This window comes from Arvicanthis niloticus, chromosome 1 (assembly GCF_011762505.2).
Source record: "Arvicanthis niloticus isolate mArvNil1 chromosome 1, mArvNil1.pat.X, whole genome shotgun sequence".
Lineage (NCBI taxonomy): Eukaryota > Metazoa > Chordata > Mammalia > Rodentia > Muridae > Arvicanthis > Arvicanthis niloticus.
In genome coordinates, this window is record NC_047658.1 from 166406532 (window position 1) to 166550710 (window position 144179).

A 144179-nucleotide genomic window follows, 5' to 3' on the forward strand; every position below is an offset into this window, starting at 1 on the left:
CGTTCTAATCCACTTCTCCATTGCTGTGATAAACACAGGACCAAAAGCAATTTAGAGACCAAAGGAGTTGTTTCATCCTATGTCTCCAGGTAACAGTTCATCTCTGAGTATCCTGCTCAAGGATGCTGAAGGCTAGAACTGAAGCAGAGAACCACATTGCTTATTGGTTTTTTCCTTTCTCTGACCTGCTCAGCTTGCTCCCTTAGACAGCTCAGGTCCACCAGCCCAGGGGTAGTACCACCCACATTGGGTTGGTACCTCTTACATCAACTATCAGGAAAATGCCGCACAGAGAGGCCAATCTGAGAGACATAATTCCTCAATCCAGTTTCCATCTTCCCTGGTGACTCTAATTTGTGTCAAGATGACAAAAACTAACCAGCACAATGCCTAAAGATGTCACTGGTTTTCATGGGAAGTTCTCTCATGCATCTCACCTTGGGTGGACCATTATCCCTGTGGCAGCCTTCCTGTGTCTAGTTCTCACACCATCCCTGGCAGCACCAGGGATATTTGGGTGAACTCAGAAGTTTTAATCTAGCCCTACCTCCTGTTTTGCTCTTTGCCTCCAGGCTTTGAATACAAAGTGAAAAGCCACCTAGAAGTAGCTAGAACTCCTGCTGTCTGCCGTGCCTTCCCCTCAGACCTGTGAGTTAAGAAATAAATAAGCCTTCCTCCTTGATAAATTGTCTCTTGGCAGTGTCAGGAGCTTGATGACAGCATTGAGAAAAATAATTAATACAAGACACCATTAAAGTTCAGTGATATCATGAGGTCATAAGTTCTTTTGGGGTGACCTAATCCCACAGAGAAAACTAGTGTCTTTAAAAGGAATTAAATAGGTGGTTCAGTCCACATCAAGAAGAAAGGCATGGTAACCCACACCTTTAACCCCCAGCAATTATAGACAGAGGTAGGCAGATGTCTGAGTTGGAGGCCAGCCTAGCTGTGGTGGTTTGAATATGCTTGGCCCAGGGAGTGGCACTATTAGGAGGTGTGGCCTTGTTGGAGTAGGTGTGACCTTTTTGGGGGAAGTGTGTCACTCTGGGGGTGGGCTTTGAGACTCTCCTTCTAGCCACATGTAAGCCAGTCTTCTCCTGTTTGACTTTAGAACAAGATGTAGAAATCTCAGCTACTCCAGCACCAGGCCTACCTATCCGCTGCCATGTTCCTACCTTGATGATAATAGACTAAACATCTGAACCTGTTAGCCATCCCCAATTAAGCGTTGTCCTTTATAAGAGTTGCCATGGTCATGGTGTCTCTTCACAGCAATGGAAACCCTAACTAAAACACTAGCCTATAAAGTGAGTTTCAGGACAGCCAGGGCTATACAGAGAAACCCTGTTTGGAGGTGGTGGGCACATGAGGATGCACTAAGAAAATCCCTTCTGCAAACCTGGAGGCCTCTTGACCTTGGACATCCAGCTGGCAAGATACTAAGGAAAACAGTGGCTGAGATTGAGCCAGTCTGTGGTATTCTGTCACAGCAGACTGTGTTAACTAATTGTGTTAACTGACAGGCACATATTCTGCCCACTGTCACAGACTGCCTTTTTTATTTAGCAGTAGTACATGGCAGACATCTTTGGCCCCTTTCCTATATTGGCTTTCTTACCATTCCTAACTTAGGCATTCTTCACAGCAAGGCTTTTCGGCTCAAAGCAGGATAGAAAGACAGAGAAACTATGGTTCTATGAAAAACCTCAGCACCTCAGAATCTGGTTGAAGCCTCTTCTACCAGCTGAAAATCAAGAATTCCAATACAAGTAATGGCCTGGCTGAGTATGCATTTAATCCTAGGCCTCTATGAGTATGAAGCCAGTCTGTGTGGTCTACATACACAACTAATGTTTATTTAAGGCCTTTCTCCCTTCCCAACTATGAACCTGTAATCTCCCAAGAATCTCAATAGGAACCTCTTTTACCATAAATAGAAATACTCTATATATTTCTCCTGCAACCCTAGTGGTTCCTGTTTTTTTGTTTTTGTGGTTTTTTACTTATTTTACCAGATGCCTGTGAAGCCTCTCTATAATCTCATTTATTGAAAAAAAAAAAAAAAAAAAAAAAAACCGAAAGAAAGTTTCTAACCAAGTTGAGAGCAACCAGAATGCTACCTACATCAATGGCTACCACACTTAACTCTGACTCCTCTTTGAGAAGGTCATGCTCTGGGCTTTCTCTCAAGTGCCTTACTATCTATCTTTAATAACTCCAATTCTACTTCATACCGGTTCATCCTGAAATTCTTTCCCTGTGTGTGGCCAAGGATATAGTTTTACCTGAGTCAGGGCCCCTAAATATTAAGGGAGCTCCTTGGGCTGCTGGCCTGACATTGTGGAATTACATCTCTATCTTTACTGCCACTGATAGTGTGTGTCCAAACACACGTGTTCTAAGTTCAAAACCCCCCTTAGAGCAATTCTCAAAAGTCCCATAATGCAGTTCCCACATTGTGACTGAGTAAAAGAGGATGATACCCACCCTTGGGCCGTACAACACCCACTCTGGGACAGGTTCCTTCCTAAACCTGTTCTATCCCGAAAGGCTTCTCCAGCTCTGAGGCATCCCAGGCTCTCCCTCCTGGCCCATGCTCCAGCTGCTACAGTAGAACTTGTTCTGGCAGAGTTCAGGCCTCAGTGATGTGACAATTAGAGATAATAGCACTGAATCAGACACGGGCCGGCTTTTCAGCTGTTTTTTCAAATAGATTGGAGAAAACGTTGCTACCACATCTAACTGTTTATAGTCTGCTCCAACTACCACCTTCCCTCCCAGCACCAGCTTCTCAGAAATAGAAACTTCCCACATGTAACTGGAAGGTGAGAGATAGACCAGAGCTGGTGGCTGACCTCCAGGCTCCCTAAGGCTGTGTGCTTCCAATCTCTGGAGGGTCTGTAAATCTTTAATAAGAAAACCCTCCTGCAACCCTGATGAACACACCAAGGTCCCGGCCAGATCCCCTACAACTCACCATGTGGATAGTTCCACCACCATCACCACCACTTGGGAGGTGGAGAGGAGGTGATCAATGGCTCCCTGCCTCTGTTTCCTCCTCTATCCCATGTCCTGAGTGAGGGTCAGGGTGGACTGGGCCTCATCCCCTCGGCCACCCCAAACATTTTTTTTTCTCCTCAAGGGCTGAAAGCTGCCTCTAAAACTCCCACATTCCTCCTCATTCCCAGACAGTTACAATGAGCAGCAGACACCCTGCTCCTGAGCCTCACTGAAAGCTCAGTGGGTCTGTCTGGGATGTGTTAGTCCTCTCCCCACCCACAGGAAGAAACAGAGTGAGGGAAGATGCTCCTGAGCCTGAAGCTCCATCTCTGTGCATTGGCAAAGCATGGATGGTCCCCAGGTAACTGAGGAGAAACCCACAGGATGGGAGTATAAAAGCTTCTTTTCGACGCTGTTCCACTCTCACCTGTATCTACCTTTATACTGAGTCCTTAATCAGGACAGATGGACTGGCCTCCTCACACTGTTTGTCTGATCATAGGGGCCACAACGACATATACCCTTATCTAGGGTGGGTTTCAATTTACCCTTGAAAGACCTCACGCCAAGACAGCACAGCCAGCTGAAGCTTCCCAAGAAGGCTGAGAATATACCTGCCCCTGCCATACTCAGGAATCGGGGGTAGCCCCAACAAGCCCCATATCCCAGAAGCTGCTCCATCCCCTGAACTCACACCACATTATTCCAAGACATTTCTAATTCTAACATTCTTTCATCCTTGATGTATCTTCCTTGTCTTGTCTGTTCTCTGCCAGGAGCCTGGGGAGAAGAAGGTTCTTTTGAAGAGCCAGGTCTAGATACTTTAAGGCCCTAGAACCTCTATTCAATCTAAAGACACCAGGCTCAGAACTGTTCTCTCCGACTCACCCCTTCATCTACACAATAGCTGTGACACTTACCCATGTCTTGAAGTCAGAGGCTGGGCCATGTGACCCTCTGAAGGTATGTCCTGTCTCAGGCTCTCTAATGTGTTGATCACAGAGTCAGGATCGTCTTTTAGTTCCTAGGTGGCATCAAGACCGGCAGGTGCTCAGCAAAGGCTGTGAAGTTAATTCCTTTTCCCATGATTCCTGGACATGACTCAGACCTTGCCTGTCTGTCAGAACCCAGGCACTGGGACAGGCCCTTCCGGCTTCTTCCCTCCCCTCTACACCTCCCAGCAAGAGAGGCACAGCCAGCCCACAGGACAGCTACTCAGTCTCTGGCTGAGGGCTGAATAGCTGCTACCATCCCTCCATTACAGCTGCCATTCAGTCAGCACCATCATCTGAAAACTGCAGGAGCATCCTCCATTACAGAAACCAGTAGGCAAAGGCACAGCAAATGGAGGCCTCATGATCTATTGAGGTTTGTTCTGTTGCTATAATACTAAATTCTGTACCCAAAGGTCTAATTGCACATGTGAATTCTCACATTTACCAGCTTTTGTTGTGCAAACCTTGTTCCTTAATTTAAAACTATTGGTTAAATAAAAATAGTACAGCCAGTTACTGGAGGGATTCAAGGTAGGCAGGTTTTGAGTTATGTGACTGGGAGTTGCAGAGAGGGGAAAAGAGAAGGGTGTAGGAGGAGAGAGGACAGGGGAGAGAAGAGGAAGCCGCCATGAGAGGAGATAGACCATGACCACACAACCAGGAGAAACAGCAAGTATTTGGGGATACAAGTGGAGAAGCAGCCAGGCCAGCAGTTAGGAAAGTAAATTTGGGGTTACCCACCCCCAGTAATTGTTAAAGCCAAATAAACTAACAATAGTCTGAAACTCATTCATTTGTAAGATAGATGGGAATAAGCTTAAATTGGCTCAACTACGATGATCTAATTCTCCAAAGTTCCCCTGGCTATGGAGGAAGACGTGATGCAGAATCTCAGAGGAAGATATTCAGGGCTGCTAGGATTATGGGGGAACAGGAAGGTGCTGAATCCCCACTCAGACCTGCTCTGTCTTGTCAGCCAAGTGACTTCTCAGAGGTATAACTGGGTGTGGCAGGCTTTGAGCCATGGACCTGACTGTGCCATGAGCTGGCTCTTCAGGCCCTATGGCATCTGCCTGGGCTCATGGGTCAGCCTGGCCAATATCAACCAAACCACTCAAGTTTCTTACACTCAAAGGTCAAGTGCTGCATTTAGAAAAAACTATTCTGTTTTCAGTCATTGTTATAGCAGATACCCCAAAGATAAGCAGGGGAAAGAGCCTGGAAATTTTGAGGGGTTCTGAGACAGCTGGGGACTCACCCAACTGCCTATGCAATCTTACTATACACCTCTCCCTGGGTTGTCTGTAAGATCCTCCATGGGGCTCTAAAATGGCCACTCACTAAGAGTCATTTGCCAAGTATCAACCAACTCAGAGAAGATAAAATATCACATGTAAATTTCATGCAAATATTTAACAAAATTAGCATAAACTCTAAATGTCTTAAGTGGAATGTGGGTAATTGGGTTTCTTTCCTTCCATAAGCTATTAACTACCATGTTTAGCAAATCAAACATTAAATTTAGTTATGCAGACACATGGGCCATTTGGCAGATTGATGGGTGAGTTTGATCAGAATGCAACCCCCTGAGGCTGCATCTTCATGAGAACCCAGAGGGGTCTTTCTGTTCTTGCAGTTGGAAAATCATTCTGTGTGGAGAAAACATTTTCAAGCAGGGTCACTACTAGCTTTAACAAGCCAATTAGCAACAGGTGTTACTTCCAGGGCCTAGTTTCATTGGCCAGAATTAAACTTCCTCAGCAGTGTGTGTGTGTGTGTGTGTGTGTGTGTGTGTGTGTGTGTGTGTGTGTGTGTTTGGGTTGAGTTTTTCTGTTTGTTTGTTTGTTTGTTTGTTTTGTCTTGTTTTGTTGGTTTTGAGATCACATCTCTCACTGGCCTATAGATCACTGCTTAGACTAGACTGGATGCCCAGTGAGCTCCAAGCATCCACCTGTCTCCAATTCCCCACTGCTATGATTACAAGCACTGCTATGATTACAAGCATGTGTCACTCTTAGTAATTTTATGTTGATTCTTGAAATCAAACTTATGTCCTTGTGCTTACAAGGCAACAGTTTTAGCAGCTGAGCTCATATCCAGGCTTCCTTGAACGTTTTAAATGTCCCAGAGCACATCTGGTCTCTTATGATTCCATCAGCTCCCTCTTTTTTTTCCCTCCCTCTTCCCTCAGGACCTAGAGCCCCAAGTTGTGGCAGATGCTCTCTCTAGCATGTGACTCTAGGTAGGAGGAAATGACTCCCTGGACTCTGGCAATTTCAGAAACAAGCCAGGTGTAGTCTCTGGCAGCCCTGACTGACCACTTACTTGGAGCATTGTGGTGGTTTGAATAAGAGTGGCCCAAATAGACTCATATTTTGAATGCTTAGGGAATGGCATTAGGAGGTGTGGCCTTGCTGTAAGAAGTGTGTCAGTGGGTGTGGCCTTCAAATGCCCAAGCCAGGTCCAGTGGTTCTCTTCCTGTTGCCAAATCCAGACATAGAACTCTCAGCTACTTCTCCTGCACCATGTCTGCCTGCATGCTGCCATGCTTCCTTCCATGATGATAATGGACTAAATGTCTGAACTGTAAGCTACCCCCAATTAAATGCTTTCCTTTATAAGAGCTGCCATGGTCATAGTATCTCTTCGAAGCAATAGAGTACTGACTAAGACAGGCCTTGTCTTGATTGATGAGCAGATCTGGAAAGGAGGCTCTCAGCTCTTAGGCAGCCCAGACTACAGGGAGGCAGCTGGGGCTGGGAAGAGGGATCGGGGACAATGTGGAAGCTTAGAACACAACCCTCTGTAGCTTAAAGACAAGGTTTTGAGAGTCTATCCAGTAGCCTTTCTAGCTCCATCCTCATCAGACCACAAATGCCCATATTAGGAAGGATGGGTGGCTGGCTGCATGCTGAGTTCCTCATTCAGTGTACCTGGGGAGGGACCCAAAGAATTTCATTTCTCATAAGGTCTGTGCTGGTGGGCCACTGCTGACCAAAAACCTACATCTTCAGAGACAGCTTGGTATACTGGTTAGTAGTTAGTATATACCAACCCTCACTCTGCCCTTCCTGTTGTGTAAGCCCGGTAACTAGTTGTTCTCTCTGTGTACTAAAGTCCCTCATCTCTCAAATAAAGCTAAGAATGGTAGTTGTGCCCTAGAGCTAATGTGGAGCAAGTAAGGAAAAATGACCACAGCACACCAGGAAGGCTGCCAAGGGTCATGCGACAAACAGCTTTAGAACTGATGGAATATGGCCCACCAGTTAGGTTAGCACAGCCATGATGGGTGGGCCTTGGTTAAGGCGCAACCCTGAGGACCACATGTCCTGAGCACTTCATGCTGTTATGGAATTACGTTCTGCTCATTGCCCTTACATCCCTCTTAATCTAGGAATTGTGTGAAAATCTAAGTGGGCTTCCAGCCCCTCATTGGACATCAGGCATTCACAATAATAGTGCTTGACTTCTTTCAGGCATTGCTGCTGGAGCAAATGTAGATTGTCAGCCATGAGCACCACCCTTAGAAAGCACTTGGAAAAATAAAATTGTTAGTGAATCTAGGTTAAGATGTTTTTGCTACTGGCTCTGATGTAGAAAATCTTAGGGAATAATTTGAAGTTCAGAAAGGCACACTCTTATTAGTTATGCTAGGGACATTTTATGGTCAGGGAACAAGAACAATGGCAGCACTGGATGACGTGACTCTCACTGAGGCTGAACTGGTGATGACTGATTTCTTGTACCCACTTTTGCTCTCAGCTTCCTGATATGATTTAATAAGAATTGCTGATGAGTAGATATGCATTCTGAGGATTTAAGGTAGATATGACTGTTTTTATATAAAAGTTTAGATTTGTGATTATTTTAAGATTCTTATAAGATTACTTTTAAAGATAACTAATAAAATAATTAATCCTTTCTTCGTAACTGCAGATTGCTGCCTGCCAGTGGGAATGTCTTAGTTAGGGTTTCAGTGCTGTGAAAAGACACCATGCCCAGGACAACTCTTATAAAGGACAACATTTAGTTGGGGCTGGCTTACAAATTTAGAGATTCAGTCCATCTTATCACTACGCTAGGAAGCATGGCAGAATCTAGGCAGGCATGCCACTGGAGGAGCTGAGAGTTCTATCTCTTGTTCCAAAGGCAGCTAGGAGAAGACTAGTTTCCAGGCAGCTAGGATGAGGGTCTTAAAATCAATGTCCACAGTGTCACACTTCCTCCAACAAGGCCACACCTACTCCAACAAGACCACACCTACCCCAACAAGGCCGCACCTCCTAAGAGTGCCACTCCCTGGGCCAAGCATATTCAAACAACCACAAGGAAAAACTGGCTGAGAAAATTATGTTCCTTGCTCACACTTAGTTAATCTATAACAAGTTGCTTTGTTACGAATGTATGTGGGTTCTTGGGAATAATTAGTTTTGTTTACATAACTAATGTACTACATAATGTTATTTCTTGTAAAGGTATTAGGGGACATACTGTTTTCTCATAGTCACTCACTAGATAAAAACCAGAACATAATTACATTGTAATTTTATATTGCTTGAAAGATTTTGCTGTAATATATAAGATATGGGAGAAAAAGAAGGTTGTTGGAACATTGTTCCTTCCACCCATTAACTATGTGTATATACATATACATATATATACATATATATACATATATATACATATATATATACATAATATATATACACATACATATACATGTGTGTATGTATATGTATATATGTATATATGTGTATATGTGTATATGTGCATATGTATATATGTATATATGTATATATGTGTGTATGTGTGTATGTGTGTATGTGTGTATGTATGTGTGTATGTGTGCATGTGTGTATGTGTATATGTGTATATGTGTATATGTATTTATGTATATATGTATGTATGTGTATGATGTATATATGTAAAGTTTGTGTAGGAATGTGTTAGAGCTCTGTTCCATCCATCAAATATATATGCATGTATATATGTAAAGCTTATGTGGGTATGTGTTGGAGCTTGCTCTGTCCACCAACTGTATGTATATGTGTGTGTGTGTGTATGTATGTATGTGTGTGTATGTATGTATGTATGTATGTGAAATGCTTGGAGCCTCCTTGTTGGAACTTAGTTCCATCTACCCACCTAATATGTGTATATATGTGAATATGTGTATATGTGAAATGCTTGGAGCCTGCTTGTTGGAGGTTTGCTCCAGTCATTCGATGTGTAAATGTGTGTATATCTGTCTGTCTGTAGGTCTGTATGCATGTATGTCTGTATTTGTATGTATGAAGTTATCGAAGTCTACCTCTTGCTTTATCCACTCAGTGTGTGTGTGTGTGTGTGTGTGTGTGTGTGTGTGTGTGTAAGAATTTTCTCTCTTTCCTTTTCTTTCTCATCAGTACCTAAGAATTTAAAAAGTTCAGAATTTTTGCTGGCCACAGGGAGTTCCAGCCCTAGTAAATTAAGCTTTGTTCCCTCAGAGAAAGCCTGTTGAGCAATTGCTGGCTACCATAGGCAGCAGTCCCATTTGGTATCCGGTTGAACCCCTGTCAGCTGCTCTCAGCACTGACCCCCACTGGTTGTCTGCCTCCATTTACCCTGCGGTATCAAAGCTGAGCATTGGCAGAAGGCCCCTGGTGCTAATGCACTGAGCTACGGCACACACTAGTCTGGGAAGTTGTGTCTGTGATCCTCTCTCCTCCCAAGGATCAAGAGCGTTTTACCAAATTCTTTTTTTCATTCTAAAGCATTTTATGCTAATAATGTCCAACTTTACATATTCAGAACCTGATCAGAGAAGCAGAGTCACTTGCCCAAAGTTGCACAGCTGATAGAGTTTGAATTTAAACCCTGGCTTCAGCTTCAGTTACCCTTCTGCCTTTTCTCAGCCTCAGTTGCCCTCCTGCCTTTTCACAAGCGTGGAAGTGACCTGATCTTGACCTCACCATGACTGGGGATGGGCTTGGGTCTAGCAGGGGCAGCAACTACATGATTGTTGGGCATTTATTGCATTAAATAGATATAAATTCCAGACCCTGTTTCACTGGCCTTATACACAGGGCCTAAGGGCCACTCTGGACACTGTAGTTCTAGAGCATTCTCATCTACACACAAAGTGCAGCCTTCTGTCATACATACGTATGTATGTATGTGTGTATGTATGTATGTACATGTATATGTGAAATGCTCCCAGTACTTCTGGGTTTTTCAGTTGCTCCCATTCCACAGTTAGAATCAAATGGCTGCAGGTCAGGTGAGGTGGCTGTGCTTGTAATCCCAAATTTAGAGAGGCGAAGATGTGCAGATCTCTGGGTCTCACTGGCCAGCCAGCCTAACCTAATCTGTGTCAGACCAATGAAAGACCTCAAAAAACAAATGCCTGCTTAAAGTTGGCCCTCCATGTGCATACATATTCATAGAGGAAGTGGGAAGGGATGGAGAGAGACAGATAGGGCAGATAGGCTAAAGAGACTCGAGCCCTGAGTCTAGGCTCAGAGGTATCAGGACTCTCAAAGGTTGTCACCAGCTGGCACAAACTAGACAATAAATAATTGCTGCATGAACAACTGAACTAATCTGTGTGCAGGTCAGAACCAGAGCACACAGATTGCATTTGTGTCTGTTTGTGTGACACTAAACTATAACATAACTCCTCTGGGCCTCATGGAGCTGCTGGGAGAAGGGACGGAGATCATGTTGGTGGAGATAGTTTCCCACACTGTTCAAGACTGCCATAGTCACTATAATGAAGAAGGAAACAATGGTTCTTCCTATCTCTTGAAGACTGGGCACCATCCAGCCTACCCAGGAATTGGTGACAGTGCTGATAGGCTGCCATTGTTTCTGCAGAGAGGACCCTAAGCCACCAGTGAGGTAATTTTGAGCTCTAATGGCCTCCTTCTCTGTCTCCTGAAGTCCAGCCTGTGACAATAGAGTGTTGTTAACCTCCACAGCTCCTGCTTCCCTCTGGAGAACCTTAACAGATCACTGCTCTCCTTCCCTCTGGAGAACCTTAACAGATTACTCCCAGATTAGGTAGAATGGGGAGCTGTTCAAGGTGAGACAGGCAGGTTCCTGTACACACAGGGTCTCTTGCCTCCCTGCACTAAATTCTTCCATATTAGAACCCCAGAACACCCCTGCAAGAGACTTCCCCATTTGTGTTCTCTCTATAGTCTTCTAAAGACTTCAATACAAGACCCAGAGGATAAGGCACACCTTCCTAGTTTGGAGCTCAGTGGCTAGGAATGCCCAGGCATTGCCTAAACATCCACTCAGCGTCTGTCTTATTTCCTCAAAGCCTGCGGGACCAGTAGCCTCCCTTAATCCACAGTTCTCCTCACTATACTGTCAGATTCACTGATTGCAAAATCCATGGCAAGAACAAAAATCCTATCAGTCTCCTCCCTCAGGAAAAAAAAAGGGGGGGAGCCTGGGCCTGGTTGCCAGAGTAACCATTCAAATCTCTTTAGGAAGTCAAGCATTCTATTTACATCCATTGATATAAGCCTTTGATTGCAAAGAGCACTTGAGGAGGGGCACTCTACCACAAAGCCCTATTCTCACAGCCAGCTAGTTGAGTAACACTGCACCCAGCTAGGCCAGCAGCCATTGGGACATTCTCCCATGAGCAGCATGCATGCCCAGGCCTGATGGAAGGAGGGGGCCCTGGAAGGCCCCTCATGAGATCCCAGCTGCAAGGCTAAGAAGAGAGGCAGCATGCACCCCAATAGGGCCCTGCATGGCTCTCTGCTAGATCTACCAGGGCCCTCAGGCTCTTCCAGCAGTGCCACTGACTCCATCCTGTGGACCTGTCACTCTGGGTCCCCATCAGCCCTGCCCCAAGTCCTCCTCCATAAAGAGAGCTCAGGGCACAGCATCAGAATTGAATAAAAAGGTCACACAAATTGGGAGTCTAATTTTAGCCCTAAGAGGAGAAAAATTAAAAGATGACTTAAGAATTAGTCTTCAAGCAGGCTGTGGTGTCACATACTTCTGATCTCAGTACTTGGTATGTGGTGACAGTAGGCACAAGAGTTCAAGGCCAATCTGAGCTACTTGAAGCCCCATCTTAAAAAAAATCAAACAAACAAACAACAAAAACTCTTCAATTAGACAGTATGGAAACTGGAATCTGAGACTTGATCCAGCTTCTACATCTCCAAGAGGTTAGGCTTGCTATGCACACCTGAGTCACCTGGATTGTGGGGCTGAAGAACAGGTGTCTGAACCACTGCACACGTATAGATCCATCCATGAGTAATGGGCAAGGAAGCCACATGACTGACAAACCCTCTTAGTGACAGCTCTGCTTACAAGAGCTCAAGAGCTCTCTTCTTTTGCCAGTAAAGAAACAGAATCAGGTGGCCAGGGTCTCAGCCAGGCAAGACCAAGGCCTGGGACCCAACTCTAGGAAACACAGCTGCCACTGAGCTGGAGCATCTGGGTGTGCCAGACCTCAATTTCTGGAAGGCTCTGAACTCTTGCAGTAAGAGCTTAGATGCCTGTAAAGGAAACCTGGGTGGCAATGTAGCTGGGTCACTGGAGTCTTTCTACTGATCTTCAGGGAAAGGAGTGGTCTTGTTGATCTGGTGTCAGGTGGGCTCTGACTACTGATCAGAAGTTTGGGAATAATCAAGTCACCTAGTTTCTGGGTAGGGTGGGACACTTTACATAGTTTAGGCTGTTAACACTCAGAGAATTCCTAGGGCTACATGAATGGTTTCCACTCTCATTTTGAGCAGACAAGGGAGGGAAATCCACCTTCCAGATCCAAGTATCCAAGCTAGAGTCAGAAGGAGCCCCTTCCAAGTCTTCCCTCTGATCCTTATCAGACTCCTGACCTTGAAGAGGTCTGCCCACACCAGGGTCAGATGTTACTTGTTTCTCTACCTTGTCACACTAAGTTAGCTCAGTCTTCTTCCACTGTGACATCCCCAGACATGCAGTGTGGCCATATACTAAGAGCTATTGGGGTCAGACTCCAAGTTGGACCAAACTCTATAATCCTCAGACTCTGAGAACTTGGAAGGTCATCAAATTTCTCTAAACTCTTCGTTACCTGCCCCAGGCTGTAAATGTTAGCAGCTCCCAGAAATGGGGATATAGCTCAGTTTATACACTACCTGCCACACATACAGGAGCCACTGGATGTAATTCCCCAGTGCTATATCAAGTAAGAATGATGGTATGTGCCTATAATCCCAGGGGGCCAGAGGAAGACAGGAAGATCAGAATTTCAAGGTCATCCTTGGCGACATAGGAAGTTTAAGGTCAGCTTAGGCTACATAAGATACGAGGGGGGTGAGTTATTTATTTGTTTGTTTTTTTAAAATACTATCAATTCCCACCAAAAGACTCTTAAAATTAAAAGTCATTGATCATAAGAGGTGTTTCTTCAGTCCAACAGAAGAAACACTCAATAACTGGAAGCCATTGCCTGTACCTAAGGATGAGGCCTTGGTAGAACTATAACATGATGTGGATACTTTGGATTGCCATGGCAATCACTTACTCCAATACATGGAGTTTGCTCAGTAAACATTCATTGAATTAAGAGAAAATAAGACTCTAATTTGAGTCCCCCAAAAGAAAGTTAAAAAGCAACATGAATAATGGGCTACAGCTAAATAGCATGATAATTTGGTTTTTCAACACCTAAAGGAAACTGCTTTCCTCTAAAGAACAAAAGCCTTTTGTGCCTGCTGATTGTAGATATGATCTTTTTTTTTTTTTGCCAGTTTTGGACAGGGTGTGTTCCCTGTACCAGTGGAGATTCAGATCATACAGCTGCAGAGACAGAAGTCAGACACTTTGCTCTGATCTCCCCAGATCCCTTCAGCATCTCAAGCTCAATCTCAGGAAAGTGATACAACTAATTAACAGTGGTACTGTTAATTCCTCATGAGACTCTGTCTCATGGGAGGAATCAAGGGAGGTCCACAAAGCACTCATGGGATGTAGGCACCACTGTGCCATCTGGGTGTGGAGAAATGGGTGGCGAATGTGTGGAGGAGTGGGAACAAATCTATCACCAGCTGCGCCCCCCCCCCCAGTATAAAAGAAGCCCCTGAGGTCAGAAGCCTTGATCAGGACCCATCAGTGGAATTTCATCTGGAGAATGGAGCAAAAGACAGCAACCTTTGCACCATGAGGGGACGTGCGGCACACCGTGAGAAGGGTTGAGAACAGGGCTTGTCTTCAAGCTCTCATGAATAGCCTGTACAGAGAATGGTGTCCTGCTCAGAACACACAGAAGCTTGGAGTAGCCATGATGGCTCCTCCCTGTGTTATATGTCTGGCGGTGAGCGGGCTGCCTCTGGCTGTCATTAAAGCCTGCTGTTTAGGGCAAGAATCCCCACTTGGGGCTAGTCTCTAGCCCCTTGGTCTGGCTCCCACCCTGCAGAATATGACCAGCCTTCTGAAAGCCAGGGAAGCTCTGCACTGTGGACTATGTCCAAGGCTGTAGGCCAGCCCTGTGAACAATTGCTATGGTGGAGGCTAGGATACTTCTGCTGCAGCCTGGAGTTGGGAAAAGTGTTTTTCACCTTGTCAGGAAGGAGGGCAAAATCAATTTACAAACCGTCAGCCAGAGGTAACATGCAGCTAGAGGTGTTTGGCAGTTCATTAAACAGTGTGGACCAAGGCTTCAAGACATGTGCATCAGCACCCACTCATTCAGAGCTGGCAGGGACAGATGAGAAGACTGGGGGTTCTTTGCTGGTGAATGATCAAGGATCAGGGGGCTCTTAGAGACTCAATCCCTGCACACTCCATTCTGCCATGCAAGAGACATCACCAGCATTCGGTGAACAAGAGAGTGAATGGCAACAGGAGTAACAGTGGGGACCATTTTGAGCCCCATATGTGAGAAAATCAGGAGAAAGGAAAGGCACTGGGTCGCTGATTTTAAAGAATATACTAAGGTTCAAAGAGTAGAAATGACCTATACAGGGATACAACTTGTAGGCCTAGGAGCTACCTGACCTCAAAGATATCCAGGTCTGAGTTTGGCTCACCCACTGCAGTGTGGAGTGTCCCAGAAGTCCTGATCCCAGCTTCACATGGCCTCACTCCCTCTACAAGTGTTCTCTGATTCCCACCCATAAGGTTTCATCCAGCATACCAACGTGGTATGAAATGGCTTCCCCAACTGACCAAAAAAGCCATGAGATGGCCTTAGTTAGCTGACTGTGGCTAGCAGTCTGATCTTCCTTCCCCACAGTACCTGCCTCGCCATTTCTGTTTCTTTCCTAGGCTCTGTGCACCCAGTAAGCTGTCCCCTTTCAGGAAAAAGTCCTCACATGCCTGCTTCCAAGCTTTTGACATTCTTCCTTGTATTGCCAGACAGGGCTGTCACCTTCTCCAGGCTTTACTTGAAGGCTGGTAGCAATTCTTCATACTACTACAAGAACTAGTCTGATTTCTGATCCTTTCCCCAGGTTTAGGAACTCCAAGTAGAAGAATGACTGGCACAGAAATCACTGTTGTAAAGCCCAAGAGCAGTTTCTGCTGAAGCCATGAGCTCAGGGAATTTCCCCAGCCACTAAGAATCAGTAGCTAGTGACTTGAAACATCCCTTTCTTGTGACATTAAGGCTAAAGTTAAACTAATGTTACCTCCACTCTCCAATCCCTGACTGACAATCAAAGGCAACAAGGTACCATTGAGAATAAAATACAATGGAACTCATATTGACCAGATGGCTGAGCAGATAAAGGCACCTGTCCTATCCCAGGGCCTCACATGATGTAAGGGTTGTCCTCTCAACTCCACAAGCTCCCCCAACACTTTATCCCCAACACACACACACACACACACACACACACACGAAAGAGAGAGGAAGAAGAAGAGAAGGGGGAGAGGGAGGGGAAGAGAAAGATCCATTGGCATATTCCAACTCAACTATCTCAGAACTAAGGGCCCATTCTCCTTGGTCATTAGTTTGAGTATGTTCCTGTGTTGCCCTACACTCAGACCTTTCCCATTGACAGGTACAAGAACCAAGTCTCTGGAATATTTTGCTGCTCTTAAACTAACATCTTGGGGGCAGAGGCTTCTTCTTCAGCTGGCTGGTATAACATCTGACTACTGTAGCAGCCAAGGGAACATGATGACCCAGACAACATAAGGAATGTTAAATGTTCTATCTTGGGACAAATACCCAAGAAAATAACTCCAGGAAGATTGATTTCATTCATATTTTCAAAGGTGTCAGCCTATTGTCGTGGAAAGAGCTGCTAACAGAGAATGCCAGCTCTCTGGGATTTCTTATATTATTTTATTCCAGCTGGAACCCCAGCCTGTGAGATGGTGCTGCCCACATTCCTTATTTAATGTTTTCTGAAGTACCTTCAGAAACACCCATTTGTGTTTTACTATCACCAAGCTCTCCCCAAGCTATTTGTCTATCAAATATTCCCAGTCATTCCTCAATCCAATAAAGATTACAACTGGGATGAACCATCATGCCAAGGTTGGTCTGGCACAAAGCCAGAAGCAGCCCACTGTTAGTTTCCAAAAAAACTCAGGACAAATGGCTGAGGTTTCTATTAACATACTAAAGTGGACACTAGACACCAGGCTTTCTCAGTACCGAAAGCACCTATTACAGGGTTCTTGCACCTCTTGGCACTTGTCACCTCAACTCCCTACCCTAAATCTCCAGACTCTGAGCTTCATTTCCCTTCCTCCAGCTCTATCAGAGGATGTGGGTTTAACTCCCAGGGGTCCAACAGCCTTTTCTGGCCTCCACAGGCACCAGGCATACATGTTGTTCAAAGAATACATGCAGATAAAATACCCACTAAACATAAATAAAACATATAGATATAGGTACAGGTACAGGTATAAATATAGATAATAGTCAAACTTAAAAGACACTCTAAGTTGTTTTTCTGCTTTAAAACAACAAAAAGAGCAAATGTTTGATGATTCTGCCAGTTTTATCCTGGGATGAGAAGTGTTTGTAAAGTGTTAGTGCACCATCTAGAATGAATTTCCATAAAGTGAATAGGTAATACCTCTTTTTTAAAAGGTTTCTATGTGGGATTGCTTCAAATATCTCTTCATTTATTTTGATATTGGCTGTTGGTTTGCTGTAAATTGTTTTTATTATGTTTCGGTATGGGCCTTGAATTCCTGACCTCTACAATACTTTTAACACGAAGGGGTGTTGTGTTTTGTCAAATGCTTTTTCAGCATCTAAGGAGATGATAAAGAAAGAAATTAAAGACTTTCTGGAATTTAATGAAAATGATGACATAGCATACCCAAACTTATGGGACACAATGAAAACAGTGCTAAGAGGAAAATTCATAGCATTAAACGCCCTGGTAAAGAAATTGGAAAGATCCTACACTAGCAACTTAACAGCATACCTGAGAGCTCTAGAACAAAATGAAGCAAACACACCCAAGAGGAGTAGACAGCAGGAAATAGTCAAATTAAAATCAACCAAATAGAAGCAAAGAGAACAATACAAAGAATAAACAAAACCAAAAGCTGGTTCTTTGGGAGAATCAACAAGATAGATAAACCCCCAGCCAAACTAACTAAAGGGCCCAGAGACAGTATCCAAATCAACAAAATCAGAAATTGTAGCGGGAGATACTAGAAAAGGAGTGTCTGGCTGGCTCCCAGCTCATTCGCCATGTTCTGGAACTAATGCCAGCTACCAGTGGGCTGCCTGGTCCCAGCTGAGTGTTCTCCAGGCTACTCTCTCTAGCTTGCCCCTGTAGCAACCAGTCACTGTGCTTCCAGCTCTGGTTCGATCATCCCTGGAGCCTCTAGTTCCTTCACAGCCATATCCACCTGGTTATTGGTAGATCCGCCTTCCAGTAACCCAGTACATCAAAACTCTAGATGCTTAAAGTTAACAAAATATATATATTCAATAAAATCTCAATACACAAGATTCCCATACAGTTTAGAAGGTTATCCCAATTGCCCTAACCTTGAGATTTCATATCTACCTATTTGCTTGATGCCACTCGGGTCCATGTCGGCAGCCATTTTGCCTTCTTCCCTCTCCCTGCATCCCTTTGCCTACCCTCCTCTCTCTCTCTTTGCCACCCTTAGCTCTGCCTCCTTTTTCTGTCCAATCATAGGCCTCCTACTGCAGAGATTGGGCAGGGAGAGAGTAGTGGGTTTGATTATTGCTGGTATAACAGCTTTAATTACATTAATTGCTATCACAAGTTCCTGCAATTGCTGTGACACAAGACATTTAAGACATCTACTTTTGCTAATCATTTAGCAAAAAATGTTACTAATGTGTTGAATATACCAGAGGATCTAGATAGGCATTTGGAAAAAGGGATTGATGCTTTTTATCTTATTCAAATTACTGGAAGGAGGTTGAGAATTTAAGTATAAGGAGCCATCTTAAGTGTCATGCCAAATACCATTGGATTCATGTTAGTTCTAAAATTTACAGTGGTAGTCATTATAATTAGGAAAAAGTTTAATGACACGTGCAGTGTATTTGGCATAATTCTAACACCTCTCAGGACGTTTTAACGATACATAGGGAGTTTATGAATTTCAAGAATGCTGCTCTGCTGAGCGTTGATGTGGTAGATACTGCAAATAAAATTATCCATGGCCTGAGGTCAGTATTTCTATTTTAGTCAAGCTTCAAAAATGGCATATATAGCTTGATCATGCTAGCCCTTTTTGTCCTGGGAATACTTTTATTCCTGCCCAATGTGTTAAAGCTTTTCTTCAACAACATCAACATGTTGGCAGCCAAGTACATGGCTTGAATCTGAAAATGGACCCCCAGAGAGAGTTATTAAATTAACAGGCTGGCAAGCCAAGGATGGGTAAGATTTTGCACAGAGCCTTACCAACCTAAGACAGAAGTGCATTGCTTTTGATAATGCATATTCCATGAGAGGAAAGAAAGGCATTCTTGGCAGAACGACTTAAGACAGGCTTGGTCTTTTTAATGAAATAAAAATGGGGGAGAGGCAGCAAGCCTTTGGGGCTGCTTGGCAAAAATCTGATATGGATCATGGACAAAGAAATGGGCTGCTTGGCAGGAATATGATATTGGCCAAGGACAAGGAAGTAGGCTTCTGGCAGGAATCTGACATTAGGCTGGAAAAAGTAATTTCAGGTAGGAATCTAAATCTTAGGCTAGAACAAAGAAGTAATTTCAGACAGGAATCTAAATTTTAGGCTAGAATAAGGAAGTAGGTTTCAGACATGAAAATGACTTTGGGCTAGGACCCAAAAGTAGGAAGTAGGCTCAGATACTTTGGTCATCCTGATAAGCCCATAGAAACAGTGATCATGGGAATGTTCATATAATTGGGTTTAATGCCTTGCTTTTTTTAACTATTTGTGTTTATTATATTGCTTGTTCCTTGACTATTTGCATCTATTGTATTGCTAGATTCCCCAACCTACAACTGACCTTAATACATGCATGTAATCAAAATGGTATAAAAGCATAAAGAAGGAGGGGGATGGGATAGGGGTTTCTAGGGAGGGGAAATGGGGAAAGGAAATGACATCTGTATTGTAAATAAATAAAATATCCAATAAAAATAAATACAAAAAAGAAATGAAAAAGGAGACATAACAACATAAACTGAGGAAATTCAAAAAATCATCAGGCCTATACTACAAAAGCCTATACGCAACAAAACTGGAAAATCTAGATGAAATGGATGATTTTCTAGACAGATACCACATAAATCAAGAGCAGGCCCATATCTCCTAAGGAAATAGAAGTCATTAAAAACCTCTAAAAAAAAAAAAAAAAAAAGCAAGCCCAGGGTCAGATGGCTTTAGTGAGTAACTCAAACCCAAATGAACATGCATGCTATGTACTCACCAATAAGTGGGTATTAGCCAAAAAAAGTACAGAATACCCAGGATACAATCCATAGAACTCAAGGTTAATGAGCCAAAGGCCCAAGTGAGGAGGCGTCAATCCCACTTGGGAGGGAGAAGAAAGCAATCCCGGGGGTGGGCAGGGGAGGGACCTGGATGGGAAAGGGGACAGGGAGGGGAAGAGGGGAACATGATCAGGTATTGGGTGGGGGGACAGCAGAAAGAATGGAAACAGGCAACCTCAGGAGGTAGGAGGTGAGGGGACCCTCTTGAATATACCAGAGACCTGGGAGGTGAGAGACTCTCAGGACTCAAAGGGAGGGACCTTAGATGAAATGCCCTTCAGTGAGGAGAGGGAACTTGTAGTGTCCACCTCCAGTAAAAAGACAGTACATCAAGTGGAGAGATGGGGTTGCCATCCCACAGTCAAAAACTCTGACCCAGAATTGTTCCTGTCTGAAAGAACTGCAGGGACAAAAATGGAGAAGAACCTGAAGGAAAGGAGGTCCAGTGACAAGCCCAAATTGGGATCCATCTCAAGGAAAGGCCCCAAGGCCTCCCACTAATATTGATACTATGGTGTGTGTAGTTTGCATGTGCTTGGCCCGAGGAGTGGCACTATTAGGACGTGTAGCCTTGTTGGAGTAAGCATGTCACTGTGGGTGTGGGCTTTAGACCTTCACCCTAGCTGCCTGGAAGTCAGTAGTCTGCTAGCAACCTTCAGAGCTAGAATTCTTAGCTTCTCCTGCACCATGTCTGCCTGATCTCTGCCATGCTCCCACATTGATACTGAACTGACCCTCTGAACCTGTAAGCCAGCCCCAATTAAATGTTGTCCTTATAAGAGTTGCCTTGGTCATGTCTGCTCACAGCAGTAAAACCCTAACTAAGACACTGTGCTTACAAACAGGAGCCTAGCATTACTGCCCTCCAAAAGGCCCAACAAGCAGCTGAAAGAGTCTGATGCAGATATTTACAACCAACCAATGGACAGAAGCTGGTAACCCCTGTGATTGAATTAGGGAAAAGCTGGAAGAAGTTGAGGAGGAGGGCGACCCTATAGGAAGACCGGCAGTCTCAACTAATCTAGACCCCTGAGATTTCTCAGACACTGAGCCACCAACAGCCAGCATACACCAGGTGATTTGAGGCCCCAATACATATACAGCAGAGGACTGCCTGGTCTGGACTCAAGTGTGAGAAGATGCACCTAACTCTCAAAAGACTTGAGGCCCCGGGGAGTGGAGAGGTCTGTTGGGGTGGGGACATCCTCTTGGAGATGGGGGTGGGGGGACCAGGGGAGAGGTATGGGATGAGAAGCTGTCAAAGGGCAGACCAAGAGGAGAATAAAGACTAGACTGTAAAAAAAAAAAAAAAAAAAAAAAAAAAAGATTAAAGAATAAAAAAATAAAATTAAAAACAAAAGATTTTCATGAGTATTTGGTTTGCATGAAAGTATACTTGCATGCTGGCACCTTCCGGCCAGAAGAAGGCATTAAAGTCCCCTAGAACTGGAGTTACAGCCATGTGGGCTCTGGAAAATGAACTTGGATCAAGAACATTTACAAGAACAGTAAATGTTATTAACCACTGAACCACCTCTCCAGTTCTCACGCCTGATTCTTCAAGGCAAATATGAAACACAAACAAGATGAAGGGAAGTGGTGACCCAATCAAAAGAAATCCATGTTAAGGATACTTTGGGCTTATTAGATTTATGTCTAGTAAGGGTCTTTATTGCTGCGATAAACACCATGACCAAAAGCAAGTTGGGGAGGAAAGGGTTTATGTCCTCTGCATTACACCTCTGTATTACAGTCCATCATCCATCACAGGCAGAGAACTGGAGGCAGGAACTGAAACAAAGGCCATGTTGCTTCCTAGGTTGCTTTCATGGTTTGCTCAGCCTTTGCTAAAAAGTGCCAGCAGCATCAGCCTAGGTGTGGTACCACCCCCAGTGAGCTCAGCCATCCCACTTCATTAATCAAGACAATACCCCACAGACTGGCCTATGAGCCTGATTTTATAGAGATATTTTCTCAATTAAGATTCCCTTTCCCCAGATATGTCTAGGTTTGTGACAAGTTGACAAAAATCAACCAGTTCAATAGGGGGTCAAAAATATCCCATGAAAACCTGTACTTCTAAAGCTAGCAAGTACAACCCAGAGTACATGTCTCTGTTGGCTTTTAAGCTGCCCTCAACTGTGGTAAAGAATGAATACATAAACTACTGACACTGAGAAATATGAAAATATCAAGTGTTGGAGAAACACCTCGGCAAACCAGGTGGTTGGAACTGAATATTTCTTCTAAAAAACATTGCTATTTTGCACCAGAAGGTGTCAATGAGATAGCTGTTTTCAAGTATGAAACAAGCCACTAAGTAGTCTCTAAAAATCAAGCCTTAAGATTAATTTACCTTAGAACCAAAACATTGAGATCATTGCATAAAGTAAGAAAAGGAGAAGTTTCAGAAATAAAACATTTTTAGGGGTTGGAGCTGTAGTTCAGTGGTTCCCAGCACTACATTAAAAAAAAAAAAAAAAAAAAAAAAAAAACCTGCATCTTTAAAAATGTAAATCTTTATGTATGACTTAGTATATTTTTATCTGCAAGTTTTGAAATAATAAAGTGTGCTATCTAATTTTGTGTCAACTCAACACAGGATAGTCATTTGGGAGATGGAAGCCTCAATTTAAAAAATGGCCCCATAGGAGCTGGAGAGATAGCTCAGGGGTTAAGAGCATTGGCTGCTCACTCTTCCAGAGGTCCTCAGTTCAATTCTCAGCAACCACATGGTGGCTCACAACCATCTATAATGGAATCCGATGCCCTCTTCTAGTGTGTCTGAAGACAGCTACAGTGTGTACTTATATAAATGAAATAAATCTTTTTTTTTTAAGGGAAGAAAATGTCCCCATAAGATGGCTGCACACAAACGTTAGTGATTGGGTGAGAGCCCAGCCTGTTGTGGATGGCCATTCCTGAGCTGGTGGTCCTAGGTTCTAATGTTCTAGACTAATGGTTTAGGTCCAGTAAGCATAACATTTCCATGGTCTCTGTATCAGCTCCTGCCTCTGGGTTCCTGCCCTGGAGACTTCTTTCAATGAATTATGATTTGGAAGTATATGACAAATAAACCCTTTCCTCCCCAATTGTGTAACTGTTTCTGAGGAGAGGCACCCAACAAGGGATCCCAACACAGACCAACATATGTATACCACCAAAGTTCAACTTGTTGAACCAGTGAGATTTGAGTTGCTTATAGGATCAGAAATGACCCACAGACAGCTGCATGACCAAGACCATTCCAACATGGGTGACAGTTCACAAAATCTGGGAAACACAGAGGACACTGCACAGCCTGCAGGCAGCTCAGCAGGCTGGAGAGTATAATTTCCAAGTTACTCTGGTCTAAACCTCTTCTAGGCAATTGAACTGGTTTCTACGTCTTCCAGGCAGCTGGTTGGGTCAGAGTCACTGTTTAACCTTTTTTTTTTTTTTTTTCCTCCTGTCTTTTTTGCAGCTCAGATTACAAATCTTTGTAGTTTAGCACTTTCCTCTTAAGCAGGACTTTTGTTTACTCTAGCAGGAGGTAGGAGAATCTGGTCAATTTAAGGGACTTCCTAAAGCTATTTATTTACTTACTTATTTAGAGAGCTTCCCTGCAGGATGGAATGGTTTTATTTTTTTGGGTCTCTGTCCCAATTGTTTACCACCCTCCCACCCCCCACCCCCCATATACATCCCTGCCCAGAGACAGGGTTTCTCTGTGTAGCCCTGACTGTTCTGAAATTTGCTTTGTAGACTAGGCTAGCCTCAGACTCAGAGATCTGTCTGCCTCTGCTCGGATTAAAGGCTTCAAGAAAACATGTTATACAACTCCAACCAGCTTTTTGGTCATGGTGTTTCATTATAGCAATGCCCCCTCCCCCCAACTAAAGACATACAGTTTATAAAATATTGTGTATATGTGCCCAAATGCATTCTCATGAACACATGCAATAGTTCAAAGTCATCAGGGGACAATCCTGGGTGTGGCTCCTTGTCTTCCATCTTTTTTGAGACATGGTCTCTGTTTACCAGGGCAATGCCAGGCTAACTGGCCATCAAGCTTCCAGATATTCTGTCCCTACCTCCCATCTTGCTGTAGGAATGCTAGCTAGCAGATAGTATTCATGGTCTTTAGGATTCAAACTTTGGTCTTCACAGATACATAGCAAACTCTATGATGGGACTGGGTGATCTCCCCAGCCCCTAATCATCTTCCAACGCATGGCTTTTACTTAAAAACCTTTCCCCCTATTCTTTTAATCCTCACACTTAGGAGTCAGAAGCAGGTAGATCTCTGAGTCTGAAGCCAACCTGGTTTACAGAGTGAGGTCCAGGACAGCTAGGGTATACACAGAGAAATCCTGTCTCAAGAAACAACGAATAAAAAAGGGGAAAAGGCATTTATTTTTAAAATAGAGAACAGTTTTAAAAGATACAAATTCTACCCAAAATAGTTTAACTGTAACTCTAGTTCAGCGGTTACAACCTTCCAAAAGCTGCCATCTGTTAATGCAGCTCATGTTATGGTGACCCCAACTATAAAATCATTTTTATTGTTACATAATAATTATAATTTTGCTACTGTTATGAATCATATATACCTGATAGGCAGGATTTCTAATATGCCACCCCTGTTAAAAGGTCGCTTGCCCCCTAGCAACCCACAGGTTGAGAACTGATGCCCTAGTTCTAGATTAGTGGTTTTCTTCTGGCCTCTTACATGCACATGGTACATGTAAATTCATCCAGACCACACACATACATATAGATTAAAATTGTTTTAAATGTATCCATAAGGACAGACACTGAACACTCCACAAAGCACAAAGACAGATGACACATCTACAGCACTTGTGTCTCATAACTGTCCTTAAAAGAAACTTCTCAAGTTCCTGGAGATGGGGAGTCATTTTGACTTTTTTGTGCCATGCTTTTAAACTTAATTTTTAGTCTATCTGGGCTTTCTTTTGATGAATGGGGTGACAGCAATCAATTTGATTTTCTCCAACAGTTTTCAACGAATAATTCCTCATAGCCAGAATAACTATTAAAAGTCATTGTTAATGTATGCCTTCATTCCTATTTTTACCCATTTCCCATTAATCCAGCTATGTTTATACCATTATAACCGCTTTAAATTTAATAACACTTCTGAAAAATGTGATGTATCTTTTTGGTACAGCAAGTTCCTTCTATTTTTTTCTTCTTTCAATAGCAGTTTCCTATTTTCATCTGTCTACACTTATATATGAGGTTTTAAATCATATTAATGCAAGTCTTTTGGTCTTTGGACCAGACTCACATATTAATCCAAAAGGAAATGAGATGTTTACAACAGTCAAAATATTATCAAATGCTTGTAAGATTCTAGGCTCCTCCACCAAGGAAATCATGTACATTATATATGCCTATAGCAAATGTGTACTCTCACACTATGTATGCCCAAAGCACACTGTATACACACACCATGTATGCCTATAGAACATGTGCAACCCTATATCTATAGTTGTAAATTCATGCCTATACACTATACACTTTATCTACAGTATGTATACATATCACCTACAGCATGCTTAGAATCACCTACAGTACATTCATAATATGGACTATATGCCTATAGTATACAAGCTATAGATACCCACAGTACATGTGTATAAATATACTATCATGCCTAAAGCACATGTAAAAGTTTTGTAGTCACTGACTGTGTTCTGAGTTGTAGCTACCATGTTACAGAGCACCCTGTAAGTGGAACTGAATGTCATGTTACAACTGTAAACCAGGTATCAAGCCCAGGGACCCTGCACAAAACTTAAAAAGCCAGTTTAATGACATCTGTACAAGTTTTATTCTTCATTAACCACAATACTTTATAGTGAGAATATATACCTAATACAGAGGAATGATTCAAAATCCACCATATGTTTATAAGGAGAGAGCCCAGGCCAGCAGCTTTATAGCCCAGCTCAGGAAGTGCTTCAGTCATATTCTGTAAATAAGTGGTGAAGGACAGTGCCAGATTTGCCATGTCTTATGACAAATGTCAGGAGAATAGACAGCAATGCTTCATTTGCTCTGCTCTGCTGGTGGGTAACAAACTCCTTTAGCCTGCACATAATCTCCAAATTTTGTATAAGCATTTGTTTAAGCCAATTTCCCAGGACTTGGTGTTTAAATAATTTCTCTGAAAATCCATGGCTGTAATACTGACATGTAAGTTTATGAAGAACCAAGAGCTACCTTTAGGAGAATGCCCAGTATTACTAAATTTAGTAGTCACAATATTTAAACATGTAAGAACCAATACAAAGTACAAATCGTTCAACTCTTAACCCTAGAGCCATGCTGACAACCTTCCCAGAGGTGTAATCAAGCAGCACTCTTCTAACAATGGAATCAAGCCTAAAATGGAGATCTTCATGGCAGAGACTGGTCCTGCATTCAGGGGTCAGACCCATCACTGGCTCTGGAAGGTTTAAGTTAAGGTCTCAGCTAGTGCAGGAGAGAAGAGGCAGTGACTGCAGCTAAAGAGCAGGAGACCAGAGAGGGAGCATTTCTTTTGGGAAAGAACAGGTACCTCCTTCCAAATATTCTAGGGGGTCAGAAACCAAGGAAAATTTCTATGTGGCAATGAAAAGCACAAGAGAGCCATTTCTCTATGAACCCCTGTGATTTCTGCTTGAACTTCTGGTAAAAATGAACATTTTGCACAGTATTAGGAAAAGCAGTAATCGACAGAAAAAGTGAATACTTCTTTCAGATGTCACTTAAGGGTGTCACATTCCAACCTTGAATTTTAATATCCCCCTAAGAGACCTACACTAGGATAAAAGCAAACAATATTCCAAGCTAAAAGCTCAAGAACACACACTATTAAAAAACAAACTGTAACAGATGGATAGCTAATGCAGTTTTTGTTTTGCTTTTTAGTAGTTTCTTATTATCTCAGATTAGTGCACCTTCATTGAATAATGCTTCGTTTAATGATAGCTGCTTAATAAACAGTTGAATCTTAGCTCGAGGGCAATTCTTCTTACATACTAACCATGGAAATAATTATTGTGTGAGAGGGGAAACAGAAAAGAAAAAAACAAAACAAAAAAACCACAGCCCCAATACGCCAACAAAATCTGGAAGGTTTGTTACTCTGGTTATAGGGATAAGTGGGAGTTCATTTAAACAAACTCTACGTGCTCCTCTTCTCACTGACTGCAGAAACCGGTTTTGTTTGCAAGCTCACTATGGCCTCTGCTAGGTCTATGAACCTTCTTATGCTGATAACCTTAGATGATATTTGGTCTATACAGAGTTTATTAAGGTGAGTGTGGAAACTGTTCCTGAGGAATCATTCATGTGTGCAAATTTGCAACCTGACAAAGTAAACGACAAGGGGGCAGCAGCTAGACAGGACTGAGCACTAGAGACATACACAGTGTCATGTCATGACCAGGGACATCTATCCTCTGCAGTCTCACCTACACACATACCAACTTCACTCTAGCCAAAGAGAGGAATTAGTGACTTGTAATAAAAGACTCAGAAGTTTTAGTAACGCACAATCATTACTAGTTGTGCATGCAAGTGAGAGTTTCTTCTTACTAACCTTGCCTAGCAACTATTAGAGCAATTTTAATTTTACTTTCTGCCCCCAAGAAAATAATTCCTGTCAGGTCAGAGTGCAGTTATGACAGCAGGTCACCAGATAACTTAGTTATACTCAAGTGTAAGGTCAACCTTTAAAATGAGCGCTGTCTCTCAACACCATCATCTGTTTGGTTTTTCAAGCCATTGCTTGAAGATGACCCTCCTGGCTTTTTTTTTTTTAAGGCCTACTTTTAGACAAATGTACACACTAGCCATTTAGCCAAATCAACTGTATTACAGTGACTAAATGATCTACACAATTTGACCTTTAAGGATCTGACTGAGAAAGCACCCTCAGCAGGAGTAGAAAAACTGTACTGGCAAGAATACAAGTACACACGAAAAGAAAATACTTTCAGGAACTACAAAATGAGAGGGAAAAGATTTTATTTCCTCATAGTTGGAGACTAAGACTTCTGTAAAGATTTCAATTAACAAGAAGTGTCAATTTCAGCTGAAGTTTTACAAACTGTAAAGCCTTCTTAACCACCAGGACACATCACTTTCCCCATGTCTTTTAGTACCAGCACAGTGGTACCCAGCTTTGACTCAGAGAATGAGAATTTTACAGGCTTTCCCCTGCCTATTTTGTGCTAAAACAGAATATGACTATTTCTCCATTAATTTACTAACACAAAAGCACCCACTTTAATGCCAATTTATTTAATATAATGCTTTTATATAGGGAAAGTTCTTTTGGAGAAAAAGAAGAGCACTCTCTCCCAGACAAACCACTAACCTATTATGTTTCAAGAAATGTTCCAACTTTGCTATTGTCAAAAATATTAAAGCTGTGTAGAAGAAACCAGTTCCAAATGATATTTACAACTCTATGGTGAGCATTCCATCAGAAAAGTAAACTGGGCTTTTTGATAAAATGAAATCTCCCCTCGACATTAGAGCAGAAAAAGCTGTGCAGACCATAACAAGAGTCTACTTGTCCCTACTCAAGTTCTTCAATATAACCCAAATGAAATGAAGCCAATTACCCACCACCCCCCAGCCCTAAACTCTACCAACTGCAGACAAGTACCTGAAAGAATCAAGCTGTCAGGTCTTAATTATTCCTCCCCTGGAACATTGTTTACAAACACAGGACTGCTACTGGGTTAATGTTCTTGTCCCTGGTATTCCACTTCTAACTCTGTTGCCCACTGAGTTGGGAGCAGTAGCTTAGGGGGCATTCTCTGAATGGTCAGCATCACTGTCAGATGGAGCCTGGTAGCACAAAGCCAATGCTCACTTCACATTCAAGCAAACTTGAGGAGAAAAATACTTTTCCCTTGCCATGTCTAGTTTTGTTTATTAATGAACACAACTAGACAAGCTTCAGACTTTTGTGAGGAACTAAAGAGCACTGTTGGTGTAGTGAAACAGGCAATACAGCTTTACCACAGCTCAAAGGAGCTTTCAAACAACAGTGCAAACTCTCCCTGTTGCACTCAAATATCAAACATGATGTTTATAAGATGCAGGGTGGAGCTGACCTTTTATACATATTAAATGTACCCATTAAAATGAGATGGACCAAGAACTATTCACCATATTTGACTTTAAAAACTATTCATCTCAAGAGGGAACCTAGGGAGCAGCCCCCACTGTTGGGCAATCTCTACAGTATCACAACTCGAAACCAGGGAGGGCTCAACCCTACTCGAGGCTAAGATCAGGGGATAGAATGGAAACCACTCAGAAAGAGTTGGTCCCCATGAGAGCTGAGACAGCAGGGTGAATTCTGACCAGCCTCTAGTGCTTCCATTTTCTCAATCAGGTTCTGCTACAAACGTAAAGCCATATCAGAGGCTTTGGTGGGCCAGTCTGAGATATCAACTTCTCTGGGAAGCATTGTAAGATTAATGACGTGGTCACATAGCTGCAAAGTGCACAAAGCTCAAGGCACACAGTTGAAAACGGGAATTGATAGGGAAAGTAACAGTGAAAGCAGTTGTTAGCATTTCCTCCACAAGACTAATTGCTAAACACAGACCAATTTGAATTTGTTTGGGGCATGGGTAAAAACACTGTATTGTAACATTTGCTTGGTTTTAAGCAAAGATATCTTGACATGAGACACCATGTTCCAAGTCCACAAATGAACAAGACAAGTGCTTTAAAAAAAAATCTTTCTTTCTTGTATTTCTGGAGGAAGCTGATTCAAACGTTGAGCTTCACGTTAGCAACGGCCCCTCTCCAAGACACTTGCTCTGTAGATTAAAAGATTGTCCCATTTCAAAAATCACCCTCCAGTCTAGCAGCAATTGTTTTTGTTAGTTCTTGTTTTTAAAAACTGAAAATCAAAGAAAGAAGTCTGGTATCCTCTCTGAGAACAGCCTTTGACAGAGCTCCTGAGTGGTGCAGGCCCCACTGTGCCTGGAACAGTTTCTGTAGCTCCAGTGTGTCTTCTCTTGGGAGAAACGTAGTTCAACAGTCACTATCTATAGCCCCTGGAACTTGCACAAGCGGATGGACTGTCTGAAAAAAGGTCAGAAGAAACACTGTGAGGGACAGAGAGCATTCTGCACATGCAAGTCCGTTTTCCTCCTCATCTCTATCCCCTAGTGTGTTTATTTTAAAAACTTTGAAAAATAACACAATTCTGAGAAATGTGAAAATGAACCAATAGCACCAGGAACTGATGTTGGGGCATTATCTCACTCGTGAGTATGATAAAGAATCTGGTGGTCTCTTGGCACCTGCTTAAGCCCAAGGCCCAAATGACCCCAACGCCACATGCCAAGCTGTGCCATCTAGACTATACCCCTACCCACATGGTCTCCATACTTACCCCTAGAAAATGGCCCACATGACAAACCCATCAAAACAAAGCATTATCACTTACTATAAGCCAACTCATCTCCAGCTCTCTTCCGGGACTGGTCACCTCTGGGGATAAGAAAAGAGGAAGCAGTCAACAAAACTGACTGATTTCTTTACATAAAACCAGCAGAAATAAACTGATGCATATGATAGTACAAACAACAAATAATTAAGGTTCTAACCCTACAGCCTGTTTAAAGACACTGAACATCAGCTGAATCTTCTACCCTGAGTATTGTTAGCTCAAGGTTTATACAGTCTGTTAAAAATACGAGGTTATTAGGTGAAGGACCATCTATAAAGATGTTTTGCACTGACTATTAGGAACAGGTGCAAACTAACATGTTTTTGAAAACAACTCAGGATTCTGCTACCAACATCCCTAGTAACCTGCAGGAACTAGCAAAACTTTAAATATCAAACAGAAGTTAAAAATCTTCCCCTCAAGCCCCAAACTGAGACTTTGAGAGTCTCGAAGCCTTTGGACATCCTAATCTATGGTGCTTGAAGACCTTAGTGGTAGAAAACACCAATCTTCAGATATGATACCCAGCCTACTGGCAGTCAAGTCCTGCACTACAGTTAAGAGTAATTGTGAATGGGCTATACATCTCCCACAAATCACACTCCTGGCTTCCTAGACACTAACCCAGACTCCAATGCTTAAGCAATGAGTAGTAATGGCACCAGTTGCTTGTCAATCAACTAAGGGTACAACTTATCCCATCTTTCCTGAACCCTTTTCTTAGCTTCTTCTGAGCTTTCTCCTGCCCACTGTTGTTGGTTCTGTTGAATAATGTCAACAAGCCACTTTTTCTTCTCCATATACATTCATCCCTCTTTTCTAAGACGCAGAGCATACCAGCTCTGTGGTTCTCAGATTTATCGGCAGCTCTGATTTCTGAGCTCTGAAGGTTCAGCATCTTCATCATTAGACACATAAATAAAATTTACCACATCCACAATACAATTTGTGTTCAGCTCCATCCCCAAACCATCTTCAGGCTTGCTATTATAAGAGCAACAGTGAATGAATGAATGAATGAATGAATATAAATATATATATACACACACACACCATATATATATGTGTGTAGTTATATATGTATGTAGTTATATATATATAGTTATATGTGTGTAGATATATATGTGTGTGTGTACGTGTGTGTGTATATGTGTGTGTGTGTGTGTGTGTGTGTGTATATATATATATATATATATATATATATATATATATGATAATTTTTAAATAATTTTCCAGATAGAGAATCTGGAAAAGTTCACTCTTTCCTTCTCTCACACTAGGACAGACATCTCTTGCTAGGCTAAGGATCCTTGATGGCTGACAGGAAAACTATATCACATAACTGAGAAGTATAGGATTCTTTACAATGAACATCTAGAAAAAATCCCATTATGTTTTCCACAAATAGCCCTGAATAGCCTAAATAGAAGATATCCAACTTTGTGACCTACCAAAGCCAGACAAGCAACTTATATGGTTATAAATGCTGATTAAAATCAAAGATACATAGCTTTATGTTTGGAACCTCTACTTCTAAACAAAGCATCCATTCCTACCTTCTTCCTGGATAAGTAACAGGCTGAAATGCAGATGTGAAAACAGCAGGCAGAACAAAGTAACTGATGTAGATGCCAAAGATAATACCTGATTTGTGAAGTCTGCCAGCTATACACTGTCTTCTGCTATGAAACAAAAAAGCCCACATTCAGGGGCCACCATCTTGACTCAAACCACAGCAGTATCTTTACAAAGTTCTACTGTACTCCAGAAACCAAGGACACCAATTCTCAGATGAAATATTTTATTTGTGAGATGTTTGTCAGGACTTGAAACTAGCCTTATGACACACTCTAGCAGAGCTAGGAACACTGGTGAAATAAAACTTACAAATAAGCAGTAAAAGCTTTATTGGACAGTCTATGTGTTTTGAGTTTCTCTCCCATTTCACATTAGTGAACCTAACTTTTCTCTAAAATAATCCTAGCTAGCTAATCACTAGCAAGAACATTAGAGTGACAGCATTAAATAAAAGGTCCATGACACAATCGGAGAGGCTTCTACAAAGGCTGAGCATGGCAGTCCTTTCTGATAGGTGGTTAAGCAAGCCTAAAGAATGAGTCCTAGGAGGTTACCTTTGTCAGAGCCTATTCTGTTCAAAAAAACCTGTGAGAACTATTTATTTATAAAGCAGAGTTTAATCCTCACAGTAAATGTGTTTTGGGGTGACTTCCCTTACATTCTTATAGTGTGTGTCTGTTTTTTTTAATTGTTGATTACTATAAGGGCACAGAGCTAAGTGCTGACACTATTTTGGTATTATCATTTCTATACAGGCCTTCCCCACCTTCCTAAAACATGAACTCCCTTTTGTAACCAAAATAGATTAAGTAAGTGACCCAGATAAAAGCTGTTTGTTTGTTTGTTTGTTTGTTTTTTGGGGGGGAGGGTTGTTTTTTCTGGTTTTTCATTCCCCTGAAATTCAGTTTGCCCTCAGAACTGTTTAGAAGAATGTTTATCCCTGTCTTTTCTATGAGTTTCCTCAATATTAAGTATTCAGATACCAGAAGATAGGTAAAATAGAAGTTACTAATATATCCTTGAACAATTGATTTCCTGACTTTTATGTTAATTCATTTTAACATAAATATTAAAACAAGCTGGGCAGTGGTGACGCGCGCACGCCTTTATTCCCAGCACTTGGGAGGCAGAGGCAGGCGGATTTCTGAGTTTGAGGCCAGCCTGGTCTACAGAGTGAGTTCTAGGACAGGCTGGGCTATACAGAGAAACCCTGTCTCCAAAAGCAAAAAAAAAAAAAAAAAAAAAAAAAAGAAAAGAAAAATTAAAAAAGAAAAAAAAAAAAAAAAAAAAAAAAAAGAACCATACTTTTCCAGATTTTCTGGGGTATGGGCATAATAAGGAATTGCAAACATTTTAGAAAAATAAAACACATACACCAAAAACAAGGGAAGCAAACTTTCTGAACATTTATAAAGAGATACTCTACCTACTTTTAAAGAACATTTAGATTTAGAGAAAACATGAAAGACAGTCTAGTGGGAAAATGCATAGTAAGTCATTATAATATTTCAGTAATGTTTTTGTTGTGCTCAGGATTAATGTTACAAACTCCAAACTGGAAGAGCCTCGTCAGTCTAACCGCCCTTTCTCCAAAATCCACATAGAAACAATCAGCTTCCACCACAGGAAGGAGCCTGCAGCCCCAGCTCTGCTCTCAGCGACTCCTCGGCCCAAGATGCTCAGCAACACCAGGCCAGGCTGGAAGCCGAAAGAAATGGGAAAGTGTCACTAAGGAAAAGCCAACTTGCCTGGTAAAACCGTTCTGTATAAGTTCTCTTTGAAGCTTTTGATCTTGGGCAGCATACTCAGAAAGTTCAGATTCCACAGCCGGGGGCAGAATGTTTGGAATAAACTTAGAAAACAATGTCGGAGCCATCTGAACCCATTCTGTCAAGGAAAACAAACGATTCATCAAGGAAATAATAATTTAAATAAAACAAGCAAGTTTCTTATTTAAATAACAAAAAATTGTATTAAACCAAATAATAAAACCTAGTGTATCCATCCCTCTTTTGGTGAACATACAAAAATATGTATTTTTGTATATATTATACAAAATTATATCTATAATTATAAAGAAAATGAACATTTTTACATTATTGATTCAAGAAAACTGAATCTGTAACTTTTTAGTAAATATCATTTAAAAAATTCTAAAGATGTAGGCAAACAAAGGAGATGACTAGGCAATTCCAAGTCAAGAGGGTGTGAGACGAGGGCAGCCTGAGAGCAGCCCCAGCTCTGGGGCTCACTAATCAAAACAACAAAGCCCAGACCACACTTCAGAGAACAAGGAAGCAGAGAACCAGCAGATGTTTAGAAATAAAAATCTTCTCAATCCCGGTTGAAATACAACCCCATGTGGGAGAGGGAACAAAACAGTAAAGGTAAAGAAAATTGCATGTCATGAGACCAAAAGAATAATCTATAGAAAATAAAAAAGCAAGGAGAGGTCATAGGAACATACTTTTCAACAGACATGACAAAAATGTCAGGTTCAGGGTTAAGTAAAAGACAGAAATGGATTATTTGAAGGAAAAAACAATTTAAAAGGCTTGTAAATATTAAATTTTATTATGCAAGGTAAAACACATATGCACACTGGTCCTCCACTCAGGGATGGCATTGATGCCTCGCCTTCCTGACTGGGTTTTCCGTGAGCACTGCTCAGTCTTTTCCAAATGTCTCAGGTTAAGGCCTTCTCTGTAAACAGTGTGGCTGTTTATATTGAAAAACTACAAACATGCCAATGCTCTATAAACCCGTAGGCCCACTTGAAAAGCTGCAATCTGACATGGCCACAGTTTTGATGCTGTATAGTGGTAGGCCAATGGCAAGTTAAAAAGTAGGGAAAAAAATGTCCAACTGGAGAAGAGCTAAATTAGAGGCAACATGCAGTGTGGGGCGTGGAGCCAGCCAGCCTACACCTTCCTCGCACAGCATCACAGCAAACGCTCTCAGTGGTGTGCCTCTCTGGCATGTGGTTTTAGAAAGTCATTGGGGTGTTCTGAGTAATGATCAGCCAATTATCTGAGGCACAGAAGCCCAATCAATCCTTCCACCAATTGATGTGACTTCTAGTCATTAAAATAAAGATAAAGAAACAAAAGTGTGTCTAGTAGATGAAAAGAAGCAGGGAAAGATAGGTGAAGCTGGTTCTAGTTGAGTTTCTGAAAACTCAGATGAAAACTTAGCATTAATGCTGTCCTCCAAATTGCCAGTGGGTTGGGTCAGGAATCTAAGGTTTTCAACCTTAGATTCCAAACCTTCCACAGTGACTCAACTATGGCACAGAAAGGCTAACATTACCAAGGACACCTGTGACAGAAGACACTTCTACATTTAAAATTCAGCTTTGAAATATTCCAACCTTTATCTGTCAGGTGCCTAGAATTTTACTAGACCAGGAACATAATGGGTACTCCCGAGACATGAAAACGTCAGAACAGGTTTAATAACATCTCTGAAAGAGCCTAGGGCAGCAAAAGGTTAGTCTGTGATAAAAGTCACCTTTTGAAAAGAACAATTCTCAAACACAGAATTTTCCTCATAAAAACTATAAATCCTATTACAAGAGCCCAACCTAGATAAAATAGCATTTAGATAAACAGGCACCTACATTTTTTTTCTACCCACAGTGATAATAGCTTTATTCTGCAATTTTGCTGCATGTGTAAAAGGCTATGGCTAATAAACCTGCCTCCTTAGAAGGCAGATTTTGTCATATTACACTGGGAAGACTTCCAACATAAAAGAAAAACGTTATTTATAACCTAGTATACAAGAAATAATCATGAGGCATTTTAATAACACTATAAAAATAAAATTCAAGTATTTGAAAAGCTAGAACAAAATTAACAGCTTACTAGAAGATGTAATAAAATATTTTTATAACTTTATACAATTATTTTATACAACTGATTTGTTGAAATATCAAAGAATAGAATTTAAGACCAAAGCCAAAGTTGCATAAACATTTACACTCTACATGTCACTGATCATTTTATAGTGACCTCAGAGAGAGACTATTTCTTAAATCTACTTCCTTAATACCAGTTTCACTTGATTCTTATTTTAGCAAGCCAAATTTTAAATTGTCTTTTAAATTAATTACCATCAGTTATGAGTTAATTAAAATAATCATTAAATTCAAGTGATGAGTAACTACAGCTGAAAATGTTGATCATTGGTATTACTATTGATGAACACATTTCATTTTCATTTTACTTCTTTGAATCTATAGGTATCAAAAGTTCACAGAACAGTAATTTCTGGCTTTTTTTTTTTTTTTTTTTTTTTTAAAGAATCCTTTGTGTTTACTGATTGTAGGACAATGTTTTGCCCTGAGATTTTAAAACTTCCCCTATGGGCATGTTGTAAATGGCTAGGTAACAGCAAGACAACTACAGGGCTCTTTGGATTTCTTTGCATCTAACCACAGGCACACTAAGGTCTTTTACAGGCCTCACTTGTAAATAAAAGCACTGTTTATGTACATTCCCTTTATCAACTGTTCTGGATCCCTTGCCAGTATGTAATGGACTAGAAAATGTAATTTGAGTGTGTATCCCTATGCATATTTACAGTGTGAAATAAAGGAGAAACTGCATAACAACAAAGACAAAACTAAGACCAAACACGAGATTCATTTTTCTTGCTTCGTTCTGCAGAAGTCTAAGTATGCAGCATTCAGGCTGGCCATAGACTCACTACACTCTTGCTTCAGCATCACAAATGATCACAAATGATGGTACTTACGAGTGTCACCACCACACCCAGTAAATGTATCCAGCCAAATATGTTTGTGGATCTCTCTCAAGGTGTTACAAAAACCAAAGCAGCTGCTTTTTACTGGTAGAAAACAGCTCAGAGTAAATCTTAAACAAACATTTCACTCTGAATTGAGCTCCAGGATTTCTGCTGCCATAATCCCAATTGTCAGTTAGCCTCATGAAGCATGTAAAGACAACTGCCCGCTTGGATAAGGCTGTAATAAAATAGAAACACAGGCCCAATCCCAACAGAAATGACTGGTGTTTACCTGGTCTGAGAGTGTACAGGCCTTTCACAATATTTGCCATAGTTGAAGGTGTGACCTGAAATGGTGTTGACTGGGCTTCTAAAAGTAAAGCTGGAATAAGAAGAAAAAACAGGTAAAAAAAAAAAAAAAAAAAGAAAAAAGAAAAAAAGATAAAAGAAAAAAAAAGAAAAAAGAAAAAATCAGAAGAGAAAAAAAGAAAAAGATAAACACAAATGAAAAAGAATAAAAGAAAAAAGAAAAAAGCATGTAACACTTGCTAACAGTAAAAGTTCTATTAGTATTTCTAAGGCTGAATGAGTAAATACAAGAAAAGAGCAGCACAGTACAGAGCGAGAGCTTATACACAACAGATCACACAAGCCTTCAGCACAGCACTCAGTAAAACACGAGTCTGCACTGTTTGCTGCAGCAGCAGTAAGCAAAGCAGTGAAAAGAGGAGTCTGAGAGAAGTGAAGCCTTCTAAAGCGACAGCTCCAGGGCACACATGAGGTAGCTCTAAGTGCCTAAGTGGGAAGAAAATGACACCTGACCCTTCTTTCTTCAAATCACTCTCGTCTAAAATGCTTGGATCACAAGTTGTGAGCATCCCTAAATGCAACAAATCTGAAATACTCCAATTTCTGTCATGCTCAAAGAACTACAGATTTCAGCTGGAAATGGTGGTATATGCCTTTAATCCTGGCCCTCAGAAGACAGAAGTGAGCAGATTTCTCTGAGTTAGAGGTCAGCCAAAACTACATACTGAACAACCCCCCCCCCCAAAAAAAAAAAAAACAAAGCAAATTATGAATTTCTGAGCATTCTGGATTTGCAGATTAGGGATACTCAACCAAAGCAATTTTATTAACTGTATCAAAGCCTACTTTTGCAAATGCCATAGCTCCATCTTCTTGTAGAAAAAACCTTCCCACACAAAAGACCAGAGAAAATGACAATTTACCTTTTCTACTTTTCTGTGGCAACAACAAAGCTAACCCTGACTTTTGACTGTGAACAAAGAGTCAGCTTTCTTTTATATTACCTACTGTATTTCCTCCATGTTTAAAACAAGTAATTACTTCAATAACCCTTCTAGATTGTATAGTTAACAGACACTAATAACTATTTATTGGACAGAGCAAGTGCTACTGCCCTAAAACAGTTAATTTTTAATCTCTCTCAAAGATTAAAAAAAAAAAAAAAACAAAAAGCAAAAGACAAAAAAACCAAAATACCCACCATCTTACCATTCAAACCAAAAGAGAGGAAAGGGGGCGGGGGAAGAAGGGAAGAAGAAAACTAAATAGTGGAGTTTTATATAAACCAGATTTGTAGTTAACTGTTTTCCTTTATCCATGTCTTTTAAAAATGAAAGTATCTCCTTCCTTCAAGGATTTGGTAACTTCAGACATAGGAACTTCCATGGGACTTTACTAGCGAAGGCCACAGGCTGCTTTGTTTATTCTTCCCATCTCATCATCCACAGATAACAAATTTAATTTTGAGTGACAAATTTTAAAGATGATAAATGGAAACTTACAAGTCACGAACTCTAAAACATGTTTAAAAACTGAATTTCTAAACAAATTTCTATATTCTGAAAGCCTTAGGTATTCAGCATGTACCCCAAATGTAAGTGCTCATTTTATCCTATTTTTTTTTTTTTTTTTTTTTGACCAATACCTGAGACCTTCATGCTCAACTACATACTCAAACTGTGGCTAACTGCCAATAGCCCCTACCATAATTTCTGTCAACCTGACAGCTATGAAGAAACGGCAAATTTTAAAGACATATGTAACTTATGAAATGGATATAAACAATTTGGGATGAACTAACTGTAAATAATTATATTCAAGAATAAATATTACTAGAAGCTGGGATGTAGCTCAGTTTGATAGTGTTTACCTACCTACCTACCTACCTATCATGTACAAAGTCCTGGATCTGACCCCCAGCACCATACAAACCAGGAAGGTGAAAGGAAGCTCAGAAGCTCAAGGTTATCTTTAAGCGTTTCGGACCAGTCTGAGCTACAAGACTCCATCTCAGTAAATCAAAATAAAACCTCCAACTTGTAAAGAAAGGATTATAAAGAGTTGATAAGGTATTTTAATAATTTGCTAACATCCCTTCTTCTCAAAACTCTTTGGATAAAGTATTTAAATTTAAAGGATTTTTCCAGCTTTTTTCCCCTAAGGAAGTGGGACTTGGTGGGGATGCAATGGGTATGTGTTTGGGGGTGGTGTGGTGGTTACTGAACCCAGTAAGGGCTGGCCTTTGTCATCTTTGTTAGCAAACTAGATCATGAACAGCAGCCTCTACCCTACAACACACACACACACACACACACACCACCCCTATCTAAAATCAGAGCTAGCTGATGGCAGAAGAGACTGTACATGCTTCTCCTTCAAACACGAACTGGCACTAAAAAAATGTCATCTTAGTAATGGGTTTCTTCTGAAAGCCATGTATTAAAGAACAGTGTCCTTCAACAAGCCTGTTACTCACAGATGTACCTCAATCATAGGGTATTAAGCCTGAGGGTAGATGTCCAGTCCTAATCTCTATGTTATAACATTAAAGTCTTAAGTATCTGGTGGATCCTGAGCTCCTCTGAGGTTTCAAATGTTCCTTGGTGCTATGATGTTGCACAGGCTTTCTTTCTTTACATTCTCATTACATTTATTTACAGTGTGTGTGTGTGTGTGTGTGTGTGTGTGTGTGTGTGTGCGCGTGCGTGTGTGTACGTAGTGCACATACATATATCAATGCAAAACTGCCTATGTGGAGGTCAGAAGACAACTTGCAAGAGCCACTCTTTCCATTTACTCTACAACAACCTGACATACTGAGCCATCTTACTGTCTTCATTGTTCAAGGGATCCTTTCAGTAATCTAGTTTGGAAATGAAAACTAAAAGAATTCAAATAGTGCCAAACTACAAGGGTTTAAAACTAAGAAAATTTAAGTACAGTCATTTGACTCTGCAAAGTAAACTCTATCTTTAACTGCAAAAGTCAACACATTATACTTTCTCTGGAAATGTCCAACCTAATTGCTATATATTGATTGTCACATCTGCTCAATACAACACCAGGCAATATTTTAATTAATGTAAAACCTAGCTATGCTTTCAGTTTAATTCAAGGTGAAAACTAATTTGTAGGTTAAGTAATTTTTTACCTGTCAAAACCTTAAGTCAGTTTATTTTCTAAGGACACTGAGCATGCAGAGCACTGAGGGAAAACCAGCCTCACCTACAACCATCATACTCACAAAACATTAATTCATACACATGAGGGCACTGAGAACCAATTTGGTTTTGACACACAAGATCATTTTGCCTTGGCTTACTAAGTTTAAGATATGGACACCAGACTAGTTTGAAACACGAGAAATGGGGGATCCATGATCTACCCCAGGAGCCTAGGTTCTGCGACTATCCAATAGAATGCAGAAAATTTTTTCTGAGTCTAGGACTTTAGACATTTATAGTTTCCAAGTTGCTACTTTCTGAATTTTGGAATACTCACTGTTGAAGAAACTAAAAACCACACTAATGTCTGAATCATGTAAGCCACCAATAGAAAGCCCCAGTTGGATCACATCAGCCTAAGCCCCTCCAGACTGCACAGCAAACTAAGATGCTGCTGGCTGAAGTCACTGTTTCCGAATGACAGCTTAAAAATCCTTGTGATGATCACCCGTGCAACTGTTAAAACATTTATAGGGCTTCCTCTCCTGGGACCCAAACCAATGTGACTAGCAGTCACTTTCTGTGTCTTCCACCATTAAGTATAATACCTAGAAACTGTTTAATAAATATCTAATAGGTTTAGTTTTATCCAACTTATAAAAACTTAAGGGTTTTTTCCATTTGCTGGGAATAGGATATATCTACCTATAAATATCAATTTCATGAGAAACCCAGACTGGGAAGTACTCTTACTCAATCTAAGTACAATATTCTCTTCAATATTCTTCACATGTGTCCAATAAAGTTGACTTCCAAATTATTAGCAGTATAAAGACATATTTAGAAAGGAAATACATATTTCTACCAGATGTAGCATTTCTCTATGGAATTTTAACAAAGAAGAAAATGTACTTTAGGAAGCTAAAAACAATGTCAGTATCCAATGCTCTAACCAATGGCTAGAAGCTATTGCAGTACTATACCTCTACCGTTTAGCACTTTGGAGGCTTGGGCAGGAGGATTTCTTAAACTTCCATGCCAGCCTGGGTTATAGAGCAAGACTGTCTCTCAAAACCAAAGCAAGTAGAATATCTCAAAATTAATGTACAAAAATCTTATATAAGTATCTGACCCATCTTAAAAATAATGCATGTTATAAATACAAGCTTATGGTTCTCGTATTTTGGACTCTGGACACTCTGGGAGTATGATTTCAACTAAAGTTAGCTACATTATTGTGTGAAAACTGTGCCTTGCAAAAGTGACCTGGCTCAGTACATAAATCCCTGTCTTCATTTAAAAGCAAAAGTGCAACAAAACTTGTGGTCAAGCTTTAAAACAATTACTTTGTAAATTTCAGTAAAACTTCTGTGTGGCAGCAATTAATTACAACTAAAAGTCTTCAAAAAAAAAATAAACTATAATCTACATTAGCTACAGAATACTAAAGAATGCCTGGCTGAGTACTGACCAAAACATGAGCTTCTGAAGATGCTGAGTGACTAATGATGGTTTGCTTGGAGTCCACTCAGGAGAGGGAAACTCCCCTTAAAGAGGAAATGATGTCACCTATTGTTAGCCAGGGACTGGGAAAGACTGACTGAGCTTGGAACATGGATCTTAATTAGCTATCTAAACAGCCACAGTAAATATTTTTACAAATACTAATCTACAGGAAGCTAGCAGCTTGATAACGTGGTGAATAGCAGACACACTAGACTAACAGTAGAAACCAAAGAAAGCTTGTGCTCGCCTTCATAGACACCCAGTGCTCGCTGTTTCAGAAGTCCCTGGTGACACATGACCCTCCTAATCATGCTCCTGCTCAAGGAAGAAATGGCAGCACAGAACAGGCCGAGTACAAGACACCGTCCAATAAATGACCTGCCTAAGTGGCCCACAACAGTAGGTGACTATTAAGCCAGTTTCTCTCTCTATAGACTGAGGTAAACTTAACAACTTCCTGCTCTCTGGCTCTAGAGATGTCAATATTGGAGTTTAGAGACAGTGTTCTCAGATGAAAGGAAAAAGTAAGAGTTGGAGAAGGAAAGGAGAAAGAAAACAGGAGACAATGGCTAGTGCTGTCTCATCCCCACAGAGAGCAAAGGTTACTCACGCATTAGGCTGTAGATGTGCTTCTCTGCAACGTGTTCCGTAAACAGTTTTATAAGGTCATCTTTTAGGTCTCTGTTAAGCTTAGTTTCTATGTAAAACTTATTCTGGAAAAAAAGTAAATAAGTTTTTGTATATTAATAGAGAAAAGTAATCACTCCCATGAATAGGAGAACTAAATACTGTTTTAAGGAATAATGAATAAATGTATTGATTAGTAAAATAATAATAATAAAGCCCAGCAAACAACAAAACCTAGCCATTCCTAGTCACGGGTCTTTTTGGCATGAGGTTGGAAGATCAAAATATTAACTTCAAAATAATATGTAAACAGTACAGAGCCACACTGTGTGCAATGTCTTTAAGAGTTCATCACCAGGGCTGGAGAGATGGCTCAGAAGTTAAGAGCACTGACTGCTTTTCCAAAGGTCCTGAATTCAATTCATAGCAATTACCTGGTGGCTCATAACCATTTATAATGAGATCCCTCTTCTTGCCTGTAGGCATACACACAGGCATAACATTGTATACAACATAAATAAATAAATCTTTAAAAACAAAAACAAGCTCATCACCAGCATCAAAAGGCAATGCTGGGAGACTCAAGAAAGGCACCCCTCAGCATCCAATACTTAGAGCAGGCAGGTAGTAGAAGCCACTAGAAGAGTCCCTTTATACATGCCCTTCAGTAATGGCCACTGTAACAAATTCTAGACATCATCTTTGCTCAGAGACAGATACCCTTATCAGGCTGAGAGCAGTGATTGAAGGAAAAGTTCTTCACTTATATCCAATAAAAGATGACTATATGGTGTACATCAAGGAATAAAACAGAAACCCTGACACCAACATCCCTGGAAACTGCCTACTTTCAAAGTCTGTTACAAGATGGACTACCATTCCTTATTTACTGGAGTACCTTTAAATCAAGTTTTCCTTCTTACCAAAATCCACCCAACTAGGAAAACACAAAGAAAAATCTGAAACTGTTAAATATGTTCATGTTTTGAATGCTAGCTCAATGAAAAAGAGTAGAAAACACAAAGGGAATAAAAACATTTTTCACTCACTCTTAGTTCAGAAGTATTTTCCTCTCTGTTTAAAAAAAAAAAAAAGGGGGGGCCTAAAAATAAGATGCACATATACTTGGTTAAATATTACAGCTATGCCGGTGGGTGAGTAACCAAAAGCCTTCATGAGCTGATCCTGTGTTTTAGCTTTACGGATCCCATTCTATAGAGAAAATGACATGTTCCACTTGTTCTGAAACACGCTTTGCATGAGAACCACTCCTCTCCCTGCTGAGTACATACTGCTTGTACCTTGGTACCTGGCACTTTTACCCTAATGTTAGGACCTAGGAGACTTTTTTCCACAAAAATATAGAAACATGCCACTGTGTTAACTGTGTATTTTCTTGTTTTCCATAAATTGTTAAAACAATCCCCAACTGATGATAATACAGATATATATGTATGTATGTATTTATGTGTGCCTGTATATATATACATACGTGTATATATACATTTGGTGTTTATATCTATTTATGAATTTGAGAAATTTTATACATAAAATGAGTCTTTCAAGACAATTTTAATAATTCATTCTACTCTAAATTATAGGTCTGTTTCTTTTACAGATTCATCAAAAGTAAGTATTTCTAAACACTTTTCAAAAAGTAATTTAAACGTAATTTTAAGTTATATTTAACAGTGCCGTTTGATATATTTTTCTTTTTATGCTATTTATTTTCTGTGAACTACCTAGTTCATACCAGACAAAAACATAGTATTGCTGACTTTTTTCTAACTAATCCACAAAAATTAATTATCAAAGACAATAAATCTGTATCTACTGTTCTACAAATTTCCTACAATGTTCCCCATCTACTTTTGGGTATTTTTCTGAACAAATGTTTCAGGCTTTCATTGTCTAACACTCTCTCCTTCCTGACAGGATTTAAAGGTCTCTTCACAGCAAGTATGTAGGAATGGGACCTGTGGGGATATTGGGGAGGTGGGGGAGGAGCACAGAAGAAGAGAGGGTTGAGAAAAACATAAGCAGAATGTACTATATACATGTATGAAACTGTTAAAAAACAAATTTAATGAAATTGTGGGAAAGATGGAGAAGAAATGCCCTTCTAGCTTTCTCACCTCCAATTTCTGGCTTATTCTACTTAGATGTGCTGTAAGTATAAGGTGGTAATTAGACTCCATACGCATAAACACACCCATCTGTAATCCGACTCAGGAATGGAAACAGAATATAGTAAACAAAATATAAATAAAATATAGTAAATGAAAACAGAACACAATTAACCTTTCATGGTTTGGGAAAGGGAGACAGGGCTCTAACTTACCATATATATGAAAAGAGGCACGATGCTCTGCAATGCTCCCATATACTGTCCCAGAGCTATATTAAATCTTTCAATATAGAGGTCTGGAGGGCTGGCCTGTGAGAAAGAATATCAGCATTAGTACTCTGGGAAACCAGGTGAAAGTCCTTCTTCAACCCCTGCAATACAAACCAACTCAGAAAGAATCTAAGATGGGGGAGGTACTTATACTCTAAAATCAGTTCAGATTTCTTTGTTCCAAAGTCTACTATATGACACTTCATTTTAGTCACTTTTAAAAACTGCATGGCTTTAACCTATTAGCTAAAAGTATGATTTTAATAAATCACCACTGATTAGAGATATTTCTTAAAGGCATCAAACTATATTAGGACCTGGAATTAGGGGGGAGAGAATTCAAGCAAGTAAAACAGGCACTAGATACTACCAGAGGGGCTGAATTAATGCCAAACAGTTAAGCACGCTTGCTGCTTTTACAGAAGAACCCAGGTTCAGCTCCCAACACCCAAATGGTAGCTTTACAACCACCTTGTACCTTTGGTTCTAGGGAATCCAACACCATCTTCTGGCCTCCACAAGCACTGTATCATGTAGTATACAAACATACAATGAAGTAAAACACTGACATGTGTAAAATAAACCAATCTTTTAAGACACTATTAGAGTGACTAATACATTTTTTTAAATTTATCTCCATTGTAAACGGGTTCTCTAGTTAACCAACTTTCAACAACAGAAGAACTCAAATGATTCACATATGCCTGCAGGTCTAGACTGAAGTACACTATACTGCACACCTAACTTTACTCACTCCTACAAAATACTAAGTCACATAGTCACTAAGGAACCTCTCCAAATTTACTGCATGTTGACTGAACACGTCTTATCTCCCAGTACAAGACATTATTTCAAATACAGCATATCTGAAAAAAGGAAATAATTAAAATTCCATAAAGTTATAAGGGCATGGTCCTCATCCTACAAGACCATGCCTTTAAAGAGACAACAAAAGGTTTCTAAATCTTTGCTATCAAAATGTGGCAGGGAGAAAGCTTTGGTGAGAATGTTTCATCTGCAAGCCAGGAGGAGTTTTCACCAGGTACCCTTAAGCCAGAACCTCGATCTGGAAACTTCTCAACTTCCAAACCACTATAAGAAATAATTTAAGTTACCCAGTCTATGGTATTTTGTTGTAGTAGCATAAGTTAAGATGTTACGTTTTACAAAACTATATCTATGCACTATCTTAGTTTATTCTTTAAGTTAATTTAACATTAGATAAGCCTAAATAAAACAGATTAAAATTATTAAATTAAAAAAGATTAGGGGGGCTGGAGAGATGGCTCAGAGGTTAAGAGCACTGGCTGCTCTTCCAGAGGTCCTGAGTTCGATTCCCAGCAACCACATGGTGACCCATAACCACCTATAATGAGATCTGGTACCCTCTTCTGGTGTGCAGGCATATACACAGGCAAAACTCTGTATACATAATAAATAAATAAATAAATAAATAAATAAATAAATAAATCTTTAAAAAGATTAAAATATTAGCAAATGATAAGATACATGTATTCAACTAAAAATTCCTGAGACACAGTGTTGGGGAGTGGGAATGTATAAAATACAAAAGCAAAACACATTCCACATAAGGCCTGTCCTTTGGAAACTTCATCATCTGACAACCAGACCTTAAAGACAACATCATGCTTTTAAGTTCTGCCACACTAAGACTCCTAAGTACCAAGTTCAACCGCATGAAATTAGGGGGCTGGAGAAATGGCTCAGTGGTTAAGAGTGCTTGCTGTTCTTCCAGTTAACACCTGGAACCCCAGAACCCTTATCAAGCAGCTCACAACCTGTAATTCCAGAACTAAGGTTTTTCTTCAGGCACCCATACACACACACACACACACACACACACACACACACACACACACTTAAAATAAATGGAATTATAGAAGCTGTGTCTACAGCTATTTGAGAATTGCTGAATGTTCTAATACTCTAAAAAAGTCACCTCATAATGCTTTGACTTCTACCTAGGAGAATATGTTGGGAACTATCTCTACTTCATGTCTCATTACAGAGTACTTAAAGGTCTGGTATTTACCTTTCCATTTCTTTTCCTAGTTCTCCTTAACTACCTGTGGAATAAAGGGTGTCTCTATCATACATAGGTAAGAAGGAAACAGCTCAGAAATATTTAACCATTTGAGTGTGATCCCAAGCTAATAAGCACTAAAACTCAATCAAATTCTGGCAACTGAAGTTATTCTGTACCTAAAATCCCTTCTTAGTACTCAGAAATCCCCACTAACATCTTTTTTTCTTAAGTTCAGACTTCTCAATTTAGGGGACATTGTCTACTTTTCTGATTCCACAGCCTACACCTTCTTACACTGAGCCCAGCTCAGCACATGGACCAACTAGCCAATCCCAAGTAGTATCAGTGTTGTTTTGTCTGCCCAAACATCTCTCTCCCCACCCCTTAACAGACTTGTTCTATTTCTTCAAGATTTGTCACTTTCTCAAAACATCTGAGTTCCATGTCCCTTCAGTGGAGCAAACCACTTACTGCTCCTACTGAGTAATCTCTGCTACTAACTACAAGCCCCTGAGGTAAGAAGAATCTGTGCCTTACCCGCTCCTCTCCAACCTAACCAGAATCCCTAGAATACAGGAAACAGGGAGAGGTTTATTTTTCAAAGGCGGGGTCTTTTAAAATTTAAACTTTACATCTAAATCTAACCTAGCACTGTTTAAATCTAAATTTCTACTTTAGTATTAACAAGGTTCTATGGTACTGAGTAACTAATTCAACACTTTGAATTTCAATTTCCATGCTAAGGAGCAATACTCACACTATCCTATTTCTAAGGATGTGGCAAAAATCAGAGAAACTCTGGAACCGCTTTGAAAAGACACACACTGTATACATGAGTAAGGGCGCACAGCAGCCATGTGCCTGACACTTAGAAAAGCCATTCATATTTTAAAAAGCAATCTTCATCAACCAGAAAACTCGGGGGAAATGGTTTGCATTACAGGCAAGCCTAACTACCTTTAATGAACAGACTGGCAAACACCATCTTCCTCAAAACAGCTTCAAAGAACTCAGGAAATGATATTCAGCACTCAAAGAAGTAAATTCTACCCATATAGGAAAAAAAATTTGAAAAGCTGTTACATTAAAATACTTTTTCATTTTCATGAAAGGACACTTCGTCTAAGTGTTAAAAAAAATATGAACACTGATCAAAAGGCACATTTAACAGCAGAGAGAATAAATACAATTGAACTCCTTACTCCTTTACAAAGTCCCCAAGCCTCAAAGGTTAGGAGTATTAAAAAGTACTTTTTGTGCTAAATCAAATGTCAGAACACTTAACTTTTTTATTTTCACATTTCATGCAGCACTTATTCAAAACCTTTGAAATGACAAGACTATAAATTATGACAGTCTGAGAAAATAAACTCCATCTATTCCAGGAACCTAGAAATAAATGTCACTTTGAAAATCCTAATCAAACTGTTCCTCTTTAAAACTTACAGCCAGTAAACTCTGGTCCCCACTGGGAAAAATGATACCTAGTTGAGTTCCACTATTCCAAAATGATATTTTTGGCTTGAACATTAATTGGAAAAAAAAATACATCATATCAAACGGGAAGAAACAAGCTGCAGGAAAAAATAATCATTCTAAATTTCTTGTAATCTTTAGGGGAAGTAGTACAGGTGCTTTAGACAGAACACACCGCCACACCCTTAGCCCCCTCCTGACTCAGTTTAAATTTTTAGTCAGTTCAAATGGGTTTGGTGTTTTACTTTAACTTTCTAGCCCCCTGAAGCCCCCACTTAATTATTTTCTATCCTTCCGAAATCTATAATTTATCTTGGAGTAAGTTTTATTCTATTACATCTTAAACATTTAACCTCAGGAACCACTTGCACTATTTAAAATAGCTGAAGATGAGGCTGAAGAGATGGCTCAGTAGTTAAGAGCGCCTACTGCTCTTGTAGCGAACCCAGGATTGGTTTCCAGCTCATGCATGACAGTTCACAGATGCTGTCTTCTTGCTGCCATTGGGGACTGAGGTAGTTAATATTGGGCTGTCTTTCTAGGGAAAAGTAGTGGGTTTTTTGGAACAGGGAGGATTAGCTAGGATTTATTGCATTGCCATAACCTATTGGTAGAAATATGTATAACTGTTATTAAGATGAAGTTATAATTTCTTAAATAGTACAAAATTTACTTTGATTTCAAATTTAAGGTTTTCATTGGTATGAGCTTCTTATTAATATAGAAGTGAGATTAATATTGTTACTCTCATAGGCATTGTGCCTATATAACACATTTAGGAATACAAGGCTTAGACCCAGTCCTTCTTTAACTTTTCTAACTGATTTGAGATGGTTAGCCTGTGAGTTAAGGGCCTATAGCAAATTCATGACTCTAGGTTTATTGTTAGGATGTTTTCTATATTTTATTTAGAAATAGCTGAGAGGAGTTAACAGACAACAGTCCAGATTGCCTTACATGGATAGGTGGTTTTCAAAACGTCAGAAGTCCACAGAATTGACATTACAAACATTTCTGTATTAATGTTCATTTTGATTAGAGATATGTCTGCTCCTGACAGCTTCCTGTCTTGGAGTGGTGAGATAGCCACTAGGCAAGAATTGCCTCTTTTCATCTACAGACAAATCACTGTCCAGAAAAGGACACACTTGCGGAATAGTCGACTGATTATATCTGCCAAGACAGAGTAATCAGCCCTTAATAATTCTGCATCACTTGGTCTGTCAGATGATCCTAGACCAGAAGGCTGAAGATCAGATGCTCCAATGTTTTGTAGTGACTGTCCAGGTGTTCAGCGGTCTCTATAATTTGGCTGAGTTTTAGAAGCTATGCTTTGTGCTTCCTATAATTTCAGTTAACTCAGTCATTCTGGATTTCTGACAGGGTTGAAGACTTAAAGTCTCATTGCCAATCCCGGCTATTGACTTTGAGAGAATGGTTTTCAGCTGACATTCATTCTAAAGCCGGGGTGGGAGGGGGGGGAGCCAGGTTCAGAACTCAGTCTTTTTGTTAGGAGGGATGACAGAGGTTCTGGTTAATCAACAAAATGATGGACTGGGTATTAGGTCTATCTTGTACCTTACTGACCCAAATTGGTATAGTTATGCTCTAATTGTATTTTAAGAGAAAAGTTTTAGTTTAACAGGAAGGGGATCTAAGGTGGGAGGAGTAAGGAGAGGAGGAAGAGGAAGAAGGAGAGGAGGAGGAGAAGGAGAGGAGGAGCTAGGTGACAAGGGGCAGGGGGAACATGGAGGCGGATGTTCTCGTGTTTCCACCAGTCAAAGATAATTGGTATATCTAGGTTGGGCATTGGCTTACACTTCTGATTGTATGGGCATCTTGTTATTGAGCATTACCAAACTTATAAAGCCTTTGATTATCATTAAAAAAAAATAGTATAAAAGCAAAAAAAAAAAAAAAAAGAACTGTGAAAAGTTAAAGCCCACAAATAAAATGTTCAGCACCTACTAGTACCCTTGGGTATTGCCCAAGTAGGAAATGAAAATCACTGTGACTGAAATATAGCAGGAAATATTCACATGTGCAAACAAGAAGGGTGTGCAGGAAAAGAACACATTAGGCACAGTGAGCTTCATAGGCATTGCAGATTAGAGGGAATGGACTTCACAGATGAGGGTCCAGAGAACAAGTCCTTCAATTTTCAAGAGACATAAAACCAGGTGTGATGAATTGTACAGCAAATAGGGAATGGAGCCTTTTTGAGGGAAGCTAAAAGAGCTCACCAAGAAGAATGAGACTTACAGAAGCTCTAGAAAGCAAGTTAGCCTCTGAGCTATTCCAGGCACCAGAGTTAAGAAGGACAAAACCCAGAACTCCAGCTCTGTATACTACAAAAGCCTCAGAGCATAGGTAGGTTGAATAGATTCAAGAACTATTCAAGATAAACTACTTTTTCCACCACTGAGGTGTTCAAATGTATACCAGCACACATATTTCTTACATATTTGCTATCAAGAATCTATCAGCTGCTATTCTGCCATGAGTCTAGTCTCTTCTGCTGCAGCCAAATCATTCCACTTCATTGTGCATTACTGTAAAGAGCAGAGGCTCAGTGTTCCCGAAACCACCCAACTGCTTCATATTATAAGCAACTGAAAGCATTTTTACTCCAGGGTTAAAGTCAACATGGATGTAGAGTTTTTTAATAAAAAAGAACATTTTTGATAAAATTATCCAATCATCAACATCTTAAGGCTTTGTTACATTATGTACTATTATATAACCCTTTATTCTTTAATGTGTTAGGAAGTTGGTATATTGCTACAATAAAACAAATTAGGTTTAAAAGTTAAGACATATCTTTAAAGAAGGTCTATTGCATTATGTTCCCAGGATACAGTACACATTTGTTTAAAATTCTGGCTTTCAGGAAGAGAATAAAGTTGAATAATTTTCATTAAAAGTTTTCTTAGGAATGTAACTATGCACATCTGAACATTCGATATATAAAAAGTTGACAATCATATTCTAAATGATATCGGCATTTAGTGCCTTAGTCCTAGAACACAGTCTGAGGCATAATTATCATTCCTTGTATTTGCCATTTGCAAAGCTTCTGAAAAAGTATTTGTTATGGCATGAAAAGGTATATACCTTCTCCTCACCCCAACAATTATATATGTTTTATTTATATCTGTTTCTATATTCTAAATAACATGAAACTTAGACAATTTACATATCTTAAAATGAATATTAATTTGTCCTAACATGACAATAATAAAGTCATTACATCTAAACATACTCTCCTGAAAACTAATCTTCCAAAACAAATACAAATTTATTTAAGTAAGTTTAGTAATTATTTTGACATTGTAATCTCTTACAACTTAATAGAACGTAGCTAGATTCTTCTATCTGCTTCAATACTTAATCAACTGTATGTTCTGAAGTCAAGAAAGAAGAAAAATTTATTTTATGTATGTGAGTACACTGTCACTGTCTTCAGACACATGAGAAGAGGATATCAGATCCCATTACAGATGGCTGTGAGCCACCATGTGGTTGCTGGGAATTGAACTCAGGACCTCTGGAAGAGTAGTCAGTATTCTTAACCGCTGAGCCATTTTTCCAGCCCAAAGGAAAAAAATTTAATGTCAGAAATTTATAAATGGGGATGGGGAGAAGATGTATGCCTTTTCATGCGACAACAAATATTCTTTCATTTTCATAGGCAAATGGCAATTCCTTGAAAATTTGTTGCAATGAGAATTCAAACACCTGAAACTATCAAGGGGTTCATTAAATATTATATGAAGTCTGGTTTATCTTCTATTTTGAATGAGTCTTTAATCCACATTATTTGTTACCACTGCACACTGGTCACAGGAAAACAGATCTTCTAATTGCTGACTCATTTCAATACCTAGGTCTCTTACTCAATCCGTTCTTCAACTGTTCCACAGAGAAGGGCAGTTTTCTCAAAAACAGTCCTCAGACTGTAGTTTGATGTATACCTAAGCATTCAAATATAGGAGCATATAGGGGTCATTCTTATTCAAACCACCATAGCTACTATGAAGATTAAAAACACAAAGAAGATTTGGGAAGTGGCATTCTTTGCAGTCACCTTCTTGTGGACAAACCTTGCTCATAAACCTGTCTTCTATCTTTTAGACTATTATAGTATGGGGATTAAATAAGTAGATAGTACATTCAGACATTGTACAAGTACAGAAGTTCTTGAAGTGCATATCTTTTAATACAGAGTATTTTAGTATCCCAAAGTCACAATTCAATAAAGTGAGTAGTTTTTATGGATCTTTTTTCTTTTTCTATCATATAGACCAGATTGGCCTGAAACTTTCATGGATCCCCCACTGCCTCTGCCTCCCCAGTGGTAGGATTACAATATGTGTCAATCATACCCTACCATATAGGACATTCCTCTTTTTTTTTCTTCTTTTTTTTTCTTTTTTTTTTTTTCCTTTCAGAACTTTATTAGGTGGAGTTTAGGCAAGAGAAAACCCTGAATCAGTTGTCCACCTGGTTCAGGACAGGTGGTATAGAGGAGCCTTTGTTTGAGACAGGCTTTCACTGAGATGGAAGCAGATCTTTGATTTCTTTATAAGGGAGCTGACTAGCTGAGCATCTCTGAGACCTAGTTCAGATTTTTTTTAAATGGTTGGTTAGAAAAGACAAGTCCCTAGGGCAGAACCAGACTTTTTGTTTCTTTGGTTGGTTTTTTGTTTTGTTTTGTTTTTCAAGACAGGGTTTCTCTGTATAGCCCTGGCCGTCCTGGAACTCACTCTGTAGACCAGGCTGGCCTCGAACTCAGAAATCCGCCTGCCTCTGCCTCCCAAGTGATGCGATTAAAGGCGTGCACCACCACTGCCCGGCCATATAGGGCATTCCTAAGTGAGATTGGTTGTTTTATTTTCTAATTCACAAATGTACAATTTGACCCACCACTGCTTACATCACTGCAAATGTCAACAACATTACAGGGAAATAATAAAGTAGAAAGCTTTCATTTAGCAGAGCTTGGAACAAGTTTAAGGGCCCCCAAAGTTACTCTAGCGAGCACATCAGGTGAACTGAGATCCAAAAACTGGCAATGCTAGGTCCTCTGAAAAGCAGCAAGCATTCTAAACAGCTGAACCATAGTTCTAGTCCTTAAGAACTTATTTCTTAAAGGAATTTTCCCCTATCTTTTTGAAACAAGCACATAGCTATCTCAAAACAAACTTTAAAAAGTAATATAATCTATGATCTATGGGAGCAAAAACAGATGACTCAGAAGTAAGGGGCATATATTCTTCTTGCAGAAGACCCAAACTTTGCTATATAACACCCATATTGTATGAGTCACAACTGTCAGTAGCTCCAGCTCTAGGGAATCCAACATTATCTGGCCTCTAAGGGTACCAATACACATATACACATATTTCCACAGATACAACATATACCCATTAACTTTGAAAAAATAATCAATCTTAAAATATTAAGTAAAAATACAATCTATATAAATATATTCTACACATTCTGATAAGCAAATGTAGGTAGTATCTGCTTGTCTTTCTAAGTTCAGGATCTGTCTCAACTAAACCAAGAAGATGCTTCAAAAATATCAACTATATTGCAGGTATGTGCTTTCTAGTAACTTATAGATGTCACTTCTGAATCTGAGGACCTAAGATCATGCTAATAAGCCTGAGATGGAACAGGTTAAGGAGAAGTCCCTACCCTCAAAGGCTGATGATGAACATTAAAACCACTGTCTGAACGAGCAGTTGTGGGAATGGCTAAGGGTCATATTGTCTCACTGGCAAACTCTCTTATAAGAACAACTTTGTGATGGTAACTGCTTCAGTGAAAAGCCTTCAGTAGAACTCACAAGTAAGAGTCACTAATGGTAATGATATCTATTTTGCTTGAGATCCAGGAAGAAAGGTAACCAGGCAATTTTCTTTTAAGGTAGGGAGGGAGGAAGAGTGTGAGTGTGTATGTGTGTGTGTGTGCGCGCGCGCACACACTCGTGTGTGCACACACGTGATGCCAGAAAGAGGGAGAGGGAGAGATGGGGGGAGGGAGAGATGGGGGAGGAGAGAGAGCAAGGGGGGCCTGAGACTGTAACCTCATGTGCATGGGTATCCATGGAGTCCAGAACAGTAGTACATCAGAACCCCTTGGAGCTGGAGTTACAGGCTGCTGTGAGCTGCCGAATGTAGGTGGTGAGATCAAATTCTAGTTCTGCACAAGAGCTACTAACACTTTTAACCATTTCTTCAGCCCAATAATTTTATTACTTAAAATCTTCAGTCTAGTAAGAATAAAACAGTATACTGGGGGAAGTAAAGAGGTTATTTGTTCATCTGTTTTAAGACACAATCTGAATGTCAACAGATTTAAATTTTAAGGCCTTTATTTTTCTTTTTTCTTTTTCTTTTTTTTTTAATTTTTGCCAAGACAACTGTAGGCAACTAACTGAATTGTACTGCCACCCACTGGGCAAAAAGCAAATAGCACCTGCCCAGATCTTAACACCCACCAAAACATGGCTGGCCCTTTACTGGCAGTTGGACAAGAAGGCTTATATAAGCCAATGTTTGTACAGACTGAGTAAAACTAAGTAAAAGAGACTAGTTATAGCTTAGTTTCAACTAATTTTATTAATGATTAGTTTGTCAATTATAGTAACTAGAAACCCAAGATATATTTAGCTTAAACATATCAAAAGTATTAATTTTATTAAAATATTTTAACTGTACCCAATGAACTTCCTTTTAATTAAAACAGCTAACAAACAACTCTCTAAACTGCTGTTTAGAGATTTAAGAATGAAAACGTGTACCATTCCTCAGTCCCCTTGCTCTGTTTTTAGTTGTTACTTACCAGGATCTGAACAAAGAATTATCTGTGCTGTTCCCCCCTCCCCGCCCAAACTTTAATGTTATTTATTGACTTCCCCTGGAAACAGTCTTTGCTTAAATAACTCAGTAATATAAACTTCCAAATTATTGAAAATGAGTAACTCTTAATAGTCAGTGAACTGCATCAAAAGCCACAATAAAGCCACAGTGCTCAGGTGGCTAAAGTGAAGATACACTACAATTCAACCAAGTGCACTGAACTTATCAACAAAATGCTTAGGGAAAAGTGCTTCACAACTGTTCCAATGGGTTCTGCATCTCTCTCTCTCTGTCTCTCTCTCTCTCTGTCTGTCTGTCTGTCTCTCTCTCTCTGTCTCTCTTGCACGTGTGTGTGTGTGTGTGTGCGCGCGCACGCACACACACACACACGGGGGGGGGGGGAGAGATAAAATACAGCTTTCTTGCTCACTCATGTTGTATACCTGTGCTGAGAGTCTGATCCACATTATCCTTACTTAGGACCAGGGTTAGGAGGAACCTTGGCAACTGAAGGGATTTGCAACCACATAGGAAGAACAACAGTATCAACCAGCCAGAACCCCCCAGAGCTCCCAAGGACTAAACCACCAACCAAAGAGTACAGTGCACATGGATGGACCCATGGCTCCAGCTGCATATGTAGCAGAGGATGGCCTTATCTAGCAATGGGAGAGGAGGTCCTTGGTCCTGTGAAGGACTGATGCCCCAGCGTAGGGGAATGCTAGGGAGGTGAGGTGGGAGTGGGTGGGTGGGTAAGCACCCACATAGAAGCAGAGGGGAGGGGGAATGGGATGAAGGTTTACGGAGGGGAAATTGAGAAGAGGGATAACTTTGAAATGTAAATAAATGAAATAACCAATAAAAAAAAAATTAAAAAAAAAAAGGAACCTTTGCCATTGGGAACACTAAAGCAAGGAAGCAGCAACATAAGGAACTGCAGAGCCAACATTAAGTATTCCCTACACTTGTGGATACAATACTTTCAGTCATAACTCATATGCCATAACTCATAAGTCACTTGGTATGGTCTAATTTCAAGGTAGTGAGCAAGTACAACTCTACTACATCTGCAGAAGGAACTGGGAACTGGGAACACGGTCAACAGCACTACAACTGGCACATTCACCTCAAGTCCCAAATCAAGACCATAATAGTCTGGCAGACACCAGCATGAGTCATTTGGTATCATTATTCTCAAAAGTACACATTGTTCAAAAGATGGCATAGTTAAACACACCAACCTGCACAATACAGTGGCAGCATAAATATTAAAGTCTGCCAAGAGTAGAGGACTCAAAGTGGAGCCAACCCTAGCAGACCAACAGAATGCTTCTTGGCGGGAAGGAGGAGCTACTGGCAAAAGAAACCAGATGGGGAAAATATCTGAATATGTAAAGGTGCAATCCACCTAAACTTACTATACTGCTGTGTAGTACTCATGGAGAGGTCAGTACACAGGAAGCCTTGAACTCATCAAGGGCCTTGCTCTGGAGGGAATGAAGTCAGAGAGATAAGAAAAAGTGGCATTGAAAGTCTGAAAATCAAAATGAACCAGGGGAAAATATGAAGCCAAGATACACGATATCTTTTTTTATTGTCCAGTCAAGCATCTGCCAAGACAGCTTAAATTAAAAAGATAGAAAGTGGCACAGATGTATCTGAAAACTTTTCACAGTAGAGAAAATTAGCCAAAATTTGGAACTCAGTTATCTTCCTACCCAGTCACTCTTCACATTTCAGGATATTAAAATGATCATTATGCCTTTTCTATAAAAGCTGCTTAAGAATAAAGCTGTAATTTTTCTGTAACCCTAGCATCTAGGCACTGAATACCAAGGCCTAACATACATAGCATAAGTATTTGTCAAATCAAACATAAAACACTGTCTATTTCCCCACCTCTAATGAGCACAGAAAGTTTGATCTCTGTCTGGGTTCTATAGCTATGAAGCTTTGGATAGCCTGGAACTCACTATTAAACCAGGGCGCCTTTAACTTTAAGTCACAGAGATCTACCTACCTGCCTCTGCTTCCTGGGTGCTGGGATTAAAGGCATACACCACCATGGCCAGCCTTTCTCCTTTTTATTACCAACTGGTCCATAGTTTTGATACTAAGACTAGGGCCAAGTGTATACCTTACTTTACTCAGAGCTTGGTACATTTTGAAGGCATTATGATAGGGCCTCAGTAAGGTCTGAGACTACACACTGCTATTTCTGGGGAAGTTAAGGATCTCAGTAAATTATTCACACAATTTAGATCAAGTTTTGGTTTGTTTTTTTTTTTTATGTGCATGGGTGTTTTGCTTGCATGTATGCATGTGTACCACTTGCGAGCCTGATGCTCAGACCTGTTAGAGGCGGCTCTTAACAAGTACTCTTAACCACTGAGCCATCTCTCCCACCCCACATCAAGTTTTAATACATGAGTTTCAATACCAACTTAAAGACATCCCCTTTCAGAGTTCCATTTTTTAGATTCTGGAATTGCAAATGACCTGTTAAGTCTGCCACCAACAGCACTTCCCCATACCCCATCATTTCTACTCCAATCCATTTTCTATGCTTATAACTCTGATGCTCTGAAATGCAATTCCTGGCATTCAATGTTTTCTGCCATCTGAATCTGGTCTACCTTGTCCCCTCCCATACCCACTGGAACATGTCTTCTTCACAAGACTACTCCTTAAGACCTGGGTAAGCACCACAGAAGAGCCTCTGCCCATAAAGTTCTCTTGTCCTTTATCCATGACAACTTTTTGTTGGTGCTGCCATCTTCTTCACTGCCCTAACTAAGCTGAGATTTGTCAACTTCTGCTCTGAATCCTGGCTGTCTGGATGGCTCTAAACAGTGCAGTGGTCTAACAAGCAGCCACTGTGCTTCAGTGCTTTCTTTAGGTTCCACCTGTTGTTTGAGATAAATGCTAAGGCCTTTGATTTATTTGAACTTTATTATTTTCTAACCTCATGTTTTAAATTCTATTCCAAATTAAATTTTCTTAAAACCAGCACCCTACCTTTGCTTTGTTTGATATAGGGCCTCGTTTTGCTGCTGTTGTCATCATTTTCCTGATGGATGCCAGGCTACCTGGCCCATAAGCCTCCAAGGGTTCTCCTGCCTCTTCCACCATCTCCCTGTAGAAGCACGAGGGTTAAGTGTCTGTCTTATGTATGGCTCTGGGGATTTAAATTTCCCACTGAACCATCTCACCAGCCGTTGTCTAACATTTCTAACATTTACTTTAAATTTTTCTGCTTCCTTATTATCTTTCAGTTGTAGTTCTTGGCAGCAATATTTGGTAAAGTTGCAAGTTGTCATACTGTCTGATTATTGCTTCTCCTTAATGCAACCCTTAGCTTTTAGCATTTCATATAATGATGGACAAGGTAAAGTTTATTACTTATTCTATACCTCATCTGTTCTTTATGCTTTTCCCCTTCTTTTCATGGCTTGATTATTTTCTATCATCATCATCATCATCATCATCATCATCATCATCATCATCATCATCATCATTTTACAGTCCAGTGAGTACTGCCCTGCCAGTCTATCCGACAGCTCTTCATCCCATCCCTCCTCCCCTGGTCTCCAAGAGGATGTCTCCACCCCACCTCCCCCACCCACTAGACTTCCCACTCCTTGGTGCCTCTGGAGGGGTTAGGTGCATCTTCTCTCAGTGAGGCCAGACCAGGCAGTACTCTGCTATATATGTGTCAGGGGCCTCAGACCAACTAGTGTATCCTGCCTGACTGGCAGCTCAGTGTCTGAGAGATCTCAGGGGTCCAGGTTGGTTGAGACTGCCGGTCTTCCTATAGGGTTGCCCTCCTCCTCAGCTTCTTCCAGGCTTTCCCTAATTCAACCACAGGGGTCCCTGGCTTCTGTCCATTGGTTGGGTATAAATATCTGTAAGCTTGATTATTCTTTTAATTACATTTTCTCCCTCCATCATCATGTTACATTGACTTTTACTACACCTATAGAGGTTAAGCCCACAATTACAGATTGTATGCTCCCAAACCCTTACATATTATTGCTGTGAGTTCTGCTTACATGTATCTTTTATACCTCTAAGAACTAATTATCATTTGGGTCAGTGAGATGGCTCAGTGGGTAAGGTAGCTTGCTGCCAAGCCTAAGGACCTACTTTGATACCTATGACCGACACGGTGAAGATAATCAACTCCTGCAACTACTGTCTGATTGTTACATGTGCACTGTGGTATGTGACAGAGTCTCTCCTCTCCCCCTGCCCCTACTCTGGTGTTCTTGTCTCTGTCTGTCTCTCTATCTGTCTGTGTCTGTGTGTCTGTGTGTCTGTGTGTCTGTGTGTGTCTCTCTCTCTCTCTCTCTCTCTCTCTCTCTCTCTCTCTCTGTGTGTGTGTGTGTGTGTGTGTGTGTGTCTGTCTCTTTCTCTCTCACACACATACACACACAAATAAATAAATGTAAAAATAGACATTATCACATATAAACTCAGCTTATCTTTGTTAATGTCCTTCACTCCAACCTGAATCACCAAATTTTCACCTATAAACATCTATCTGAATACTCTTTTTCATTCCAAAAATGAATGTAGCATAGCTATCAGAAGTAATTCAAACTCAGCAGGCATGCTGGAAGTCCTAGTCTGAACATTCAGCCCAAGTATGATGATTTCTACAAATTTAAACAGAACTTTGCAAAACTAAGCAGCTGGGCCAGGAGTCATAGTACATACCTTTAATTCTAGCACTGGGGAGTCAGAGGTAGGTAGATCTTTCTGAGACTGACCCAGTCTACATACAAGTTCCAGAACAGCCAGGGCTACAAACTAAAATACTGCCTCAGAAATAAACAACAAAAATAAAAACTAAGCAGATTATTTAGTAAAATAAATAAATAAAACCCGGATTTTCTATATATATATATATATATATATATATATATATATATATATATATATAACTATTTCCATTCATTTGTGAATCAAAAACTAAGAATTCAAAGACTCTGGAGATAAACAAACAAACAAACAATAAACAAAAATCCCTGAATTTCCTTATGACAGCTAAAGGAGACCGGAATCATAGTATAATAGAAATAGAGACAATCATTAAGTGAAATAACAAGTGTGAAATACACTTTAGTGGATTTAGCTAATTGTTTTATCAATTCAACAAGCAACTTTTTTAAGTTACTGAAGGGGTGCAAAAGACACTATTCTAAAATGAAAGATGTATGTAGGGGACTGTGTTTTAAAACATGAAGATTGTGCTACCATACAGTAATATTTAGGTTTGACAGACTAATGTATTAAAATCTGAAAATAAGTGGCTGGAGAGATGGCGCAGTGGCTAAGAGCACTGGCTGTTCTTCCAAAGGTCGAGTTCAATTCCCAGCTCAATATGGTGGATCACAGCTATCTGTAATGGGAGTCTGATGTCCTCTTCCACTGTGTCTGAAGACAGCTACAATGTAATATATATATATATATATATATATATATATATATATATATATATATATATATATATATAATATTTTTTAAAAATCTGAAAACAATATTCTCTAGCTTTTAAGTCAACACAAAAAATAAATATGAAATGCTCTTTCACACAGCACTTTGAGTGTTTCCAACAGAATGTGCTTTTAAATATGTATAAATAAGCCAAACCAGTAGCTATTTATGGTGCCCTTGACAGAAACTAATGTCCTGTGGGTCCAACCCATTGATCTGTCAACTGCATCTACGTATCTGACAAATGCAACTCATCCCACAATACTGTTTTGGCTCAAGAATTTAAAAAACCAGGTTGCAAATAACATGCTCCACCCAAATACAATGTCCTGCCCTGTACAAAACTACCTAAGCATTTAAGACTAATCAATACTCTTACCATTAGCATAAGTCAAACTTATGAGCATTCACTCAACAAATATTTTCTGAGTTACAATTGTAACAGATATTAAGGCTAAAAAGAGAAACAGGACAACAGAGTCCTTACCTCACAGGAAAGTCAGGGAAGTAGTCAAGTATGAATACAAACACAGTACACAACCACAGCCCTAACAGGCTTGTTACTGCTAAGAGGCTCTGGGTCCAGACAAATGCCAACAGTCTGTTTTGTTCTATTCTGTTCTGTATTGTTTTGAGAGTTGGACAAGAATTCCAGGAAGGCTATCCATAAGTTACCAGAAATGATATAATACTGAGAAAGAAGGTTCTGCAAGGCAGGAAGCAGAAGGAAAAAAGTATCTTACAACTTAGTATAAAGGAACCATGGATATTTCAATAAAGCTACTTAACTTTAATGCAAAAAAGTTGACAAAATGATGTTAACAAGGGGTTTTTTTTGGTTTTGTTTGTTTGTTTGTTTAAAAAGGGCCTACAACTGTTGAGTGACAAAGCTAAGACCAGAGTCTGAGGTCCCCATGCTGCTGCTTCCTATTTTAAAGCTATTTAGAACTGGTTACAATCTTCCAAAATAAGTCACTTTAAAAATTGGCAGGGTGGGGCATGCTTATAATCCCAGTACCCAGGAAGCTGAGGCTAGATTTCCAGATCAAGGCCAACCTGGCACAACTGTAATTCAGCAATGTTTGCTAGGTGAAGCCCAGGTGGGCCTATTTCAGGAAAGCCAACAGCTAGTACAGCTTTTTTGGGGGGATGGTGGGGGTGGGGGAAGCATTAGCTTAGCATGAACAAGACCCTGAGGATTTGATTCCCAGAACCTCAAAGAAAAAAGTTTTAAATAGTATTTTTCAAACTTAGTGAGATGTGTATTAACTCTAAAAATAAAGTCCCTGGTTTTATATCATATATACCTTTACATTTACTGACATTTAGTTTTTGAAATACTAAAAAGAACACCTTTGCCTTGTTTTAATCTTTAATAAGTCCTTCCTAAAGGAAATTAAAACTAAGTTTTGTAAAATGCTATATTACCCGGGTGAGAAAACATGGACTCTGACATAGACATGACTAAAACCTGGAGTCTAATCTGACTACTTTGTGAATGGCAAGATGATATTACTAAGCAGATTGATTGTTCATCAAAGTGCTATTAGTTTAAAAACTACCCAAAGACCAAGCAATAAGATGGCTAAATAAACTTAGATACACAAAGTAAGAGAGAACAATCCCTAAAGCACTCGTGAAAGGATAGTGATAAAAACCAGAGGAATGGCAACAACTCCCTCTCTCTCTCTCTCTTTCCCCCTCTCTCATTCATATATATGTGTGTGTTTGTATATATACATACATATACATAGACATACATGTATTATGTATGTATGTATGTTAATGAATAGTTGTGTTCAGTTAAAAAGGTGAAGACAATTTAATAGGCAAAGCTGTATATTTTAGAAAATATAGCTCTGGCTATAATTGATTAAAAACGCAACAAAACAAAACCCTTGGGCCGATAAGGTGGCTCAGCATGTAAAGATGATACCTGACACCACCCCTAATGACCCGAGTTTACCCAGGGACCCACACATCGGGAGGAGAAAACCAACTGCAGCACAACAGCATGTGGCACATGTACACACTGCCCCATACACAAGATAAACATAAAAAAGAATAGAAGGTGAGGGGAAAAAGTCTCAAACACAGTCTACTTTTGGAGCTTTTGTTCACCTTGATGTAAACCCTGGATACCTAATGTGAGTCAGTTTTCTAGGCCTGTTACTTCTACTCAGAATCCAATTAAGATCAGGTTCTGGCGCAAAGCTAGTATTTGAGGGAAAGACCAGGAAGCCAGGCACCCCAATGAGGGTTTTCTGCTGTTACCCAGATACTAAGATCACCTGCAAGTTTGCCAGTAACTAGCTTCAATTGTTCATACTGCAAGTGTTAGAAACTAGTAGGAGAAAACACTCACTCTTGAAACAGAACTCGAATTCAAAAAACAATATATATATATATATATATATATATATATATATATATATATATATATTTAAATTTCACCAGATAGTGAAGTTAATAGAAAAAACAAGGTTTTAAATAAAAGAAATGGTTAGAAAAAGTTACATAATTTATGCCAAGTTTTCAATCTACTCTGAAGATTAGATCATTCAGTCAGTATCTAACTAGAAAATATATACTTGTGTGTTAAATCAAACTGATAAGATCTCAACTGTTCAAGCCACAGCCTAGCTCCACCTTATCAGAAACACTTAAAGCAGCAAACACAGATGCACTCAACTTCTTACCTGCAGCTCCTTGGAGACTCGCTCTAAGTGGCTGGTTATTTTTTTAATCAGATCACTGTACATCTGTTCTGAGTGCTGCTGGCACACACACTTATACACACAACTGCAAGAAGAAACAAGGCACAGAAACCAAGTCAATGAAGAAGCATTCCACGCAATCCCATGTTGAAGCACACATACAAAATACAAATCACCAACCTAAAACAGCTGCTAATCAACCAGAAACTAAGAAAAATCTACACTCCCTAGTCAGTGTTCTGATGTAAAGGACATTGCCAACTAACTAACTTCAAATGGCCTGGGTAGTACATATTAAATAGGTAATAAGGAATCAAAAATTGAGTGATGATTTATGGTCTAAATATGGTAACTCCTTATAAACCACCTGCTCTCACTCTTTTTAAAAAAATACATGTCAAAATAAAAAACAGAGTAATAACCAGCATAAAGAAAGTTTCTAACTCACAAAGATGTTTGCAATACATCCTCCTTGTATACCATGTGTGGGAACACAGCTGTCACTTCTTCCTGTCATTCTTCAGCTGATCTCATTTCCCACCCTAGTTCCTAATCTGATGCTTCCATTTACCAAAGGTTGGGAACAAAATATCAAAGAGAACTAGAATTACACATCACTAAGCATCAACAGAGCTAACAAAGATCTCCCTAAAAAAAAAAATGTATTTTTATAGCAGATACTACACTAGTTTGTTTGTTTGTTTTTTACTGGCCTCAGAGGTTTTTTATTTATATGACAAAGGCAGGCAAGCAATCAGAGGCAGAAGTTAATAAAGTATCTTGATTTGAAAACCACCTCTGAACCAAACCTGTGATACAGCGGTGTCGAGAATATATACATCAAACTTCATCTTACATACTTTATACATCACATTCATGTTGTCAGCAATCAAATCCCATTCAAACTCAGGAAAATTAAACGGTGACTTACCTGTAAATCTGTTCATAGGATATAGGTATATAGTCACCAGGACTCTGGGTTAAAAGTTGATCTATGGCACCATCTAATTTTGGCCAGTATGTGCTCTTATAGTCTTCAATTGTTATAACATTCATTACTACAAGGAAAAGTAAAATAAACATTACTATGTGCCACATGGAAATACAAATCATAGCCAAGTGTATACTAATTCAAACTCTTTCCTTCCATTATTTACCCAACCCATTTCAATTTTTAAAATGAGAGAAATTTAGCCTGGCAGTGGTGGCACATGCTTTTGATCCCAGCACTTGGGAGTCGGGCAGTGAGTTTGAAGCTAGCCTGGCTTACAGAGAGAGTTCCAGGACAGCCAGGGCTACTTGGAGAAACTCTGTCTTGAAAAATCAGAGGGGGGTGGGAGGGCATGAATTAGGAGGCAGAGACGGCCTGAGTAGATTCTGATCTACACAGTGAGCTCTGAGACAACTTAGTGACACCATCTCAAAAAAGGAGAGGGGAGAGGGGAAGAGAGAGAAAGAATGGTCTGAAGAGAGAACAAAAGCATAAAGCACAAAGAATCTGGTCAGTAATTTTAAGCAGCCATTGGTTGCTTTCCCAGTTTGCTGTCAAGCTTCTATCCTCAGTAAAGCACTCTCAGTATACCCTGGCCTTCAGCACATTGTTATCACAATTGTGTGTCTTAATGAGTCATTAATGATCCACAAGAAGATTCCAGAAACTGTGGCCTTCCATAATTACTCTTTATAGACATCCCTGGGGAAATCTATCTAATGACAGGACTACAGGGCCTGAGATTTAAAAAACGCTGTAGTCCCAAAAGAGGCTTCCACAAAATATGCTGAGATTTATGGTATCACCAGTCCCACTCAGACATACTAACTTGGGCTCTAAGTACCTGGAACTTAACAAGCCCAAGGAAAAAGATATGGCCTAGAAACCTTGCACTGAAGGCTCACCTCATTCCAATGGACAGACTTAAACCCTTACCAAGGGTCCTTCCAAGGCCTCAGCAAACTGTTCCTAAGACCAGGGTGAAAGGTGCTTTACAACAAGACACTAATGTTAAAGAGATACCTAAATACTTAGGGAGAGAAGAGGTAATAACTTCCAGATCAGGTATCTTATTACTCATTTTACAAAGAGCTGGGAAGCAGGAAAGTTTAATGGCTTCCTCCAGAATATATGGCTAATTCCAGACTGAGAGGCCATGTCAAGGGAAACCTTAGTATTACACTCCTAACATCTAACCTTAGCCATATACCAGTATTATCATTATTATTCAATTTTCTCTAAATCACTTCACTTTTAGTGCTATAAAATATATGTTAAAGGGCACTTAAAGAATAACTTTTATTGACTCATAAGACATGGTAGATTTTTTTTTTTTTGGTAAGACAAGGTCTCATGTAGCCCTTAAAATCTTAAAATTACCGAGGAAGACCTTCAGCTCCTGGGTCATCCTGCCTCTACCTCCCAAATGCTGTGACTACAGCTGTGTGCCAACACGTTCAGCTTTGATATAGTATAGTCGTAAGTACATTTTGCTAGGACCAGGGATGTAGCTCAGTAGAATACTTGCCTAGTATATGAGAAGCCCTGGGTCCTGTTACCAAAATCATTGTAAGGAAGGGATGCTAAATGAAAGAAAAATAGATCGAAAAGTCTCCTCTCCATATCTGTAAGAGTTCCATGTATATTGTATTAACACAGGCAAAACTTTAAGGATAAAATCAGTGATTGCTAGGGAGTTGTCAATAAGGAAAAGGCTTATCTATAAAGGGTTAACGGGGATCTTTAGGGCAATGAAATGTGTTGTATGAAACAGAAATAACAATACACCATTCTATTTGTGTCAGAACTAACAGAACTGTAGGCTATACAATGAATCATCAAAGTCGTAGGCTACTAACCAGGCAGTGGTGGCGCATGCCTTTAATCCCAGCACTTGGGGGGCAGAGGCAGGCGGATTTCTGAGTACAAGGCCAGCCTGGTCTACAGCATGAGTTATGGGACAGCCAGGGCTACACAGAGAAAGCCTGTCTCAAAAAACAAACAAACAAACAAACAAACAGAAAAAGTTGTAGGCTACTGAGATAAAGATGAAATGGAAATGTGACAAGTCTAACTGACAAATGAAATCAGAGCTGACAGTAAAAAATGGGCATGGAAAGTTCTGACAACAAAACGGGGCTGAGGAGATTATATATATATACACACACACATATATTATATAAATTATAGAGCATTTGCCGAACATGAAGAGCCCTGGGTTTGGCTCTTCCTACTGTTGGGAGAAGAAAAGGCAATTCTCCTAGAGACTTAACATTCTAAATCTCTATTTGGGAAATTTAAGTTCAGTGGCTGAGAACCCAAGTGTCTGTCACAGCCTGGCATAAAAGGTGCACACCTGCAACCCTAGTGCTTGGAATGCTGAGGACAGAAGATGGCTGGATTACACAGAAAGTGCAAGGCCAACCTGGAATGCATGATGAAAAAAGAATGAAAAGCAAGTGAAACAGAAGGTGTGAGTTCACAAAGAGACATTCCAATTAGAAATAAAACTTGTGTCTTCTCGAAACAACTGCCACAGGGTAAGGCTCAAAATACATACAGAAAACAGCTAACTCAAACAACCTGACTCTGCAAAGATAGTTAAACCTACCATTACTGCAACAAAATGAAACTAAGTCTAAAACATATATAGCTGGAACCTGGGGCTTGGGAGATATTATACAGCTGCTAAAAACTAGGAAACTATCAGAGAGATAGGCACTTTCATTAACCAAATATCTTTTTTAAAGATTTATTTATTCGTGTATTTTATGTACATGAGTGCTCTGTTTTCATGCACATCAGAATGGGGAATCAGATCCCATTACAGATGGTTGTGAGCCACCATGTGGTTGCTGGGAATTGAACTCAGAACTTCTGGAAGAGCATTCAAGTGTTCTTAACCGTTGAGCCATCTCTCCAGCCTCAACCAAATATCTTATTAAAATGACACAAGCTGGACAGCTGTGATGGCTTACACCTTTAATCTCAGGCAGAGGTAGGCAGACCTGAGTTTGAGGCCAGCCTGATATACATACAGAGCAAGTTCCAGAACAGGTAGGGCTACAGACAAACCCTGCCTAGGGGTGGGAAGGATTTGACACAAGCACCATAGAGAAGAAATTAAAAGCTAGAGACCCAACTCCAAACTGCTGATAAGTAGTTATAAAATCTGCAAAGTGAACTACCTTAGACAAAATTAAGACTTATTGGAGAAACAATGCAAGGTATACTATTTGCTGTATGGAATTCAATTTCACATGGGCTGTTGCAAATCAAGTTGGTCCTACTCCACAATCCTATTGTATTTACTTGTACTGTCATAAGACTGGTCTACCTAATGCAGAGACTGATGGTAGTTCCACTCCAACAGTGGCTCTCAAAGCCTAATAGCCAGAGCAGAAAGAGCATCATGGGGGAGGTGGCTAATCATATGAACTGTTAGACTCCACCCTAGACCTGATCAGAACACCGTGGATCTGTCAATATGCCCTTCCCATATAACCCTGAAGACTGCTCAAGTTTGAGAACCACTGGCCCATATCATAAACAGTTCAGTGCAGCCAAGGAAGGTCACACCTACTTTCTTCTCTGGATTGCTAGTAAGTTGTCATCTTACACTGTGGTCAATGTATAAATAAATATATCAAAGACAATGTTAAAAGAGCAGCAAAGAGGTGCTTTCATGCAAACTCAACAAAGCTCCACTGGTACCCCTATTCCCCACCAAGAAAGCCACCTTAAAAAAGTTCTGACTCTCAACTCAGTAATGGTGATTTTAAAATAAGCTAAGCTAAATTACATCTGAAATACAGCTTTTTAAATTAACTGTAACTAATAACTGGTGTCAGATGGGATGGAGAAAGTGAATGTTTTCTAAAAGAAAATCACTGCTTATCACTGCATGCTCACCTTGGTATAACAAGCCAGTCTCTCACCACTGCTCAACACAGTACATCAGGCAGAACATTCTGCTCCCTCAATCAAAAGGGGGTAACTGAACTCTTTAAAGCACTAGACAGAAGAGCTAAAGGCCAATAATAAAACTTTCAGAACGGAAAAAAGTCTTTGGGTATAAGGGGAGCAAATGGTCAGAACAAAGACAAAATAATATATTCTAATAAACAAATGGAAGGTTAAAAACTCTAGCTGAAAAGGAAAATAATTTGGCAAGGGTGTAGCTTAGTTGGTAGAGCACTTGCCTATCAAGCACAAAGCTCTTGGGTTGATCCCCAGCACCACAAAAAGCATAAACTGGATGTGGAAGTGCATTCCTGCAACCTCAGCACTCCAGAAATAAAGGTATAAGGATCATCTCAAAACAAAAACAAAGGAACAGTGAAATAGTTGTTACTAGGAGAACAATTTAAAAACAAAACTCCACATTGTAAATAGCCTGTTCCTGAGAAAAAAACCAACTCTGTACCACCTACTTGGTAATGTTTTTGTTTGCCAATAGAAAAGAGCAGCTATCTGAAACCTATATTGTGAAGTTATATTTCTTTCTACTTGGTCAAATTCTATGAAGAGGCTTTGGGTATTGTGGGACTTCTAAGTTCGGGGATTTGGAGACACTATAGAGAACTTATCTATTGTAGATACTATGAAGTCACTCTACCTGTAGGTTCTAGAGTTACATTCACATAAGCATATCACCAGATAATACTGGCATCTTGTTTTTACTCACACCCTCATTAACATGCTCATTAGGAGTTCTGTGCTACTCACCTACCCCAAAAGATGTGCTGTAGTCTAGGTGAGGCTGCAGCAAGCCAACTATCTGTCACTATCTAATGCATTTTTGCTTCAAATGAAGTGCATTTTCCCAGACACTGAAAGGTTGTAAAGCTTTAAGATAATTATGTCATTATGTTCTACTGCTTAGAACCCATTTCTTCATGAGGAATAGACTAGGATAGTAGAATGCCTTCAACATAACACTTAATGCCCTGGCTACTGCATAAGATGGAAATTTCTACAAGGGACTGCACAACAAACACTGCTCTACAATTCTACCATCACATTTGAACTTGAGACACAGCTATGAACAAAAACCCATCATGACAATACATTTATGAAATGATCAGGGCTATCATGACATCTATTATGGTACCAACTCCATCTAATCCAAACTCTCACCAAAGTGACATTTTTAAAAAAGAAATCTGTTCTCAACTACACTAATTACAAGTATACCATCACTTTAAAATTCTTTACTGTCTCTTAACATTTCAACAGGTTGATCACTCTTTGGCACTGAATCCTAAAATATCTGAGCTCTGAAGATGGAACAAAGCAGGAGCCAAACATTTAAGACCAGAGGCTAGGAACTGTGGGTTACTTCCACACAGCTAGAAGTAGAGCTGCAGACTAAACAGTTAAAAAGTTAGAACAGAGTTCTGAAAGACCTAGACAGATGAGGGCTGGCAGGAGCACGTGAAGCCCAGAACTGGTAGACTATGCAGAGGTCAAAACTGCTCACTATCAAACCTAACCCTATACTTCTGAGGGTTATCAACCAAGAGAAATACACTGCACTTCCTACTCCACTTATCCACCCTTCTTTTTCTCAGAATGAAGATCCTTCTCTTAGAAACGAAAAACCCCCAAAGAAAGACTAGCACTTGGCAGTTCATCAACAAAACTGCAACTCTGCATCCAATCAGTGTAAATGAAGCCCAACACTAAAAACTTGGCAAAGGGCCCTACACACACAGACCTACCAAACAGTCTCAATTTTAAGTAAGACTAGATGGTGAGGGATGATCAGTCATGAAGAACAAAACAAAAAATAACAAGCTAAAAGCAAAGGTAATTCAAAGGATAGAAGAAATCTTTTTTAAAAATATCTGTAATTACTATTCTCAAAATTATTCTTGGCAAAAGGCTCAAAATGCTTACCAATAAGCCTGAGGACCTTAGAACCAAAGTGGTGGAAGGAGAAAACCAACTGCTGCAAACCGTCCTTTGACCTCCACATGTGCTCTGTGGTACACAGGAGCATGCTAACTTGAACACAAATGCACACAATTGCAGGTATAATAATAATAATGATAATAATGATACAATTAACAACTGTCATGACAAAAACATCCAGGTGTTTCAAAAATTAAAAATATAGCCAAAATCTAAGAGAGGGATGAAGAAATCATCAGGGAACTTTCCCAGATCATTTAGAGAAATAGAAAACACAAGAATCTAGCTAACTATCAGAAAAATAAATGGGAAATTCCACAGATCTACCAATAATTCAACAGAATGAAGAGAAAGGAGAAATGTAAAATAAGATAAGATACATCAACATAAGAAAGTATCCCAGAAGCTTCCTCAAAGAACAAAAGTCAAAGCAGTATCTGATACCAGTCATTGTCGATAGCAAGCTTTAAAGTCAAAGATGCTACATTTTAAAAGTTCCAGGGCAAATTTGAATTAAGAATCTGTGGCACAGGTCTTTAATCCCAGTACTTGGGAAGCAGAGGCAAGAGAAATTCTATGAGTTTCAGGCCAGTATGGTCTACATATTGAGTTCCAGGACAGCCATAACTACACAGTGAGACCCTATGCAGCGTCTTTCAGCCAGGCAAAAATCTAACATTTTATCAGGAACCTATTAGAAGATTTCTGACATGCATGCACACCCACACACACAAAAAACGCAGATGCAACCATAGAGGCTGAGGGTATAGCTGAGCAACAGCCCTTGCCTAGTACAAACACACACACACACACACACACACACACACACAGAGTGGAATGCGGAGGGCAGAGGAACAAGCAGAGAGTAGGTGCAGTCACTATATCTACTTGGGAAGCTGCTGAGTACAAGGATACCTCAGCTCCAAGGAACCAAAAGGAAAGCAAAGACCAAGTCACTAGATGACGAATCAAATGAAGCCACTGAAGTTATAAGAGTATGCTTGGCCACCCATGTTAGCACATGCTTTTAGTCACTTGAAAGGCAAAGATAAGCAGATCTTAATAAGTTCCAGACCAGCCAGGGCTACGGTGAGACTCTGCCTTAAAAAACAGAGTACGTTCAACAAAAATATGCCTAAGTTCTAGATCAAACAAGAGTGTAATAAGAGTACATTTTTGGCCCTTCAGTGACTATCAGCAAATACCAGGTGTTTTTTTTTTTTTTTTTTTTTTTTTTTTTTTTTATTAAACCAAAGAAGTAATTATTAAAATACCTTAATATGGTAAGTCAAGGGTATTGAGTGAGGAACTAAGGGACAACAACAAAGTACCATGAACTGTGGGTAAACACCACAGGAGGTACTGATTCCATCAAGTTACTGACTCCTGGGAAAACTCTAGAACAGGGGAAGCACTGCTCCAGATCTCTGATTCTGTCTTCCCATACAATTGTGTGTTTCCAGTACAAAACTGTATTTTTAAAATATATTCTATATTTGTGTGTGCCTGCATGTGTTTATGTATGACTCACTCATGCAGGTACCCAGAGAGACCAAAAGAAGGGTCAGATCCCCTGGAACTGTAGTCACAAGTGGTGGTGAGCCATCCAATGTAGGTACTGAGAACTGAACTCAGGTCTTCTACAAGAGCATCAAGTGCTCTAACCACTGAGCTATCTCTACCACCCCAAAATCTTGTATTATTTTTAATAACAGCAAAAATCTTTAATGAAACTGCTGTTTTAGGATTTCCAATATTCTAAGATTGGGGAAATGATGAAGTTTGGAGTTCAAACCATCATTCTTGAAAATTCATCTTCCCTCAACCCAAAATTCTGTAGATTCCCTAAAAAAACTCTAAAAAATCTGATAGCCCCTTCTCCAAAGCTTTAATTGTTCATTCAGGCTCTATTTCTTGTCTACAATCATTATCGCCTCAAACTGGTCATTGTCTCTACCTCCTCCACTCACACTAACACAACTTAACACTTAGTGGAGTGGTTCCCATTCCTACCAACAACCATTTCTATCCATTCAGATCTGATCTGTGCCACTCCTTTCTTACACCCTCTGTTCCCTCTGCAAGGACATGAGTCCAACTACTCCCCATCTTGCCACTTTTCTGGCAAACACCTCATATTCAGAAGGATTCTCTCCTCTCTATGCTATCAACTCTGTGCTACACAACTCTTTTAACATCTAGTCATAACACACTAGCATCTATCTGTTCATCACCTCACTGTGTCTCATCCCACATCATTATCAAAAGCTGAAACACTACTTTGCCATAAACACTCGCTGAATAAAATGCCATTCAAATGTCTATTTAGCACACCTGTAACTACGTATTAGTAGATCTACAGAGGCTAACAGCCAAATGTCAGCTAAAATAGACAGAGACACAAGACCTGTTTATGGCACTGAGAAACACTGCAAAGGGACAAGGTCAGCAAATGTCACAGAGTGTCTAACAACCAACAGTGCAATATGCACAGCTTATAGTTCAGTTAGTTTACCAAACAAGTAAACTCCATTTTCTTCAGAGATTTGAAACTAAGCTATCTATATAAAAAGTAGGTAGGTTTCTCTTTATCAATGACTATTCATGTGATAATAGTTTTTAAAAATAAAAAGCAAAAAGGAGATGAAGAGCCTCAGTAAGATTTTGAAGTTCATTCAACTGACGGATCATATTTCATGGTGATGCTTGCCAAACACAGCTACTAAGCTAGAAGGTAATGAGATGACAAATAACACCACATGCTGAATCCACCAACCACTTTGCAAACTGGAGGATAGACCCTGATAACCAAAAGATAAACATAAGATTTAGTAAAAAAAATCAGTTAATACTTTCAATCAATTCAAAAGTTAACTAAAAATTAGAAAAACAGCAATTTCATTAGTTTAAATTTGAAATATTACAAATTGCCTGCTCACCTAGGGGCAAGAATTATTAGTGCTGTGGGTTACTAAGTCTCCGATCAAGGATGGCAAGGTTATCCTCTGCCTCTACACATACTCCCGTATATGTGTAGCTAATTTGGATCAATGCATGTAAGACCTCTGCAAAACCCAAAGGACCTCAACTATTAAGAGGTACCAGGCTGACATACCATAAATAAATAAATAAATAAATAAATAAATAAATAAATAAATGGAAGTTCTTAAGATTATGGAATTACCATATGAATTTAATCCAACACCTAAACATACCTATTAAGGAAAAAAAGTACAATACCTGTGATATAGCAGAACCCTGAGCCCCAGAATGAAGCCAGCATGGCAAAAGCTGATCAATCTGAGAGCCCAAGCTGTCTCAAGACCTCTAGCTAGAATAAGATTTCACAGAAAAGAAAGTTCCAAGTATTCAAGGCCAGCCTAGTCTACAGAGTGAGTTCCAGGACAGCCAGAGATACACAGAGAAACCCTGTCTCAAAGAAAGAAAAGAAAAAAGAAAAGAAGGAAAGAAAGAAAGAGAGAGAGAAGAGAAGAGGAGGAGGAAGGGGAAGAGGAGGAGGAAGAAGAGGAGGGAGGGAGGAAGTTAGTTCATTCCAATGAAAAAGAAGTTAGTAACATTCCATAAAAACACCTGAGACTAAATACATGTGGAAATGGATCCTGAGGGTGCCAAACACCAAGGGTGTTAACTGCAGACAAGTTTGTAGAAGTAGGCTTACTAAAGACTCTCTGCTCACCATACTACTGAGGATTTGCTCAATTAACAACACCTAGACTGGATGTCAGCCTGCACTACAGTCAATCCCCACTAAATCTGTATCAATAGATTAGACACTAAAAATGAACAGATCAGTGAGTATGCACACACAGCAACAAAATAAGTGGGCTGACCAGAGAGCTCAGCAAATAAAGCCTGAAACCCTAAATTCAGTCTATATAGAACCCACATAAAGACAGGAGCAGTAACTCCATAAAACCATCATCCTCTAGAAAACATGCACACATATACACACATGCACAGAAGCACATGCATAGGCACACGGACAGGTTTTAGAGAACTAATTTTGTTCAAAGAGCAAACAAAAAAAAAAAAACTGAAGTGAACAGTGCTTCACTACTCACAAACCAGAAGTACTCTGCAAAGTGGAGATGGGGCTGGGGGTAGGGGAGATAATCTGACAAATTCTAAACTCAGGAAAATCAAGGAGGATAAACATAGAAAAACTGGCCCTCAGGGAACATCACAGTTAAATTGCTGATACTTAAAAAGATAAAGCAGGGCCAAAGATGTGGCTCAGTTGGTAGAGTGCTTCAAAATGCCCTGGGTTAGATAATTGTCAGGCATAAACTAGACACAATCCCAGACTTTCCAGGGGTAGAAGCAGCAAAGTGAGAAATTCAAAGTCATCCTCAGTTACAAAGACAGCTAGAGCCAAAAGATCCTGTAAGAATAAATAAAATACATTGTGTGCATTTATGAAATTCTCAAAGAAGTAATAAAAATTGATTTTAAATTAACAGTAAAGGTCAAGAGACAATAAAGACATTTTTTGAAATGCTAATGGGAAAAGCGAGTATACATATAGAATTCTACAGATTTCATACATACAGAATTGAGTAAAACATATTCTTAGAAAATAAAGACTTCTACAGACAAGCAAAAGCTGACTAAGTCAGGGACAACAGAACCACAGCCATCCCTGCCAATCTGGGGTGGGGGAGGCAAGATGTGCTGAGTTGTGCTCAAAAGATCTAGAGAAACACACTGATAGCCTGCCTTCCTTGGAGCCTCAAGCTATGTTTATATCTGTCAGCCTAGATTCACAAACAGGAGCCTAGCATAACTGACCTCTGAGAGACTCCAACCTGATGACAGAAACAAATGCAGACTCCCAGACTCAGCTCAAAAAGTCTTGTGGAACAGTTGGGGGAAAGACTGAGGAACCCAGAAAGGACAGGGACTCCACAAAAAGACCAACAGCATCTAACTTGGACCCTTGGGAGCTCCCAGAGACTCATCAATCACCAAAGAACATTCAAGGGCTAGACCTAACTGCCACCAACCCTGTTCCCACATATGTAGATGTACAGCTTGGTCTTCATTTGGGTCCCCCAACAACTGGAGCAGGGGCTTACCCTGACTCTGTTGCCTGCCCATGGACTGTGCTCCCCTAACTGGGCTGTCTTGTCTGGCCTCAGAGGAAGAGGATGTACCTAGTCCTCGGTGACTTGAGGTACCAGGATGGGTTGGTTCCAAGGGATGGACCTCACCCTTCTCAGAGGTGAAGAGAAAGGGGGGAGAGGCGATGTGAGGGAGAGACTCAGGAGGCAGAGGTAGGTGATGAGGACAGTCTGATCTACTGAATGAGTTCCAGGATGGCCTGGGCTACAAACAGAAACCATGTCTCGTGGAAAAAAAAAAAACAACAAAAAAAATTAGCTAAAATTGTTATAGAAACCAAAAACTAAAGGAAAGAATAGCAACACAAAGGAAAATATAAAACATTTGTTTCCCAGCTGTCTTAGTTGTTCTATTGATGTGAAGTGACGCCAGAACCACAGCAACTCTAATAAAGGAAACCATTTAACTGAAGGCTTGCTTACAGTCTCAGAGGCTTAGGTGACAGGCATGATGCTAGAGAATTAGTTGAGCTCTATCTACACCCTGATCACAGACAGAGACAGAGACTGAGCCTGGTACAGGCTTTGGCCAATGACACACTTTGTCCAACAAGGCCACACCTTCTATTCCTAATCCTCAAATAGTGCCACTTCCTGATTATTAATCACTCAAATATCAGAACCTATAGAGGCCATTCTTATTCAAAAAACACTCGGTTTTGATTCTCTAAAAAGTAAATTTCATCTTATGATTCTAGAAAAGATAAGCATAAAGACAAAAGGCAGATTAGGAAATGCCAGGAGCTGGAAGAAGTGGGGACTGATTGTGTTATGGGTTTAAACATTTATTTGGAAGTGATAAAAACAGCATGGAACTAGACGAAGCAGTGACTGTACCACACGATGTACTGAATGCCTCACAACTGTCCACTCTGAGATGGCTAAGTTGTGTAGTTTTCACTTTAAAAAATATTAAATGGCTACCATTAAATAGTCACCTGGGTCATGGGACACCTAAGTGTTTGACTGCTATATGCAGCAGCAGCACACAAATAGAATGAAAAAAAGGGAGATGAAGGACTACAGATGTTTACACTTTGTGTGAGGGAGTCTAACAAAGGCCATGCTTTACTTAAATTTCCACACTGCAACTGTTTGGGTGACCATTAAGAAGCAAAAAGGATGGTGATAAGCCAAAGTGAAGTCATATTTCATCAAAAATGGGCAAAAAAGCCAGGCAGTGGTGACGCATGCCTTTAATCCCAGCACTTGAATCCTTATTCACTGTACTTAAGTCTTGTGTATTTTGAGGTTATTTCACTTATAGACACTATAATTTTGTAAACTATTATATAGATGTCTATGTTCATTTTATCTTTTCTAGGCTGGTCTTCAACCTAATAATCCATCTACACTTGAGTTTTTCTTTTGGTTTCAGTGGTTCTTGATAAATGATATTATTACGAAATTCTAAAGAGTTTGTTTCCATTTTTTTGGTTTTTTGTTTGTCTGTTTTGAGACAGAGTCTGACCGGGAACTCAAAGAACCTCCTGTGGGGGGATTAAAAAATGTGAGCCACCCTGCAAGCAACAAGGACTTTTCTTAATATGTTAAGGAGCATCCACTGATAGTGAATATATTGAAAACTTCTCCATCGTTATTCCTATTAGCTACAGGTGTCTGGTAATAAGTTTTAAATAGTTATCCTGCACCCTCTGAATTACTAAGACTTATAGTATCAAGTATCACAGTATCAACTGGGACAGTGAATCAGGATTCTTTTGACATAATTAGATCTGATGAGCTAATAGTATACAGGATTTTCATTTCTATGCTAATATGTGTAACACAACTATAATCTTACCTAGTTTTTTGTTGTTGTTGTTTGGTTGGGTTTTTTGGTTTGGTTTTTTGTTTTTGTTTTTTTTGTTTTGTTTTGTTTTTTAGACAGGGTTTCTCTGTGTAGCCCTGGCTGTCCTGGAACTCACTCTGTAGACCAGGCTGGCCTCGAACTCAGAAATCCTCCACCTGCCTCTGCCTCCCAAGTTCTGGGATTAAAGGCATGCGCCACCACTGCCCCTGACCTAGTTTTAAATCAAGATTTTCACTAAACCCATAAAATAGACTTGGGGTTTTAGTTTTGTCTTGCTTCTGTGCTCTATATTCCAGAATTTATAAAAAAGAAAAGGTTTTGGAAGTATGATGGAGCTTGTGTACACGAGTATCTGGACCAAGAGATTTGACAGGGAAAGTCACTACTACTAGTAGTCTAAGCTCAGATAACTCCTGATAACTGTGTCCTGAGTTAATAGTTCCTTACTACATATTTCATTTACCTTTTCAAATTTATTACTATATAGTAACTTTTTAAAATCTAATATTCTATTTTGATTTTTCATTTATTTTCAACTTTTCCCCTTGACCAATCTTTAACAGATCTGCATAGCTCCGTAGCCTTTTTGTTGTTTTGTGACAGGGTCTCACATATCACAGGCTGGCCTGTAACGTGCATGCGATGGATATGCAGCTAAGGAAGATGAAATTCTTCATCATCCTGTCTCTACCTCCAGAGTGCTGGGATTGCAGCTGTGAGCCACCAGGTCAGGTTTTATAAGTTGCTGGGATCAAACTCAGGGCTTCCTGCCTGCTAGCAAGCACTCTCTCAACCAGGCTGCATTCCTAATTCTCCTTATTAATCTTTTCAAGAAATAATCTTTTGGTTTGGCAAATCCTTTTGCTCTCAGCTTGGTTGACGACTTCTCTTAATGTTCATTTCCCAAAGAAATTCTACTTAAGCATTAAGCCAAACTGCCTTCAGCATCTAAGGTAAATCACACTGCAATATAAAGTCTAGTTTCACAACTTAACCTTCAACATACAAACTGAATTATATGATTGTTGTGTGTATGGATAACAGGGAATAATCATACACAAATGTTCCTATCTACACCCACACCAAAGTGCCTTTGCCTAAAGCAGTATCTTGAAGGCTAATAAGTAATGTCGTGTGCTGGTACCATAAATAATTTTTTTCTAAGGTTGCAACTACACATCTACATCAGGACAAAAAGATATGAAGCTAGGTGGGCAATTACTGTTATAGCTTAATAAAACTTAACTAGAAATAACATCTCCAGTAACATTACGAGATGTTTTAAATTTGCAGTTAACAAGGACCTGGCTACCAGTAATGGTCACGTTCCTTTTACACTCCCACCACCACTCAGGGCTAAAAAAGCACCATCTTATTCTTTACCTAGCTATGGAGGCACACTACCTGATTATGAACATTTTGGGGTCAGTTTTTGTCTTCTGTCTGAAACTGAATTTTAAGGCAGATTGCTAAGAAGTTCGACATGTGGCATGGCCCTGCTTATTATGGTCACTTGAACTGCTTCTCTGGAACGTGGTTTTACACATCAACTTCAAAAAACTTGTAGCAGTTCCCACTACATAGAAGTAACTCAGAATTCAGTGACAGGATGCAAAAAAAGTCACAAAGAACAAAGAGTTGATAGAGACCAACGTTCAGATGCCTGATTTGCTTTAAGTACAGCGGTTAAGAATACAAGAACTCATTTCGACGGGCAGTGGTGGTGCATGCCTTTAATCCCAGAACTTGGGAGGCAGAGGCAGGCAGATTTCTGAGTTCGGGGCCAGCCTGGTCTACAGAGTGAGTTCCAGGACAGCCAGGGCTACACAGAGAAACCCTGTCATGAAAAACAAACAAACAACAAACACATTTCTTTGCTCTCTGGCTGCAAAAAAAGACGAAAGGCCTCTCGCTAATGAAACTCAAGACCGCCTTATTTTTCTCCCTCGCTTTATAAGGTGAAACTTTAAAGGGGACGCAATAAAAAAGAGCTTTCTAATCTTGAGAGATCGGCTGTAATAAAGATCTTTTCTGAAGCATAATCTAAGGCTGCGCAGGTATAACAAGCAACCCAGGCTGGTCGGCCGTATACTGGCCGCAGACACCGAATGAGTGTGGAAGAGTTAAAAAGGGGAAAGAGAACTAAGCCTGGAACAAAGGAAGTGGAGCTGCTCTCACGGCGGGGGGGATTCCGCGAGCAGAGGTGGAGAAGTCTGGAGAGACGGAGGGGGTTCGTGGGGGGTCAGACTCACGGAACTTGGAGGTGGAGGTGTTGATGTTGATGGTGGAGCTGGGGGTGGGGGCAGGAGCCGCCTTGGCCACCGCGGCGGCTGCGTCGCAGCTCTTCAACATCATAATCACCCCGTTTGGCTCCGGCAAGGGCGGAGGCCCCATCGGGAGCCCTTCCTTAGGACCCTTCCTGTCCATGGAGCCCGCGTGCACAGCCAGCAGCTGTCCCCCCGGGAGTTCTCGGCCAGGATCTGGGATGGACGACGAGGGCCGCGGCGGGGGCAGCGGCGGGGCCGGCGGAGGCTGCCGGAAGCTGTCTGCGGCGGCCTCCCAGTTGTTGTGATTCTGGTCGTCCATCATTGCCTCGTAGGTGAGCATTTCCTCCTCCATGCTCTCCTCCATCCCGCCGGGCCGCGGCTTCCCAGGCACCTGCCCGCCCACCTCAGCCCTCGGGCCTGGGAGCACAGCAGCCGCCTCGAGTTCACATCGCCCGGAGCCCTCGCGAGTGCGGCGGAAAATCCAGTGACGTACTGACTGCTTTCGCCCTCCGTCCGGACGACTCTGCCGGAGTAACCACTGACTGCGGTGGGCACTCCCGGGGTCTGGTTCTGAGGGAGGCAGCCGCAAAGCGGCGACGTCCCTCACGACATTTTACATCAGTTTATTCGGGCGATTGGAAAAGGCTCTGGGGGAGCGGCCAGAAAAGCACGTGATGCGAGGGACGGCCTGGAGAAAGCTGGGCGAAAAGGGGGAGGGAACGATGAGTCACCTCAACGCGACTGCACACAGCCGCGCGTTTCCCTCTCCCTCCCCTCCCCTCCCCTCCCCTCCCCTCCCCCCAGCAGTTTAGGCCAGGTGTCCAGACCAGGATTCGCTGGCCCCGCCCCCGGCCGACATTACGTGATAAAGGACTTTGGTCTGCGCACGCGCATTCTCTAAACTTTTTCCAGAGCTAGTCTGGGTGTGCCCGAGAATGGACGAAAAACTGCCAATCTCTGCAGTTAGATTTAACAGTTCCCCCCGCCCTTTTTTTGTCTTTTTTTTTTTTTTTTTCCTCAGCCTCCTGTGTGTCCCTTCATGCCCCATGCTGCCTAACCTTTCCATAGTGAGGTTCCCCCACCTACACATGCTTTTTGCCACCTAGGCCTTGACCTCGCAGCCCAAGCCTTTGCTTGGGGATGAAAGAACAGGGTCGAAGTAGGCCCTGGGTAGGGACTCTTAAAAGGGTCGACGCCCTTTTTTAGCCCTAGGTATCCCAAACTGAGAAAGACAGAATATTGCTTCAGAAATTGCACAGTACACATTCTTTCCAAGAGTATGTGAAACATTTTCAAAAGATAAACATGCTGTGTGTCTCTAAGCAAGTGTCTCTGCATGTCTGAGGACTGACATAACTATGTTCTGTGACCACTGTGCAGGTAGAAACTATTAGGGTTCTCTAGAGTCACAGAACTTATGGAATGTCTCTATATAAGAGAAATTATTGGGATAAATGATAGTCTGCAGTCCAACTAACCCAACAATGTCCAGCTGTGATGGGGAGGTCAAAAAATCTAAGTAGTTGCTCAGTCGCACCAGGCTGCAGCAGCCTTCCAGTTGGTCTTCTGTATAAACTGGAATCCTGAAGAAATAGGTTCCAACAAGCAAGACAAAGCAAGGGCAAGCAGGCAAAGAACAAACAAATGCATCCTTTTTACATTGTCCTTACATAGGCCTCAAGCAGAAAGTGTGGCCCAGATTAAAGATTTGTACCACCATGCCTGGACCTAAGCTTTTCTTTACTTGGAACTTGCTCTGTCTTAGGCTGGGCCTGAACTCAAAGATCTGCTTGCCTCTGTCTCCTAGGATTAAATGTGTGTACCATCTTGTCTGGTCCTAAGCTTTTCTTAGCCACTGTACCTCAAGTTCTGGATCAAAGTGTATGCATCCCATGTAAATATCTGGTTGTAAAGTCCTCACGAAAGGGAGGAACTTCCCCCACTCAAACCCCGGGAATTTACAGCTACGAAATAACTCACAAGATACCGAACTCGATGCAATCAGCAAGAGGTATATTTTGATCAGCATGTTGAGGTCAAGACCAGTAACCGAAGCAGGGGCATGTGGGGAGCCGACAGAAGGCAGCTATCATCATTGCAGCCATCTTGAGCCATATACCCTGATAAGAGACTTGATTACAATAGCCTGCAACAGCTGAGCACACTCTGATAACATCTTGTTTTAGATACCCAGGATTTTCCCTTGGGTGTGTGAGACTTAAAGGTGTGTAACTTTAAGGGTGTGACTTAGAGATCAGATTTAGAGACAAAACCTAAGGGCATGATTTAAAGGTGTGACTTAGAGGCGTGGCTTAGAAGTGGGACATATAAAAAGCCAGAGGCAGACAGAAGAAAACAACAGATGATTATTAGGCATTAGGTATTAAGCACTTGGCATGTGGAGGAAGAACTTGGAATTAGACATTGGCACTTAGCACTTGGAAGAAGTAACTTGGAACTTGGAGGTACTAGGGACTAGGAACTAGGGACTAGGAACTCAAGACTTGGGACTTGGAGAGAAGAGAGACTGAAGAATAAACGGGATTGAATCACACTCTATCTGGTCTCCATTCTTCAAGTCCGTCCTCACTTTCTCTCTTGCTGAACCCCGACCCTCGGACTGAAGCAGCTTGGGGCAGTGCAGGCTCTAACAGTTTAGCCCCCAAGGCTTTTGGCAGTGCAGGTTCCAACATTGACAGAGCAGTCCACAACATTTTTGGCCCCCAAGCGTGGGGCAGCAAGAACGAGAGACACAGTGAGGGACATCACTGGAAGAAGGATCTGCCGAAAAATCGGAAGTGAAACAAAGGTGATCACCACGGGAATCTGCCACATCGAGAAAGGTAAGTCACATTAATGAAAATGGGGCAAGAAATAAGTCAGCCTGAACTCAACTCTCTGGTTTTTTTTTGCTGTTTGCTGCCCACGTGTGTTAACTGTCTGCTTTTGTTTCAGTGTTTGAATGCTGTCTTTCATGTTCAAAATAAAAAGAGATGTATTTATCCGAAATTAGAATCTAAAATACAACCAAAGGTTGATGACAATTTGTCAGAGTCAGATTGTGCTGACCTAGAGGAAGAGGCACCAGAACATTACGACCCTGAATGGCCCTCTTCTGGAAGACCCCCTCCCTATGCCTCCAAGTGCTCCGGCAATGGAGATGGTGGTTATAGATCCCATAAGGAAGTTACAGGAAAAAAATATCTGTTCTTAAACAACAAATAGAGTTAGAAAAAGAGTATCAGGACTTAATTAATCAGCTACAAAAATTAAAGACAGGGAAAACTGTCTCAAGAGGTAAACTTCAAAAATCCCCCGGCTCCTTGCATTGCTCAACCAGGAGCCCAAAGACAGTCCCTATCACCTAGTTTAAGATTAGCCAAAGATCATCCAGAGAAGGGAGACGCTGAGGCTTTCCCTGTATCCGAGACCAGAGATGATCAAGGTTGCTTGGAGCTATCACACAGAGTTTAATTTTCAAATTATTAAGGAATTTAAAAATGCAGTATCACAATACGGTGCCACTGCTCCCTTTACTTTTGCAATTTTAGAGTCTGCCGCAGAGGAGTGGCTGATTCCTAGTGATTGGAATACGTTAGTGAGAGCAGTTCTTAGTGGTGGTGACTATCTTATTTGGAAATCAGAGTATCATGAGAATTGTAAAGAAACAGCTAGGAGAAACATTCAGGCAGGCAATGGTTGGTCCTTTGATGCCTTAGTAGGAGAAGGGCAATTTGCTTCTAGTGATAACTGTTGGGAGCCGACTTTAGCAGAAAGCGGCTAGATCAACTTTGCAGACATTTGGAACCATATACCCTGATGAAAGATTTGGTTTTCAATAGCCTACAACAGCTAAAGCACACTCTGATATCCCACATATTTTGTGTTGCTGTTTACTGGCCCCAGCTGCAAGGTGCATGTGGTAGTCACGCCTGCAAGGCATGCAGTTCACGTGCTGTCCACATGCTATCTACACCATACATGCTTATAAGGCGCATGTGCTATCCACGCCTGCAAGGCATTGCGGTGCACGTGCTGTCCACGCTATAGACGCCTGTAAGGCTTACGTCATATCAACACCTGCAAGGCACGTGGTATCCACGCGCCTACAAGGCACGTGGCAAAAGCCTATAAATAGCTCAGAATTCCCTTCAATAAACGAAACTTGATCAGAATCTCTGTCTTGTCTCCATTCTTCGCGTCTCTTCCCCTTTATCCCCACTCTCTCTCTCACTAGACCCTGACCCTCGGACCGGAACGGGCAGTACGGGCTGCAACAATAACCAGATGCAATATGACCCAGGCTTATTCGCTCAAATTCAAAATGCAGCCATGAAGGCTTGGCATAAACTCCCGGCAAAAGGAGACCCTAGTGTATCCTTAACAGCAGTCAGACAAGGACCTGATGAACAATTTTCTGATTTTGTTCATCAATTAATGACAACAGCAGGGAGGATTTTTGGTAATGCAGAGGCAGGAGTAGATTATGTGAAACAACTTGCATATGAAAATGCCAATCCTGCCTGCCAAGCTGCCATTAGACCCTACAGGAAAAAGACAGACCTTACGGGGTATATCAGACTCTGTTCTGACATAGGTACCTCCTACCAACAGGGCTTAGCTATGGTGGCTGCCATGCAAGGACAATCAGTAAGAGACTTTTTGGCTAGTAGAAACCAAAAGGCCTGTTTTAAATGTGGCAAGCCTAGACACTTTGCAAGAGATTGCAAGGCAGAAAATGAGTTAACCCAGAGACAGCCCAGAAAACAGCCTGGGCCCTGCCCACTTTGCAAATGTGGAAGGCATTGGGCTAGTGAATGTAGGTCCAAAAGAGATGCACAAGGAAACATCCTTTCCCATAATCAGGGAAACGGGAACAGGGGCCAACTCCAGGCCCTGAACCAACACAAGCCAAAACAGGCTTATGGAGCAGTCAGTTTCATACCAACAAACAACAATCCCTGTCTGAACTTAGTCGAGCAACACCAGGAAGCACAGGACTAGATCTCAGTTCTGCCACCCACATAGTTTTAACCCCAGAAATGGGACCTCAGGCCTTACCCACTGGCGTGTTTGGACCACTCTATCCAAATGTGTTTGGTCTGATAGTGGGAAGAAGCAATACTACTATGCAGGGACTACAAATTTTTCCTGGAGTAATAGATAATGATTATCAAGGTGAGATTACGGTAATGGCACAGGCAAGTCAGAATATAGTCACCATTACTACAGGAAGGAGGATAGCTCAACTTTTGCTACTTCCATTGTACCCTACTAACCACAAATATAACAATCCTAAGAGAGGGGATCAAGGCTTTGGTTCCTCTGATGCATACTGGGTACAGCCTATAGTTAAACAAAAACCTATGATGACACTTTGGCTGGATGGAAAAGCATTTTAAGGCTTGGTTGACACAGGAGCTGATGTGACTATCCTAAAACAGAGTGACTGGCCTGCCACCTGGCCTCTGACCCCAACCTTAACCAATCTAAGGGTATTGGCCAAAGTCAAAATCCACAACAAAGCTCTAAGGTGCTGATGTGGAAAGATAAAGGAGGTAATACAGGGAATATACAACCCTATGTCATCCCGGGCCTTCCTATTAATCTCTGGGGCAGAGATCTGTTATCCCAGTTGGGACTGATTATGTGCAGCCATAATGAAGTAATCACGGCTCAAATGATAAACTCTGGATTTTTCCCCCAGGGAAAGGATTAGGAAAAAGTGAAGAAGGGATTATCTAACTTGGATCAGGCCATAAAGGCTCATGAGTCACATCACCTTAATTCTAAAACTTTAAAAATTATGTTTAAAATTACCAGAGAACAAGCTAGACAAATTGTCAAACAATGTCAATCATGTGTTACACTTTTAACAGTTCCTTATTTGGGCGTAAATCCAAAGGGACTGATACCAAACAATATCTGGCAAATGGATGTTACTCATTATAATGAATTTGCCAATCAAAAATATATACATGTATGTGTAGATACATACAGTGGTTTCATTTTGCGACATTACAATCTGGAGAAACAAGCAAGCATGTATTCACTCATATGCTTGCTACAATTGCTGTATTGGGTGTGCCTAAACAGATAAAGACTGACAATGGCCCAGTTTATATAAGTTCCAGTTTCCACCAATTTTGTGAAAAATTGGGAATACTACATAAAACGGGTATTCCATATAATCCACAGGGCCAAGGTATGGTAGAAAGGGTGCATCGAACCATTAAGTGTCAATTTGAAAAAATTAAAAAGGGGGAATGGTACCCTACCAAGGGATCCCCCAGAAATATCCTTTATCACACACTCTCTATTTTAAATTTTTTAACTTTGGATTCTAAAGGAAAATCTGCTGCAGATAGATTCTGGCAACCTGATACCAAAAAGAATTTTGCAAGTCCTCTGGAAAGACCCATTAACTGAAACCTGGAATGGGCCAGATCCAGTGCTTATCTGGGGAAGAGGTTCTGTCTGCATATATTCCCAAATTGCAGATGCCACACGCTGGCTGCCAGAGAGACTGATTAAACAAATAGACAACAATAAAAAAAATCCAGGGAGGAGAAACCCCCTGAGAAGCGTATTTTTTCTTTGCAGGAAACATGAAGATGCTTCTCAATTGCCTTCAAACTGGAACAGATCAACCAGCAAACTTGACTTGGGAAGTCCCCAGTGTAAAAGGAGACATCACCACACATACCTCCAGGGTGGCTTTATTGGACTCTTGGTTCCCCAACTTATGATTTAGAAGGGAACATTGTTGAGACCCAGGATAAAACCCACTACCACAGTTACTATAGTTGTTTTTTGGGTTCGAGATTGACTAGAGCAGGAACAGGGATTTTCTTACTTGTTTTGTTAAGATCAAAGCTATGATCAGTTCTGTATTTCTATAGATTTAGATTCTGCTATAACACATTTATAAACAGAATACAAGAGGCTTATACTTTTTACTCCTCAGACAGAGGGAGTTATGTGTTGCCCTTAAAAAAGAGTGTTGCTGTTATACTTACTATTCAGGCATTGTTAAGTCTCTTGTCTCTTGGGTCTATGCTGTTCAACAAACTGATGGCTTTCATACAACAAATGAAACCCATACAGGTCCATTATTATAGACTGGAAGTAGGGGATTGTAAAACCTCGGTCATCAAGACTAACGAGGATTATACCCTAATTTACACGCTAAGCCGGATAATCAATGATGAGTAAGAGAACACTTCAAGACCCTTGCCCCTAAAAAGGGAGGCCTCACCATCCTAAGACAGGAGCTCAACCAATGGCAGTGGGGTCTGACCCTGGGCTTTGGAGACAGAGGGAATTTAAAGGCATAAACCACAAGGAAAAAAACACAACCCAGGGGGAGTGAAGGGGGGGTTATTGGAGAGTACCTGTGGAAAAGCCCCAGCCCATTATTCAGTTTGTGACAGGGTCCAAGGAACAGTCATGGGGAACATTTTGTATAGGCTATTCTCAAGAGCCTATTCATACTCAGCCATCTATCTTGTGGTCAGCCAAGTTCCTGAAACACAGAGCTCATGAACAAGCTGACTTGCACTCTTGGTTCTGCTCAGCCTGCTAGGGGTTTTTGAAAAATGTTAACCCTTTCATTTCTCTACTTCTTCTAATGTGAAAATTCTAATCATAGAACTAAATTTCAGTATCTTTATAATCTGGATCTTTTTGACCCTGTAAAGCATGATATTGTTGGTGTAATATCAAAATCTGAACAGCACTTATTCTTTCTCTAACAAAGATAACTAATCTATTTAGAGATGTTTTTGCCCGTAGCAGCAATGGCCAAGTTGTTAAGGTATTAGACTTGAAATCCAATGGGGTCTCCACATGCAAGTCCAAACCCTGCTCACTGTGGAAGCGGGTGCTTCATCTTTGCTGGGCAGTGGTGGCACACGCCTTTAATCCCAGCACTTGGGAGGCAGAAGCAGGTGGATTTCTGAGTTCAAGGCCAGCCTGGTCTACAGAGTGAGTTCCAGGACAGCCAAAGCTACACAGAGAAACCCTGTCTTGAAAAACCAAAACCAAAACCAAAACCAGAGAGAGAGAGAGAGAGAGAGAGAGAGAGAGAGAGAGAGAGAGAGAAGTGTCTTTGACTTTCACCACTGTGGGGGTGGTTAGGAGCACCAGGTATGGTCTTTTCTATTGAGACTCAACGTTCTTGACCTGGTGGCACCAGATGAAAACAATGTCTCCAACCTAGAACTGATGAGGCACACTCAGGTCTCCAGTCTCATAAGCTACTTTTAACTGCTCCCAGACCTCACGTCGGACCACCTCAAGTGTTTTCATGTGGACGAACAGGGATTTAGAAAGAACAACATCAGAATCATATACTCTCAGTAAGTGGTGGATACCCCCCACATAAAATCTTATAACGTGTTAGATTAAATCATAATCTGGGACAAGGCAAAAGGAAAGAAGGCTGTCCAGTCATCCCCGTCAGTCCCCAAGGCTAATTTAGTTAAGGTCTCTTTAATAGTTCTATTCATCTTCTCTACCTGTCATGAACTCTGGGGTCTATATGTACAATGTAATTTCTAATTAATCTCCAGTTGAGTGGCCAGTCCCTGACTTACCTGGGCAACAAAGGCGGGTCCATTGTCAGACCCAATTATTTTGGGTATTCCAAACCTGGGGAAGATCTCTTCTAAGATCTTCTTAGCCACCACGTTGGCAGTCTCAGTCTTTGTAGGAAAGGTTTCTACCCAGCCTGAAAAGGTATCTATAAAGACTAATAAATATTTGTTACCATATTTAGTTTAGCAGGTTTGACTTCGGTGAAGTCCACTTCTCAGTAGGCCCCAGGTCTGTCTCTTCAGAGTCTTCCATCCTGGGGGACATCTTGAATACCCAGCATTAGTCAGGGCACAGGCCTCACAGTTTTTTATTACTGTTTCAGCTATTTCAGATAAATTCAACACATAAAATTGGGAGGACTTTACCAAGTTCTTCAGGTGTTTAGCTCCTAGGTGAGCTAAATCATGTAAATTTGTCGCATATCTTCGTCTTTCTCTCTGTGGAAGGATTATTTTTCTTTCTGAGGTTTCTACCCATCTATAAGGAGACGGGTTGGAATCTTAGCTTGTTCATTTTTATATAATTATCTGTAATATATTTGAAACTGGTAACATGGACATCAAAATATTTTCTAAGACTTTCAACAGTCAGGATCATAGCTCTTTGAGCAGCCTTTTTAGAAGTCAAATCTGTCACTTGATTTCTTTTAGTAACAGCATCCTGAGTATTCTGATGCCCAGGACAATGAATTATGGCCACTTTTTAGACAGATGGATGGCCTCCAGGAGGCTCAATATTTTTCTTTGTTCTTAATGTCTTTTCCTGTAGAAGTCAGTGGTCCACTCTGTCTGTAAATTGCCCCGTGAATATGGGCAGTGGCAAAAGCATACCTGATATCTGTGTACTTTCTGGAAGGCTGTTAGCCCAAATCACTTGTTTTCTATCTACCACTGCTGTCCCCGCCATCCGCTTACCTTCAATCACAAAGCTGCCCCCATCCGTATACCAGTTTGGACTCCCTGGCCAAGGTTGGTCCTTCAGGTTACATCGAGTACCCATTTCTTCTGTCAGAATGTCAATACAGTGATGGACGGTGGAGGAATCATCAGTCTCAAGCAGCAAGGTGGCAGGGTTCAGGATGGTCGGGGGAGGGAGCAAAGATCACCCTTTCATGTGGGCATTAGTCATCTATCAGTCAGGGGGCTGCCGGATAATGTTCTCAAGGGAGTGGGGTGCCACAACAGTTATCTGCTATCCCAGAGTCAATTTATCAACATCTTTGACAAGCAAGGCCACAGCAGCAATGACTTTCAAATAAGTAGGCCATCCGCTGGCAACTAGGTCAAAAGCCAGCAGTGTCTAGGAACTCTCTCATTTGTATTAGTTCTTTGTAGGCCTTTAAAGTGTGGTAGATGTAGTCAAATGTAGTGCCTGGCTTCTTTACAGGTAGTAGGGGGGTGTTCCATGGCAACTGGCAAGGAACCAGAATGTCCTGTTGTAACAGTCTGTGAATGTGAGGTCTAATTCTTTCTCTGGCTTCATGACTCATTGGGTACTGCCACACTTCAATAGGGGAGTCGCTGGTTTTAGTCCAAGAATATTGTTTCTGCCCAGTTGCCCCTATGACTATGGTCTCTTTTTTTCTCAATGATTGTTTCAGAACTGAATATTCTGCTCCAGTATCAACCAGAAAGTCCATAGTAGTCCTCTACTCTCTGGGTCCCCTCTAGTCATTTTCTTTGAGAGCCAGGACCTTAGGGGTCCTGCCTTTCTTCTTTGGGCAGTCTCGAGCCCAGTGTCCTTTTTCTTTACAGTAGGCACACTGATCTTTTTCTAACAGATGTCTTTGCATCTCTCCGCTGTTGCCCAGGTTCCCTGTCTATCTAGACACTGCCCCTTCTCTCTCTCTCTCTCTCTCTCTCTCTCTCTCTCTCTCTCTCTCTCTCTCTCTCATAACTGTGGCCAATATTATAGTCAAGTTTCTTTCTTGCTTGTGATCCCGCCTATCCTCTCTCTCTTCTCTTAATCCCTCTGTACACTGTAACTTCTTACCTGTCACCAGAGCCCAGCAGGGTAGACTGTCAGTCACTCCCTACCTGTAGCCGTGTTGAAGTCTCAGTCTTGTCGGTTAAGGGAGGCTTCTAACAGGATCTTTTCTCATTCTTCTGTGGTAAAGAGAATCTGTAAAAGTTGCTGGCAGTCATCCCTGTTGGGCTGGTGGGAAAACATTAAAGACTCTTCCAGTCCCATCAGACTGGCAGGATTATCTGAAAAGGAAGGGTGATTAATCATCCAGTTTGGTCTCTGCCTCATTCCTCGGAGGGCCAGGGCTCGGAAGCCTGGCTTCCTCTTTCTTACCCATGGTGGTGGATCTTGGACCAAGTCCTGCCACACAGTAATGTATGGCTGTTGATCGGGATGTGACCCCTGTCCTTCCTGAAAAATAATAGCTTTAACTTCAAAAGTAATAGTCAAGTCAAAAGTCCCTTCTGGCGGCCAGCCAACATCAAATGTCAGCCACTCTGAGGCACAAAAAGTCTGTCATGATCCTTTCTTGATCTCAACTGATAAGTTATGTGCTCTGGTTCTAACTTTGGTCCAATGGTCTAGGGTTAAACTTTAGTCACAGTCTGTCCCATTGTCACAAATAACATAAAACCCAGACAAAATATACACAGAGAGAGACTAACAAAAACCAGTCTCAATTGCAAGTGCCAGCTGGGAGGGATTCCACGTCCTCCCTACCAAGAGGACTACCACATCCTCCCCAGCACCCAGATGGGAATCTCCCAGGCATCCCTGGGAATCCCTGTCCTCCTGGGACGTCTCCCAGGGCGCAGCAGCTGGTGACCCACCAGCACGTCTGCCAGTCACCCATTTATCTCCTCCCAAGACCAAAATGGTTTGCTGCCTCTTCCTGAAGCAGAAACAGCTGCCAAACTGAAAGTAACTTCGGGAAGCTGATTACAGACAGATTTGGCATTGGCCCAAGACACAGAAACGACAGAAACAGAAATCTTTTACTGAGACAATATAGACAACAAAATTGGCCAAAAAACTCAGAAACAGAAATCATACCTCCAAGTGGGTTCTTAGAGTTCAGGGTGGTCGCAATTTCCTGGTCAGGGAACCAAAATGTGAAGTCCTCACAAAAGGGACTCAATTCCCCGACACAAACCTTGGGAATTTACAGCCACCCAATAACTCACAAGACACTGAACTCGATGCAATCAGCAAGAGGTATATTTCAATCAGCATGCTGAGGTCAATAGTGGGGTCTGACCCCAGGCTTTGGAGACAGAGGGAATTTAGAAGCATAAACCACAAGAAAAAAAACTACAACCCAGAGGGAGTGAAGGGAGGTTATTGGAGAGTACCTGTGGAAAGTCCCAGCCCATTATTCAGTTTGTGACAGGGTCCAAGGAACAGTCATGGGGAACATTTTGTATAGGCCATTCTCAAGAGCCTATTCATACTCAACCATCTATCTTGTGGTCAGCCAAGTTCCTGAAACACAGAGCTCATGAACAAGCTGACCTGCACTCTTGGTTCTGCTCAGCCTGCTAGGAGTTTTTGAAAAATTTTAACCCTTTCTCAGTGTCTTCCAGCTTCAAGATCTGGATTGCAGGGGTTCACTCCATTTCTGAATTGTAGTTTATTCCAGATGTAGCCAAATTGACAAACCAGAAATAGCCATCACAGAAACCAATAACTGAAGAATAACTGGTAAGTCCCCATTGTGTTATTCTTTTGATCAACTCATCGATTTGAAAGTTATAATGAAAACATTTGGAGCTGATGAGTTGGTATAATTATAGTAAACTTTTTAAGGAAGGCCCTACTCAAGGAGTTTTTCCCAGCACACTGGTAAATACTGAGCTGTCCATGTGTATTTTGTTAAGATACCCCATATCTAACAATGCTTTCATTGTTTAAACATAGAAAAACATAACAGGTTGAGCCAAAGAAATCTTAGATAGAGTCTATATAGGTGGCCATGGGTAAGAAACAGAAGGGAAGGCTAATGGGCATGTGATACCTGGTTGGCTTTTACTTAGAACTTTGTGAGTGATTATTAAATTAGACCTTAAGGTGTTATGGTAGCTATCCTTGGTTTTCAACTTGACTAAATCTGGAATGAACTACAATCCAGGTTTCAAGGATATACCTGGGATACAGATCTTGAGGTGGGAAGACATACCTTTAATCTAGGCCACACCTGCTACACGCCTAGATATAAGGACATGGAAGAAGAAAGCTTTTCCCTAACCTGTTTGCCCTCACCTTGCTAGGACATCCATTCCTTCACTGGCATTGGAGCCTACTTCTTTGGGATTCCAGAATATACAGAAGACCAGCTGAGACACCCAGTCTTGTGAGACTGAGCAACTACTAGATTCTTGGACTTTCCATTCACAGCTAGCCATTGTTGGATTAGTTGGACTGCAGTCTCTATGTAAGTCCATATATATGTGTGTGTGTGTGTGTGTGTGTGTGTATGGATTTATACACACACACACACACACACACACACACACACACACACACACACATATATATATATATATATATATATATATATATATATATATGTGCATTCCATAAGTTCTAGGATTCTAAAAATACAGGTATATTATGCTTTAATAGTTATTAACTTAAAACCATTTCTGGTTTGTTCAGTATTTAGAGACAGTTACAACAAAATCAGGAACACTGACCCAACAGTGGGCCCAAGTTAATAATTACTATATCCTTCCACAGTCCCAGAAGTTAGCCTCTTTGTTTGGTTTTTCTGTTTGTTTCTGTTTCCAAGTAGGATGTGAGTTTTATTAAAGCAGTACAAATATACTTATAAAATATATGTTTTAAGTTTGTATACTTAAAGAAAACACCAATTTAAAATATCCATGGTAGTTTATCTGGGGGTGGGAGGGGTGACTGGATTCTTTAATTTTTGATCTTACAAATTTTAGGGGGTTTGTTTTTGTCTCTGCAACAAGCATTGTTGGAGACACAAAGGTCCTGTCACCCACAGGGCACTGGGAAACCAGGAATGTTAAACACAGGAGTGTCTCCTCAATGAAGGAAATAAAATGCCTGCATTCCACGCAGAAAGCTGAGATGGATGGTTTTTCACAACCTGGTGACCTTTGGCTATTTGTAGAGCCAGACCTCATTCAATTCTCCTGAATGATTATCCCAGATTTTCCCTCCCTAGACTTTATCTTCACCTCACAGTCAATAGAGACCATCCTTAGGGACCACTGAAGTGGAAGTTTCTGGATATGCCACGTGATGTAGGCTCATGTGTTGTTTTGTTGAAGCAAGACAGGTAAGAGGATACATGGTGTTTATAGAAAGAAAGTATAAATAGGACTCAACAGACAGCTAGCCTCACAATGCTTTGTTGGTCTGGAGTTTTTATTTTTGCCTTTGCTGATCTTCACTTTCTTGAGAGAGGCACAGCAGAAAACTCTTATCATTCTGGCTGGTCCTGGTAGATCCCACTGACTCATGCCAGTCTAGCAAAGGCTTGGTGGTTTCTGCTGAATTGTGCCACCACTGCTGATTCCTGTTTGGTATCCTGACACTACTGAACTGGACTGCTGGTATCCTGATTGGAATCAGACCCAAATAACTACTTCTAAAAAAGTCCATGTCCCCTTGTCCCATTTACCATCTCCCCACCCCCACCCCCCTACATTTGGACAGTGAGCTACAAGGATCGTCAAAGCATTTGAGAACCCTTACTAAAAGATTTTTTTAAAAATCTAAGCCTACAGGGCATGTCACATGAACTTTATAGCCTGCATACCTCTATGCTATCTCAGTCAGAGACCACACTAGATCATAGGCCTTAGCTTATAGAACCCGTCTTCATGGGCACATATATTTTACCAAGGAGTCTCTATATAGTCCTGCCTTATACTTTATTGTGTACCAGGAATTGGAATGATTGTTGCCTGGAAACCTTTTCTCAAGTTATAGTCTTTAAATATGCTTACAATGAACCACTTGGCATAAGACTTGTTAGAAGTTTGACCCGGACTGAGTCAGCCTTTTCTCTGCCTGCCATGAAGCTTGCAAGGACCTGCACAAAGTACTTATTATTTTTATAGACAGAAAAAAAAATGTTTTAACCCTTAATGATCCATAAAACCAACACTGAAACTATAAATTAGGGTAAGTTAAAAATGTTTGTATTGCCTTTCAAGAAATTTTTAGATCCATGACTCATTTTCGATCTGAGCATTGCTTTAAAAATTCACAACTCCGTTTGCTCTGATGTCAGAAAAAATAAAGTTTCTCCATTTTGAAATCAGTAAAAATCATCCCAAAAAAAACAGTGTCCCCAGATAAGATGCCTAAAATTGTCATTAGTCTCAATAAAACAATAAAGTCTTGATTTAAATGTAACTAGTAACTTATTTAATAAAAAAACATTAACCTTTGTGAAGTAAATTTGTATGACTCTTACTTGGCCTATCCAAAAAAAAAAAACAAAAACAAAAACAAAAACAAAAACAACCCAGTTATAACTAGTCATATATCTTTTATATTTTTCTTTTCTTTAATTGGATATTTTATTTATTTACATTTCAGATACCATCCCCTTTCCCATTTCCCTTCCCTAGAAACCCCCTATCCCATCTCCACTCCTCCTTTTTGCTTTTATACCATTTTAATTACATGCAAGTATTAAGTTCAGTTCTAGGTTGAAGAACTAGGAATACAATAGATGCAAATAGTCAAAGAACAAGCAAGGCAATGAACAAAATTCTGTGAATATTCCCATGATCACTGTTTCTAAGGGCTTATCAGAATGACCAAAATCTGAGCCAACTTCCCTGTTCTAGCAAAAGTCATTTTCAGTCTGAAGCCTACTTCCTTGTTCTAGCCTAAAATTTAGATTTCTGCCTGAAATTACTTTTTTGTTCCTGGGAGCCCAGCCTCCTCTGGGTTTTGGGGCAAAGACTAAGATATTGATGGATGCTCACTAGTCATATTTTACCGGTTTTAATATTGTCATAAAAATCTATTTATCAAGGGAGGAAAATGGGACCTGTGTTGTTTAACAGTTTTTTGAGTAAATGTTTAACATCTAAATATTTAGCCATATAGGTGAGCCCCCATTCTGATTGTTTTGGCACTTATTAGAAAGGGGCCCAGGAAAGAGACCAGAGAAAGAGAAGGGCTATGTATGTGGGTGCTGAGAATGATGAGAATGATGAGAGACAGTCAAGAGATAAAGGTGATCTAGGAAACAAGAGAGGAGTGCATGAGCTCAAGACCAGAATGTCACTCTGAGGAGCTAAAACACCCCTGTAGTTTAAGCTTTAGGAAAGGAACAAAGAAAGTGGAATGGCAGCCAGGAGGCCCCATCACATCTTCCCTGCTCTGGGATAGAGTATGCCTCCAGGAGGTAACAAAGAAGCCAAGACTCAAAAGGAAAGTTAAATTCAGGGTCAGACAGGGACTTGGAGAAGCGATTGAACAAACAACAAAAAACAAAAACAAATGCATAAAAATAGGAGGGGGGGCTGGGGAGATGAGTCAGCAGTTATGAGCATTTGCTAATCTTACAGAGCACCTAGCTGGCAACTCCCATCTGTAACTCTGGCTCCAGGGAATCTGACACACTTTCTAGCCTCTACAAATTACACACACAGGCTACACAACTATACCTGCAGGCAAAACAGTCAATACACATAAACTAAAATAAATACGTTTTAAATAAAAAGATAGGCTGACCCCACCGTGGAGCTAGAGTTCTAAAAGTCACAACGAAGGGGTCAGAGCATGCAAGAGAAAAAGAATTCAGACTTACTTCAGAGCATCACAGGGGAGTTTGAAAAAGAGAAACAGGAGGTGTTTTCAGAATGATGGCATGCCAGAGCCATACAACAATGCCTATTCCCAGTGGCATTTCAGTGGAGGAGGGTACCCAAACCAAATGCAGTTCAGCTGTGGCCTGCTAGGTCTGATATGATGGAGTTGAAATGCAAGATTGGTCTTCTGTCATTAGCCAGCGCAGCAGGTGCCACAGTATCTACGATTGACACCACTGAGCACAAGACATCTAACTTTTCATGGCTGGTCAATCCAGGCAATTCTCATCAGCACCCAGGTGTTTGGACCAAGATGCCTCATGAGCACCAACTCTCCAGGGATTAACCCTGGTAGAGACCAGGGTTACTTTTATGGATGTGGCTGATAATCTGGGAGGAATTATTTCTCTCATGCCATATGGAAGAGGAGACCCATACAAATGAATCCTAGTTTCTGTTTATTTCAGACACAATCAGTGCATTCATACATACTACCTGAAATTGCCTCCTGTATTCTAACCCCAGATGTTTCTAACTTGAATGCTTTTCTGTCCCTGCCAGCCTGCGGGGCAGGATTGGCAGCATCCCTGTTATATATCAGTATCTTCCACTTGTATATGTTCATGAAAATTCCATGTTTCCCCTCCTTGTTCTCTAATTTTTTAATTTATGTATATTTGGATATGCTTCTCTCTCTCTCTCTCTCTCTCTCTCTCTCTCTCTCTCTCTCTCTCTCTCTGTGTGTGTGTGTGTGTGTGTGTGTGTGTGTGTGTGTGTGTGTGTGTGTGTGATGTATGCACAGGTGCATGCAGAGTTCAGAAGAGGGTGTCCAATCCCCTGGAGTGGGAGTTAGACCATTATGAGCTGCCTGATGTGGGTGATGGGGTTAAAACTCCAGACCTCTGTGAGAGCTATATGCTTTTAACTGCCTAGCCATCTCTCCAGACGTACTCCTCACAATATTAAAAAAATAAGTAGAAAATGGAAAACTGGATGAATTTATACTAGTGATTTTCTCGCATTATGTGGCCCTGGAACTATGTAGAATAGGCTGACCTAAAACACACAGAGATCCACCTCTGCCTGCATACCAAGTGCTGAAATGAAAGGCATGCACCACCACACCCAATACTAGTGATTTTCTTTTTTAAAAAAATTGTAAAGAAGCTGGGTGTGGTGGTACATGCCTTTAATTCCATTACTTAGTAGGCAGAAGCAGGTGGACTTCTGATTTTAAGGTCAGCCTGGTCTCCAAAGGAATTTCTGAACAGCTAGAGCTACACAGAGAAACTGTCTTGAGAAAACAAAATGAAAAAAAAAAAGAAAGAAACTGTAAAGATGATCTATCTTAGACACAGGCAGATCATTAGATCTTGGAGTTTTAGTCTCTATCACTCATTCCCCGAACTTCAGCTGGTCGTAGTGACAATTGCATAGAACAAAATTAAATCTATATTGCCAGGCATGGTGACATTTGTAATCCCAGCATTCTGGGGCAGGGGGATTTACAGAGATTGAAGCCTATCTTGAGTTACATAATGAGTTCCAGATTAGCCTAGACTACAGAGTGAGACTGTCTCAGATAGAGGGGAGGAGAGGGGCAACAAAGCACTGTCACCAATCACCTGACAGGACTTTTGTAATTGTAGATTTTGCGACATCCTTAGCTTTCTGAGGATATTCCAGCCTCTTAAGATCATGTGGTTTCATTATTCAACTTGTATGCTTCATCTGACCAAAATTTTGAGGAACCTGTGTTGTAAGGAAGTCTACAGAGCTTCCAAATAGTGACCTCTTTCCTGTAGTACCATGCCTCCACCAGGACAGCTGTAGCAACTCTGAGGGTTGACTGGAAAGAGAATGGAGATGTCATGGAGGTGGCTGGGTGGTTTTAAGTCAAGAAAGTGACTAATAGTTGTTGTGGAGTATTCACCAGAGAAGACTGCTTGGTTGTGGGTTTAAACCAATCTTAAACCAATCAGCTTTATTACCCTGCTGATAACTACACTGGGCATTCAGGACCTCAGTGTAGCTTTGAGCCTTTCTCAGGGTGAGCTTTTAAGTACAAAACCAAGTCCTGTGTTGACATAGTTCAGTTAACAAAAACAGCCAGAAGCAGAACTCCAGAAGCCAAAATAGCAAGGTTAGTGCATTTAGAAACTTTCCCAAAACTATGGACTTTGAAGGTTTAGGGTTTTTATTTTCATTTTGGCAGGTGATACTGTCTACATGCTAAATTTTATGGCCTAAATGGTACTTCCATCATGGAGTCATTTGTTCTAAGGCCTGAGAGCCTACTTAAGGTCTGGTGCTCTGTTACAATAGTCACTGTCTACCTGCTGTGGACTGGGGATACCACATAGGACAAAACCAATGGTTTTGTTATCTAGTGGGAGCTGCCTCCCCTCTGGACTCAATTACTCTAAAAACCCATGCAGAGAAGGAGTCAGGTGTAAGTTGGCTGAACATGGCAGCTTCTCTAGGTAGAACACTGTGAGTATCATAACAATAATAACATTAGCAAGCCACCATTGCCTGCTAACTCCATGCCAGACATTCTGGTAAGCATGTTCCATGGGGTATCTTATTTAATTTTTACAAGAATCGTAGAGTTACTGAGACTAAACTGATGGATAGAAACCCCTTGGGTCAAGGGTAAGAGAAGCTGGAGTGCAAGTACATCCCATTTTCCTTGGCCTGTCTCAGCTGGCAAGATGCTTCAACCAGGTCCAGGGTGAAAGGCTTTTTTTTGCTTCTCTTCCTCAATTTTCAGTCTTTCTACTCCTAGTCTCTACCATCTGCACAGGTTTCAGGAAAACATGGTCTCCAAAATGAACTACAGGATGAATGTTGTTAAGGGTTGATTCAGGAACAGATTGGTGCTACAATTCTGGCCAAAGAGTTTAGAGAGATCTATGGAAGCCAAAATACACATGATGAGATGTGCAACAGGAATGTTTCCCTCTGAAGGAAAATCTTGGGCCAGAACCAACCATCAAACAATGCAATAGAGTCAAGCCTGAGGCTGGAAGTCAGCACTTGATAAATTTGCTGCACAAAAGGACCCAGCATGTTTGAGTCACAGATGTTTCAAAAGTGGACCAGCCAACCTTGGAACTGACTTACCTCTGAGCTTCTCACTGCATGATATTTAAGCCCCCTTGGGGTCTGAGCTACTTCTATTTGGGTCCTCATTACTGAGAAAGTCTTTGCTACAAATGGGATATATCAGATCCAAGTCTGCACTAGGTTGAAAGTGCCCAAGAACATTAGTTACCAACAACCCAGACTGTGGACAAACTGAAATGTGGAACTTTCTCAAAGGCCAGGACAACTGTCAGAGAAGTTTCCTATCAAGCCTAATTGAAAACAACAGCTCCTTAATCTAAATTTACAGCATAATAAGCCTTATGGTTACCTAATCATAATTAAATTAGACAGGTGGTGTGTTTCGTATACACTAACTAGAATCACAGAAAGGAGAAGGTGCATTTGCCATCTAGGGTTTCTACTGCTTCCTCCTGGAGCTTACCTGCCAAGTGCTGGGATTCAAGGCATGTCCTACCATGCCCAGCCTAGCCTCTGACATTTTTGAGGGCACCTTATTGTCATAAAATTGATGAGTCCAAATTAACAAAGGTTTTAACTCTTCAGGCATTGCACAGCTTGCCGGCCCAAGACTGCATAGTCAGGAAGTCAGCTTATAAATGCTGTGCATCCTCTGAGTAAAGCAAACTCTCTAAAACTCATTTTGCATGTGACTCTAGAGGTGCTGAGCAAAGAGAAATCCTTGTGGTCAGAGCCATAAGGACCAATGGACCTAACAGCCCCTCTTAGCATTAGAGGTGGCTCTAAGGAGAGATTTCCCAGCTTTCTTTACATCTGTTCCATGCCTGCCAAGTAGGATCTCAGATATCATGGCCAATGGCCCCTATATATTGTATCTGCACAATCTCTGTGTATTGAACTTTACCTGGAAGTTTCTTTACATCATCAAAGCAAAAAAAAAAAAAAAAAAAGAAAGAAATAAAGGAAGGAAGGGGCAGGGAAGGGAAGGGAAGGAAGGAAAGAAAAGTCAAAAGAAAAGAAAACAAAAAAAAAGAAAAGAAAAGAAAAGAAAAGAAAAGAAAAGAAAACCCACACCCTCAGCCTGGAGTGTCCTGCCCATTCACTTCAAGAGAGAGGTGAGGAAAGAGGGGGAGATGGGGAGGTGCTTGTTCAGAGATTGAGAACCCAACTCTGATCCTCAAGTCCCACAGAAAAAGCTGGGCATGGTGTCATATATCTGTAATCTCAGTACCAGGAACATAGAGGCAGGATGCGCTCTGGGACTTGCTGGCCAGATGACCTAGTGAGTATGCTTCAGATTCAGGAAGAGACCTGGTCTCAGAAAATAAGGTAAACAGAAACTAAAGAGAACATCTAATATTAGCCTAGGGCTTCCACATACAAGTGCACACACACACACACAGACACACACACACACACACACACACACCATTCTGTTACTGTGTCTCTCTCTGTTTCTCCTTTCCTGTCCTCTCCCACCCCTTCCATTTCCCCTATTGCTTTCCCTTCCCCCTCTCTCTGTTACAATAGAGAACTTGTGTGCACACACACAGGTTAATAAATATATATGTTGGAACATGGGGGAAACAGCAGAAATGTGAACACAAACATTGACTACTCACCAAAGATGCATGCATGAGCCCCTTCTAGAGCATGGGGTTTACCTAACCAGGAAGCAAAGAGCAGCTTCCTAGCTAAGGACTACATTTCCCAGACCCCTTGCATTTTAAAAATACAGATGAACTGTATATAGCACAGCATTAACTACCGTAAAGTGTCCTGTGGTGTATAGTACATTCACGGTGTTACCCAGGTGCTCCCTACACCAAGTTTTAGAATGCTTTTATCAAACCAAAAGAAAACCTGGTACCTGTTACAAAATTACTCCCCAGTCATCCACCTCTCAGCCTCCAGCAACCACCAACTAACTTCCAACTTCAAGGATTTAGCAGTTGTAGCTATTTCTCATAGAATCAGTCAGTTTGTGGCCTTTACATCTAGATCTTCTAACTAATCAGAATACCTTCCATCCCATTGTGCTATAAAGCATCAATTGGTATTTCATTCCTTTTATATATTTCATTGAATGGGCACAATATTATTTGTTCATTTATCCACTGATAGACATTGATGTTGTTTCTACCTTTGGACTATTATAACTAATGCTGCTACAAACATTTATGTCTATATATTTCACCTGAATGCCTATTTTTAGGCATTGGGAATGGAATATATAGCTGGAAGGAGAATTGTTGGATCAGATATGATTTGAATATAATATGTGTATTTGAATACCTGGCCCTCAGCAGCTGGCTCTGTTTTGGGGGGTTATGCAATCTTCGGGATGTAGAACCTAGCTAGGTGAGTTCAGCCTCGAAAGTGACACCTGCTTCTGGTTATGGATCAAGCTGTCTGCTTCCTGACCTACCATGATGTGAACAAGCCATGGTGCAAGCTCCCATCTCCACAGACAGAGTACCATGAGCTGAAATCTTTCCTATCTTATTTTCCTGACACAACAATGAGAATAATAAATGAAGGTGATCGTAATCCTACTCAGCTCTTTTAAATGGGAAGGTAGAACAGTCTCTTGCTATGAGCTTTTTCCTGCACAGACTCCCCCATGCTGATTTTACAGGAGTAAATGATAATGTCTGGCGTTTACTGTCTGCAGACAAGGCTTATTGCTTCCTGAAACATCAGCCACTGGCATTTTAGTGGAGATCAGTGACTGCTTCTCCCTAGAGTGAGTGGCAGAGATCTTCGCGTTACACTTGGGCAGAAGTACTTCACCAAAAGACAGTGATTCTCAGTCTGTGGAGTCAAACAGCCCTTTCACAGAGGTCGCCTGAGACCATCGGAAAACACAGATATTTACAATTCATAACTCGCAAAATTAGTTATGAAGTAGCAATGAAAATGATTAGGGAGGTTGAGAACTAAGGTGGAAATTTCTAGTTTCTTTGGGAACTCAGTGTGTCACATGATGTTTTTTTTGGAAGCTGTCTTGTGGGAGGATGTTTTGCTGAAGCAGACATGCGACCTGTTTCCATCATGTGCTACCTTCAGACTTCAAACAAGTTATTTCACATGTCTGGACCTATGCTTACTATAAAGTGAGTAAAATGGTTCGCTCCCTCTCCTCCCTCCCTCTCTTCCCTCTCCTCCCTCCCCCCCCCCCCCCGTGTGTGTTAATAAAATTGAGGCTCAATGTGAGCTATCAGTGGTTCTTAGACTTTTCTTTTCTTTTCTTTTTTTTTTTTAAGGAAAGGTCTCTGTCTGCATCACCACACCTCAAAATCTGAATTCCAGGAATGGGTTTGGAAATTTGAAAATCAAATAACTTCCCTTCCCTTCAGGGTGACCCCACCAAGCCTGCAGGGCCACCTGCCCAGGGCAACAGGAAAAAAGAGCTAGTTTTGTCCTATGGAGGTCTTCCTCAGGCAGGCACAGGGACTCTTCTAGTACAAACTTTGTTCCATGTCCCATCCTTGAATGAGCTGCTGTCGCTTGTGTCCCCCTTGTGGTTGTTGATAGTTTTTTGCACTGCCAGACCTGCCTTGTTTATTCTGAAGCCTTCTTGCTCAGGTCTCTGACCTCACCAGAAGGCCCTGGCCCTTGATGGTGGTAACATGTTTGGTGAGGACTCACCTAACCAGATCTATGGGGCAGGGAGTCACCTTCCTCCTCTCTGAGAAGATATGAAGAGGGCTTAGTCTACCCTGAGACCCTCCCCTCTTCCTCCAGCATCTTGAGCATAGGGGTTTTATTTCAGTGTGGCTGTGTTATTCCCTATAGGAGGGCCTGCTTGCCTTCCTTTTCAGATGCTGATGGTCTGTTAGATACAGACATACATTTGCATGGACCCTAGTGGGGTAGTCCATATTCCATTCCTCTTCCCCACCACCCCCCAGACAGGGTTTCTCTGTATAGCCCTGGCTGTCCTGGAACTCACTCTGTAGACCAGGCTGGCCTTGAACTCAGAAATCCACCTGCCTCTGTCTCCCAAGTGCTGGGATTAAAGGCATGCGCCACCACACAGTGCCCGGCTCCATTCCTCTTTTGAGCAGCCTGATTCCACTCTCCCACCGTCTCAGAGCTTAACTAGCTAGCAAGTATAACCCGAGTTTATAGCACAACTGTCCAGAACTGGGGGCCCTTTCCCCTGAAAGCACTTTTATGCACCTGAATGCACAGTAGGCTCATACAACTGGGCTTCAGGTCCTGCCTACTTAATGGAGCATCATAGAATCTGCTTCTTGACAGCCCTGTTCCCCCTGCTTAATGTAGCAACAAGAAATTGGGTCATCCAGAGCTGGAGCCCTATCTGATCAGCCTACAGTGACAGTCCCCTACCTTCACCCTGGAAATACCCCAAGAACTACTATCAGGAATTACCAAACTTTCCTCTTTACTGGGCTTCAGTGAAATGAGGGATGCAGTGTCTTATGCACACATCTTGGGGAGGAAAATAAACTCCCCCTCTCTTATACATACACAGAGGCATACACAGAGTAACTTCCTGTCCTCATCAGCCCAAGACCCCCCATCACAGGTAAGTCCTACTTTATAGCCTGCCTTTAAAGGAAACCCTTCTTGATCTTCTGATCAAGGCTTTGTCATGAGCAGTGAGCCATGGTGTCATGAGTGGCTTCAAACACAGGGATGGAACAAAATTATTGCTTCCTCCCCCTACTCCTTTCTTTAAGTCTTCTAGTAGAAGGAGAGTAAATTGGGTCATTGCATTTAATTTCTAGGAGGTGGTCCTTAAAGTGGTGAAGACTTCCCTCTTTCTGGTGGTTAGAAGGCAGATGTGATGACTGGGACTGCATCATCTTAGACTGTAACATAGACTGATGAGAGCCAGGTCAAGAAGCAGGAGTCCCCAGCAATGGTGGAATTAATCACCTTTCTAGTCCTGGGATGCTGTCTGGGTCTCTGTGTCTCTGTTTCATTTACATGACTTTCTTTTCAGGTTTTGAGCCTCTCATGGCCAAATCTCACCATGAAAATCTGATTGTGAGCCTGAAGACTCTTTCCTGAAAAAAAAAATTCCTTGAGATTGCTTATTTATTATTAAAGGTGTGTGGAGAGGAAATGGTGTTTGGGACATTATTGCTTTTTTCTAAAGAGGCTTGTCCACTAAGCAAGGACTTCTTCTCACCACAGGGGGCACCTGCCTCAGCCTGAAAGAGAGGTCCTCATAGCTTTCAAGTCAGTTGGACATGATGAGAATATGTTAAACTTGCTGGCTGTTCAAACATGAGCAAGTTACCAATGTTTCTAAACCTTACTTTCCTATTTTACTGAAATAGTGAAAACAGGAATTGGAAAAATAGCTAAAGTGGAAGTTTCTGGATGCAGACTCACATGTTTTGCTGAGGCAAGATCCATGGGAGGACATGTGATGTTTGGAGAGAGTATAAATAGGACTCCACAGACAGTGATGTGGGCGGTTGCATAGCTAGCTTTGAAGCGTGTTGTTGGTCTCTGGTCTTTGCTGATCTTAGCTTTGTTGAGAGTGGCATGGCAAAGAACTTTTCCTGGAGTCCCTGGGTGATCCTGGACCATCCTGCTGATTTGGCAGAGGTCTGGCTATTACTGCTGAATCGTGCCACTGCTGCTGACTCGTGTTTGCTATCTTGGCACTACTGAACTGGACTTCTGGTACCCTGAGAAATGGAGATTGGAATCACCTCAAAGAACTACTTCTAAACAGGTCCACATCCTCTTGTCCTATTTTCCATCCATCTTTTCTCCCCCACCTTTGGACAGTGAGCTAGAAGGGATGTCGAAGCAGTCAAGATCCCTTATTGTAAGTAGGTTTTTTTTTAAAAAAAATCTAAGCCTATAGATAGCTTGGTGGTTAAAGAGCTTGTTTTTCTTCCAAAGGACCAAAATTCTATTCCCTGCACCCACATCAGGTGGCTCACAAATATTTGTAACTCCAGCACCAGGAATCCCAATGTCCTCTTCTGGCCTCCAGGGGCACCTACATATATGTGGCATACATTCACACAGGTAAAAATTAAAAAGTAATTAAAATAACAATAACAATGTCTGTCTTCAAGAATTGACTTTGCCTGGTATGAGAGTGCATCCCTGAAATCCCAGAACTCAGGAGTCAAAAGCATGAAGATCATAATTTTGCAGCCAGCCCAGACAATGCCAGAGACCCTGTCTCCCAAAATACTCAACTGATGTTTTTTTCTTATTTTTGTGACAAGGTCTTGCTATGTTGCCTAGAACTCTTACGATTCTTTTGCCTCAACCTTCTAAGTGCTGATTATACATACAAGCCATCTAGCAATTTCTAAAATTTTATTTTAAAGTGTGTATTGGGGGAGGGAGTGTTCATGAATGCAAGTGTACAGGGAGGCCAGAAGAATCTCCTGGATCGAGAGTTACAGAAAATTGTGAGGTACCCAACATTGGTGCTGGGCCCCAAACTCAGGTCCTCCATAAGAACATTTGAGTGCTCTTAACCTCTGAGCCCAGCCCAACCCAGAAATTTTTATTTCACGCCTATTATCTGCATGGCATTATGTTGAAGATAGGATGGAGAAAAAACAAACAAAACTTTGAATTCATGGAACTTACGGTTAGTTGGGGAAAGATGGTAAAGAAAGCATATAAAAATAGACTTGGGGTGTAGCTCCAGGATACAGTGTTTGCCCAGCATGTGTGAAGTACTGAGTCACAAGTGTCACTGAGGAAAGGCGAAATGGACTAGGGACAGAACACTGAAGCAAACAACAGAAAGGAGATCTGGGAACTGAGATATGGAAGGCTCTGGGTGAACCATTGGTTACCAGAAAAGACTTCCTCTGGATGCAGCCAGCAGGGACTGGGGCCCACTATTACCACAGCCAGTGGCACAGCATGCAGCTTGTGCATAGACCCTAACCTTGCTCTCCAATCTGCTCTGTTTCTGTCCTTCCAAGCCTGGACTGAAAGCAAGATGGACAAGCAGAGAGCTTTACACATACTGTCCCAGCATAATGATTGGCTATTCCTGCCTGGCACAGACCCCTCCATTGAAGTTGGCTTTAGCTCTTCACATAATGGGCACCACCTGGGTCCCAGAAATTGCCTCTGGCATCAACTAGTTCTAAGCCCAAGCTGGAGCAGCACCCTGGCTCCCCTCATAGCTACTGGCTTTGGAAGCTGCCAGCTCCTGGATGGGTGTCTTTTACGCCTAATGACCTTGATCAGTGACCTCCATTGTAGACCCACCAGGTCCACAGCTGTCACCATCACAAGTAACCTAGTTCTAGGGCAAATCGATCAGCTGTCAGCCTCCATTGTGTGCCCTAAGGACCTGGTGACTGATTTAAGCAACAGAGAGAGTATGATCATGTTATTTCCAGTTTCCACAGCTAAAAGCACATTCCGTGTGGAACGATGGATTGCCTGGAATCCTGGGAATGTATGCAGTACTTCTAAGGCTGCTTGAAGACATGCAGATGGAAGAGAGCTCATCCCTACTTGGCTGTGTGATGTGTTTATAAAAAGATAAAGAGAGAAAGAATATGGGGTGTGGTGAGATATGGGGGAAGGGGATGTCTCAGCAGTCCCATGCCAAGGGATCCCTTCCTCCTAAGGGACCAGACACACGATGGTATAGTATAGAATTGAGTTTATTCAGGGCATGGGAGGGGAGTTAAGAGGATAGTAGAGGCAGAAAAAGGCAGAGAGAGAGAGAGAGCGAGAGAGAGAGAGAGCAAGAAGAGGAGAAGAGAAGAGAAGAGAAGAGAAGAGAAGAGAAGAGAAGAGAAGAGAAGAGAAGAGAAGAGAAGAGAAGAGGCTAGCCATGAGCACATGGAGGTGGGCAGTAAAAAGCAATCGAGCAAGAGAGAAGCAAAAGAACAAGAGAGAGAGAAAGCGGCAAGCAGTCCCTTTTATAATGGGTCAGGCTTACCTGCCTGTTGTCAAGTAACTGTGGGATGGAGTTTAGACAGAATACTAACATATTGCATAGTAACTTTGCATAATAACTCATATTGCATTCTCTAAGCCTCAAATGACCTATTTTAAAATGGACATGATAAAGAATTTACTGCATATGTGGGGTAAAGATTAAGTAAAATAATCCATGCAGTGCACTTAATAATATTTAATGTATGACTTCTGTATTTATCTTCATTCACCACTTCAACAAATGGGGTTTTTTTGTTTTTTTGTTTTGTTTTTGTTTGTTTGTTTGTTTTTTGTTTTTTCCAGACAGGGTTTCTCTGTATAGCCCTGGCTGTCCTGGAACTCACTCTGTAGACCAGGCTGGCCTTGAACTCAGAAATCTGCCTGCCTCTGCCTCCCAAGTGCTGGAATTAAAGGCGTGCGCCACCACTGCTCAGCTTCAACAAATGTTTTTAAGCATGCACTATTCACTAGAATAAATAGTCATCGCAACCTTTAGACATGACAATATGACATCACTTGCAGAGACCTTTCTTGAGAATTGATTTCCTTCCAAAACACCAATCATGTACACATATAAAAGACTCATATTTCAAGTACATTATGATGGGGGGGGTTGTATTCATAGCTATTGTCAGCCTCATGTGGCCTGTGGACAATAGGGTAAATACATCTGTCAGCTAGCCTCAGAGGATGCAAAAGGAAACAAAGTTGGAAGCGTTATTGAGGGCCCTCATATCTCCAGACCATGTACTATGTGAGCTGCATGGCATTTAAACTGGGTTGAAGATCTCAGGTAGACTGACACTGCCCCTGTATGATTCTGCTCTTCTGAGCAACCAAAGCAAAGCACCCAGAATGTAGTAGATTCAAGAAATACATGCTTCTGTACTTTCTCATGACTCTTTGGGTGATCTGGGTAGTTGTTGAGGACTGGGTGACATTGGCTATAGCTGGTGGTGGAGGATGGCCTAATGCACAAGGTTCCAGCTGCAGTGTGAATATCTGCAACCACCCTGCACAAGGCTTTCAACCTCCATGGAGCTGTGATTTCTGACATCAGATGTCAGAAGGTTCTATAGTAAGGTGGTGTCTAACTCCTAAGCACCCTCCAGGCCTCAGCTTGCATAATAGTTTTGTTTCATTGGCCACAGCAAATCACAAGACCAAGGTCAGAGTCCTCTGGAAGGGGCATGGAACCAGTAATTGAGAAAAATTGGGGGTTTAACTGTCATGGTCATACTGACCATTCCTAAGTGGTCGTCAAATGGCTTTTGTTCATAAAACCTGCATTAGTCAGTTCAGGAAGCCATAACAAATTGACAAGTTTCTCTTATAGCTCTAAAGTCCAAGAACACAACACCAGAGTGATTGGGGTCTAATTAGAATTGCTGGGGTCTAGCTAGCCTCTCCTTTTGATTTGTAGATGGCTGTCTCCTTGCTATGTCCTCACTGGCTCTTGGTGCTTCTATGTGGAGAAAGAGGGAGATAATATTTTGTGTGTGGGTATGTGCAAGTACATGTGTACATAGGACCTATAACTTTCTTTGGTTAGTAGGTAAGGGTATCCTTACTGGATACCCTTAAAAGACTGGAAAAGTAAAATTGGTTTCTTGGAGGTTTTTTTTTTTTTTAATTATTTATTTTATGTGCATGGGTGTTTTACCTACTTGTATTTCTATGTGAGGGTATTAGATCCCCTGGCACTGGAGTTACAGACAACTGTGAGCTACCATGTGGGTACTGAGATTTGAATCCTGGTCCTCTGGAAGAGCAGCCAGTGTTCTTAACCCTCAGTCCAGCCCACTTTCTTAGTTTTTAACATCAAAGTCCCCATAAAGTCCAGCAGATCATATCCCATTTGGAGAATATGGACTTGTTCTGCCAAGAAAAACTATGTGTTTTTTTTCTTTTTTAAAAAGGAATTATTTATTATTTTTTTTTATATGTGAGTACACTGTTGCTGTCTTCAGACACACCAGAAGAGGGCATCAGACCCCATTGCAGATGGTTGTGAGCTACCATGTGGTTGCTGGGACTTGAACTCAGGACCTCTGGAAGAGCAGTCAGTGCTCTTAACCACTAAGCCATGTCTCCAGCCCATGTGTTTGTTTCATATACTAAAGTTTCAAACATCTGTGTAGATAGCTAAGTGAATAAAGCACTTGCCACACAAGCACAAGGAATTCAGATGATCAGTACTCGTAAAACTCCAGATATGGCACTGTGTGCCTGTAATGTATAAATGCTGGAATGCAGACAGGCAAATCCCTGGGACAGCATGGGAAGAAGAACTGTTTATGACAATAGGAATCTGTTTCTGTGGGAACAGAATCTCAAGCTGAGGTGTGAGATTCAGTGCTTCTTCAGACTGTTTCCTAATTGTGGAGAGCTTTTGCCCCCCCTCCCCCTTATAGAAATTTGGCAAGTACTTGTCACTGGGCTCAAGGAAGCAGGCTCAGATAAGGGTATTTACATTCAGGCTGATTCAAAACTCAAGGTAAACTCAGCCTAGGAATGTGTGGCATTCCTTTTATCTAGGTCATCCTGATAAGCCCCAAGAAACAGAGACCAGGGGGCTTAGTTTATTGCCTTGTTTGATCACTTTGTCTTTGATCTAAGAACTGACCCTATTCTTTGGATGTACCTAGAATGATATAAAAGCAGACTGGAGAAAAATAAACCTGCTTCAGCCTCAGCACTGTCTGGAGTCATGTTATAGTGTTGTCTAATTGTCTTTCTCTTTTCAGGCCCCACTCTCTCCCTTGAAACCCTGCTGACTGACAGGCTGGCTTGGTCACCTCATGCTGTCACCTAGCATCATTCTTTGTTGCTCTACTGGAGCCCGATGTTGGACGCCAAACTGTTGCGAACCCCCCCACGCTTGGGCACAAAACTGTTGCGCTTACTGGAGCCCGATGTTGGACGCCAAACTGTTGCAGCCCGTACTGCCCGTTCCGGTCCGAGGGTCAGGGTCTAGCGAGAGAGAGAGTGGGGATAAAGGGGAAGAGACGCGAAGAATGGAGACAAGACAGAGATTCTGATCAAGTCTCGTTTATTGAAGGGAATTCTGAGCTATTTATAGGCTTTTGCCACGTGCCTTGTAGGCGCGTGGATACCACGTGCCTTGCAGGTGTTGATATGACGTAAGCCGTACAGGCGTCTATAGCGTGGACAGCACGTGCACCACAATGCCTTGCAGGCGTGGATAGCACGTGTGCCTTACAGGCATGTATGGCGTAGATAGCACGTGGACAGCACGTGAACTGCATTGCCTTGCAGGCGTGACTACCACGTGCACCTTGCAGCTGGGGCCAGTAAACAGCAACACAAAATATGTGGGATATCAGAGTGTGCTTCAGCTGTTGTAGGCTATTGAAAACCAAATCTTTCGTCAGGGTATATGGTTCCAGATGGCTGCAAAGTTGATCTAGCTGCTTTCTGCTAAAGTCGGCTCCCAACAGGTCCCCCCTTTTAAATTTTTTTTCAAAAGGGAAGGCTGGGAAAACTTACGGAAACCGTGCCTGTCCTAGGTTGGAACAAAGGACCCCAGCCTCCCTTTCCCGTCCTTGGATACTCAACAGCCATTGGTTGAGCTCCTGTCTTAGGATGGTGAGGCCTCCCTTCTTTTAGGGGCAAGGGTCTCGGTATGCTCTCTTACCCGTCACTGACTATCCGGCTTAGCGCGTAAGTTAGGGGTTAATCCTCATCAGTCTTGATGACAGAGGTTTCAGAGTCCCCTACTTCCAGCCTGTAATAGTGGACCTGTATGGGTTTCATTTGTATAGTATCTCGTACAAAAGCCATCAGTTTGTTGAACCTTATTAACCCAAGAGACAAGAGACTTAGCAATGCCTGAACAGTCAGTAAAAAAGCAACACTCTTTTTTAAGGGTAACACATAACTCCCTCTATCAGAGGAGTAAAAAGTGTAAGCCTCTTCTATTCTGTTTATAAATGTCTTATATCAGAATCTAAATCTATATAAATACAAAACTGATCATAGCTTTGATCTAAAGAAAACTAAGGAAATCCCTGTTCCTGCTCTAGTCAATCTCAAACCCAAAAAAACAACTATAGTAACTGTGGTAGTGGGTTTTCTCCTAATCTAAATTCCCACTAAATCTAAAACAATCTAGTTCCCCACTAAATCATAAGTCAGGGAATCAAGAGTCCAATAGAGCCACCCTGGAGATACGGGTGGTGATGTCTTCTTCAGCACTGATAACTTCCCAAGTCAGGTTTACTCGTTGATCTGTCCCAATTTGAAGGCAATTGTGAAGCATCTTCATGTTTCCTGTGAAGAAAAAATACGCTTCTCAGGGGGTTTCTCCTCCCTGGATTTGTTATTGTTGTCTATTTGTTTAATCAGTCTCTCTGGCAGCCAACGTGCAGCATCTGCAGTTTGGGAATATATGCAAACAGAACCTCTTCCCCAGATAAGCACTGGGTCTGGCCCATTCCAGGTTCCAGTTAATGGATCTTTCCAGAGGACTGTTGCAAAATTTTTTTTTGTATCAGGATGCCAGAATCTATCTGCAGCAGATTTTCCTTCAGAATCCAAATTTAAAAAATTTAAAATGAAGAGTGCATGATGAAGGATATTTCTGGGGGATCCCTTGGTAGGGTACCATTCCCCCTTTTTAATTTTTTCAAATTGACATTTAATGGTTTGATGTGCCCTTTCTACTATACCTTGGCCCTGTGGATTATATGGAATACCCGTTTTATGTAGTATTCCCAATCTTTCACAAAATTGGTGGAAACTGGAGCTTGTATAACCTGGGTCATTGTCAGTTTTTATCTGTTTAGGCACACCCATTACAGCGATTGTAGCAAGCATATGAGCAATCACATGCTTGCTTGCTTCTCCAGTTTGTAATGTTGCATAGATGAAACCACTGTATGTGTCTACACATACATGTATATATTTTTGCTTGCCAAATTCATTATAATGAGTAACATCCATTTGCCAAATACTGTTTGGTATCAGTCCCTTTGGATTTACACCCAAATGAGGAACTGGTAAAAGTTTAACACATGATTGACATTGTTTGACAATTTGTCTAGCTTGTTCTCTGGTAATTTTAAACATAACTCTTAAGGTTTTAGAATTAAGGTGATGTAACTCATGAGCCTTTATGGCCTGATCCAAATTAGATTTTTGATCTGATAAAGTCACTGCAGCTATTCGAGTAGCTAGGTCTGCCTTGGTATTTCCTTCAGAGAGAGGACCTGGTAGCCCAGTGTGGGCTCTCAGGTGTCCTATAAAGAATTTACACTTTCTCCTCAAAATTAATTGTTGGCACTGTAAAAACAAATCAGCTGCTTCTGAGGAATGCTTTATCTGTGCAGCAGTTTCTAGCAGAGGGATAGACTGAGCTATGTATGAGCTATCTGTATAAATGTTAATGGGTTGATTTGGAAATGCTTGAAACACAGCAATAACAGCATGTAATTCAACCAATTGAGCTGACACAGATGATGTAGCAAAGGAGATTACTTGATCTTTAAAGGCATAAGCAGCTGTTCCTGATGAGGAACCATCAGTGAAAACTAGCAATGCTTCCTTGATAGGTTCATGTGCAGTACGAGATGGAAAAACAAATTCATGATGATTACAAAACTGAACCAATTTATCTGGTGGATAATGATTATCTATCTGACCAGCAAATGAGGCACATGCAATAGGCCAGACTTCAGAATTCTGCATAAGCCAATCAACCTGATGCCTTGTATAGGGTTGTACTATGACATCAGGATCTTTTCCAAAATATTTTTGACTGTTATCTCTGCCTAACATAATCATATCTGCTACAGCTGCATAGTATGGATTAAGAACCTTCTTGGGGGATGAGGGAAGATGAACCCATAATATGGGTGCAGTTTGCCAAAAAACTGCAGTAGGAGTCAGTTTAGTGTTAAAAATAAGAAAATATAAAGGCTTAGAATAATTAATATGAGTTACAAATTGGGATGAAATAGCATTCTCTACCTTCTGTAAGGCTTTTCTACCCTCCTCTGTTAGAGCCCTGCCAGATTTAGGGTCAGGATCTCCCTTGAGAATATCAAACAGAGGCTTCAATTCTCCTGTTGTAAGTTTCAAATATGGTCTTAGCCAATTAATGTCTCCCAGTAGTTTTTGAAAATCATTAAGTGTCTTAAGGGAATCAGTCCTCAGTGTGGCTTTACTATTAATAATACTTGGACCATTAATCTGAAATCCTAAATAGGTATATGGGTCTTGTAATTGTACCTTTTCTGGTGCTATTTGTAACCCTGCAGTCTGTAAAGCTGTTCTAAGATCATCAAAGCACTGGAGTACCTGTTTTCCATCTTTTCCAGCTATCAAAATATCATCCATGAAATGAATCATGTAAATTTGCTTCCACATAGTTCTAACACCCTCTATGGCAGAAGCCACAAACTTTTGGCACAAGGTAGGACTGTTAGCCATACCCTGAGGCAATACCTTCCATTGATATCTTTTCATAGGTTCTCTAAAGTTTATAGAGGGAATACTGAAAGCAAAACGTTTTCTATCATTAGGATGTAAGGGGATAGTAAAAAAACAGTCTTTTAAATCTATAACTATTTTATAATAACCTAAAGGTATGGCCACCGGTGTGGGCAGCCCAGGTTGTAAGGCTCCCATTTTAATCATGGTTGCATTAACAGCCCTCAAGTCTTGCAACAATCTCCACTTTCCTGATTTTTTCTTAATGACAAATATTAGGGTGTTCCAGGGAGAGTTACTCTCTTCCAAATGCCCTGCCTGTAATTGCTCCTGCACTAGCAGCTGGGCAGCTTGTAATTTTTCGGTGGTTAGGGACCACTGATCCACCCAGACGGGCGAGTCCCCTTTCCAGGTGATGGGATCCGCACAACGTCCTAGGGGTGCAGCTGAATCAGTAGCCCCCATCAAAAATACCCCAAGCCTCTTCTTTCATTGTTACCATAAACTTCAGTAGGATGAATAATTTCATCTTCACCTTTTCCTAATCCTTTGTCTGGGGAAAGCTCAGAGTTTACCATTTGAGCCATGATTACTTCATTAGGGCTGCACATAATCAATCCCAACTGGGATAACAGATCTCTGCCCCAGAGATTAATGGGAAGGCCTGAGATGACATAGGGTTGTATATTTCCTGTATTTCCTTCTTTATCTTTCCACGTTAGCACCTTAGAGCTTTGTAGTGGATTTTGACTTTGGCCAATACCCCTTAAATTGGTTAAGGTTGGGGTCAGAGGCCAGGTAGCAGGCCAATCACTTTGTTTTAGGATAGTCACATCAGCTCCTGTGTCAACCAAGCCTTGGAATGCCTTTCCATCTAGCCAGATTGTCATCATAGGTTTTTGTTTAACTATAGGCTGTACCCAGTATGCATCAGAGGAACCAAAACCTTGATCCCCTCTTTTAGGATTCTTATATTTGTGATTAGTAGAGTACAATGGAAGTAATAATAGTTGAGCTATCCTCTTTCCTGTAGGAATGGTGACTATGTTCTGAATTGCCTGCGCCATTACCTTAATCTCACCCTGATAATCATTATCTATAACTCCAGGAAAAATTTGTAATCCCTGCATAGTAGTACTGCTTCTTCCCACTATCAGGCCAAACACATTTGGATAGAGTGGTCCAAACACTCCAGTGGGTAAAGCCTGAGGTCCCATTTCTGGGGTTAATACTGTGTGGGTGGCAGAACTGAGGTCCAGTCCTGCGCTTCCTGGTGTTGCTCGACTAAGTTCAGAAAGGGATTGGTATTTGCTGGTAGGACACTGACTGCTCCATAAGCCTGTTTTGGCTTGTGTCGGTTCGGGGCCTGGAGCTGGCCCCTGTTCCCGTTTCCCTGATCATAGAAAAGGGTGTTACCTTGTGCGTCTCTTTTAGACATACAATGACTAGCCCAATGCCTTCCACGTTTGCAACGTGGGCAGAGCCCAGGCTGTTTTCTGGGCTGTCTCTGGCTTAACTCATTTTCTACTTTGCAATCTCTTGCAAAGTGTCCAGGCTTACCACATTTAAAACATGCCTTTCTGTCTTTATTTGCCAAAAAATCTCTTACAGATTTTCCTTGCATAGCAGCTGCCATAGCTAAGCCCTGTTGATAAGAGGGACCTATGTCAGAACAGAGTCTGATATATCCCGTAAGGTCTGTCTTTTTCCTATAAGGTCTAATGGCCGCTTGGCAGGCAGGATTAGCATTTTCATATGCAAGTTGTTTCACATAATCTACACCTGCCTCTGCATTGCCAAAAATCCTCCCTGCTGTTGTCATTAATCGATGAACAAAGTCAGAAAATTGTTCATCAGGCCCTTGCCTGACTGCTGTTAAAGATGCACCAGGGTCTCCCTTTACCGGGAGTTTACTCCAAGCCTTCATGGCTGCATTTTGAATTTGAGCATATAAACCTGGGTCATATTGCATCTGGTTATCACTAGAAGCAAATTGCCCTTCTCCTACTAAGGCATCAAAGGACCAACCATTGCCTGCCTGAATGTTTCTCCTAGCTGTCTCTTTACAATTCTCATGATACTCTGATTTCCAAATAAGATAGTCTCCACCACTAAGAACTGCCCTCACTAACATATTCCAATCACTAGGAGTTAGCCACTCCTCTGCAACAGATTCTAAAATTGCAAGAGTAAAAGGAGCAGTGGCACCATATTGAGATACTGCATTTTTTAATTCTTTAATAATTTGAAAATTAAACCCTGTGTGATGTCTCCAAGCAACCCCTTGAGCGTCTCTGGTCTCTGATACAGGGAAAGCCTTAGCGTCTCCCTCCTCTGGCTGATCTGTAACTGAACTAAAGCTAGAGGATAGGGACTGCCTTTGGACACCAGGTTGAGGAACATGAAAATCCGGGGGATTTTCGCAGTTAGTCTCTTGAGACCTCTTCCCTGTCCTTAATTTCTGTAACTGGTTACTTAAGCCCTGATACTCTTTTTCTAACTCTATCAGTTGTTTAAGGGTAGTAATTTTGTCCTGTAACTCCTTTTTAGGATCTACAACCATTGTCTCCATTGGGGGAGCACTTGGAGGTGGAGGCACATAGAAAGAGGGCATTTCAGCGTCATAAAATTTGACTTCCTCTTCCTCTCGGTCAGCACAATCTGGCTCTGACAAATTGTCATCAACCTTTGGCTGTATTTTGGATTCTAACTTACGCCTCTTTTTATTTTGAACCAAAATGACAGCATTCAAGAACAAAAGCAGAAAATTAACACATGTGAGCAGCAAACAAAACTAAAACAGAGAGTTGAATTCAAGCTGACAAATTTCTTGTCCCATTTTCATTACCTTTCTCGAAACAAACCAAAACAGAGAGTTGGATTCAGGTTGACTAATTTCTTGTCCCATTTTTCTTACCTTTCTCAATGCGGCAGATTCCTGCGGCAACCAACAGATTCTTCTTCCGTAAAGTCCCTCACTGGGTCTCTCGTTCCCGCTGCCTCTCGTTGAGCGCCAAACTGTCGCTCTACTGGAGCCCAATGTTGGACGCCAAACTGTTGCGAACCCCCCACGCTTGGGCACAAAACTGTTGCGCTTACTGGAGCCCGATGTTGGACGCCAAACTGTTGCAGCCCGTACTGCCCGTTCCGGTCCGAGGGTCAGGGTCTAGCGAGAGAGAGAGTGGGGATAAAGGGGAAGAGACGCGAAGAATGGAGACAAGACAGAGATTCTGATCAAGTCTCGTTTATTGAAGGGAATTCTGAGCTATTTATAGGCTTTTGCCACGTGCCTTGTAGGCGCGTGGATACCACGTGCCTTGCAGGTGTTGATATGACGTAAGCCGTACAGGCGTCTATAGCGTGGACAGCACGTGCACCACAATGCCTTGCAGGCGTGGATAGCACGTGTGCCTTACAGGCATGTATGGCGTAGATAGCACGTGGACAGCACGTGAACTGCATTGCCTTGCAGGCGTGACTACCACGTGCACCTTGCAGCTGGGGCCAGTAAACAGCAACACAAAATATGTGGGATATCAGAGTGTGCTTCAGCTGTTGTAGGCTATTGAAAACCAAATCTTTCGTCAGGGTATATGGTTCCAGATGGCTGCAAAGTTGATCTAGCCGCTTTCTGCTAAAGTCGGCTCCCAACAATTCTTGATTCTATTTTCTGGCTCTATCCTGGTGTGGCTTTCCTCTACGATGTCATTTCCCCTAAAGATCCTAGGAAAAGATCCCCTGAGCACGCCTGTAAGGGGCTTTAAAAAAAACAATCTATTCTTTAGAATTTGCATACATGTATACAGTATATTTTAATCATATCCACCCCCATTCCCCATAAAGGATTTTCTTAAAACAAATTAATCAAGGTAGAAAGATCCACCATAAATGTGGGTGGCACCATTTCTCGAGCTGGGGCCTGAACTAACTAAAAGGGAGAAAGGAGTTGATCACCAGCATTCAATTCTGCTTCTTGTCTGGATGTCATATGTCCAACTGCCTCAGGATCCTGTGGCCATGACCTCTTCATTACCATGGACTGTACTCTCAAACTATAAGCTAAAACAAACCTTTCCCTCCTAAGTCGTTTTTGTCAGGGTATATTATTACAGAAACAGGAAAAGAGACTAGCAGACATACAGCAACATAATCAAAGAAGAGAGAAGGGAGGAAGGGAAAAGAAAGAAAAAAGAGATGGACAGAGAAGGAAGGGAGGACAGAAGGGAAAAGGGAGGGAGGGTTAGATGATGAAGGGAAGGGAAGGGAAGGGAAGGGAAGGGAAGGGAAGGGAAGGAAGGTTGGGTTCTCTCTGGGTTATTTCTTCCATCCTTCTCCACACTTTCCCATCCTTTCAATCCCCTAACATTAGGACAGGAAAAGGATAGAAGGGGAAGGGGTGACATTGTAGTTATACCGCTGCTTGCTGAGTAGAGGGGTTGAGTTCCTTGGGGCAAGTTTGATCTTCGCCATAAAGATATCTAATTTCTTCTTGTTGTTTCTTCTTTGCATGAGACTACTTAACAAACCAACAAACCACCTATCAGATAATATATATATATAAATCAGGAGCTATCTAGAAGAGGTTAAAATTTAGCAAGTGATCATCCTGAGATGGTTTCACCATGGACTGTAAAACTATGAATGAGCCCTTCTAGACAAGGCTACATTTTAGGGAAGATTCTTGCTATTAATACACTTTTCCTGTTATTATTAAATATATATTAAAATCAGTAGGTATTAGACTACTCTTTTGAGCAGATTTCTGCATATCAGTGAAGATGCATTGTCTTGTAGTGTTGCTATATAGACAAATAGATGATTTCTTAATGATGATTCTGTAAGAATTCCTAAGATTATACTAGCAGTTATTAAGCCCTTTATAATAGGACTGTTATTAAAGCCCTTTCTGATATGAAAACTGCAATAAGAACTCTGCAAGTTTTCAAGTGTCATAAGTTAATTGCTTCTGAGATAGAAAGAAGGCGTTTACAACTTAGAACACATTCCTGAAAGTTGTAAAACAATTAACCAAGGGTCATAAAAGGGAATTAATGATTTATTATAGGTGCAAGGACAGAAGATAAAATATTGATTGAGTTTATCTATACAAAACTTCAATGCTTACTCACAAAATTTATAATCCTTAACTTTCCATAAACCTGTGAAGCCAATAACAGAAAACTAATGTTTAGCCAGATGACTGCTTGTTATGAAAATACGTGTAAGCTTCTCTGTTGTAAACTTGTTATTCAATTTTTGATTTGAATTTATGCTTGAACTTTTAGCAAAATTTTGTAATAAATAAATAAATAAAAATAAAAAAGATGCTTTGAGGAGGCAGAGGCAGGCGGCCAGCCTGGTCTACAGAGTGAGTTCCAGGATAGCCCGGGCTATACAGAGAAACCCTGTCTCGAAAAACCAAAAAAAAAAAAAAAAAGCTTGGAAAAACCATATATTCCCCTAGAAAAAAGTACAAAAATCTAGAAACAATTACATTATAGGCATTGCATTACAGGAGAAGGAGAGAGCAAGATTAGGAGGAGGAAGGAGAAGGACAGAAGAGAAGAGTAACTTAGAAATTAAAAGGGAGCTTAGAAATCATGAGAGCAACTTAGAAATTTAGAGCATATTGTCTGATTGAATTTTCCCCTTTTACTTTCTCTTAGAAATAAAGAGGACATTAGGATAGGAGCAGAAGAAGAGAGCAATATTCAGAATGCAGACAGAAAGAGGGACAAAGAAGAAGCTGCAGAAAGAGCTGGCAGGCTTCTCCTTACCGTGGGACTGAACAGGTCTTTTCTTAGCAGCAAGACTGGCTTAGTCTTACTAAAGAGGACCAGGTTTTTTTCTTACAGACTTAGTTTTAATTCATTTAGCAATAAAATGGTGGAGGTTTTTCTGTTTCTCTATGCAGTAAAGATTGGAGCTCATTTTTTTCATCCATAATGAATGACTTCTTTCTGCACTGGCACTTGGGCTTTTGCTCCAAATGCATATGTAAGTATGGAGGTGTGTGTAAGTATGTGATTATGAGATAAGTAAGTAGCTGAGCCCTACAAGAATACTTGAAGGTGTATGAGTATGTGTGTGAGTTCGTATATGAACATATGTGAGTTTATGCATATTTGCATGTGTAAAAGTTTTTCTTTCTGCAAGCATAACTCTTCTCCAGGTTCAATAAAAGTTTATTGCTCCAAACCTCCCTCTCACTTGACAAGCAGAGGCAAGGCTTCTGGGCAAGAGAAAAAGAAGTCTTAGTAATTAATCCTTTATTTAATCCTCTGCTGTTAGGCTACAGGTGTTAGTCGCCCAAGCCAGCAGGTTTTTTTTTTTTTTTTTTTAATTTTAAAAACTTTATTTTTTCTGTCTTGGTTTTTTTTTATTTATTTATTTTTATTGGATATATTTACATTTCAGATTTTATCCCCTTACCCCCATTCCCCCCACCACCCAGGGACCTCCTATCCCATCCCCCTCCTCATGTTGCTATGAGAATGTGCCCCCACCTACCCCCCCACTCCCACCTCCCCACCCTCAAATTCTCCCCCCCAACCCCCGCCAAGCCAGCAGTTTTTAACCTCAGAGTAAGAAAGAAAGTTATTGGGATTTTTTTTTCTAGAATTCTAGCAGCTTCAGCATTCAGCATAGTTAGAAAGCTTAAAGGCCAGAGACCATCAGTCTTTAAAGCTACCTCTATGTCCAATGCTATGTCCCACTTCAGTCCATTCCAAGCCAGGCAGGCTCTCCGCATATATACCCTCTGAAAAGTCCCCAGAATTCCAAACATCACACAACTATAGAAAATATCTGCCGCTGGCAAAATCACACCCCTGCTAAAACATGAGAAAAATCATAGTCAGCTGCTTCGGACAATCTGAAGCAGACCCACATCCCATACCTTGGATTAAAGCAAACAAAACAAAAACCAAACATATTCCCATACTTTTATGGTTTGTTTGTTTGTTTGTTTGTTTTTTTTTTTTTTTTTTTTGGTTTTGGTTTTTCCAGACAGGGTTTCTCTGTGTAGCCCTGGCTGTCCTGGAACTCACTCTGTAGACCAGGCTGGCCTTGAACTCAGAAATCTGCCTGTCTCTGCCTCCCAAGTGCTGGGATTAAAGGCATGCACTACCACTGCCCGGCAATACTTTTATGTTTTTAAAAGAAATCAAAATTCTCACTTCAGAAAGGAAAGGAGGAAGGAAGAAAAAGAGTTGTAAAACTTTGCTCACGCAGATTCCTATGTGATTGATAGAGGGGTTCTACCACAGCTCTGTGGCTCTGTGGTGTCCTGCCCAGTGACGTAGGGACCCCTAATGGATGATTCTAGAACCTTAGGCTGATCCACAAAGGATGAATGCCAACCGACTACCAATCCCTCTGGTATCAGTTCACCCTCCCAAACAAGAACCCCAAATGGGTGACCCTGGAGGTGCTCTCAATGTTTGGGGTGACACTGCCCTGTTTTATCTAGTGGCAGCTGAAATCTTAAAGGGAAACTCAGTCCTCAGGAGCCTCTTTCTCCAGCTGAGCATCACATCCCATTCTGTATTCAGTTCCTCTAAGTAACACACTGTCATTAGATGTCATCTAAGCTTGCTGACTATTTAGGCAAGCTGATTGTTCTACTCAAATCCTGGGCTCATCAGTAAAAAGCTCAAGGTAGGCTAGCATTGGCTTTGCTAAAGTATGCCTTCAACAAATGAGATCCAAAAGGGTATAAAAGGTAACTGAACCTCAGGTCACCCTGTGGACCTGCTCAGCTTTCTTCTGCCTAAGTGGAACGAACCTGTCTGGCTCTTCTGGTTGTTGTTGTTGTTGTTGTTGTTGTTGTTGTTGTTGTTGTTGTTGTTGTTTCGAGACAGGGTTTCTCTGTGTAGCCCTGGCTGTCCTGAAACTTACTCTATAGACCAGGCTGGCCTCGTACTCAGAAATCCTCCTGCCTCTGCCTCCCAAGTGCTGGGATTAAAGGCATGCGCCACCACTGTCTGGCCTCTCTGGCTCTTCTATAAGAACATCTGTCTTCTGCTAACTGCCTGGCAAACTGTTCACCTTCCAGCAAAGTTCAAATGTCAGTTTCTCTATAGATCCTGCCTTGGACACTGCTACATGGCTGAGGTTGAGCAGGCCTGAAAGGGGGCCCAGCTCTGTCTCCAGTGAAGGAGGTGACAGTGGCCAAAATGTTTAGCTTTTCTGAGGCAAGCAGATTTCTCCCACTTGTAAAGTATGAGTTCAAATTATGGCTCAGAGTGGTGGTCTGGGTAGAAAGTAGCCATAACTAAGATCTCTAGGAAGCTAGGAAGGGTCTAGGGACAGTCATTTCTGTTCCAACATGGTTGAAGAGCACCCACACTAGAGAAACATAAAATTCATTCCTCTTGGAGGGACACCAGTGGATGCAGCTCTGCTGTGGAGCACGCTCAGATAGGCCCTGTGGGATTCCTAGGTGTACTATGGAGTTGTTCCATGATTAAGAAGAGGCCATTTGTCTGCTGCACCAAAGAGGGGCTGCCCTCTCCTGCAACAAGCCTATCCATGAGCTCTACCCCTGTTCTCCACAACTGATTCTTCCTTCCACTGGGCAGTTACCAAAGCTAGGCCCATTTTCCCAGGCTCAACTAGAAAGGGAAAAGGACAATGATGTACTATCCATGGAGAGGGATAGAACTCACTAGCTCTCAAGTATGAACCTGTCAAAACTGGATTCTGTACTAAGGCTGGTGCCTGGTAAGTTCCTGGAACTACAGCCCTGGTGGATTGCCCCATCCAGTTTGGGAAATGGAAACAAATTAATCACTGGGTGCCATTTATACCCCCCAAATCAAGAGGAACACAGAGGGCCATGTACCCAGAGAAGGCATATCCATTCTCCTGCAACATGGACTCTGGTAAGTCTTGCTGTTTCCTACCAGCACATTTCCACACATCTTTGTGATGTGCTCTGGAAATAAATGACTCATCTAGCTTATGTCCTCAGAGAGTCGAAAATTCTGTAAAAGACACGATACAAATATGCTGTTTACTTTTCTGTCAACACACAAAAAGTCACGTGGGACAAGGAAAGTCCATTTGAAGAAATGCTTCCATCAGACTGACATATAGGCAAGTCTGTAGGGGCATCTTCTTGATTGTTGATTGACATGTGAGTAAACAGCCCATGGTGGGTGGTGTCACATCTGGGAAAGTGGTCCTGGAAAGTGTAAGAAAGATAACTAGACATAAGCCATGGAATCAAGCCAATAAGCAGAGCTCCTGTTAGTTCCTGCCTCTGCTCCTGCTTGAGTTCTTGCCCTGATTTTCCTTCATGATGAACTATGACCTGTAAGGTGAAATAAACCCGTTCCTCCCAAGTTGCTCCTGGTCAGTGTTTTATCACAGCAACAGAAACCAAACAACCAAACCAGGACATGGATTTCTCAGAAATAAAATACTCTATGAAGAGGATTGCAGATAGAGGACATGAATCCTGGCCTTGCCCATCACAGTTTCATAGTCTTATAGTCTCAACTTTCCCAGGAACATTTCAAATATGGGACAAGTCTCATTTTTAAAAAATGAACCATAAATATTGTTTGTAGGCAGCCTTCTGTTTTTATAAATGTGTATAAAATTAACTGTACAAAACTAGAACAAGAGACTGTGTATTATAAGTGGCTGTTAATCCTAGGCAGCTCTGCACTGTTGGGTAGATTGTACACTGTGTAGCAGCATCTGGCCACAGACTTAGCAGGGACTGAAACTCACTGGTGTATCTTGGTACAGAGTTATATTTACACAGAGGAAGGAAAAAAGAACCCCTTTTCTAATTTGCAAAAGACACCCTTCCACTGGTAGTGGTTCTGAATCTAAGAGCTCAACAGTATTTCATATCCAGATCTGGAGATATAGCTCAGCTGACAGAGTGCTTGGCTAGCATGAAGCCTTAGGTTTGATTCCCCAGCACTGCATAAATCAGAGGTAGTGGCCCTTGCCTCCTTAAATCTCAGTACTTGGAAGATGGAGGTAGGATGATTGCAGGCTCGAGGTCATCTTCAGCTACTGAAGATAGACTGGCACCACCCTGGGCTACATGAGATACCCAAGATCCTATCATTTTTTTATTTTTGAGATATTTATTTATTTTATATATATGAGTAGCTGTCTTCAGACACACCAGAAGAGGGCATCAAATCCCATTACAGATGGTTTTGAGCTACCATGTGGTTACTGGGAATTGAACTCAGGACCTCTGTAAGAGCTTTTAACCACTGAGCCATCTCTTGAGCCTGAGAGTCAATCTTAAGAAGTGTTTTACAACTATTAAATTTACAACTATTAAATTAAACAACTATTAACACTGTTGTTTTCTTTACGGTTTTTTTTTTTCTTTTTTAACAAGTAAGTATCCTGTAGAACTGTTTAGGACAAAGAGCATCAAACTGAAACCAAAGATTGGCAATTGAATTTCCTGCTGGAAGCAGGTATACTAAGCATGGTATTCTAAGGGTTTCTATTGCTGTGATAAAATTACTGTGACCAAAAGCAACTTAGAGAGAGAAGGATTTATTTCAGCTTGTAGTCCACCATCCAGGGAAGTCAGGGCAGGATCCTGGAGACAGGAAGTGATGCAGAAACCATGGCACAGGTAGAGGGTGGGGGTACTGCCTACTGGCTTGCTTACCATGACTATCAGCCTGTGAGTGTCACTGCCTACAGTGAAGTGGGCTCTCCCATATCAATCTGCACACGAGAAAATGCACCACAGGCCAACTAAGCATTTTCTCAATTGAAGTTCTTTCTAGAATGACTCCACGTGTCAAGCTGACATAAAAGTAACCAGTGCACATGGAAATGTTATTTGGCTTAGCTCTGATATTAGCACGTTCTCTTTCTCCCACTCCTCACTTGTTTTTGATAAAGCAACATGGGGAAAATCCAATGACATTTTGGAGTAGGTGCACACACACTGTTCAAATGAACTGTGCCAGCTGTGAGCTGGCAAACAGCGCCACCTGGGGGTAGATCAAGTTATAGTTTCAGTAGCTGGCACATGATAGTCCAGGTTTGTGCTGGGAAGTCAGATTAGGTGCATATGTGCATGACATTAACAGAGAACAATTCTAACACTCACACAAACGTAAGATGGTGTTATGGCATGCTCAGTATCCCCTAAAGTGTGGCAAGTGTTTGGGACCCAGACTGTGGTACCATCAGCAGGTGGTAGAAACTTTATGAAATAAGACCCTATGGGAGGTCTTTAGGACACGTGCCTTGAAAGGGATAGGAAGTTACTATGGTGGTTGATAGAACATATGTTAAATGTTCCAGATGGAACATGGCAGGTACTCATAGCCCAGGATAGGTTTCAATGGTTTGTGCAGTGAAAAATTCCAAGTGAGATTTCCAGGGACTTGACCCCTGAATTTCAGATGGGGAGGGAGACAAGGTTCCAGTCAGGCTGCTGGCATGTAAGTATGTATCTGCTAGCCTTTCTTTGGCATCATAGCACACAAGTAGTAGGTTATGGACACTTTAAAGACCTGCAACCAGGTTGTCAGGCTTTTCACTCCCTCTGGGAGATGGAAGCACTATGATGTCCTTAGAAAGCTCTGTGCTGCTGGGGTTTGGGAGCAGGCAGGAAGTATAATCTGTACCTCTTCGCATCTGCTATCCAAGTAAGGATCCCTGTGACAGTCCTCGCATTGCCTGGGCCTGCTGACAGTCAGTGTCTTGACAGCACTGGTGATACCAGCTCTGATGCTGAGGACAGTTCCTGCTGCTCACAGCCTGCCTGTAAGACCAAAGTTATCCTAAAAGGCACAACTGCATAACCTTGCCTAGCCATGGGTTGGTCCAGCAAGGCCAACAAGATTCCTGCCTCAATTTCCATGCCTGCTCCATTCATTATTCCACAGGCATTTAGCCTCGCTCCTGTTTGAATAGATGTTACTCAGAATCCTGTGTTCTAGCCCTTTCTGGACTCCCCGCTCCTGCTGCAAATAGTAGACCCTGGCAGTAGTCCTTTGAGTGGCCTTCCTGACTATACCTGACACGCACTTGGCCCTCTCCCTGTAGCTAGTTACCTGGTCTGACTATGGCCTGTCTCTCAGCTTGAACTTGTCCCCTTCCTCTTCCCATAGTCCCTCAGAGTCTGGACATTGTGGCTCAATAGCTGGACAAAGTCTTGGTCATCACTTACTAAGGTCAGAAAGGAGCTAAAGGGAACAGAGAGAAGAACCTTGTGTCCCCTGGATAAAAAATGCTGCTGTTACAGGATCAGGAGAAGCGAGGAAAGGAGCTGAGGGAAGGATCAGATCCAGGACAAACACTGACAAAAAACAAAACAAAACCCAGCATCTGTGGGCCAGACAGATGCTCAGCTCTTCTAGTAGATGACCAGAATTTGGTTTCCAGGGATATTTAATGGCTCACAACTATCTATAACTCCAGCTTCCAGGGAACTATCTATAACTCCAGCTTCCATCTCTGGCCTCTGAAGGCACACACATGCACATGTACATAGTCACACAGAGATAGGCACATATACACATTATCAAAATATTTTAGATTTGTTATTCTATGTATGCTGTGCCTGAATGTATATATGTGCATGTTTGATGCCAATAGAGGTCAGAAGAGGGTGTGGATCCCTGGGAACTAGAGTTACAGATGCCTTGAGTCACCATGTGGGCATTGGTAACTGAACTCTAAACCTGTTCAAAAAAGCAAGCACTTTTAACCCTGAGCCATCTATCCAGCCCCTGGAATAAATATATTAAAAAAAAAAAAAAAGACAGATCTTGTATGGATTTAACAGCCAAGCTCTGGGTAGTTAAGAAGTCTGACTACCAGGTTCCAATAGGCTCGAGTAACTTTGGGTACACTTCATTTCTCTAGAATGTCATCTGGATTTCCTTATCCGAGAATCTGCCAGATTCAGGGAATTTCCCTACAAGCATCTCAGGAGGTCGTTTCAAAGGTGAGGATTCAGACTGGTCTCCAGAAAGAAAAACACCTTTTCTAAGGCGCAGGAACCTGCGAGCATTACACATTCCTTCCAAAACAGTCGGCTGGGGGGAAAGCTATTTTCAGGCAGGAAGAGACACATGCATGGGCCAGTGCCCATGGAACGTGAGGTAGACTGCTTATACTGAAGTTAAGAGGCTCAGCTTCTAGCTTTCCTCTTCACTGGGCTGGGTCACAGGCTAAACCGTGAGGCAGGATTTTGGAATGATCAGCTTGGCTCTGTGAATGGCTGTTTGTCATGGCAACAGGAACTGCGGAAATTCTGAGCCTGTTCTAATAGGAGCCTGCTCTGACGGACACCTGCTGCCCAGAGCTCTTTGTTTGTTTGTCTGTTTGTTTTCTTTTGAAAAAAAATATTAGATTTTTAAAATAATTTACATTTCAAGTGTTATTCCCTTTCCTGGTTTCCCTTTCGAAACCGCCCTATCTCATCCTCCCTCCCCCTGCTTCTATGAGGATATTCATTCCACCCACTCACTCCTGCTTCCCCGTCCTGGCATTCCCCTATACTGGGGCATCGAGCCTTCACAGGACCAAGGGCCTCTCCTCCCATGATGTCCCACAAGGCCATCCTCTGCTATATATGAGGCTAGAGCCATGGGTCACTCCATGTGTACTTTGGTTGGTGTCCAAAGCTCTTTACTAAGGGAGTAGGCTGCTTCTAGGACGCCTTCCAGGATCTTGGACTAGAGAAAAGCCCCCATGCTCCCATCTCTCTCCACTTTCCCTCCAAAGAGCTCTCTTTTCTCCAGTCTTAGATCAGCGAACAGTGGGTGTGGAAAAGCAAACTGGGCACATAATCTGTTCAGAGTCACCTCGCAGATTCCCCAGCCTGGTCTTCCAGCAGCAGAAGGCAGCAAGCTAGAAAATACTATGTCTTCCCTCTCCTTGCTAGCCTCCAACCATCACTGCTTCCCCTAGGAGGCTCACCCAGCCTTGAATTCTTATGCCCAATGTACCAGCAGCTCCAGCGGTAACAAAAATGGGCAGGCTTTCTAGAGACCAGCAGAGGCTGCGCCAGGACTTCCCATGGCGGTGGCCAGGATCCACCCAGGTTCTAGAACTTCTACCAGCACCCCTCTCCTCCCTTCCATGTTGCTGATAGAGACTACACTGTCACTTACTACCCCCCAAACACTAGGAGGCTTCCCAAATGTCACATTGAATAAAGATGGTCCCAGCTGTCAGCCTGCTCTGGAGAAAATCTCCACTAAAGGGAACTCCCTACTCAATGTTCCTTCCTTCCTTTTTTTTTTTTTTTTTTTTTGTTGTTGTTGTTTTGGGTTTTTTTTGGGGGGGGGGTGTTTGTTTGTTTTGGTTTTTTGAGACAGGGTTTCTCTGTGTAGCCCTGGCTATCCTGGAACTCACTCTGTAGACCAGGCTGGCCTCAAACTCAGAAATCCGCCTGCCTCTGCCTCCAAGTGCTGGGATTAAAGGCGTGCACCACCACCAGACTCAGTGTTCCTTCCTGATAGCTCAAACTCTATATGATTCTGCCCTCTCGCCCCAAGTTGGAACATCCCCATTTTAGTTGACTTGGCCTATGTAGTAAAATGCCATCAATGGAGTGGAGGGAGAGAGGTGGTTATTAAGAATGAAAGAATATTTCCTGTAGTATGGAAGCTACAGAGTTCAATCAAGCTCCTGGGGGTTCTGTCTGATGAGGGACTTCTTGCTAGTGCTGACATTTCAACAACCGGTCAAGGGTCTCTCTTGGCTTCCCTTATGTGGGTGCTACGGCTCTGTATCTATGACCAAATTACATGTTCTTTCCTTGGGATGAGGATTTCAACACGGGAATTGAGGGATGAGAGATACATTCATGTTCAGAGCTCACTGCATGCTCACAATTCAGTATAGTGCTGTTCTTTTTCCTTTCCTCCAATACTCCTGCCACCACTGTTCAAATTAAGGCTGGATCCACCAAGCCAGGGGAAGTAAGAGGCAACAGGACAAAAAATAAAAAAGGCTGTCCATCAGCAACCTAAAATTTAGAAGATTTAGAAACTTCAAGATAACTGATAAAAACCCAAATGTCCTATAGAGACAGCGCTTGACTTCCTAGAGACTCATCAAACAAGAAGTTTTAACAGGTAAAAGCACGTGCCACCAAGCCTGACTTTGACCCCTAGGGCCCACATGGTAGAAGGAGGGAACTAACTCCTGCAAGTTGTCCTCGGAGCTCTACACACATTCTGTGGTGTCGACATGCATGTGGTTTACACATGCAAACCAATAAATACAAGAACAACAAAAAATGATGCTCAAGGCCAGAAAGTTTGAACATTGAGTTTAATTCCATCAGCACTCCTCTCTCATCTCTAAGTCTAAACAATACATATCATTCATTAAATCTTACAGAGCTACTGAGATGGCTCAGCTAGTAAAATACTTGGCTTGCCAACACTGAATTTGATCAATAAAATCATGTTTAAAAAAAAAAAAACAGAAAAGAAAAAACAATAATATCCTGGCCCTGGGGAGGCAGAGACAGGCAGATCCTTGGCCAGTCATCCAAGCCTACATAACAAGGGTCAGGTCAGTGAGAGACCCTGTCTCAAAAACCAACATAGGGACTGGAAAAATGGTTCAGCAGGTTAAAGTACTTACTGCTCTATCAGAGGACTGGAGTCCAGATCCCAGAACCTACTCTGTTTGGCTTACAAATGCCAACTTCAGTTCTAAGAGACAGCAACCCCCTTTGACCTTTATGGGTACCTCCACACACATGTGCACATACACAGACATACATAAAACACAGACAGTACCTAAAAAATAACACCCCAGGATATTCTCTGACCTCCACATGCAGTGCACACCTACACATGCACACCCAAATAGAAATAAGCTACACACATACACACACACACACACACACATTTACAAAAGAAACTTTTTATTGTTAAAGAAATAAGTAAACAGCTTGTGTATTTTTACTTAATTTTTAAACTTGAATTTTAAACTTTGTTCCAACTTTGAACCTTGTTTTGACCAACATAATTTTAACAGCCACAAAAACACACAAGCACAGTAATCACAGACACTAATGGTGACTCCTTCCCTTGAGAAGCCTATATTTATGTCCAATTGCACTGAGGCCACAGCAGTTCTTTGAATTTTCAAATCCTGCAAAGACACTCTAATGACCCAAATTCCTTTCCAGTGCCTGAAGGGTTGGCAGTACCCACTAAAAAGCCTTCTGCATCACAAGACAGAGAGCTGGTTTACAGATCTACCCCTTTAAAAACCAGTGTGGTACAGATACTGAGACTTTAAAACTTTTTGCAGAACAAGCCACTGGCCACCACAGCAGGCTCATGTACCTAAAGTCACTTGTCTAGTTTTATCAGGGTCTTTCCACCCCTGAAGATCCAAATAGCTACCTCAGACTTCCTCCACAGCCCTAGGCTTCCCCAAAGCTTACATTTCTATTTCCCTAAGCTCTAGTTTGTGCCACCCAGATTGCTACAAGATCCATGGCTGTTTGTGTTCATGTGAGCGAGCCCTGCTTGACCACAGGACACAGACCCCACTACCCATTCCAACCTGGAGCCTGGTGACTAAGCAGTATGGTGGGCAGAAGGTGGTTGATCTCCCTTGTCAACTGAACTGGATTTGGAATCTCCTGGGAAATAAAACCCTGAGTGTGTGTCTAGAGTGTTTCCAGAGAGGTTTAACTGAGAAGACCCACTCTGAATGTGAGCCCAGACTGAGTAAAAAATAAAGGAGAAAGTGAGCTGAGCACCAGCAATCATCTCTCTGTATCCCAACTATAAACTCATATCAAAACTGCCTTGTGCATCTACCACCACAGTCTAGAGCTGTTCTCACCCAAACATCTTCCCTGACATGATGGACTATATCCTCAAAGTGGTAGGAAAAGCAACCCTTCCTCCTTAGGTTCTCATCACAATACCCATCTATGCAGTCACATGACATACACATGAACTTCCCCTAAAGCATCTACCTAAAGCATGCTACTACTCTCCCCAAGAGGGCTCACACCCTGGAGTCAGCTTGGGTTCTTAACCCCAGGATTTTATTTTAGAGCCTCACACTGGATTCTGCCCTTGTCCTGACCAACTCTTTTGTCTGATCTTTTGTTCTGTTTCACAAGTAGAGTTGGGCTGGGTATGTCCAGGACCCTGGCCTTGCAAGCAGTCTGCTTGAATCCATTAGGGAACCAAGAGGACATCAGTCACAGCCCTCACAAAGCTAGGTCAAATGTTTGATGTGAACAGCACTGCCTGGAGTATAGGGGTTCCAGATGGTTTGTAGACAGGTCCTAGAGTTGGGATCTCCCCAGCCCTTATTCTAGCCTAAAGATAGCTGTTTGAGTATCTGCTGGCAAGATGAACACAGAACAGCTGTTCTTCCCAGAACACCTCACCTTTGCCAGTTCTCTGCAACATAAAAGCAAATGGTCATCAGGTCTCTGGAGACAATGACAAGGAGTGAAAAGAGAAGTTATCAAGCAATCAAGAATAAAAGCTTGGTCTAAAGATGTAGCTCAATAGGTAGAGTGCTTCTCCAGCATACTCAAAGTCCAGAGTTTGATTTCTAACCCTGCATAAAACTGGGTACAGTAGCCCATATCTGTAATCCCAGTACTCAAGAGTAAAAGCATGAAGATCAGAGGTTCAAGGTAATCCTTGGCTACATGGTAAATTTGAGGGCAGCCTGGGTTATGTTCTTCTTAGTCTCCAGGTTCAGAACCGAGATGGGTGATCGGATATATCACATGAGCACAAGGATATATGGACCCTACTGCAGTCAACAGGAAATTAGGGGTAGCACAAATCAGAACCTGGGGCTGCAAAAATGTAAGCTTTGTGATGAAGTCAGCAATAATATTTCCTGAAGCTTAAGGGGGCAGGCAAACTCTGGTGAAACTAGACAAGTGACATTAGCCACTTGAGTCCACTGTGGTGGCCAAGAGCTGTTTTTAAAATAGTAAAAATAAATAATAAAAAAAATTTAGAAATTTAAAAGCTAATTGTCTCACACCTGGAGATCTGCCATGCCATGGCCAGGGCACCTTGTGGTTTACTTGGCCTCTCTTTTCCCCACTGCCCCATTGCCCACACCTTCCTGGGAGCATTTTCACCCTCTGTTAGGCACCATCTGGCGATGGTGTTGGGAGGCTGGAGAGCAGCCAGGAGCTGGCACAAGCTGAGAGTGAAGATTATGGGCCTCTGTGCTGGACGTGGCTCAAGGGACCTTGGCTCTCTCCTGATTTGATGGCTGGAGAGGGCTCCAGCTGCATGAAGAGTGGCCTCCCAGAGCTGACAGATGGGCAGCCCTGGGAGAAGCCACATGGCAGGGCTTGTTGTTAAACGCAGCTCATTAGATTTTATCCACAAGATGCTGCAGACTTGGCAGGGATACCTGTTCCCCTGGGGGGGAACCCACAGTGGACTTCAGTGGGAAGACTAGAGTGGTCATGCACCTCTCCCACACCCCAGAGACCCTCTTTCTTTTGGGGTGATTCAGGAAAAGCCTGAAGAGCATTTTGGATATGGCACTAAGCCAAGGAACTTCATTTTCAAGCCTCCCCAGGGAAAGTAGAGCGCCAAGGCGAAAGCAAGGCCAGGTCTCTCTATTGGCAGAGGCTAGACTCAGAAAACAAGCACACCAGGGACCAAATAGCAATCATTTTAGGCATTGTAGACCAAGACCCAACATGTGAATACAATATCAAGATTTGAAATATTGAAAAATGTAACCATTTAAAACTGTGAAAACCATTCAGGGGCCATACAAACAGCAGGCCATAGTTTGCCAAGTTCTAGACTTTCCCTGGGTCAGGATACCATCAGAAAAGCACCTGTGGCTCTCCTCTGAAACAGTGCTCTTCCACGTGGGAACTATGAAGCTTTCTGGGGAGAGCGGAACTTGTAAGACCTGTGCATACTAAACTGTCACTACTTGCATTACTTCTTGTCATTGTGACCAAATACCTGACCAGAAAGGCAGAAGGATCTATTGTGGATCTCTGGATTTGAGAGGAGACTCTGGACCATGATGGAGAAAGCACATCAGTGGGACCAGTACCTCCTAGTCTGTTTGCAGAAATTACTTCAAAGGGTACTGCATAGAAACCTCCAGCTGTGCTCAGTCTTGCTGTTGCCCAAACAGCTGTTACCTGTTTCTAGATATTCTGGTCAGTGCTAGGCCTGCCTACCTATCTTAGGATGACTCCATAGTCTGTCAGTAATTACCTCTAGGTGGGCCCCAGGCACTAAGCCAGTGGATGTACAGCCACTTACACCATTCTGGGACTCTTGCCTACTAACTGTTCTTACTTACCCTTCCCATTCTTGGAAAAAGAGCAGAAAGAGGCTTGAGTGTGACACCAGGGAAGCTGGCCAGAAAACTTGTCAGGGACCTGTGGAGCCAGTCCCTCACCTCATAGTTCCACCTTCCCCATCTGTGAGAGGCGTGGCCATGTGTGTCCAGTGCATGCTGGTTTGTAGAAGTGCCTCATCTACCCCTTGGCTCAGGTTAATCCTTAGTGGCCACTTACAAGATTCACATATAAAACACAACACAGCACAGAAAAATCCAGAGACATGCATACAGGATTAAAGGATGCAGAGGGCTGTGCATGTGGAGAAAAAGAACTGACAGAGCATGAATTCATTGTTGTTTTAGCCACTGTTCTATTGCTGTATAAAGACACCATGTCCAGAGCAACTCTTATAAAAGAAAGCATTTAACTGGGAGCCTGCTACAGTTTCAGAACCTTAATCTATTATCCCCAGTGTAGGGAGTATGCGCGGTGCTGGGGAAGTAGCTGAAAGCTACATCCTGATATGAAAGGAGGGTGTGAAGGGGAGGGGAATAGAGAGAGGAGACTGGATCTGGTAAGTGCTTTTGAAACCTCAAAGCCCACCACCCCCAGTGACATACTTCCTCCAACAAGGCCACACCTCCTAATCTTTTTAAAATAGTGACACTCCCTCGTGACTATGCATTCAATTACATGAGCCTAGAGGGGAGGGGTACTAGTCAAACCACAGTTGCTGTCTGCTTTCCAGTTGTGAATGTGCTGTGACCAGTTATGCCAGCTCCTGTTATCAACTGGACTATGCCTTAACCTGTAAGATACAAAGCCTTTTCTCCCTTAGGTTGCTCTTGTCAGAATATGTCATCACAGCATCAGAAAAAGTAACTAAAATCAACATGGTGGTAGGAAGAGCTGTAGTGTGGGGGAAACCTCCCCACTTTCACACACTTTCACACACTTTCACAAAGGTGAGATATCAAGACAACTGTATCCAAGTGCCTTTACATCCTCCTCCATACCCGACTGGGAGCTGACACCACTCTGCCGCTGTGCCTGGAAAGGGGCCTTACCACCAATCTAGCAGGAGGAATGAATGACCAAGTCTAGACTCTTCAGGAGAGCCATGTATTATCAGCCGAGACTCCTATGATATGCCTGAGGTAACTCTCAAAACCAGACTGCATACATTTGCTCTATGAAAGGATCTGCTCATTCGTAACCACTTCTGCTGTGTGAGTGAAGCCTAAAGCTCAGAAGCTTTTCCAAAGGCTCTCCCCCAAAAAAAGACACATAGAAAAGTTTTTATAGCAGCCCAAACTAGACACAGATCAAATATCTGTGAATAGGAGGATACATTTGCAGAATAATTCCCTCAGTAAGATGACACTCCACACTAAGAACAAACCCTTGACATGTAGAACAGCAGAGATGTGTCTTGCCATCTTAAAAAATAAGATTAGAAAGTAGACTATGTTGGAGTACTGGCTAGGAACAGGCTCAACAGAATGCTGGGGAAGTATACATAGGTAAATGCATATGCAAAGATTCATTTCACTGTATACCTAAGTCTGAGTGCTTCCGTTTCCAAGTACATTTCTGTCTTAAGCCTCAGTTAAAAGCACACGCTTCTCAGGCTGGTGAGATGTTTCAGTAGATAAAGGCACTTGCCACCAAACCTGAGATAACTCCAGTTTGATCCCTGGAATCTATATCATGGAAGGAGAGAACTAACTCCTCATACATTGTCCTCTGACTTTTACATGCATGTATCCACATCTACACAATATGCTGTAAAAAAAAAAAAAAAAAGTTATTCTCCAGAAAATGCTTTTGAGAGTTATTAACAGAAGAAGACATCAGAACAACCCAAAAGGCATCCCTACCACAATCTTTGTCTCCAAGAAGAGTGACCAAGCTGGTACAGGGATGTAAGACCAGCCTTTGGTCACCTCTGCTTCTGCCACTAGCCCATGATGGCTGGGGATCTGGGCTTGGGAAGTAAATAGCAACCTGAAACTCCTGCCTTAAACTAGAAGTTGTCAGAAATGGAGAGATGGCTCAGTAGTTAAGAGTGCTTTCTGCTCTTGTAGAGAACTTGAATTCTGTTCCCAGAACACAATCAGGCAGCTGACAACTACCTGTAACTCTAGTTTCTGGGGATCTGACAGCCTCTTCTGGCCCTTCACACATGTAGTATACATAAATTCATACAAGTACACACACACACACACACACACACACACACACACACACACACACACACTTTTTTGTATGTGTAGGTGGTTTGCCCGAATTTGTTTCATGTACCATGTGTATGCCTAGTTCCCACAGAGGCCGCAAGATCCCCTGGAACTGCAGTTACAGACAATCATGAGCTGACATATGGGTTCTGGAAATTTAATCAATGTCCTTTGGAAGAACAGCCAGTGCTCTTAACCATCTTTTCAGCCCCTACATAAAAACTAAAACCTGGAAGTTATCTAATTTGAATATTAAACGTCCCCACAGTCTTTAGAATTGAAAACTTCTTCCAGAAATAACAGTGAGAAGGTGGTGGAGACTTTAGGCGGTGGGGTGCAGCTTAAGGAGGTGGGTCATTAAGAGACTGACTTTGGAGGTTGTAGAGAAGACCCTGTACCACACAATTCTGCTACCATGATGTTTTGACCAAGTACACTGGGCCAAGTAACCAAAAACTGAACTCTCTAAAAAATCAGTCAAAATAAGTCTCCCCTCATTTATATTGTTTCTGTATACATTTGTTCATACCCATGATGAAACTGACTATCATATGTCCTATATAACAAGTATGAGGGCTGTAGACTCATACAGGAATCACATCTCCATGACATAGGGCTACTCTGGGAGCTTATCTCACTGGCCATGCTTTCCTGGTTTTAAGATTGATGTTGCAGGCATCATTCCTCACAAAACACTTGCATCCCTGATATGGAGAGAGAAGCTTTCTCATCTAAATCAAGATATTCAAAGTACCATTAGCCAGAAATGGGTCTCATGTCCAATTCTAAAGCAATCCTTGGCAAAGGAGAGATACCTAAGCCAGAGTTTACCTCCACCGCCCCCACACTCAGCACATCATACCCTATACCAGACCACAGCTGGAGTCCTGTTGGAGAGAGACAGTAGGAGTGTTGTGGTGGAAACAATGTCAGGCTTTATTGGAGTTTTTGCTTTTTAGTCTAAATATTTCTAACTAGAGAGATTATATGTCGAAATGAGCAAGTCATCATGCCCCTCTCTGACTGAAGTCTGGGGGGGTTAATGCTTCTATCCAGACTCTTGGGGAGACAGGAATGCATGGACAGAATAAGGTAATGAAAATGTTGGGCTATCCTTGGAATGTTAGCATCATAGCAGGAGCTGAGAGACTGTGGCTATAGAAGAGGGCTGGAGTTCCTTGCATAAGGATTTTGTAACTAATGACTTTTATCCACCCAGTCTATGATGGGCACTCTGCTAAGACACAAAAGAAACAGTTCATAAAACACTGAGAGAAAAAACAAATTGGATTTTTCAAATACTTCATGCTTGGCTCCAACAGTGATGGAATAGAAGCATTCTCTGGCTGTGTTGAACACTAAAATGGTTGAGCAGCCATAATGACAATAGAACAGGAAAAGGAAAATACCAGTATTTTTATTCTAGCCAAGTCACCAACTCTGGTCCTCTAGTACTTCTTATTTGTAAAATCAGCTTTGGGTGTCAAAGTCAAGATCTTTGCAATTCTATCTTCTGTGACTACAACTTGGTACCATGAAAAGTAGCAGAACCCAGAGGTCTGAAACCAGCCTCCCTATAGGTCATGGTCATTCTTTAGACTGATTAAAAAAACAATGTCCTGGTGATAAATACAATATTACTGACTGTGGAGATGATGGTGATGGTTATGATGGTGACAATGCTGCGACTGATAATGATGATGGTGACCATCATAATGATGAGCAATGGTGGTGATTAACAGTGCTTGTGGTGATAATGATAGTGGTGGTGATGGTGACAGATGGGATGACAATAATGGTGATAAGAATAGTGATAATACTTACTACACTGAGTCCTTGCTGCATGCTGTGCACTGGTGCACTTGAGATGTTTATAATTCTCTCAAGAACTAAAAAACCATTTACTTTTAAAAATGAGGCAAGGTCTCATTTAGTCCAGCCTTTCCTCAAATTCTTTATGTAACTAAGAATGACCTGGTATTTCTAATCCTCCTCGTACATCTCCTGAGTACTGGGATAGCAGGTTTGTGCCACCATGCCAGTAAACTAGTTGCTTTTATTATTGCTATGTAACAGATACAGCAACTGAGATTTAGAGAGATTCTTTGCTCAGGTCATTTGATATTGAAGCTCTACGCCCCAATGTGACAAATTCAAGACACATAATTTAGGTTACATAAAGTTGTAAGTGTAAGGCTCCAACTCAATATGATTGGTTTCCATAAAAGAAAAGGAAGAGAGGTTAGAGAGATGATTCCGTAGTTAAGAGTACTAGCTGCTCTGGCAGAGGACCCAGGTTCAATTCTCAGCACCCACATGGCAGTCTACAACTATCTGTAACTCTGGTCCCAATGGATCTAATGCTCTCTTTTGGCTTCCATAAACACTGCACACACATGACACATATGCATACAAGCAAATTGCCATTTTTCTTAAATAAGAGGAAGAAACAAGATAGAAAGCATGTGTAGTCATAGTAAGTTGACAGCCATCTGCAACAGACTTCAGAAGCAACCAATTTTGCCTACATTTGACCTTGTCCATTTACAGTATTTGTATGGCATCCCCAGTTGATCAATAAATACCCAACGATAGAACCAACACAAGAGCTAGATAGTTAAGCTCCAGGGTAATATTCCTAAAATCTTTATAATCTACAATTGAACCCTTTGTTTGCAGGGATGAATAGTAAGTATCTTTATAACTAAGGTAGGTATAAAACATACGAATGGTTACTTCTCATCCCATTCCCTCCTTCCTTTGTATGACGGGTGATAATCTATTCAGAAGTAGCCAAGACCCATGTTTTGGATAGAACTGGTCCCAAGGAAATATGACTGAGAACAGTGGGTAGCTAGAGCCATCTGGGTAATTTGCAGGGCTGGGTCATACCTAAAATGACTGCAGGCATGGAAGAGATTTAAACAATAAATGGACAACACTACCACCATCTGTTTCCCATGAAGTCTTGGATGCAATTCTAACCAAACAGCTCTGAGTTTCACTCCTGCCTTCCCTGAGGTGTGGGGGCCTTGGGCAAGTCACTTCAGCCTCGAGTCTATTTCTCCATCTGTCACACAGAGAGTAGCATCTGACTCTGAAGCAGGCCTGTGAGGATGAGAGCAGTTGCTCCATGAGAAGCTGCTTCACAGATGGTCTGAATTCAGAACCACTTAACCCCAGGGACCACCTAAATTTCCTTAATATCATCAAAGCAAAACCCACAGTTACAAATCCCCTGGCATATGCTGCCAGTCGTTTCTGGAAGGAGCTCGGTATAAATTATAGATCACAGCTTCTTGGGTCAGCTGCAATTCTGGATCATGCTTGCCTACACACTGGTTTCTGGGCTGGCTGTCCTTGGAGTTCTGTTCATAGCCCTAGGGCTCTCTACTCCTTCTGTAGTTCCAACCTCTTGCTCCAGATTTCCTTCACAAAATACAAACATTCCTTGCTCGAGTATTGAGTAGACACTCTAGAAGGACTTCCAAAAAATGTCTTCCCATTGGTCCCCAAAATTGGAACCCCAACACCTGATCCTTAGCCCACCTCCACTGAGTATATCTACTGTATCTGCCTCTATCTTTGGGCAAAGACTTTAAGAAGAGAAGCAGAATATCTTGATGGCATTCTGTCTATAAGTCTAGGAGAGTGTCAAGAGGTCAGTTCTCTGCAGGCTCTTACCTGCCCGTGGGATTCAAGAAGGTTCCTTGGCTTCCATCCTATAGATCTCATCCTTCTCATCCACACAAAAGTCATGTTTCCAAAGCCATGTGAGGCAATGTGCTCCATTTCCATTCCCCAAGCCTGCTAACCCCAAGTCAGAAGAGTAGAAGACCATTGGCCCACACTGTCACCTTCAGTTTTGTCTTTGAACAAGCATGTTTTCTTTCTAAGCTCTTTTCCTCATCAGGAAATGGATTCGAACTAAGAACAAAATTTCTGGCAACACCCACATGTGAGAACTAAAGGAAACGATGCACCAAAATGCATAGTGCAGGCCTGATGAGTGAGTTTCAATCACATGTCAGCTCAGTGCTTATACCTAGCTTCCCAGGGTATACTACCTAAAGTTGTGACAGTAAAGGCTTCTTTAATTTTTGTGCCTTGGACAACTTGATTACTTCAGTCCTACTCTAAGATGTATGTAGGTGACATTGAGAGACATGCAAGAGCTTGAGAGAGATGAAAGAAAGCTTGAATCACCTGACATTGGTCTTAGCCTGTAGAAAAAATGGAGAGCAGGACTCAGCCTGCAGGGAGCACAGTTCCTGGCATCTGCAATACTTCTATGATTTTCTCTGGGGCTGTGTTCTCATTGTAAAGGCTCATAAAATTGGTCCCTCCTATTGTTCCCATCACAGAGCTATGTGAAACCAAAAAAAGATACCAGAAAAAGGGCTTTGTAGACCACTGTGGACTGAACACTCAAAAGGTTATGTTTATGAGAATGGTTGCTACCCAAGTTCACTCATCATAGCCCAGCCTTGTTCTTAACAAGTTCAAAGACAGTCCAGCTATTCAAAGTTTCCATTAAAAACATTAGATACCACTCAATTCCTTTTTACATTTTTGTATTTGAAGTAAAGGAAGTAAAATTATCTAACATAGGAGCTGGTGATGAAGCGCCCAATAGTCGGACCCATTCATCTCTCCTCCAGTTTAGTTTTTTAAACCACTACTATAAATTACCAATCACCACTTTCAATTAATTAAATTGTAAGGAAATTTAAGAAACAGTTCTGATTTTAATCAATGTTTGCTTTGACCATGATAAAAGAGGCTCCTATTTTGCCTGTCTCTAATCAGAAGTGTTAATTATCTTAGTTACATGGTAGCAAATTAATTATGCACTAATGAAGTTAAAGGAGGTCATTTGTTAAGGGAAACCATCATATATTAACTCTGGGGGATTAAATGGAAAGCCATTGTTAGGAAAATGGTTTTAAAATTGGACCCAATATTTGATTTGTAAAGTTGGACATCCAATGGACAGGATGCCCAAACAAAGTACCACTCCTCCATTCCACAAATCACAGAGGGTATTACTCTGAAACAATATTTACCTGTTGGGTTGTTAGAGTTGACATACTGTAACTCTAGAAGTTCCTTTTTTAGGTATGTGTGTTTTGGGTTGGGGGGAATTTAGTTGAGTGAATGAGAAAGACAGTTGAGGAGCTGGGGAGATAGCTCAATCAGGAAAGTGTTATCCTTGAAAACAAAAAGTCCGAGTTCAATTTCCCTAGAACCCACATGAAAATCTAGGTACAGTGGCACATGCTTATAATCACAACACTGGGGAGATAGAGATGGATACAAGCTTTCCTGGGGCTCACTAGCTGACCAGTGTAGGCCTAGATCTTTATTTTCTTTCTTTATTTTTTTAAAGATTTATTTATTTATTTATTTATTTATTTATTTATTTATTTATTTAATATGAGTACACTGTAGCTATCTTCAAACACACCAGAAGAGGGCATTGGATCGCATTACAGGTGGTTGTGAGCCACCATGTGGTTGCTGGGAGTTGAACTCAGGACCTCTGAAAGAGCAGTCAGTGCTCTTAACCACTTAGCCATCTTTCCAGTCTGGCCTAGATCTTTCTAAACCTACTTTATTTAGGGTTCTTGAATGCTTCAACTTCCCTTCTAGACCGCTGACTAGAGGTAAGGGAGAAAGAAAGTTAATAGAAAAAAAAAGGGGGGGGTTGTGGACTTGTCTAAAAGTACTTGTTTGGGGGGCAATTCTATTCTTCATTGTCAGGATACCAGTAGTCCAGTTCAATACCAAACACCAAACACAAATCAGCAGCAGCTACATGATCAAGCAGAAACCACGAGACTCCTCTGAATCAGCATGAATCAATGGAAGCAGCAAGAATCTGCCAGAATACCATGAGAAGTTCTTTGTTGGTTTCTCTCTATGAAGTGAAAACCAGCAAAGAAGCAAAATGTTGCACAGTGTAGCAATGCAATAGTGTCCTCTCCCAGTTTGTGGGGTTCCATTTACTTCTTTTTAAACATCACATGCCCTCTCAGGTGTCTGTTTTTGGCAACATATCACAGGCCCTCTCACAAGACAGCTTCTAGAAAAACATCATGTGAGTTTAACAACTGAGTTGTTAAAGAAACCAAAAATTTCCACTTCAGACCAGTCTTGTCAATTCAGCAATTTCCAAGCCAGTGAGAAGTACTGTCTTTCTTTGTTTTGTTTTGTTTTGTTATTGTTTTTTATTAGATATTTTATTTATACTTCAGATGCCATCCCCTTTTCCCATTCCCCCCCACCACCGCTTAGAAACCCCCTATCCCATGCCCCCTTTTCCTTTTTGCATTTATACATTTTTTTAAATGTTAATCATAGGCTTTATAAGTTTGGTATTGTTCAATCAGAGGTGTAACCCACTACCCAACCTAGATATAACCACTATCTTTGACTGAAAAGTACTGTCTTAACAAATAAACCAAAGTGGGTCATCCTAAAGAATGAATGACACCAATATTGACCTTTAGCTTCCACATATACATGCCCACAAGTGCAGGCCTGACTACAAAACACACAAACATATACAAGGTACATACATATGCCAAAAATGGTGGGAGGGGTAGCAAGAAAGTCAGCTGAGAAGGTGGAACATGAATACCCTAGTATACACTGTAACTTCCAGCCCAGCCCTAAGGCAGTACTGTCTTCCCCATATGTGAACCCAGTGTGGTGAATGGAGATTGCCATGTTGGCTCAGGTTTCCAAAAGCTGAACCAGACACAGAATTTCTGGTTTAGTCAACAGCCTGTTTTCCATTTGGGTGCACAAGCCAAGAAAGGTGAATAACATCTCTCCATGTCCTCCTGTTGTGATGAGCCATGTCTGTGATGCAGAAAGAAGGGAACAGATCGGGGCTCTCTGGTGTGAAGTATGCCCAAGGATTTGACTGCCCTGCAGAGGGTGATGACAACTGAGACTTGCTTGCACTATTAGTCACTTGTCTCACAAATGTGACCAAATACCTGGCATGCAGCAACTCAAGGGAAGAAGGATTTATTTGGGGTCATGATTTGAGGGTAATCATGCCAAAGAAGGAAAGGATGAAAGGATGCTCTCAGCTGTGGTGGTGGGAGCATGAAGCTTCTTGCTCATATCTGGGAATATTAGGGGGGGGAACAGTCAGCAAGTAGGGCCAGGCTATAACCCTCAAGGCCTGCCCCCAGTGATACACTTCCTCCAGTGAGGTCCAGCCACCTAAAGTTCTTATGAGCTCCCAAAACAGCACTACCCGCTAGGAGCTGAGTGTATAAACATATGATGCCTATAAGGAACAATTCACACTGAAACCACAACAGCCACCAGGGCCCATTTCACTTGTTCTTAGTAGAATCCCAAGTCTATTCACTCAATTAGAAAACTACACATGCCTACCTTGTGATGAACTCTCAGTCAGGGAAATGTGGGCAGAGAAACGTAGCTAATTACAATTTCTGAAGAAAATAGCTGATTTTTTTTTCTTTTCTCTACCTCTTTTTCCTCACCAGGCTGTAGACATAATGGCTTGGACTTCAACACTGAGCAATCTGAAGAGGCAGCCTTAAAGATGAAAGCCACTTACTGATTGTGGCAGTACAGAAAAAGCAAACGCCTGGGCTCCTGACTGTTGTCAGCCCTGTGCCAGCCGTGCACCTTTTTTGGATGCACTGTTACATGAGGGAAAATACCTGATGTGATGTATTTGCACCATGGTTCTTATTCGACTGTGTGGTGAGGCTCTCTGCTCTGCACTGAATGTTCTCTACAAGTCACGCAATGAGAAATATGGGCATCTGAGTATATGCAAGTATCTCCAAATCTTTGGTTTCTCAACTGGAATGAGAAACAACCACTTACAAGGGGAAACTCTTGTGAAGGGTGAAAGCAGAAATGCAGCCACAGTGACCACTAAGTACATTTTAGACATACTGGCTTCTCCTCTCTTCATCTTTCAACTGATCTATAACATTCCAGCTCCTTTGGGGTTCTAGCTCACCTTTGTGCTCTGGAAAAGAGACCTACATAGCCATGGAGGATTGCTGGGAACTTAGCTAAAGGGTCCTTGGCTTCCTGTGTTCCATAGGATTAGTTAACTTGCTTCATTGTGATAAAATATTAAATAGAAGCAACTTACAGGAAGAAGGATAGATTCAGGCACACAGTTCTAAAGGGAGTCAGTCCATTGTGGTGGAGAAGCATGATAATTAGGTAACTCCATCTGGGCATTAGGAGGTTGAGGCATGCTTGTTCACATCTTGATGGATCAAGAAGCAGAGAAAATAGATCCATAAGTGGGGCTGCGACATGACCGTTAAAGGCCTGCCCTGCATGCCATACTTCTGCTAGCCAATCTCTGTAACATCCCCAGGTAAACCCCTCCCATTGGGTGACAAGGTGTTAAAATATAAACCCGGCTCCAGAAGCATTTTTGCATCCAAATCTGCTCCATTCTGCTCCAGCCTCCACAGGCTCATGGCATCTCATACAGGAAAATAAATAAAAATCAACTTTAAGACACCCAATAGTTTTGATAGTCCCAACAATTCAAAGTCCAAAGTTCAAAATCTCTTAGATACTCAAAGAAAACTCTTAGCCTGTGAATCCCAATAAGAACGAAATAGTGAGTTACATTCTTTCAATATACAAGGCATAGAATAAACATTTACATCAAAGAGAGGACCAGGAGGATAACAAACAAAAGAAAGGACCAAAAGCTTAGCATGGTACACAGTCAATCCAGTAACACCACATCTAGCATCCAGGGCACAAAACAGTGTAATGTGCACTCTAGTGGGCTTGGAACCCTACCTCTATAGCTCTGCCACCTAGAGCACACAGGGGCTCCCTCTTGGGCTCATTCAATCCAGTGCTTGAAGTTTTTCTCAGAAAACACCCCTACATTCCTAGACTCTCTTACCTAGGCTACCCTACTCAACCAAGGGGTCTCTGCACTCTCCTTTCAAATTAAGGTCTTTCAAGTGATTTTTCAGTACTGTTAGTAGAACATTCAGTGGGTGGGATCTTTCCCATAAGCCATTTTTTCCCATGTTCTAGTACAAAACGCTTAGTTTCTCTTTAATGGTTTGTCCAAACCCACCTTGCCCACAATTTTTCTTTTTTTTTAATTGGATATTTTATTTACATTTCAGATGTTATCCCCTTAACCCATTCCCCTACCCCTCCCCTCCAGGAACTCCCTATCCCATCCCCCCTCCTCCTGCCCTCAACTACCTCCCCACTCCCACCTCCCCACCCTCAAATTCCCCCACACTTGGCGCCCAGCCTTCATGGGACCAAGGATCTCCTCTCCCACCTATGCCCAACAAGGCCATCCTCCCCTACATATACAGCTGGAGCCATGGGTC

At 41.5% G+C, this 144179-nt stretch overlaps 1 protein-coding gene across 3 annotated transcripts; it reads right to left on the reverse strand.

Annotated features, from left to right (window-relative positions):
* Positions 1-27914: 27914 nt before the first annotated feature.
* Positions 27915-80277, reverse strand: Cacul1 (CDK2 associated cullin domain 1). Of its 3 annotated transcripts, XM_034505751.2 has the most exons (9): positions 79439-80255; positions 64257-64383; positions 63308-63410; positions 44661-44756; positions 42303-42405; positions 37006-37095; positions 33713-33851; positions 30384-30427; positions 27915-30016 (listed from the first exon to the last, which is right to left on the reverse strand). In XM_034505751.2, the coding sequence occupies exons 1-9, from the start codon at positions 79815-79817 to the stop codon at positions 29976-29978; spliced, it is 1122 nt and encodes a 373-aa protein (XP_034361642.1). In that variant the 5' UTR covers positions 79818-80255; the 3' UTR covers positions 27915-29975. The 3 variants fall into 3 exon arrangements, with proteins under 3 accessions (XP_034361642.1, XP_034361651.1, XP_076782245.1); XM_034505760.2 differs by lacking the exon at positions 37006-37095 and having other exon boundaries at positions 29541-30016; positions 79439-80277; XM_076926130.1 differs by lacking the exons at positions 37006-37095; positions 42303-42405 and having other exon boundaries at positions 29907-30016; positions 79439-79969.
* Between the last annotated feature and the right edge of the window lie 63902 nt (positions 80278-144179).

Excerpts from the sequence above, each read along its gene's own strand:
- Cacul1 (XM_034505751.2), bottom strand. The coding sequence starts at position 79,817 with ATGGAGGAGAGCATGGAGGAGGAAATGCTCACCTACGAGGCAATGATG. Across the intron at positions 64,384-79,438 it reads CACCTCCACCTCCAAGTTCC|TAATGAATGTTATAACAATT; the intron begins GTGAGTCTGACC and ends TTTTCCTTGTAG. Across the intron at positions 30,428-33,712 it reads ATACAGAACGGTTTTACCAG|AGGTGACCAGTCCCGGAAGA; the intron begins GCAAGTTGGCTT and ends TCTTATCCCCAG.